This window comes from Neolamprologus brichardi, chromosome 7 (assembly GCF_056152115.1).
Source record: "Neolamprologus brichardi isolate AB-2024 chromosome 7, ASM5615211v1, whole genome shotgun sequence".
NCBI lineage: Eukaryota > Metazoa > Chordata > Actinopteri > Cichliformes > Cichlidae > Neolamprologus > Neolamprologus brichardi.
In genome coordinates, this window is record NC_142110.1 from 20,971,779 (window position 1) to 21,108,434 (window position 136,656).

At 40.8% G+C, this 136,656-nt stretch overlaps 1 protein-coding gene across 1 annotated transcript; it reads left to right on the forward strand.

The window, feature by feature from the left end:
* The first annotated feature begins 33,957 nt into the window (after nt 1–33,957).
* Nucleotides 33,958–108,477, forward strand: cspg4 (chondroitin sulfate proteoglycan 4). The gene is made up of 11 exons (XM_006782442.3): nt 33,958–34,091; nt 78,183–78,346; nt 80,620–84,156; nt 85,519–85,707; nt 85,907–86,182; nt 91,039–91,215; nt 98,387–98,585; nt 99,075–99,206; nt 100,412–100,572; nt 102,977–103,154; nt 104,162–108,477. Exons 1-11 carry the CDS (start codon nt 34,016–34,018, stop codon nt 105,976–105,978), a joined length of 6,906 nt encoding a protein of 2,301 aa, XP_006782505.2. The 5' UTR covers nt 33,958–34,015; the 3' UTR covers nt 105,979–108,477.
* The last annotated feature ends 28,179 nt before the right edge of the window (nt 108,478–136,656 follow it).

Consider the following 136,656-nt stretch of genomic DNA (forward strand, 5'->3'; position numbering starts at 1 on the left):
AGGCTAAAAACATCTAAAAGTTTTGCTAAAATGCAAAAATAAAAAGATAGGAAACACACAACCAAAACTGAGCTGCACAATGAGAAAGACTCACTAACATCGAGAGCAGAAAACTCCCAGAAGAAACGACACAAGGGAAATTAAAATAAAACACCAAAATACAACGAAAAGAACAACTCAAGGAACTGAAATAACAAACTCTACAAATACTAGACTGTAAAACTAAGACTTCAAAATAATAACAACTAAAGGCCTCAAGCTTGAGGAACAAAAATAAGGATGTAAGAAACCACATCAGAAAATAACAAAAGATAATAGTAGATAACAGTCTTAACAATATACAGAGGACACAGTGGAAATTAAAGTTATAACAAAAACACAGGGAACAAAATCTAAATAGTACTAAGTACATTACTAAAAAAAAAAGAGGAGTAAAACTCAAAGCAAAAGACCCATGTGAACCCTTAACATACACAAACTGTGAAAAACAAGAAATCCTCAAAACTCAAAAACACTAAGCTCTAACCAGAAACGAAGCACAACAATAATCAATAAAAATAAGAAGACAGAACTTGTCCTGATACTGTTTTTTTTTTTTTTTTTAAATATTCTAAGATTTTGTGTAAATGTTCTTGGTTCTGGTTCTTTAGTTGTTGTGGTTTTTTTTTTTTTTGGGGGGGGGGGTTGCTTTGAGGTTCTGGTCTTAGTTTTGTTATCTGGTTTTCAGCCTTGTCTTCAGGTTTGTTTAACTCTTGTCTCTGTGTTCGCTTTGCTGTCTTCGCTGTCTTCGCTGTCTTCGCTGTCTTCGCTGTCTTCGCTGTCTTGTTTCCATGTCTGTTTCTCCCGCAGTCCAAGTGTCAAGTCCATGTGGTTAGTCTTTGCCTTATCGTACTTCCTGTTTTATTTTGACAGTCTCTCATTTGCTTTCCCTTTCACATTAGTCTGTATCGTTCCAGCTGTGTTCCCTCCTGTTTCCCATCCTCTCCATATCCTGTGCATATTCAAGTCCTCTCTCTTCCTCTACTCGTTGCGTCATCCCTGTTTGCTCTATTTCCTTGTACTCCTCGTTTCCCTCCTAATTATCTCCTAGTTTCCAATTTCTTAGTTTTTGTATTCTTGTATTGTGGTAAAGATTGTTACAGCTAATAAAGCAGCCTCCTTTAGTTTATCCATTTTGTGTCTAAGTCTTGTGTTTGGGTCTTAACTCTGCCTGCCACACAGCATTACATGAAAGAACTACATTGAAACCATCCATCCATCCATCTTCATCCGCTTTATCCGGGGCCGGGTCGCGGGGGCAGCAGCCTAAGCAAAGAGGCCCAGACCTCCCTCTCCCCAGCCACCTCCTCCAGCTCATCCGGGGGAACACCAAGGCGTTCCCAGGCCAGCCGAGAGATATAATCTCTCCAGCGTGTCCTGGGTCTGCCCCGGGGCCTCCTCCCGGTGGGACATGCCTGGAACACCTCACCCAGGAGGCGCCCAGGGGGCATCCTTACCAGATGCCCAAACCACCTCAGCTGGCTCCTTTCGATGTGGAGCAGCAGCGGCTCTACTCTGAGCCCCTCCCGGATGGCCGAACTTCTCACCCTATCTCTAAGGGAGATGCCAGCCACCCTTCGGAGGAAGCTCATTTCCGCCGCTTGTATCCGCGATCTCGTCCTTTCGGTCACTACCCACAGCTCGTGGCCATAGGTGAGGGTAGGGACGTAGATCGACCGGTAAATTGAGAGCTTCGCTTTTACACTCAGCTCCCTCTTCACCACGACGGACCGGTGCAGCGTCTGCATTACTGCAGCTGCAGCCCCAATCCGTCTGTCGATCTCCGGCTCCCTTCTCCCATCACTCGCGAACAAGACCCCGAGATACTTGAACTCCTCCACTTGGGGCAGGACCTAATCCCCGACCCGGAGTGGGCACTCCACCCTTTTCCGGCTGAGAACCATGGCCTCAGATTTGGAGGTGCTGATCCTCATTCCCGCTGCTTCACACTCGGCTGCGAACCGCTCCAGTGCGAGCTGGAGGCCCTCACCCGATGAAGCCAACAGAACCACATCATCCGCAAAAATCAGAGATGAGATCCTGAGGCCACCAAAGCGAAAGCCCTCCGCCACTTGGCTGCGCCTAGAAATCCTGTCCATAAAAATTATGAACAGAACCGGTGACAAAGGGCAGCCCTGGCGGAGCCCATCACCCACCGGGAACGAGTCCGACTTATTGCCGGCAATGCGAACCAAGCTCTTGCAACGGTTGTATAGGGATCGAATGGCCCGTAGCAATGGGCCAGACACCCCATACTCCCGCAACACCTCCCACAGGACACCCCGAGGGACACGGTCGAATGCCTTCTCCAAGTCCACAAAACACATGTAGACTGGTTGGGCAAACTCCCATGCACCCTCAAGTATCCTCGAGAGGATGAAGAGCTGGTCCAGTGTTCCGCGACCAGGACGAAAACCGCATTGTTCCTCCTGCATCAGAGGTTCGACTAGCGGATGAACTCTCCTTTCCAGCACCCTGGCATAGACTTTCCCGGGGAGGCTGAGGAGTGTGATCCCCCTGTAGTTGGAACACACCCTCCGGTCCCCCTTCTTAAAGATGGGGACCACCACCCCGGTCTGCCAATCCACGGGTACTGCCCCTGATCTCCACGCAACATTGCAGAGGCGTGTCAGCCAGGACAGCCCTACAACGTCCAGAGCCTTCAGGAACTCGGGGCGGACCTCATCAACACCAGGGGCTCTGCCACCAAGGAGTTGTTTAACTGCCTCAGTGACCTCGCCCCCAGAAATTGGCGGGTCATTCCCCACATCCCCAGACTCTGCTTCCTCCTTGGAAGACGCGTCAGTGGGATTAAGGAGGTCCTCGAAGTATTCCTTCCACCGCCTGACAATTTTCTCAGTCGACGTCAGCAGCGCTCCGCCAGCACTATACACAGTGCAGGTAGAGCACCGCTTTCCCCTCCTGAGACGCCTGACGGTTTGCCAGAACCTCTTCGAGGCAGTCCGAAAGTCTTTTTCCATGGCCTCTCCGAACTCCTCCCACACCCGAGTTTTTGCTTCAGCCACTGCCCGAGCCGCAATCCGCTCAATGCAGCAGCTTCGGCAATGGAGGCGCTGAACATGGTCCATTCGGACTCAATGTCCCCCGCCTCCCTCGGAATGCTGTTGAAGCTCTGCCGGAGGTGTGCGTTGAAGATCTCGCGGACTGGGGCCTCTGCTAGTCGTTCCCAGCACACCCTCACTACGCGTTTAGGTGCACCAGGTCTGTCCAGCGTCCTCCCCCGCCACCTGATCCAACTCACCACCAGGTGGTGATCAGTTGACAGCTCAGCCCCTCTCTTTACCCGAGTGTCCAGAACATATGGTCGCAGGTCTGGTGATACGATTACAAAATCGATCATCGACCTACGGCCTAGAGCGTCCTGGTGCCACGTGCACTTATGGACACTCTTATGTTCGAACAAGGTGTTCGTTATGGCCAAACTGTGATTAGCACAGAAGTCCAATAACAAAGCACCGCTCGGGTTCAGATCAGGGAGGCCGTTCCTCCCAATCACGCCCCTCCAGGTCTCGCTGTCGTTACCCACGTGAGCATTGAAGTCTCCCAGCAGGACAACAGAGTCTCCAGGTGGAGCACCTTCCAGCACCCCCCCCCAGGGACTCTAAGAAGGCTGGGTACTCCGAACTGCCACTCGGCGCATAAGCGCAGATGACAGTCAGGACCCGTTCCCCGACCCTAAGGCGCAGGGAACAAACCCTCTCGTCCACCGGGAAAAACCCCAACGTACCGGCAGCAAGCCGAGGGGATATTAAAATACCCACCCCAGCCCGCCGCCTCTCACCAGGGGCAACTCCAGACTGAGACAGAGTCCAGCCCCTCTCCAGGAGACTGGTTCCAGAGCCCAAGCCGTGCGTAGAGGTGAGCCCGACTATATCTAGCCGGTACCTCTCAACCTCACGCACTAACTCAGGCTCCTTCCCCACCAGAGAGGTGACATTCCATGTCCCTATTGCCAGTCTTGGCAGCCGGGGGTCAGTCCGCCAGGGCCTCCGCTCCTGGCCGCCACCCGGCACACAATGCACCCGACCCCTATGGCGCCTCCTGCGGGTGGTGGGCCTACGGGAGGATGGGCCCATGTCTCCTCTTCGGGCTGTGCCCGGCCGGGCCCCATGGACTAAGGCCCGGCCACCAGACGCTCGCCCTCGGGCACCCTCCCCGGGCCTGGCTCCAGGGCGGGGCCCCGGTAACCCTATCCCGGGCAGGGTAAACTGTTCCCTCTGTGTTTTTTTCATAGGGGTCTACATTGAAACCAATGTAGTAAATTAATGAGAATGTTGCATTCGAGAAACTCCAACCCCGACAATGACATGACAAGGGCCCTCATTCATTAATAGTGCCTGTGCACATATCTGTACCTAAATCTTGCAGCGGAATATTTCATGCACAAATCAGGGATTTATCAATATTTTGAAACTTCATGAATACATTTAGTCCCTCTGGCCATCCATAAGAATAAATGAAGGCCTTGCTGTCTTGTAATATTTAAACGCACGTCTTTAAAATGAATACTAGTACTAATTAAAAGTTGTATTATAAGAAACAGCAAACTTTGTTCTTACTACCTTGTATTTCTGTAAATCTTATTCTAAATCCATGGATTCATGCCTGTAAACCATCGATACACAGCTACACCTTCAGTTATATAAGGAAATATATTTACCAGGATGTGAAGTGAAGAGAGTAGTGGAGAGAGAGAGAAGAAGTTTGCATTAAGTCCAACTGGTGAAACCATAATAATAGAGTCCGAGATCTGACAAGGGTGCCAGTAAAGAGGCAGCTTTCCAAAGTATTTTAACAAGAGTTTTGTTTGAAAATAAGTGAAAAATAGCAGTGGCAATCGGGCCGCAGAAGGGGTGCTGAATACTGTTTTCACTGTGGCACTCACTGAGGTTCAAGATTTTAAAAAAGTTTGGAGTCAAAGTTGCTATGAAAAACTGAAAAAAAAAAAAAAAACTACAATAAGGGGAAGAAAACAGCTGCAGGACAAAGGAATATGTCATCTGTTAGCCACAAATTGGAAACTCAGTCCAAAAATAAATAAATAAATGAATAAATAAAAAACTGCAGATTGTCCAGCATATGTGTGATAGTACCAAGAAATTAGACTGTAAGTGACGCCCAGCAGTGATATGTCATTTATAATGAAAGATTGTGATCGGGAATAGTGCAATATGTTTAAATTAAGATAAAAGCCTGCACCTTTATATTTAGTGTTCTGTTTTTTTAAATATACAATTACATTTTTTATTGTTATTGTGTAAACGTACTTCTCAATTTGTGCAAACAAATAGAATCATCTATCGAGCAGCAGGAAGGTTTTTTTCTGTAAAAAACAAAACAAAGACATTTAAAGTCCATGGTACATTGAGCGTACATGTGTACACATCAGGAAGGACTGCAGTGTTTCCCTGTGTTTGAAAAATTTATTAACAGACAGATTTTGGTTCACTCATTAGCTTCAGACTGAATAATGCGCTGTATGTGAGCACTGCCTCGATAATATATTCTTGCTCCCAGTGAGTAGTAGATACTAAGCACTTTTCCACCCCTCCCCACCAATTGTGCACGTGCATGGACGTCCATGTACATGTGCACGATCCTCTGTACAAGGCACCTTTGCTGCTGCATATATGGTACCACCTTCTGAGGGTTAACAACTCCTCCTAGTGGGCAGGGTTTTTCGTGACGGGTATTTATATATGAGCAATGTTTTTATTGTTGTCCTGGAACACCATTTCTAACCTCACTTACAGTGGACGCCATTGCCAGCCATGACCACCTTCCACAACTTCACCACCACTGCTGAAGCTGAAGTATGTCTACAGATGCAAACCTCTGCGGACCACCGCGCAGAAGGAACATGGAGAGACTGATAATATTTTCTCAGTGTATGCAAAGACAGGGGACATTTAATAGTGACAAGTGATGCTGAAAACTGGAGGTTAAACCTGTAACTCCTCACCTTTGAAGCATGTCATGGTTTAAGGACTTGTTTTTTATACAGTGGGCGAATGGAGATCACTGCAATGCCTGTCGAGTGAGGTTGCCATCAAGAAAAACAGGTTCAATGCTGCTTATGAAAGCATTAGAAAACGTCTTGTTTTTGACGATTTCACATCTGATTCGATTGGTCTCCCTTCTGACGTGTGTAGGCTGAAAGTAGCCAGATAATCTGTCTACAAAAAATAAAAAAAAATAAAAATGAGTGTTAGGTAGCTAGTGTGGGGATGAGATAATACAGTCTGATACAGTCTCCTTCTCCATCTCCACCACCCCCCTGTGACTCACAGGATGCATCAGATCTACTGGACCTGTGTGAAGAAATGATAAACAACATTAAACTGGTCACTCTCCGCCTGCTGGTGGAGGCTTTGACGAAGTATCATAAAGTGATCTGTTATGGCTGTGAAGTCAATTATTCAAGCTAACTGCAACACAGCTGTGTGTTTGAGATTCTTGAGTTTTTCTACAAAGACAACTGTGATGAGATAATGAATTGGGCAGCTGGGTGGTGCACTGGTTAGCTTCACAGCAAGGTCCTGAGTTCAATTCCACCATCAGGCCAGGAACTTCCTGTAAGGAGTTCACATGTTCTCCCTGTGTTTAGGGCGAGGGTTCTTTCCGGGTACTCCTGCTTCCTCCCATAGTCAAAAGACATGCAGTTAGTAGGGTTACGTTAATTTGCAAATCTTAAATGCCCATAGGTGTGAATATGAGTGCGAATGGTTGTCTGTCTCTATGTGTTAGCCCTGCGACAGACTGGCAGCCTGTCCAGGGTGCACCCCGCCTCTCGCCCTAAGACAGCTGGGATAGGCTCCAGCCCCCCTCAACCCTTAATTAGCTAAGAACTGGCAGTATCTACCTGTGTGTTAGGGAGGGCAGACAAAGGTACATTTAAATCTGCAAGGGGTTTTAGAAATAACTGCCACACTACAACTCCTAACATGTCAGACAGTAAGGGGTGCTTATATTGTGATTCAACGCTTCTATAAACTATTTGGAGTTACCAGGAAGCATTTGTCTTCCTCAAAAGTTAGATTTTATATTTACCCCTGGGTTATTAAACAAAATTATATAGCTAGTGTTCAGCTGTTTTTCTCCTAAATAAACAATTATCAAGCTAGATAAATACAATTTAAATTCCAATGATGTCCAAATGTAGTGAAGTTATTTTGTACTTATTATTGGCAACATCATTCATTTAGTCATCTATAATGAGCAAATTGTTCTTGTCTGGAGGTATACCATTTACAAAGTTGATATCGCTTATCTAAAGTTGATTATATAAAGCAATATTATGACTATTGTGTCTTTCCACAATAACTACTGCACTATCATGTTTGATGGTATCAGATACAGCAACCACATGTGTGTCTGTTTTCTAGTTGGCTACAAATGAGTGTACTTACTCTGTCCGCTAATCGTGGTTAACCGATTTGGAGTTTAATGCACTGAATGAAACAAAACAGTCTCACATCATACTCATCGCTAAACATTAGCTGTGTGAATCTGGCTGAGTCAATGAGTCCGTCAACTCACACAAGGGCCTGTTGGCTCTCATGCTGACCCATCCCCACACTGAGTTGAGCAGTAGTCTGTTACAACTCCAGACCGCTTCTTTGCAGGGTTTAGTCTTTTGCCCGCTTTCTCATAATAGTCATCAATAGTTTCACTTTTTCTTGATAACCTGATGCCTCCTGCTTACACTGTAAAAAACGTTTTGACGTAATTTTCAAACAGTGTGTGTTTCTTATTGGGAAAGTGCCATACTTCATAGTTACAAACTATTTTGTAGCCTCTCAAAAACCTTATTAAGCTCAAATGATACCCGTGTGACCAACCGCTCATTCTATCATAGTCATAAAAGTGCAGGTCTGGATACAAATCTACATAATATTCATTAGCCCGTTCTCTGTGTCGTCAAAGCCAAATGCAACAGCCGTTTTGGCTATCCATCTCTGGTCAAAACACTCGTCATACATCAGAATGACTCTGCTTCCTCTCACTGTGACAGTCGGTGTTATTCTATGCTTGACAAAGCTCCAAAAGTATGTAGTTATCAAAACTTGATACATGGTTAGCGATGTAGGTGTACCCACGAAATTTCGGATGCCCGTACCACAAATATACTCCCACATTTTAACCTGTTGAAAGAAAATGTGTTCCCCTGCAAATCCATTGCACACACAAAGTTAATCTTACCATTCTCATATCTGGTCTCAAAACCATATAAATACGTTTTTGTCATTTGGTTCTTGTTTTTTGATGGGCTGTATGAAACACCGATGTCCCAATATAACACGATAAGACCAAACAACTGTTGGTGCAATTTCCTCATCAACATATGTTATAGAGCTAAAACAATAGTTAGAAGGTGGTGGTGTTTCTGATGTCATCTTTTTAGACTTTTTTAAGACCTCATCAACCATACTCCTCAGCTTCTTTTCCCCCACAACTTTCATCTGGGGGGAGATGAGTTGCACAAATAGTTTAATTAAAAACAAGCTGGTTTGGTTTTTGGCTAAATTAAGCATAGCCTCGGTAGCCCACTGTAATGCATGCATGTGATTCATCTTTAGAACAAAGATCTTTGTTTCAGAGAGAAAGTTTAATATTAAATATTAAAATGCTTTGTATTTGAATATTTGTTATTATTATTCTATTGTAGGTTAAAGGCCATCTCACCTTGCAGGCACCATCAACAACCCCATTTTTAACACCTCACCAACTCCATACTGACCTGCTACATTTCCCATGGCTTTTCAAACCTTTATAATACAAAAGACCAAACAGCTGTTACTGCAATCTCCTCATCAACATATGTTACAGAGGTGATGCAATAGTTGACAGGGGAGGATGTTTTTGATGTCAAACCTTTAGAGACAATATTGTTTTAACACCTATTACCCATACTGGCCCACAGCTTTAATCTGAGGTCCATTCTGACATCCTGTAAGGACCTTACCACCTGTTTCCACTGACACCTTTCACATGTACTAAGAATAGTGCCTTGTGTAGAGAGGGCAGAAAGGTGCATAGTATCTACTATTCTAGTTGCCAGCAATATGCTAAAGGACACATTATAGCTTTACAGCTCACACACAGATTCTTCTAATTTTCATACTGTCACAATATTTATAAATGGATGGAACTCTTAATGTGTATGTAGTTTTTATTGTTGCTAATTATGACGGTTCAGTGACTAATATCACATTTACCGTACCGCATTTTATTCATTATTTTAGAGGCACCATCACTCCAGCTCTAGCCACTGTGCCTGAATGATCTTTTCTATGTCTTACCCTCCATTTACTGATACATTTTCCTTTACTTCATTTAATACGTGTTTTCAAAAATCTGAACAATACTGCAGTTGTCTAAGGATTAGGTTAGCAATTGTGGAAGTAACGGTCTTGTATTTATATTCTGAAATCCCATGTGGGCTTACCGATGACGTGGATCTCATGTCCTACATTACAATGACACTCCTGAACCTTTAATATGATACTAACAATCATTTGAGAAACAAACTGAATAATTTAGCTGAATGCTGGTCTGCTTTATTACCATGCAAATGACAATCACTAGACGAAACAGTGAGCCCTTGAGATTAAAACAATTACTGTTATTGTAAGAGACAGCTACAAATGAAATTGCCAGGCCTGCAGCTTTGAATTGGTGACAGAAAAAGAGGTTAGGAAAGTCAAGCTGCTGAACCATCTCCATCAGGTTAAGTGCTTGAACTCCTGACAGACTGGTTGCAAATGAGGTCTTTTAGCTCCCATGAGCTGTGATGTGACAAGCTGTCTCTCAGCAGACTATAACTGGCCTACACTGCTGCATGATGATCTGCTGATCAGGAAGTCAGCATATGCTGAGCTTTAAGCAACAGCTCCCCCTTTGAGCGTGGTGAGTTCCAAAATTTGTGTCATATAGAAGAGAAAAAAATAAGGCCAATTAGCGTTACATTGAACTCCACAGTCCAGATGTGTCCTGAGGCAAAATTTGGAGTCTCTCCACTTAATTCTCTCCTTCCAGAAACAAAGCAGACATCCATAGAGAACTGAATTCATACATCTTTATGCTGACTACAATGGGTTAGACAGCAGTCTTTGGCTGTTTGGGGATTATTATTATTTTTTTATTGTTGTTGTCTTCAGATTCTCATGAGTTTTCTCTTCTTGAGATGGTCCTTATGCTCAGTCTACCAGCAGTGCATGCCTTAATTTCTCCTCTTATTCCTTATACATCTTTCTGTCTGTCTCAGGGTATGTTTCACGCATAATTCTATTACACAGGTCTGTCAGTGTGTCTGAGTTATTTCGCTTTTAATAAAAGTAAGAATTGTCCTCAGTAAAATAAATCAAATTGTCTGTCACAGATGTCTATTTCATAAATACTCTAATGGTGTAAAGTACACACTTTTATTTATTGTGTGAATAATAAGCTTCTGATTCTGTAACAACAGCCATATAAACAGTGAGTATGCTGTTCACCTCAATTTTATTTATATAACATGATTTCACAACAACTTCCAAGAACCTGGTGATGGAAGGTCTCCTCTTTAACAGAAAGAAATGTGACTGAATCAGGATCAGGTTGGTGTTTCTGATTGGAGGTAAAGGGAAAGTAAAGAGAGAAAAGGAGAGCATAAAGACAATCAACAACAAATTGAGTCAAATGCCAAACTGTGAAAGAGAGAGACCGACATTAATGACAATTGCATGTTGAGTAAACAGAAGCAAGTGGAAGAGAAATATTCATTCCATCATGGTTTGGGGTAACCTGATCCAGCCCTGCCTATAAACATTTTCAAAAAGGAAAGTCTGAAGCCTCATTTCTAAAGTAGAGACGGTGTCTGTTTCCCAAACCCATGCTGCTGGTTTTACAGAAGAGGAGCTTAATATCCAAAGGCTCTGCCTCCCATTCTACTTTTGGAGACTCTAGGAAGCACCAGTAAGCAGCAGTTTGAGAGTGAAGTGTGTTATTGGCATAATAACAGGGAGCCAAAGAAGAGAAGCCAATATGGGAAGAAACATGATCTCATGTACTCACACTGCTGCATTTTGTAGCAAATGAAGGCTTTTCGGGGAGCTTTGAGGAGAGCCTGGTGATAGGGCATTACAAAAGCTCAACACAGAGTAACAAATGCACAAACTAGCTTTTCAGTATTACTCTGAGATGGTTTTAATTTTAAGCAATATTCCTCAAATAACAGAAACGAGCCTGAGCCTGGTTCTGCCAGAGATTTCTTCCTGATAAAAGGGAGTTTTTCCTTCCCACTGTCACCAAAGTGCTTGCTCATAGTGGATCTGTCACGGCGAGTGAGAAGAGCCGTGTGGAAGAAATGAAGGAGGGTCCAAACGCAGGCAGTCGTGAAGGTGTGAAGGTGGTTTATTGAATAAACGGCAAAGGGAAAGTGGCAAACGAAGACAAACTAAACTATACTGAAAAACAACTGAACTACAGCGCAGAAACCAGAACACGAACATGAAGGAGGGCAAGCAGAGGCAGACGATGGTAGACAGCAGGGAACACACGGATGAAACATGGTGAATACACAGACGGACCAGCAACTACAATGACAGAAGACGCGACTTAAATACACACAGAGAAACACAGGGAGATTACACACAGGTGGGGAACACAGCTGGGATTAATCAACAAGACGAGACAGAGGTAAAACTGAACACACACACACACACGAGACACAGACCTTCACAATAAAACAGGAAACAAGAACACTACACAAAGACGCAGACTCGACACTGAGAGACAGACAGAAAATGACACATGGAACTAAACCCACACAAAACATGGAACTCTAATAATAATCATCATCATAGCACCAAAAACCGCAACAATCATTCAAAAATAAACTTACAATCAAAACTCAAAATACTGGTTTGAAACTGACCCAGAACCGTGACAGGATCATCTGACTTTTCTGTTTTCTCTCTCTCTTTATTGTAGGGTCTTACCTTACAATATGTACCTTGAGGCAACTGTTGATTTGGCGCTATATAAATAAAAATGAATTGAATAGTTCTGTCTCTGTGCTGTTACGAACTCCAAATGTTGACTGAAACTCTTCAGATGATGAAATGTTGGACATTGGTCTATAATTAGCTAAGACAGTTGGGTAAAGTAAGGGCTTTTTGTGTAATGGTTTGAATACAGCAGCCTTAAAAGCCTGTTGTTCGTAGCCTAATAATGATGAGCTGATAATACTTAAAATCAAAGGTAGGATTTTTTTTTTAACAGTCCTGTATGGATTGCGTCTAATGGAGATATCTATGGTTTGGATAAAACACATGCTGACGTTAGCTCAGAGACATCAACAAGAGTGAAACAGTCGAAGTATCATCAGTTACTAAATTTACTGTCTGTGAGGAAGGCTCGCGTATTGGGTGTGTTTTTGTCCCTGTTAAAGTATTTGCTTTTGTAAAGGAAGAGGTAAAACAACATAAAATGAACATTGTGTTAGGAGAAAAAGTCAGTTTAACATTGTTTAACATTTAACAAGCTATTACAGTCATGTTAGCTAATTTATACTATTGTTGGCAGTATTAACCATTTTTAAACAAAATTTTAAAAGTTAGTTTAAGCTTCAAGAAAACTAACTGATAACAAGATTTTGTGGTGCCTTGATACCTTTTACCCTGTTCATTACCCTAATTTTACTTTTATCTCAACCAATATAAAGAAGGTTAACAGCATTTGGTACTCACTGACTACTATAGCCTATGTTACTCTTTTATGCTGGAAGTGGGAGGTGGTGCATCTCTCTCTTTCTTTCAGCTGCAGCTGTGTGTAGTAGTGTCTGCTTAACAGTATACGCAGTACATCTGAGGCTAAGGCATGATAGTGTGGAGATTGTTTTCTTGGCCCACTTATTGTCAGTCATTCTTTGTTTAAAGACTCTAATGAATAATTGAAGTCTGATAACGCAGCATGTCAGAAAACAGAAGTTGTCTGAAATATGAGCCTAATAGTGAGCTCAGTGGACTTCAGTGGTCTCTGCCGTTTAAATAAAACAGAACTTCTCTGACAACAGGAAATTTATAGCAGGAATACATAGCTGACAATTATCTGATGTCATCCGATCATGTCAGCAGAATCTCAAAGGAATTAATGAAAAATCTTGAAAAATCCAAATCATAAAGCGCTGTGGCTGTTTGAGAGCTAAGGGAGACCCTGCCCCATTATTAGCACTGCACTGGTTCTCACTGATGCTGCAGATGAAAGCTCATCCTTGAAGAGACTCAGCAGGTTACAGCAGGGGCTTCATTTACTATTCTGCAAGGCTCACAAACCAGCGTTCACTTACGAGAATTTGATTAATTACTTCTGAAAGAGCATCTCTGATTATTCTTTTGTTTGGCTACTGATTTTGGCTAATTTCTGTTACCCCAAGCTGACTTGTAACAAGATGCAGTATAATCAGTTATACACCTGGGTCAGCGATTAATTCGAGTTTTGCAGATCATAATCTACAAGGTCTTTTAGCTGGTTACAACAACAGAATTTACAAATAATGCAAAACATGATGTGCTATAACTGATAAAATGTGATATTTGTAAGGTTTGTTAGACATAAATCTGAATACAGTCAGCCAGAATACAATAACTTTTAAAGTTTAAAGGCGTTTAGACTATAAAGGTAATGTGTTTCAGACATTTCTGACAGTGCATGTATGAGGTTTGAGGTATTGACACAGTGGGCTTACACTAACAAATACTCAAAGGCTACGTTCACACTGCAGGCGAAAGCGCATCAAATCCAATTTTTTTGACCCTATGCCACCCATATCCGATCATGGTATGACAGTGTGAACAGCACAAATCCGATATTTTCAAATCCGATTCAATCAGAATTGAGCATTAAGACCTGCAGTGTGAATGTAGCCTAAGTGATACTAATACCAGTGTTGGTATCAGTACTATTGATGATTGATGCTACCAATCCGTCTACCTCTAAATCATGCTGAGTTAGACTAAACCTACTGTGCCACATGACCTGTGCACCCAATAAAATGAGGACTGAAATTAAATTTTGTTTTTGTGCATGGTAGGGTCTCTCCACAAATATGCAACTTCTATCAACTAGTGTTTGCTAATTCTCCAAATATCACATAGATATTTGAAAATAGCGGGGGAGGCTGACGTCGAACACCAGCAACACAGTTTCTGCTGGTGTTCAAGGGACTATCAGCAAGTTATTAACCGATCAAGCTAGCTGTAGGTAGGTTAGCACCTGCTACCATCGGATAGTATCATACTATTTACTCTTACTCATACTTCCTGACTCCAGCCTCTCAGCAAGTACTACCTCAGTAAAGAACTGGTGGAGGTGTGTCTAAATAATTAACCAGCTCATAAATTTGTGTTCATTTTTTAGCTCTTTGCTTTGAAACCAGGCCTTTGCAGCTATAACAGAGTGAAAAACCCTAATAGCATTGGCTTTTTTTTATATCTTTGCAATGCACCTGCTGGTGTACAGACATTGTAAACAGTAGAAAAGGCTGATTTGCTGCATATCTGTGTGAATTTGAGCTAATATTCATAACTTATGTATCAGCTCATGTATCTCCATCATGTTTTGAGGGATACAGTCTATCAATTTTGTGGTACTATGAAATCTGACCGATCAATATCAGTAGAAAGACAAACAAGTTCTCCACAGTAGCTCATAGCCTGTAGACAGATACTGAAAGACCTTTGTAGGATCATGTTTGATCCACATTTTTGCAGTAGCAAAATATAAACCCAAATAAAAGAATAACTCAAAGCAAGTATCTTTTAACAGCACTGAGATCCACCACCACATCTACCACTTTCTCCTTCTCTTAAACATCTGTCAACTGCTTTTTCAGAGATCGCAAAGCAAGGGGAAAGGATTAACAAAAGACTTATTGTCTAGTTTTCCTTTGAGACTCAACCATGGAGGCTGCCCATTTATCTCTAGCTTGGTTTTATCAAGTCCAAAAGTCCAGCAATTACTTTTCCCCTCACCTTAGGGAGAGCAGGAAAGAGGGTTTCTGTAATCCCTGCTATTGTACAATAGGAGAGTTGTCCCTTTGTCATTTGTCCAGCTTACTTTAAAATATACTGCTCACGTTGAAGGAGGCCACTAAGATGGATGCTTTCTGAGATACTCAGCCTGGAGGATGTCGGTTGGTGTGTTGGTAGTATTTTGCACTAGAGAGACACAATTAATTAACTGGCAGTGTGTCAAGTCTCTAAACTGTGCAGAATTTAGCATCTGGTCACATCAGTAGTGCTGCTGTGTTGAGTGCGTCCAACTCTGTGTGAGTCCAACTTTGTCATTACTGTTCATTTACTACATTCTTTCTCTGCATTAAATTTCTTTGTATTAACTGGTTGAAATTGTGGCTCCAGAAGGCTCTGTTTGACTGTTCACAACTGTGTCCAAAACACAGATCATTTTGTCCCCGCTTTATTGCAGGCCTAGAAGGACAGCATGATGATGAGTGAGCAGTGGCTTTTTGAGGCAGTGCCAAGTCAGATTGAAATTCAGAAGTCAGATTCCATTAACACAATGGTGTTAATGGATTCTGACTTCCATAAAGAGCTAATGGTGGTCAGTCTCTGCTACTAATTTGCATGGAGAAGGCTGTGGCGTCAAAAACACCGCAGAGAGCCATCTGGAACTACAGCTCAATTGCAGTTGCCTGGATATGCCATTAGCAATGAGTACTGCTACTGTACCAAAGCCAATCAACATCACATAAGCGTCCCACTGTGTGGAGGCGGCTAACAGGGACTTAGGCCCAGTCTCTATCTTGGTTGTTCCATCCTGTCCCTTGTGTCTTTGTTTCTCAGTTTCTCCTATAGACTCAATTAGTTAAAAAAAAATAGAAAGAGCTCAAATTAATGGATATTTATTGGTGCAGTGTATCGCTACATAGAGATAGATGGATACCAAGTCCCCAGTTTTCATTACTTAGGAAATTTGTTTGTATTTGTGAAATCTGAAGACTGCTTGCCAGGTCTATACAATTTGAAAACAGACATCAGACAAGTCTCACATTGTCTTCCTTTCATTTTCTTTTCCGGTCTATCAACTGTTTGTTCCACATAAAAACATGTCATCAACATTTGCATTCAAAATGCTATTTTAAATGGCAACAAAAGAAAGATGCCTTAAAGTAATCCAGTCTTATTTTAATTTGTATCCAACAACTTTTATACCAATTCTAATACTAATTCTTCATCAGCCCCAAATATTTTACTTAACATATAGTACATGAGAACTCAAGGTCATCTATTGGCTAACCATACTCCCAAGGCGTATTTTGTTTTCATGGCTACTGTTGTTGAATAAATGTGTTGTTTAGCCAACACAGAGCTACACTTTTGGCATCCCAGAAAGTTGATTTTGTTCATCTGGATGCAGGATGTAGCATTTTCAGTGGGAGAGATATTGCATCACTTATCCAACTGAGACTTTTCCAGTCTCAGTTCATTCTTTTATGTTTTAACACAGCAACAGTCCATCAGCATATTGTATAAATCCTTTAAAACAGATGAATTACTTTTGATGTGGGACTTGCTTGTTAGTAAATGATTTTTAAAAAATGCTTAACACTGTTTACAGACGGTTTGCCTTCTACACCAAGATGAAAATGCAGAACGCAAACATACTTCCCCTTCCACAAGCGGGAAATGTGCCTACTGCTCCTCTTGATCTCCTGAATCAGCTAGCAAACGAACGAACATCCACCCAGGAACAAGCACTGCTAATGTCAGTTTGCAAGCTAAATCTTAAATGCCACTCAGCTTACCTGAAAATGCCACATGGTATAGGTGTTAAATTGTTGCATATGGTTGTTATTGTACAGCTGTGTAAAGGTACAGTTACCTACAGTGATTTGTGTCTCTGCTAGTGCTAGCTCAGCTCTCAGTGAAACTGCTTAAAGCTGTTCTGGTTTAACTGAGATCACCTGTTTTCTCCTTTTCAGTCATAAAAATATTAAGAATGCAAATATCAGCCTTTCATTACTTTTTCAAACCTAGCTTGGATGTTTTATGCCATAACATTTACATTTTTCCTGCTAGTGTGAATATGGCCGTGATGTTGGGCTGCAAAAATTTATAACTTATCAATAATAAGATTAAATATCAAACACTAACAACAATGTGTATTCTATATATCTATGCAGTATACATGATATTTAAACGTTTTCACATATTATTGTCATTTTACAGAAATTCTAATATTTAAAAAAACAACAGCAAATATGTTCATATCTTTTTATCTGTGTTTGAAAGCATTTCATGTATTTATTGAAACTGCAGACACTGCTGTTTAGATGATTAAAAAGACATTATAGTTGTTGTTTTTATAAACTTTTCCTTTTCCATTTTCCCTCTTAGTATCTTTATAGGCTCTGTGATTTGTTTCAGCTTTATTGCGCTTGACTCACTCTGACATTCTGATTCGACCTATTGGCACTCACAGCAGAGAGTGCTGAGTGAGTAATAAAGTGCAAGCAAAGAGCAACAAGGGAAACATATGCATCTTTTTTTCAGTGCATCTTAGTTGCTACAAAGCTGCTGCTGGCATCTATATATGTACAGTAATGTATGTAGACACTGATGTGTTTATTTGAACTGGTGTCTGTATGTGGGCAGGAGCCTATGCAACAACCTTTCCAATCTTTAAGTACATATTCATGGAGAAAATATGTCAGGAATTACATTATTCTATTGCAAACACAGATTTAATTGCACTCTTTCAACGTGAGCAGATCGCAAAATAAAAAGAACAAATTATAAAGGTGCAAAATGTGACAATGTACAGAATGTTCGGCTAAAGCAGTGCAGAGCTTTGCTGCAGTCTTTTCTTTTGGCAGTGTGTGAGGCCTTATTATTGCAACAGAAGCCAGGAATCCTTAATCCACAGGGGTCTCAGTGGGAAGGAAAAGCTTCTTCAACAATCCCCGTTCTGGGAGCCTGTGGTGAAATCCAGCGATCAGTCAACCCTGAGCCCCTGAGCCTCCTGAGGGCTTGGGACTCAGGCCAGTGTTTTACAATGGCCCCTGTGCACTGAGTAAAAAGAAAGGAAGAGAAAAGCAGAGTGAGTGAGATGAAGAGACAAAGGGAGAGAAACAAAAGAGACAGAGATGCACCGATCGAGAGAGAGAGAGAAAGACAGCCAAGGTCTGTTGGGGAAAAACACCGTAACTCACATAAACACCTAAAAAATAGGCCCAGTGCTGCTGCATTCATAGAGCTGAGCTGCAACACTGGTGGGACACAAGAGTGGGTGTCAATTTTGCACGAAGCCTACACACATAGACATGTCCTAATAGTGTCTATGGGACAGTTTTGTTTCTTTTGAGGGGGGATATGAACAAAACCTCCTTTCAAACGATTTCAGCATTATTCAAGTTATCAAGATCCTGCACCACCCAACAGGAGGCCATCTTGTTAATTTCAGAACAGTGATTTAGAATCGATTCATGCAGCACTCGCCATGGAGCTCACCAGAACCCCCTCACATCATTCTGCGGTGTATCATTGAAATGCAGAATCAACCGCCGCGTGGTTTTACACAGCTCATAAAATAATAAAAGCAGCATTCTTTAAAAAAAAAACACACACAAAAAAAGAAACAGGAAATCTTTGTCAGATTGATTGCGGGTATGAAATTAATTTGTTAAATGTCACTGAAATTATGAGCTGTGATGAGATTCATTTTTTTATCACTCTTATTAATAAGAATGGGGTTCGGAGGATGTAATCAGTTGTCCTTTAGAAACGATAAGAAATCAACATCACTTAAAAAACATTGCACCGGGCATGGCTGCATGCAGTTTTATGCACACGCTCATTTATTCAGCTCCCATTTAATGATAACCTTTGATCACAACTAACCGCGGACATCATATTCACATGCGTGATTTTATTGTTCAAACATCCCACACTGTCTTTTTCCCAAGGCACCCAGAGATTGACCCTGCATTTCGGACCATTTCATCGTGGCGGAAATAACTCCTATTCACTACAGTTTTTGTTTACATGGCTGACTAATTCATCAAGTGCTTAAAGTCACTGAAAAAGACTAAAAGTTCCCACTCTGTGAATGTGAGAATTTTCCCTTGGAAGATATCCCGGTGAGTCACATAACTAATAGGAAAAACTTATGCCCCTCACAAGAATCTGTTCATTACCGTGATTGTAATTACACGATTAAGTATTTGCAGGAGTAGAGGCCTGATGGGTGGCCATCAAAGCTCATCTGATCCTCCACCAGAGGGCACTGCGAAGTGCTCTCTTGACCTCAGAGCTCTTCTTAACTCCCCAGTAGTGCAATACTTGTATCTCAGTACTCTACATCAGAGCTGTGTGTAGAGGCACTCAGCACAGACACACACATATACAAATACACATACACACACAAATGTTGTCCAGCAGATTTCTGTGCTGTGCTGTTTGTGTAGCTTTAACATGCAGACTGTAGGATGAAACTTTTCTTCCTTTGACTCCATACGGTAAAATGCATCATTCCGTTTCACAAAGCAAAGACGCGGATGTGCTTTGGTCTCTGCCAAAAGGAGTGTAAGAACAGAGGATGCACAAAAATCACTGAGCACACCAAAATGGATCTTTTTTTTTAATAATCGCCTTGTCGCACTGTGGTAAGCTTTGAGTGTATCTTTTGTGTCTGAACAAGCTCGACGCAAACACAGAAGGCATTCAAACATTTTTTTAGGCTCCCAGCAGGATTTTTTAAAAGTTTTAAAAATGAATAATACCCCTTCTCCACATGGCATCCTCAGTCAGCATTATAGAATAGAAGGCAATAAAGTAATCTCCAGTGTGCACCATCAAGCTCAGGCTTCTGCTTCTGCTGCCTATTTTTTTTTTCTTTTTTTTTTTTAAATAAAAGCGCTGAAACATGCAGGAATGTGACAAAAGACAGGGAAAAAAAAACTGAAACCTTTGACCTCCTTGCTTTAGCATGTCGGTATGTTTTTGGTCCATCTGGTCCCTTAAAGTAAGTCAGTGCAAAGTTGTTATGAGTGATCACTTTATTCCTATAAGCCTATAGTATGAAGCCTTCCTATTCTCATGGGAGCACCCTGTTTGAACTCTGATGGAACCTTACTAAGATACTGTGTGTTGTTGTTTTTTTCCTTTAATGTGGCAGCCATCTGTGTGACACTTCCATAAATAATTTGTATTTCTGTAAACAACACGCTTGTCAGTTGGATCTATATTTTTTTTCTTAAAGCATGTGAAGGCTGATTATCCAATGGTATGGCAAAGCTGTGCAGTGACCTCTGGAAAGACAAGTGTCTGAACACCCACTGCCTGACACTGAGATTGCACAATCGCAAAACATTCTTGGATATAAATATTCTGTACGTTTTCAATTCAGATACTAATAAAGTTCAACTCTGACACGAATACTATTACCTCGTTAGTGGGTGTAAATTAAGAGACATATGGTATGTTATGCTTAAATACAATATACCAGAGAGGAGACTTGCAAGACTTTGGTACACACACACACACACACACACACACACACACACACACACACACACACACACACACACAGAGAGAGAGAGAGGATACTATACACTGAAAAAAAGGCCATGTTGGATTTACTTGATTCAATAGTGGACATTTGTTGCACACAAATGTTTTGCTTTGGCAGAAACTTAAACAACTGAGTTAAATCAACACAACTTTTTCATATTCAATAAACCTGTGCATTTTGTGTTTCTAAAACGCGATTGAAACATGTTCAGATGAAGTAAGTTGAGCTCTTTGAATATTTTAATCCTTCACAATTTTGTCATTTTATTTCAACACTATTCAATAACTTTTACCCCAATACTACTTGGTCACTTAAATACTACATGTTGTCTTCATATTACATAATGTTCAACAAAGTCTAGATCCTGGTTACCATAAAAATTGAATGGATTTACAATGACTACCATCCTCTGGGTTGCAGGAGAGCTGGGAAATAACCCTGAAGTGATAGGTTACGAGGCAGGGTACACCCTGGACAGCTCACCAGTCTATCACATAGAAACAAATAACCATTTACACTTACATTCACGGATAATTTAGAATCATCAATTAACTTGGCTCTAATAGCTGCATGACTTTTAACTGTGGGAGGAAACCAGAATACCCAGAGAGAAACCAGTGCAAACTAGCCAGAATGTGGATTTGAACCCAGGACCTTCTTACTGTGAAGCAACAGCACTAACCACCATGCCAACAATCTAGGAAACACAGGAAAGCTATGATTTCCTGTGTTTGATGCAGAATTTTTTTGTTTTTATCCTTGACAGGTTAATCCACAATAAATAGCAATAGCATGCATGTGGTGTGTGTGTAGTTGTCTGCCTCTTATAACGCCACTGATTTTCCTGCAGTTTGAAATCTTGTGCGATCTTGTGAATTTCATGAGTTCAGCAACTAACCACTCTTACTAGATTGTATCCTGTCATCTCAACAAGAACAAATTAAGTTTTTGAATTCCATGCAAATCCTACATGATTTAATTACGTTCATAGAAACATGAAATTATTGTGTTCAAATTACAAGGTAGACTTTTTTAATGTAACAACCACCCAATTTACTTTTTTTGGTATACCAAAAAAGAGTGCGAGACTGAAACCCATGCAGTGTCGCGGGATTTAACATTGCTATATTATTGACTTACTTCACTTGAACATGATATGAACAATTTAATCTACCCTCTCTGCATATCATGTAGTTTCTACACTATATAGTTACACCTAACTTTAAAGCATGAGGCAATTGTGTTAAATACACGCAAGATGCTTACGTAAATCCAAGAGCTGGCCAATCCCTTTTTTTCAGTGTAGTGGTAATGCCAAAGCCATACCAGCTTGGACGTCGGCCGAATTAACAGGAATCGGGTGTTGAGGAGCCAGGACACACTGATGCGAAGTGGGCTAAAGAAGGAGGCAGAGGACTGGTGAGTGTCAGAAACGCTGTCCAGAATGAGACAACAAACATCCACGAGTACATCAGGAAGATGGCCACAACTGACCACGTGCTTAGTGAATACCTCAGGCAGCAGAAACCCAAGAAAGAAGAGGAGGAACCATTGTGGAAGGACAGGCCCCTGCATGGGCCACCGGCAGATAGAGGAAGTGGCTGATATCTAGAAATCCTACCAAGCTGGACTGAAAGAAAGCACAGAGGCACTAATCATGGCAGCACAGGAACAAGCTCTGAGCACAAGATCCATAGAGGCTGGGGTCTATCACACCAAGCAAGACCCCAGGTGCAGGCTGTGTAAAGATGCCCCTGAGACAATTCAGCACATACAGCGGCTTGCAAAAGTATTCGGCCCCCTTGAACTTTTCCACATTTTGTCACATTACAGCCACAAACATGAATCAATTTTGTTGGAATTCCACGTGAAAGACCAATACAAAGTGGTGTACACGTGAGAAGTGGAACGAAAATCATACATGATTCCAAACATTTTTTACAAATAAATAACTGAAAAGTGGGGTGTGTGTAATTATTTAGCCCACCACCTTTTGCTGCAATTACAGCTGCCAGTCTTTTAGCATATGTCTCTATCAGCTTTGCACATCTAGAGACTGAAATCCTTGCCCATTCTTCTTTCCAAACAGCTCCAGCTCAGTCAGATTAGATGGACAGCGCTTGTGAACAGCAGTTTTCAGATCTTGCCACAGATTCTCGATTGGATTTAGATCTGGACTTTGACTGGGCCATTCTAACACATGGATATGTTTTGTTTTAAACCATCCCATTGTTGCCCTGGCTTTATGTTTAGGGTCGTTGTCCTGCTGGAAGGTGAACCTCCGCCCCAGTCTCAAGTCTTTTGCAGACTCCAAGAGGTTTTCTTCCAAGATTGCCCTGTATTTGACTCCATCCATCTTCCCATAAACTCTGACCAGCTTCCCTGTCCCTGCTGAAGAGAAGCACCCCCAGAGCACGATGCTGCCACCACCATATTTGACAGTGGGGATGGTGTGTTCAGAGTGATGTGCAGTGTTAGTTTTCCACCACACATAGCGTTTTGCATTTCGGCCAAAAAGTTCCATTTTGGTCTCATCAGACCAGAGCACCTTCTTCCACATGTTTGCTGTGTCCCCCACATGACGTGGCAAACTGCAAACGGGACTTCTTATGGTTTTTTGTTAACAATGGCTTTCTTCTTGCCACTCTTCCATAAAGGCCAACTTTGTGCAGTGCACGACTAATAGTTGTCCTATGGACAGATTCCCCCACCTGAGCTGTAGATCTCTGCAGCTCGTCCAGAGTCACCATGAGCCTCTTGGCTGCATTTCTGATCAGCGCTCTCCTTGTTCAGCCTCTGAGTTTAGGTGGACAGCCTTGTCTTGGTAGGTTTACAGTTGTGCCATACTCCTTCCATTTCTGAATGATCCCTTGAACAGTGCTCTGTGGGATGTTCAAGGCTTGGGAAATCTTTTTGTAGCCTAAGCCTGCTTTAAATTTCTCAATAATTTTATCCCTGACCTGTCTGCTGCGTTCTTTGGACTTCATGGTGTTGTTGCTCCCAATATTCTCTTAGACAACCTCTGAGGCCGTCACAGAGCAGCTGTATTTGTACTGACATTAGATTACACACAGGTGCACTCGATTTAGTCATTAGCACTCATCAGGCAATGTCTATGGGCAACTGACTGCACTCAGACCAAAGGGGGCTGAATAATTACACACACCCCACTTTGCAGTTATTTATTTGTAAAAAATGTTTGGAATCATGTATGATTTTCATTCCACTTCTCACGTGTACACCACTTTGTGTTGGTCTTTCACGTGGAATCCCAATAAATTGATTCATGTTTGTGGCTGCAATGTGACAAAATGTGGAAAAGTTCAAGGGGGCCGAATACTTTTGCAAGCCACTGTAACAGCAAGGTGCAAGATGCTAGCAGGCAGGGCATACATGGAACGCCATAACCAAGTAGCCGGCATAGTATTCAGGAACATCTGTTCCGAGTATGGCCTGGAAGTCCTAAGGTCAAAATAGGACAAGAATAACTGAGCTAAGATCCTGTGGGACTTCCAGATACAGCCGGACAAACTGGTGATGGCTAACCAACCAGAATAGTAGTGGTGGACAAGGAGAGGACGATGGCCATAGTGATAGATGTAGCTATTGTGAGTGATAGCAGCATCAGCAAGAAGGAACACGAGAAGCTCAAGAAAGACCACTGGCTGAGAGAAGAATTCAAGGAGAAGGCAACAGTGGTCCCAGTGATAATCTGAGCACTAGGTGCAATGGCCCCTAGGCTAGGCGAGTGGCTCAATCAGATCCCAGTAACAACATCCAAGATCGCTGTCCAGAAGAGCGCAGTCCTAGGAACAACAAAGATACTGCCCAGGACCCGCATGTTCCCAGGCCCGACCTTGAAGGATAAAGACCACCTGATACAGGATACATCTTATCTTTAAGATCTTAAATCTTAGCATACAACATCGTACTTTAAGGTATTTTATCTTAAAGTACAACAGAGCACTCTCAGACTGGAGACTCTCGGACTTTAGTTCCTAGATTATATGAAATTAAAATGGGCGGCAGAGCATTCAGCATTCAGCCTTAAGACCACTCTTCTGTGGAACCAATTCCCAGTTTGGATACAGGAAAGAGAAATGATAAAAACAAACTTTTATTAGGATTTTTGATGGAGCTTATAGTTAGGGCTGGATCAGGTGACCCTGAACCCTCCCTTAGTTACCCTGCAATACGCCGAGGCTGCTTGGGTTGGAGGTTTCTTCTTGGTAAAAGGGGGTTTTTCCTTCCAGCTTTTTCTATGTTTGCTCGCTTATAGAGGGTACTCAGATTGTTAAGGTTTTCTCTGTTTACCTTACAATATAAAGCACCTTGAGGCAACTGTTATTGAGATTTACACTATGTAAATGAATTGTATTGAGCTAAACTGATTTGAACTGAAACAACATTTTGTCTATTTAGTTCAAATTAAAAAAAACACAAGCGTAAATTTGAGTTTTTACCGATATTTCTTGAAAGGGTGCAATAACATCTTGGCATCGCCAATACTTCTAACAGCTAGTAACAATGGAAACAGGACTCAAGAGAGCAACGCAGACTCGGGAGGAAAAGCACAAAAAGCCAGACTTTACTTGGAAAAAAGGGTTTGTATATGGGTAATCAATCAGAGGGAGGAAAACAAGTCTGCCAGAGAGTGAGCAGAGGGAGGAACCAGGGAAAACAGGCAGAGTAAAAAGAAAAAAAAACACTAGGAGACTAAGAAAAAAACAACAACAACAAAGGCTGCCTCAGTGCTTAAGACACTCCAGCTCATCTGGCACAGACAGAGAGGGGAAGACACAGACCAAGTACACAAAGTTGGTAACATGGTTAAATACAGGTGATGCACATTAGGAAAGGCGCAAAGATCACAATGGCGGGAAACACCTAAGGGCAGGAAGTGAAGTGTCTGAATCAAAGGAGGCTCGAAGTGTACAAGCATGGCTTAAGGAAATGAGAGCTCACATTAGTCGGCAGCCTAGTGTGACAACAGCATATGTATGTAATTAACTTTGTAAAGTAAGTTCATAGAATAATTCAATTGTGGTGGCCTAACAGTATAATTTATATATGCATTTTTCTTCTTATTAGCTACAGCATGTTTTATTATTAAGCTCCATTTAATATTGACAAAGGCAGACTTTATTGGCTGGTCATACTAACATTGACTTTGGGGCTTTTAGAATTCCTTTTAATGTGAATTTCCTCTTCGGTGAGAGTCCACCCTGGTTTTGGCAAAATCCCCATGAAGTTTTTTTTTAAGCAATTTGCATATTGCAAATTCTACTTTTGTACAAACAAGTGTTTCATGCAGAGCTCACAGCACTTTCCCTTTTTCAGAAAAATGCCACAACACATTATTTATTGATTTCAGGTGAGAAATCAAAGAATGTTTTCTATTACTTCAAATATAAAAGCCTCACAGTCTCATAAGCCTGGACTCTTTTCTTCTTTTCCATTTCAATCACTACCTGACTTTCTCTCTAAAGAACACTGGCAGCTTCATATGCGTTGTCTACTTCATGCTGCACATTTTCTGCTTTAAAGCTCTGCGACATTCTGAGGCCCTTCACTCACAGCAGGGGGACTCAGTGTTACAGAAACAATGTTTGCCATCCTTCCATCCTTCCTACCATTTAGCGAGTGCATATATGAGCAGCTAAACAGCCTTCCTCTTTATCAAGTGAAACAGTGCATGAAATTCAGATTTTTGTTCTGACTACGTGCTGACTCTGGCGCACACTTGATTGTTAGAAAGATTTCTGTCCCACTCTGTCACATGGCTTTGATGGAGAGAAAATCCAGTTTTACATGATCAGCTGTGGTTTCATGGTTTACAGTATTAAACATGTGCCCAGAAATGAGACTGGGGGAGGTTTGTAGCAAACCAAGTGTGTTTATCAGAGTGTTAAATCCTATCAAATATGCTTAGTTTCTTTTTGAATATATAGCTAATTTAACCTGGTTGAGAAACATGTTGATGGTGAGGCCAGGCAACTAATGTTTTACTTCTGCTTAGTTATTTATCCCTCATTTCCTTCTAAGGTCACTTTATTAATATATTATTCAGAAGCATCATCTAAAACCTGAGGATTGCCATCCATCTGCTAACATTGTGCCACAGGCAGGGAATAGATAAACAAATGTGGATGTGGGGAGGGCTTAGCCGAGGAGCGCTGTGCTGAGGAAACTAGATACGAATAGAGGTTAGGGAGCCTGAAACAAAGTTTATGCCAGGCCACTTATTATTAAGTTAGATAATCATAAAGGATGTCGAGTAATTTGATTAGCATGCTTAACTCATCACCATCATCACCTTAAAGAGGCTGGGCGATTCTTTTGATTTTGATTATCTTTTATTGTGTACCTTCTTGTGTATATAAAACCTCTGTAAAAATTACCGAGCCCAAATTCTAAAAGAATGTGAAAAATTATCTCCCAGAGAAATGTTTCCCATGTCACTTATTTATGTCACCATAGAAACAAGTATTAAACAGCTAGTCAATCATTTTTACTTTTTGACGGGAGTAGTTTTTGCTTGTCCTCAGCTACAAGCATGGCAAATGCTTTGTTGACTATTGTATATGTATGATACAAGTGTGTTATACTCCCAGTATATAAGATCATCTTTTCTTTAGAAAAATCCTTTGTGGTAGGACATTATTGTGGCTGTTATTAGCATTAGCTGTGACTAGCTATAGCCTAGCTATAGCCTGTGACCCAGGCTAATATTTAGGGACAGACAAAATTCATATTAAATTAAATATCAATTTTTAATCATCACATGATAATTGAATATGTTTCCTGGTTAAAAATTGTAAGGTACAGCTGATAACTACACTCACTGAATTTGGTGATACATGTCCTTTTACCTTGTTTTCACCAGGCCAGGTGGTCACACCAGAGTGGATAACAGACAGTAGATAAAACAATACGGTAAAAAAGACGTGCTGCTGTAATATATGGGGTAATACAAATTCCTGTTTTTATTCTTTTTCTTTTTGTAAAACCACCATAACCTGAGAATAATATTTACAAAAATAAAGGGCATGACACAAATATTGTCAAAAGGATTAGCATCATCAATAAATTGGGACACATTACACATATGGGACACATATGGATTCCAAATTTTCCAGTGCTGTCATATACTGGCTTGGTGAGAAGAGCAAATTAAATTGACACTACTGATGGATTGTCTAAAAAGGGAGAGTAATAGGTTTATTGTGGGAGGAAAGTGTTTCTGACAGCTAGCATCTGTTAATCCAGCAATGCAAAATAAAAGCCTAAAAAGTCATTTCTCCATGCTTTTATCATTATCTGAAAAATATAGCAAATAAACACCAGGCCTCAACTTCAAAATATGAGCCCAATCAACACCTTTCTGACAGTGTTAAGGGTGTTATTCACGCTGTAACACCTTTACCTTTAAGGCTTTTGGGAGACATAGCTTGACATAGCTTAAAATAAATACATCTCAACTGATGTCCCACCAGTATATATCTAGACAGTGGGAGCTTGTTAACATCTCTCGTGCAGGACATATTTATTAAACTGGCAGTATAAACATTTATATACAAACACTCAAATGCTAATCTAATCATAACACAGTATATGAGAAATTCCACTTTTCTGTTTCCTCAACAGAAACAGTTAAAATTTATAAAATCTTATCCAAGCACTGAGTCATGAATAGTGTTAGAAAGTCATTTAAAAAAAATGCATTCTGATGCAGAGATTACTAATCACTCAATTCTAGCAGCTAACCTTTGTAATTTCTAAAATATAATTACATGTTGTACTACATGTTTCAAGTAACCTAGTATTCTGTAAAAGACTTGCACACCTTATAGTGATCATTGATGTTAGACAGGCACTTTAAGTTCAATCTAAACTGAAATTACCATGAAAAAAAATGACTGGGTAGTAAAAGATTAATGTTATGAAGCTTCATTTTGCTTTATATTTCCATGTAGTTCCACTTTGAATGGCACTTAAAGAATCAAAGAACAAAGATTAATGTGCAGAAAAGTGAACATTAGTCAATTAATTGAACTAATGAATAAAAAGTGAGCTATTATACTCACTAAGAAAACCAAAAGTGAGTGGGTTCGTATTAGCTAAAAAGGCATGGAGAAGTGATAGCTCTTGGAAAAAGTTAAGGATATGCAGTTCTCTTCTATTTTCTCCTCTGTAGGGTCCTCACTGCTGTCTTTGTTCAGGGGGTACTTGAATATTACAGTGTGTCTTAAAAGCATTAAATCATGGTGATCAAAACAGACCACTGTGATTATCTGGCATTAAGCTCAAGTCTCTATCTTGACATTGGAAAAAAGGCTTCACATAACATTGACGTAGTTTTTGTGGTTTAATCAAGTCTGGAGTTTTGAGAGCGTGGGGCAGTCTGGCCAGACGGCTGGAGCAATGCACGAAGGTGATATTTGAGACTATGTGTTGAAAGTCGAGCTTGCTCTCTCTTTCCAGCATGAATTGAGAGGTGATATTTCTGCAATATGTGTCCAGTTTCTGCTCTATGAAAAGACTGCATCAACAAAGACAAATGACATCTGATAAAACTTGTTGTTGTCACCTGAACTGACTCTAACCTCAGGCAAGTTAGTGAGATATAACCGGAAAAAGCAATGTGTGTTATACTGTAGCAGAAAAGTATAAACACTTCTAGATACATAGGTAGATATCCTTTGAGGTAGATACATATTACGATATACATTAATCATTTGTCCTTCCCACACAAATACAAGTGATAGGGAGACAATCTACAGTGTTCATTTATTTATAAAATATATTTATAAATAAAAATATCTTTTACATTAAAAATGTTTCGATATCAAATTTTCATCAGACTAACATAAACCTGTCAAAGTCAAATAAGAATCATTTTATTTCAGTATTTCCAATCTGTGTTTCATGTGTCTTTGCAGATGTAAAAGGATGGTACAATAAGACAGCGTTGAAAGGTCTGCTAAATCCCCTAATTTAGCTTAAACAGAAATTCAAATGCTGGGAGGAAAAGATTGCTTCAGTGGCAATTTTTACTTACCTGCTACTTACCTGGCATATCACTAGGTGCACTCATATTGGTGCGTTACTGCTACATGGCAATAAGTGAAATCAGTGGCCACTGTGACTTAAAGATTGGAGAGGACAGTGTGAAAACAAAACATTTTCACTGTTTCCCCGGTTAGCAAATAATCTCTACTTTCGTTAACCTCCTAAGACCCGAAGTCTTCCATGGCATGCATTTTTAATTTCTCTTTGATATTTGGGCTGATTGGCACCTGATGAATGTAAAAACAAAGAATTACCAGATTTCTTTTATTTTTTTACCAAATTTTTGTTCCTGAGAAAAATGAGATTCACGTATGAGGATATTTGTTTCAAATTTCAATGGCACAGTGGTAGTATAATGTCCTCGTAAGTGGATATCAGGCCCTTGTAGACAACCCAAAATGTGATGTCCACATATGTGAACGCCAGGTCCTAGGAGGTTAAAAAAAAATGGCTCTCAGAATTTCTTAAAAATATTTCTGCATGTTCAGGAGTTGGGCTCAGTCCCTTAGTTACAGTGGAAAGAAATCTAAATGCTTCAGACATTTAGGACAATTTGCTCCCCAAACTTTGTTTGGGGATGGCCCATTCTGGTTTGTGCACCATCGCACAAAGTTTTAATGAGAAAATTTGGTGTAGAAGGACTTGACTGGCCTGTACAGATTTCCAACCTCAACTCGATAGGACTTTGGGATCGATTGGAGTGGGGACTGTGAGTCAGGCTTTCTCGTCACATATCAGTGTGTGACCTCACAAATGCATTTCTTGAATAGCCAAAAATTCTCATAAACACTCCTGAACCTTGTGGAAAGCCTTCCCAGAAGAGATGAAGCTGCTATAGGTGCAAAGGTTAGGACCTAATGGATGAAGAATGGGATGTCTAAAATGAACATTGTTGTTAACAAACAGTTGCCAAAAACACCTAATGTATCAAATGTGATACAAAATATATAATAAATATATCACAAAAATATATCATACACAAAATGATATAGCAAAACAAAAATTGTGAATTTTGTTATAAGGGTCAATAAACATCTCAGTTCCAAAAAATCTGAATTTTCTGGCTATTTTTTTGATGGGTTGGGTCTTACAGGGTTAAAAGGCAATTGTAAATAAAATGCAGTTGTTTAGTTATGTCTCAAAAAGTACTTTGCAAGGAGGATCAACTACCTCTTGAGCTATGGACCAGCCAGTGGAATGAACTGAACGATGTTATCCATGTGAATGGGGAACCTTATCTTCACCTTCTGGACAGAAACATTACTCTAAATGAATGCTAACGTTGCTCCTTGAAATGTTCACAGGCAAATGATTCCTAACAAGTCCGCAGCAATAACCCCATCCCTATCACAGACACTGTGTTTCAAGGTAGTCCTGCTGGACTATGGTGCCAAAAAAAAACCCCAACAGATTTAATGGTATATCATGTTTTTTTTTCACTAGTAGTGTTTTTTGCAGTGTAATGTTTGAGTGAATCTTTATTTGCTTTTGTCTTGTGCTGCACCACAATAAATGCACACATGCAGAATATCAGCATAATGTAAAGAGACAGCAATTGCAGACACCACAGCACAGCTTTAAAAATAGGCATAAAGAATTACACATAGCGATGTAAACAAAAAGCAGATGTTTTACGAGGTTGGAAATACATTCAACATGCTTGTAGACCTCGAGGATATGTATAATGTACTTTGTGAGCATATTTGAATGTAAACAAAAACCTGTTTGTTTAAAAGCCTCCACAGGACACCTTTAATCACTGTACGACCATATTCATTATTACCAAAAAAAAATCTCATAAATAGTATCAACTTACTTTAACATAGACAAGTTCACACATATCTACTTACATCATCTGTCATGCTTATGGTAAAGGGGTTCCTGGTGTTGTGGGTTACATAGGCCTGCCTTTGCTTTCACATACTGCAGGAGCCCACTCATATCAGTGGGTGACATCCCTCCAGGGAGAGTTATGCATCCCCAGGGAGGCGAGAGCATGTCATTGGTGCAAACAGTTGGCTAAGGCTCAGAGGGAGCGTTTTAATTGTAGCTTGTGTCATGTTGAAATAGTCAGTAAGGCTTTGGTGACAGAAAAGGTTGCCAGCAATAAATGGTGTTGTGTTACAAGTATGATATGTTTTTACAGGTCTTCCAATGGTCACAGTGGCTCATGCTCTTTTTTGAAGTGTGGAGAAATGAGGTCTTCTTCATGTTAAATGGATCTACTCCTTTGTTTTATTCAACACAATAGTGTTTTGGAGAATTGGGCTTTTATGCTATTTAAATAAAAAGTGTTTATGTGTACAATGCATTCAAACTTAGAATTATTACTTTGAAAATACACAGGAGCAGGTTTGCGCTTTGTGGAAGCCGCCATGTTCCCAGCATCATATTTGAATACAGTGGCTGGTACGTGGTTAGAGACTGGCCACATACTAGCATATTGCCAGAGAAGGGGTACTCTACACTAAAGAAGCGAAAATGAAGAAGCATCCTCTTTCTCATAACCTCAGGCCTCATCTCCTGAACTGAAAATGATATGATGATACATGAAAATGTGCATAAACATGTTATTTATTCCCCATATTGTTGTAGTTACTTATTGTCAGCAGATTAGACATGCGACCCTAAGCAACAACAGTGACATGTTATAAGCCTACATTCTGCCAGCTAATATTAGGCTAAATCATCCTAAAAATTATATTTTCTGATAAACTGATAAACAGTTTGATTACATTCTCACATCATATGAGAGTTTATTCAGTAAGGGTCAGAGTTACATCCACTTGAAAGACAGAGTTTATTCAGTAAGCGTCAGACAGAGAGAGCACCAACCCGGCACTGACAGCTGAGGTAAACAGTAGACTGATAGCCTCCTACAGATTGGAGACAATTCTGGGGCAGCTCCAGAACCGGTCTAAACAATTATGCACTATCCACATTATGGGATGAGAAGTTTTACACATACAAGACCATGTGGTTGAAAGGAAGCTTGTTATTTTCTCCTCAGATGTATGAAATACGACTGAGAGACAAAAAGTGCTTATTTTAAACATTTCAGGTTGTCCGTTCACCAAGTCTGAGACTAACAAAAATGCAGTCCAATCAATCCACAGTTAATGCAAAAAGCTCTCCTGACTGTCATAAGTCATTTGAAATTATCTGTAATATTTCACATGCCAGTTAATTTGAAGGTAATTTCAGAGGCATTGTTTGTTCAGCTGAAAAGCAAAAGTCTAATTAATCTGCATGGGCTGCAGTGAACGGCGAATAGCTATTGTAAAGTCATTCCACACCTGAGAGGAAGTGTTCAGAATATTCTAATTGTATTCCCATTTCAGCTGTCAGCAAGAGTGACGAATAAGTTGCCAATCTGCTGACTGTGAGACAGATGAAATTGAACGTTCAAGCTTTGCGAGTGAATTTGAGGTTTAATCTTAGCATCCAGCCAGAAAATACTAATCCTTGTGATGAGTGTATGCATGTTCATTACCAGAAATGAAAGTATAAACCAAGTGGAGAACAATCAGCGACAGCACTCACCACAAATAAAGTCTTTTCCCCGAGTGCTTTATTTGCGCAGTAAAACTTTTCTATTGTCCCTGCCCTATCAATAGGGAAACAAGAGAGAATGCAAATCCAGAGCAACCAACCTCTACTCCACACTCAAGTGTGAGCTTAATTAGCTTCAGGAGCAGGTTTGTTGAACAAAAACATGAAGAGCCAGACATTGATCAAGGGAAAGGCTCGAAAGATAAAGCACCAATGGCAACCTGAGTTGTCTTTAATTAAAAGTAAAGGGTTTATCCTTGCAAACAGGAGCTGCTGGTCTCTAAAGGGCACTCCAATTACAGACTGAGACAAAAGGGAAAAAATCCACTGAGATAGTGAGCTTGTCGTGTCAGAGTTTTGATTTGTGTGGTGTTACAAAAGCCATGTAAATTGATGCGTGTAAATTTGTTGTGTGCATGTGTGTGTGTATGTGCGTATGAGAGACAAATATATGTATAAACGGGTATTGTACTTGTAAAAATATGTAAGTGTCGGGTCAGCAAAGAGAGTCTGGTTATGATTTTCCATTCTTTGAAGATCTGTGTGTGTGTAACGTGTGCACGTGCAAGTGTGCTGGAGAAGGGTAGGGGCTGGGGTTGGAAAGAAGGCGTCCCTCTAGCGGTCCCTCCCCAGCCCTGCCCCTTCACATAGAGAAGTATCTTGTAGCAGGTCCCAAAACTGGAACCTCATTCAGTCTCTTCTGAATGGAGTGTCTTTAACACAACAGTGGAGGACTTAACTCTTCAGCAACGAAAATATGAGAGCCCTGCATCTGGTTTTTGTTGGTGCCTTCCTGAGTGTACTGCTCTGCCTCCCCAGCCCTGGTCATGGAGGTAAGTACCACTGCAAATCCCTCTTTTAGTGTCCCGGCTCTCCCCTTCTGCTCCCATTTGTCAGAGATCCACAGGAAAAGATCAGATCACCATCTCTGTCTGAGGCTTCCCCTCTGCATAAATCCAACCATGGTTGGCTGACAAGTTAATCCCTCAAAACAAACCCAGTATCAACGTTATCCTTTACAGATGCTGCACTGGGCTACAAACTTTCTAAGTAACTCCACATCAGATCTTCAGTTGTCTTCCTTTTACTGTTGTTTATTCATTCTCACGGGACACATGTCACTCACTGTTGTAAAACCTTTTATATTCTTCGATGAAACTCAATACACTGAGGAAAAGATGACCAATGGTCTGACCACTTGTCCAAAGGCTGGGGCAACATCTGTCGGCTTCTCCTCTATTGCATTTTTTCTTCTTTTTTTTTTGCTTTTTTTTGCTTTCAAGTCTGTGGTGAGCTGAATGAGTGAGCACATTTACCTTGGGAATGTTTGCATTAAAAGCGTGTTGCCAAAAGGCAGGAGGTAGAGAAGTTGAAGCCCTCTTAGCTGAGGTCCTGCTGCCGGCAGCAATGAATGGCTCTTTCAGAGGGGAAGTGCACAGTGGCAGGCAGAGCCGCTCCTTATCCAACAAGAGAGAAGAGAGATGAAAGTAGCAGTGAGAGAGAGAGAGGTGCTAGTAAACGAGTGAGAGAGGCAGTGTGTGTGCGTTTACAGGAAGCAGCCGCTTGATGGCCAAAGGATTATACAATGATCCCTTAGAGTAAAGAGGTACAGATAAACTTTCTCACTATGATGAGCTAGTTTAGTCCTGCTGGATGCAAGTGCCGTTTGTGTGAGATGCAGAGTGCTGTGTGACTTAATGGGAAATGAAACCCCCCCCCCCCCCCCTGTCTTCAAACAGCTTAAATAACTCACATTGCCACAAAGTTGTACACATGGCAAGTTGGCATGTTCAGCCTTGGACTTGAGCAGCTGTTGGGCCCATTGTTTTCCCCCTGCTGTCAGATTTTCAAACCCTTGCTGAAAATTCCACTCCAATTAAGTCTGGACAAATGTCTCCATTGGCAGCTAAAGTGAAAAAGTGTCCCTTGATCTGCATGTAGGAGTATTGCTTTGTTTTAGTGGCACATAGTCAAAGCTCGGCCGGGGAGCTGGACTCAGTTCTTCGGCACTGTGATCTGTTCACGGCAAGCATGAAAAGAGTCATCTGCCATTCTGTTTGCTCATTTCTAGATAAACCCCGCTGACGGGCGTGACAGTGACCCCTCTGCTGAAGAATTAGCTTTACACTGAGCAAACAGTGCTGTCTGAGTACAGAAAAATATTATTTGCTAACGATTTATAGAAGCTTTTTGCATAACTGTAATTTATGGCTTTATTTAGATATAAAGTACACATTCACTTGTTGGTGTTATAGTTACAGTAGCTTTGCAGTTCTCCACATATTTAAGATGAAATGTTCCTTTGATTGAAAATGTGGCAGAATATAACACAAAAACTGCACCGGGGAACGATTTCTCCTCATCTAATTTTCTGCTGGCACAATCCTCTGTGCCTCAGTGTGAACAGCACTCACCCACTGACCCTAGAGAACTAAATGCTAATGTTGACCAGATGTACCAAGTCACTGATTAGATTTTGGCCCCCTCTGCTCTACAAAATGCCTGCCACAAGCTGTTGGGGGATTCTTCCATGGGCATCCTAGAAGGCTTACAGAGGGTTTCATTTCTTCCCAGTGTTTAAGTCTTCAGATGTCATGGGACATGCACGCGTGCACAGTGTCCAGATGCTTTGGTATTTTTAAAGTCCAGTTAAGTTTAAAGGCACCTTTCTACTGGGGATGTCCATACTGAAGTGGTAGACTTGTAGTCGCTTTTATTGCAGTTCTCCAAGTCCAGAGAAATATAATCACTTCTGCCACAACAGCAGAAGCAAGCAGCATAGTGAGACATCCACTATCATAACATTTTATATGAGCTTTCTTCTGTGGTGCAATATCCCATTTTCCAATTGAGTCTTATGCTGCTGTTTTTCATCCACTTAAATTGCTGTGAAAAAGTATTCGTTCTGTTTCTGATTTTTTTTAATTTAATGTCACACTTACCAAAAATCACCCCAAATTTTTTCATAGTACACACATGACATGTGAATTAATGCAAAAATGCAGTTTTTAAAAGATTATTTTATTTATTAAGGGAGAAAAAAAGTCTTAAAAAAAGTTCACATAACTCTGGAGGAATTCTGTCCCAATCTTCTTTGCAGAATACTTTTAATTCAGCCACTACGTGAACTACATGTTTAAGGTCATGTCAAAACATCTTGATTGGATTTAAGTCCAGACTTTGACTAGGCCACTCCAAAACCATTTTGTATTGCAAGCAACTGACTTGCTGGTGTGTTTCGGATCATTGTCCTGCTGAATAACCCAAATGAGAGTGCGCTTGAGCTTCATGGCACAAACTGATGGCCAGATATTCTTTACTTTAGGATTTGTGAATAGAAAGCAGAATTCATGGTTCCGTCAATTACAGCAAGTCATCCAGATCCTGAAGCAGCAGAGCAGCCCCAGACAATCACATTACCACCACTATATTTGACTGTTACTATTATCTTTTTTCTATTAAATGTGTGTGTGTGTTAGTTTAAAACCACATTGTTTTTTGGAAAATGTGGGAAATTGTGTTCTCTTTGGTCAGCAGTGTTTTTTTTTGCCTAGAAACACTCCCACATATGCCACTTTTGCCCAGTCACCTTCTTGTTTCTGAATCATGAACTCTGACCTTATCTGTAAGGCCAGTGGCAAGTAATGTCTGCAGTTCTAATACAAATTCATGCAACAAAAGCGATATTTTTTGGACACACAGCCAGAAAATCTGTAGAATTCTGTATTCATTTGTTATGAGAGCACTTTTTTCATATCAAGAGATACTCGCTTTATCATGCTTGTGTCTGAAATTGGACTTGACGTGTTCCTGTTCTGAGTCTTTAAAACACCCTGCAGCTCTGTATCTGTTCAGCAGCCTTTAGAGCTGCCCTTTAACAAAGTTTGGAAAAATTGGATGGGTAGTTATTTCCAAATCATAAATAGCTCCCTAGTGCATACACGTTGTTTGGTTGTCCTGGTAATAGAGTTTTTCCTCATTTTTCTGTCTGTTGATAAGTGCACAAAGTTTGATGTTCCTAAGGAAGTCACATCTACTGCCACTCCCACTGTTGGCTGCTATTTACTTATTTACTGATTTCCTTTTTTCTTGCAAATCTTTCTAAAGTAGGTATCTTGTTTGTTGTCTTGTTTTGCTTTCTGAAAATCCATTTATGAAATATAGGCATTTCTAAAATACAGATATGAACAGACAAGCCCCTGCTGGCAGAACAAATGCTGCTGTGCACAATGCTGCCAATGAATATGTTATGAAATACATACCATCTATCATCGCAAAAGCACTGTTTGAATTCCCATATACCTAATTGAGGAAGCTTTTCCTAAATTGCTCAGATAACACACATTAAGAGAACATCTACTACAAACAATATCAAATATTTTATGGACATTTGTAAGTGTTTCAGAGATGTCTTTCTGCTGAATGTGTTTGCATTTTCAATTGCAAAGCTTAACGAAGGGATTTGCATCCCAAGACTGCATATGAGCCAGCTATCTCCCCATGGGTATAATGTTACTATGGTAACAAACAAAAAAAAATATGGAATTTGCCTCAGCTTTGTGAAGTGTCCGTATACAAGGCCTTCACATGTTCCTTGAGAGTTGGCAGGGAAAATGGTGTGACTACAAGTGTCTGCACAGAAGATTAATAAGTCCAATATTTGTGCTGGGAAATTGATGAGATTAGCCTTTATTCCAGGTTGTACTGGTCCCGCAGACATGCTTCGTGACCCTTCCCTCAACTTTTAGTCTAAACACAACGTAAAGGTAAGATAGGATAGAAATGTAGCTTTTGGAGTAAATGTAAACAAAAAAAAATCTGTGTTTATAAAAGGAGGGAAGAATGCACGGCTCCTCATCTGCCTTTTCTCTCTCAAGGGAGGACCAGGTGCTTGTAGCTCACAGTGAAATGCTTTTGTATTAAAACTGAGCATCTTATATCCATGTTAGTATACTGTCATAACAATGCTGGGTTCAACATTGCAACTGACCAATCACGTTCTCTAAGCTTAGAGTTAGCATTAGCCAAGAAGTTAGCTAATGCGATGAAAAGCTATCACAAGCAAACCAACATAAGTAACCTAAATTTGCTAAGTTGGTAATATAGTTGTTGTTTTGCATAACTTCATAAAGAAAACTTTAGAAATGCTTACTATTTGTTCCAAAAGAGAGTTTTGTATAAAGAAAGACTTTTTTTCCTCTTTTCCACCACAGTGCAGGACAACAGCATCACAATATGACTTATCAGTTTCATGTTGATACTAGTGGACCAACATCAGACACACCCATCCACTATATAGTGTTTGCTACATAGTGGACACAGTTAGAATAAGTAAACACTGTGACGGATAACAACACAATCTATACACATTACTAGCATATTAATCTATGCACACCTATTCATTTCTGCATACTTTACCGTAAATGTATCCACTTACAAAAGGATGAGAGAAACTGCAACTGTGCAACAAATCTTTTATGAATTATCATTATGCTTTTCATTTCATAAGCAAGCTACTTTCCACTAACACATTTACAGTTTAAATTGACCAGCTAAAATCTGTAATTTGAAAGTCATGCTGCTCTGGCATAGAAGGAGATGAGCCACTGCATGGTTGAAACATCTGAGGAGCATTATGCTTGCCAGGCACTCTCAAAGAGTAAGAAAATCAAATTAGCTCCATATCTGGTGTCTCTGTTTTTTGTTTTTGTTTTTTTGTTTCATAACAGATAAACAGGCTGCAACACATGATGTCTCGATGGATGTAGCGCTCCTTCTTCTGTACACTCCCTTTCATAGCGTCACTTCACTGCTTTGTGCACTATAGGGGAAATTCACAGTCAAGATATAGAAGGCTTATGCACTTACATAGCGAATTGGTGGACAGTTCAAACACAGCCATGTTTTATTTTCCAAGAAAATATGAGCTATAATCTGCTTCAAAACACAATAATACAAATCCCATCGTTGAGGAGAAAGCAGGCTTTTGTTATGTTTTTTTTTATCTTTACATTTGCCTTAAAGAAAACAAAAAAAACCTCAACTCTGATTGCTTTTGTAGTGCAGATGAAGTGCATGTCATCAAAATCTTAAGTGCAGTATATGAGTGGCCCTTGTACTTGAGACAACATTCTGCTCACTGCCAAGCTCCTTCTTTAATGCGTCATGGAAATGAGACCCTTATTTCATCTCGAAACATGGACTACTATCAATATTGATAATGTTTCTCGTATGATATAACCTTCCTCACTTCTGCCTGCCTGATGTTTCATCCTGCCACTTTCAGAGAGAAAGTTTCAGTGAGTCGTGTTTTATTAACTGTTTTTTTTTTTTTTTTAGGATTCTGGCCTGAGGCAAACATCATTGCGAGAATCCAAAATTAGCTGTATAGGCAACCTGCCTTACCCTGCTCCTTTCCTTTCTATAGCTTCATCTTGTTACTACAGGTAGAATTTTATATTTGACCTGCAGCTACAGAATGAGCAGCATGTCTGTTCAGTGATTACAGTGGCGGGCCAATAATAGAGTTTTTTAGAGGTTTGATTGCTGTAAAAGCAATAACTTCTGTCAGCTTGTCCTTGAGCAAAACACTGGTGCTCATTCACAACGTGCTGCTGTGGTCAGATAAGCAAGTCAGCTACAAGCAAGAAATGTAAAATACAAAAGGCCTTAAAACAGTTGGGCTTGCTGACCACCTTATCCTTTTTTTCACCTCAGCAGCACAGCCCCAGCCAATTTACAAGGTGTTTTCATAGTTTCCATCATTTGCATTAGCTAGCGGGATCCCAAGAATTTGGATGACCTTGAAACAACCATCTTGGAGCCCCAGACGATCAGCGTCTAGTGCATATGCTTCTAAAATACCATATGATAATAAAAATATAATTGATAATGGGGCCATGAGAGCATCTGGAGTTACATTTTTGATAGTCCTAGTTTGAGCTCGGCTTGTGTAATGCAAATCCTTCTGTTCCTGTCATAGGTCTTGACATGAAAGATCACTACATTGACAAAAAAAAAAATGAGCCATACATAACTAAATCTGAATAACAGAGTAATCATAACATAGGATGAAGATATCAAGTTTATCAAGCTGTCTTTTATGCAGCTGTAGATGTCAATGCCAAAGTACGAGAGAAATTCTGACATTGAGGCATTCAGTGTCTTCAAAAGCACACGTGATAAAGTAGCCTACATATCATAGCTCACTTTATTCTCAGTGTGATGCAAGAACCCTGAAAAACAAAACATACAAATGCATGTCCCTTGCCTTGAAGACTCTGTACTCCTCTGGCAGATGATCTTTCCAACATTGTTCTCTTTGAGATTGCTGGCTGTCGTTGGAAGGCGGCTCAGATTATTTTTTAGGGTTATGATCTGCTCAGAGCAGGCAGACAGCCCACACACAGAAGTCATTTAGCTTGGGGTGTGTGCACAAAAGAGTTTCTGTGCATAAACACAGGTCCAGATTTTGTCCTTAGTTAGACGTTCAGAAGCTATTCCAGCAGGGCTTCCTGTGCTGTTTTAACCCCTTTCAAGGCAATCAGATAAGTTGGTGGTACGGTTGAGTAATGGAGATTCTGTAACCAGATTTCAGGTCTGTAGGTGACAATTTGGAATTTTAGATTGTTACAATTACCTCGTTGCCATACAATTTTTGGCAATTCTTACCTACAGCAGCAACAGCACGGGGTTATAGCTGCGCCGGCAAGGGAGGAAAATAGCTGACATTTATCAAAACACCACACTGTACAAAAAATGTGACCAATAATTTTTCTCTAAAACCATGGCAAAAAAAAAAACAAAGTAGTGAATGAATACCACCGGCAGACATGACTGAGAAAAAATATTATTTTAAATGGCTTGAGAGAGATATTGGTGGTGGAGGTGTAGGCAAAGGGTAAAAGAATTGCAATAATTATCAAACATCACATGCTAAAACATATATTTTCTATATATATTTATGATGGGATATTTAATTACACTCGTTGCAACATAATGTGTTGTATCCTGTTGCCATGCTTTGTCATTTGCTTAAATTACTAGAGGTTGTATGTCTGTGTGGGAATCTAGCCACGCATACAGTAAGGTCCAGATTTGAAACACGCTGAAACTGAGAAACACCTGCAAATTCGATGCATGTTGACAGTGTAAATTTTCATTTCTGTTTGAAATTGATCAGATTTTCAAGGCAAGTATTTATATGAAGATGCCCAAGTTTGTGGCCAAACTCCTAAAAATTGTTACACACAGCTTTTTAAGGTGGCGGCAGGTAGATTGTTCCGGGCCCTTGTGGATTTAAGCTGTCAGAGTGCCTTCTGTCTCCTCAGGCTAATTCAAAAATATTAAGACCAGGACTCTTTGGAGTCCAAACCACCTGCTGAAGTACTTGTTTTTCTTCTTGTCACTGAAGATACTTTTTGTGTGTACACCAGTTTTGGTGCTATGACTGTAACAAGTAAAACTTAAGGTTCAGTCTGTCAAAGGAACTGAAACTTTTTTATGAGCGTTGTTAAGGAGCCAGCGTGTTAGACACACCCTAAAATACATTTTTGGCATAGGCGCAGGCAACCTTGTACAGTAAAGTACTGCTCCCCCACCCCCCACCACCACCCCCCCACCACCACCACCACCACCACCACCAAAAAAAAGCCCACAAAACAAAACTGTAATAATGTGATACTTTTATGCACATTATGATACCTGTAGGACCGCAATGGGGCCAGAATCTGTGTGGGACATTTACATTCAAAGTGTGTTATGGCCCTGAGAATGATGGACTTGCATTCTTAACTGGCTGCACCAAATGAACTGTGTTTATTTTTGATAAGAGCTGTCGGGGAGTTTAGTGCCCAAAACGAGAACTCTAGAGAAAATTCTCATCATCACAGAACGGCCAAGTTTTCAATAAGCAGGAATTATGCATGACCAGATGTCTCGATATGAGCTGCCTCTATGGGGTTTTCTTGTTTTGTTTGTTTGTTTGTTTTTTTGAGGACAGTCTATTTTATCATTTGAATAAAGAAGAATCCATTCTGTTCTGGCTGCCATTGTTTCCTTTATCAATTGAAAATACATGAAAAGGAGGAGGGGAAAAGGATTAACTAAATTTTTTCTCATTCCAAAGACCTTTTGTGGAATCACGTATTCCCTCTAAATCAGTTTTCAAACTCTTTCTTCTTTGTTTGTCTTGTTGATCATCTCATCAGATGTTTTTTTCTTTTTAATGATCATATGATGTAAATTATGTCTGTGTTTTTATTGGGGAACAGTGCCTTCTTTGTTGAACACTGCACTGCCTGTTACTCACATGTCCTGGAATCAGACAAATGTTGCCAGTAGGGTAACAAAAGGCAAGCACAGGCGCTGGAAAAGCAGCATGAATCATGGGAAAAATGTTTCCAGTGTTGAGCTGATTCATTTGAGGACATGTTGGGAAAAGCCTGAGGTTTCCACTGCAACATCTGGAGCTGGCTTGGTCAGTTAGAAGCGAGGCAAAGCTGGAGGCTTTAATCAGACTGTCCCACTGATTTCGCGTATCGAATATAGACAAAACATCTGTGGTGGAAGAATGTCAATTAGCCAAGTTTTGAAGTATTCTCAGGGTTGCTTGTTGCTTTTTGCTTGAAACAGATGTACAGACTGGGTTGTTATCAGGAGCCATTATTAATCTCCTGGCAGCCCTCCAACTTCCTGAAAATGAAGTTTTGTATACAGTCAGCCAAACAAAATACATCAAATGCTGTACAGCGAATGAAAAAAGATGGCAATATATTATATGTCGAACTGCACATTTCTCAAGTTTAATTGTTTTGTTCACACTGTTCCTTAGAGAAATGAGCTTGCTATTTTTAAGTGAATCAGTGGTAGTGTGCAGATGAATATGACTCACTGTTTTAAATATAGAGAAATCCACTTCAACTGTGGGGACTCCCTCCAGCCCAGAGGGTGTATGACTCACAAGCACAAGGCTGCAGTGGTTAATCATGAGACATCAGACTCCAGACTAATAGTTTTTTGTGCTTCTAATTAGTCGTCCACTCCTAGTTGTTATAAGCCTTTGCTCCAGGACGGCAAGACGAGGTGCTGCAGTGCGAGAACCTCCAGGGACAAACAGCATAGTTCTGCTTGGCGCATTTGGTGACTGACAGAGTTTAGAGTTTTTCCTGCAAACTCCTTAGATGTGACGTGAGAAATTCTCCAAAAAATTTAACACAGATGTGTTTTTTTTCCACATGCATGATTTTCAGCGATGAGAGCCCCCTTTTTATCCAAATAGCTAGTCTCCTGCTCTATTATTCCAAAACCACAGCAGCGGGGGGCTGCAGTTAGGACAGACACTTTTCACAGCATGCAGACCAGTGCCAGATCTCATCCTGTTGAACATCTTGATCAACACCACAGAGGGACCTGAGCAATTTGAAGCCAGGTGGCCTCATTACAAGCTGGGTTCATACAGAATCAAGGGGGGTGGGGATAGCACCAGCCCTGGGATCTGGCATTCTGGAATAGCATGGCCTAGTTAAATATAGCTAGACAGTAGCGCCAAGCAAGAGCATGTTGCTTCACACTAGGCTGACGAAAGAGACAAGGGAGGAAGGGAGGAAAAGGGGATCCAGGGTGGGGATTTTGGCTGTGTGTATGTGGGCGTGTGAGAGAAAGCGTTTATGTGTGTTTTCTTTATGCATTGTGGCTCACACAGATCCCAGTGTTGAGAGGCCAGAGCAAATGTCGTCATTGCATTGGTTACGAAGGCTTAAAATAACCAGAGGAAATGATGTGTCCCATGAAGTTTAGTTTGACTGACTGTCTGCAGTAGCATGAAGCAGAGAACAGCTACACAGAGGAGCTGAAAAACACGTCACTGCTTTGCCAAGTTACACAAGCTCCTTGTGCAGTTATGTGTTGAATCTTTCACACAGTGATGGCAAAACAGATCCTCAAAACCTGCTGTAAAAACATATTTGCTCCCTTCCTGATTTCTTATTTATTTGCAAATTTGTCACACTTACATGATTCAGGATATTGAGGAAAATTCAGTTTTTCATAAATCATGAATTAACTGTGATTAACCGTATTAACTAGCCATGCCCAGGCCCGATGACCGACAGACCTGCTGCATCGAGAAATCGCTTAAATACAACCTGTCCGACAAAGTGAAGCAGGCTAAAAGACTTCTAAAAGCAACACATGCCACAATCTAAAGAAACAACAGAGAAGCAAAGTCATCGACATATATCCAGCTGTAAAGGGTTACAAAGCCATTTTTAAGGATTTGGGACTCCAGATTCAAGTCCTCTGGTACTCTCCACCATTTGACCCTTAGAACTGAAGAAGCTTCTTGGATGAGAGGTGAAACGTCTTCAAGCAACTTAAAGAAGTCCAGACGCTTTTCTTTCCAAGCTTCTTAGACTACGATGACCTGGATGACTGAGAACCTTCACAGTTATACAGTGAGAGTCATTATCAAATGAAGAAAACCAAAATTCCTCCAAGAGCGCATCAACAACTCAACCAGGAGTTCACAATAGAACCCCAAACAACATCTAAAGAACTGCAGGCCTCACTTGTCTCAGTTAAGGTCAGAGTTCATGAATCAACAATAATACATAGACTGGGCAAAAATGGCATCCATGCAAGAGTTGAGGCATCCACTGCTGACCAAAAAGAACACAAAGGCTCATCTCACATTTGCCAAGACACCTCTTGATGATGGGAAAATATTCTGTTCTTAGCTGGGCTTGATCTGATGGTAACAATATTGGCTTTCCCATGTCTATAAAGCTCTTTAGAGGTTGTTTGTTCGCTGTATTTGTTTTGGAAGAATCTTCACTTAGTGGCTTAACGCCTTTGCAGCGTTTTCTACATGACCAACACACTCATAAAACACATATCATTTTGAACCATTGCATTACATTACCCAGTAATTCTCTATCATCACTAACCATGTATTCCCATTTCAACGCATTATTAACGTATCATCAAAGGGGAGGGAGACCAAGCTCAAAAACAACAATAAGCTTTATTAAAAACAATTAGAAGAAGTAAATATATATTGCCCTTTAACTTCTCATTAGAAGAAAAGAAAATGAGAAAAACAAATTGGGACTCTAAGCAATTGACAGCAGCAGCCGGGTGCATTGAAGTCAACAAGTAATCAGCCAAACCAAAAATGCAGATGATAAGGAAGGATTACTGTGATCCAAGAACAACCTGTTTTTTGTGGCTAGTTATGCAGTCTGATGTACTATATTGAGTCCGGCCGGGGCCATTGGATAGTCCCCATGGGAATGTGAAGATACAGAAAAAGGGAAGCTGACCATGTGTGACCCCAGAGCATCCTGTCCTCTAACAGCCAAAAACACATTCCTAAGCTTCTCTTCAGAGCAACTCTTCATTGTACTTTACCACAGAGGAGATACTTCAGATATCTGAAATGTTATTGAGTTTGGTTTAGATTTGGGTAGCTTGATTGTCACCACGTGTTTACTCGTAGTAAATTGCTGGGTTTCTTTCTGCAACATTGTACAGTCTTTAAGCTACAATGCAAAGTGACCTGAGAAGTGGTGCTATATAAATATGACTGAAGAGAACTGAATTCTTGTGTTCTCACAATTGCTGCTTTCTTTTTATGGTCTTCTGATGGGGAAGGTTAAGTGTAAGGTTTAAATTATGCAGGTAAAAGAATGTTTCCACTTGATTTCATAAAGCTAACCAATGATATATATATATATATATATATATATATATATATATATATATATATATATATATATATATATATATAACCCATTTTATGTATGAAAATCTCCTAGAAATGTGGTCCAATCCTTGCTGAATACTCCCCAGAGGCTGTATAGTGAATTTGCAGTGAAAGAGAGAACATTTGCTACACATAAGGGAACCAATAACTGCTGGATAGCAATTAGCTCAAGGCCAGCCTAATGGGGGGAAAACTGAACTTGTTTTTCTGTCTTCTTCTGCTTTTTAATGCACACAAATGTTTTTTTTTTTTTTTTTTTTAATTACCGAACTCACAGTACTTCTTTGCCCTTTGCCCTTCCAGTAAACTTAAAAACTAATCTTGTACATATATGGAAAGGCAAAATGGTCAAGTAAACAAACTGTGTTATATAAACAGATGGCCATTTAGTCGAAGCAGGCTGGAGGGAAGCTTTGGACTGTAGTTTAAGACTGTAGCTCCTACTAACTTTGAAAAGGATTAGATCTTTTAGATGTTGAACTAACAATTTGGGTCACTGGTTTCCATCTGTGGATGTCTATATATCTGTAATATACAACCAGTTACATCAGCTTTCTACATCAGTAGGTGAAAAAGCAATCATCATTTACTGAGTAATTAGTCTGAGTTCTGTCTCAAATGAGATAAGTAGGTGAAGGGGAGTTACAGTTGTAGTATGAACCAAGTGAGACATTATGGATGGGGAAGCATGATTAGGAAGGGTGTGTCTTAGGTTTCACACACACACATACACACAAGCACTACCATACTTTAGCAGACAGTGGAGGAGAGTTTAAGAGTTTAAAACTGAAATATCTGATCCCTGTAAAGTGTAGGCCAAAATAAGAATATCCCCCCGTGATTTTGAAAAGCAGTATCACAGCCACAATAAATTTTCTCTAAACAAAATTTATGTTTTCCACTTTGCAGCCAGACATTATCAGCCCAGACAGTAAATCAGTTTGTTGACAGTGGACAATCTCCGAAAACTGACTGGACAAAAATGGAGCTTGATACAATCAATCACAGTTAGAAAAAAAACAAGAAAAAAAAAAACTTTTTATCTTTCTGCAGGAGTAAAGATTTCCTTTCAGTAATTTGTCATATTGTCTATTTTGGTGGAAGTCTCAACACTAACTTGCTCAGCAGCTGTTGCTGCAGCAAACTCATACTGTCGTCCAACGTGCAAGCTACTTGTGAGGAAAAATATTTTCCTGGCAGCTCAAAGTGGAATAAACTCAACCCACTGTCTTGCCAAAGGCAATGTGGATCTCTTTTGAGATGTAAAGGTACACAGTCAGTTATGTGGAAAGCTATGGCTTCATGTTAAAGGCTCTTAGTGTTTTACATGGTAAATAGCAGAGATAGCAGCACTGGTGAGTGAAACATCTCATGATAGAAAAACCGAGGTAATAATTACTGAAATTGCACCTACTCAAGTATAGACTCAAATTCTGACTCATTGATTAGGCGTACTAATGAACACTGCTGCTTTGAGCCCATACCATATTAGAGAACGTGCATGTTAAACACATGTTGGCATTCCTCTAACCTTTCCCTTCACCTCAAATGGGAAACCTCCAGCTTCTCAAAATTGACTAACTCTGCAAAAAAGCCTCTCCCAAGCAGCCAACTCTTCATACCGGGAGCACTCTGCTCCTGGAGAAGAGGCTGTTTTCAACATTACATCCATAGCTCAACTCTGTGCTGGAAGGTGAAATCCAGTCCAGATTGGAAACAACATGATTCAGTACTGTCTCTTGAAGTTTGGAATACTGAATTACTGCCAGGGAATGTTCACTTATTACCTGACATCTGTCTTTGTGCATGTAGATCAGCATTCCTGAGTCTCTGTATGTGCTGCGTGTGCAAAACTTTGGAGCTAATGTAGCAAACCTTGCTTTACCTTTGCAGGACCTGCCATTAGAAATCAAATGCAAAAAAGCTGCATTAAAGCATCAGCAAACTCTGAGTTTCTGCCGTGCACAGCACACGGCTGCGATCGGAATAAATGTAATAGAGGTGCAAAAGAAATGCCAAAATCATAGATGACAGGCCTACTATGGAAATTCTGTGAACAAGTAGGAAAGTTGGAGCTGAAAAATGCAGCCAACACTTAAGTTTCAAAAACAGCAGTGCCTCAAATGGTCCAAATGTAAGTCAGTTACTCCCATGTTAATATATCCAAATTTACAATGTATAGCTACATCTTCACTACCTTAATTGTGATTCCTATTTAAAAGTAAAATGGGAGGCCGAACCTTCAGCTCCCAATTTGGATTCGGGAGACAGACAACCTCTCTCCCTCTAAGACTAGGCTTTCCTTTCCTTTGTTCCTTTCCTTTCAATTGGAAATAGACTTTAGGTCATGTTTGGGATATTAGTGTATTTATACTGCAATTATGTGATGACTACTACAGATTATTGTTAGATCCCTTCCTAAAAGTCTCCACCAATGTTGGTGAATGCATTTCTCTTTTATTACCTTTGTGTTGTGTGACCTTTTTTTTAACACTTTTCGCACTACCCTCTTAATCTTGATCTTAATATAGGGGGTATTCAGTGGTGGTGACCATAAGGCTAAATTTAAGGCTTTAGATTGTAAATTCACAGATCAGTATTACATCCATTCTTTATGAACAGTTTATAATGCAGAATCATGGCTTTACAAAGGCTTGAAACCCACTTACACTTTCTGTTTTCAAGTTTCTGGCTTAGCGCACTGGTGCACTTCCTTTTACTTCCAACTTCTTATGATTTTTTTTTCTCTTTATACTGCTGCCATTACTACTACTCACCTAATCTGGCCTGGAAAGAGCTGCAAATGGCTAAAGTCTCACATCATGGCCTTGATTTAATTTAAAGGCAGAAAACAGAGCCCAGAGGAGGTGCATAAGTCGGGTTCCCTCTCAGACCATTTGATTTACAACATGCTGAAAGGTTATTATGGATTTTTGGTCAAGATAAGTTATTTCAGACTCTAATGGCTGAAATTCGGTGAAATTCGTGGCTTATTTTCTGTGTCTTTCCCTTAATATAACTACTAGGTTTTTCCCTGTACTATGTTTATCAAGCGCAACATTGATTGCTGCAGTGTTAATGAGAAAATTGGTGGCGGTAGTGGGGTGTTAGCATAGAGGTGCTACTCTTTAGAGCAGCACCACTCTTCAGGGAAAGTTACGTAAGTGACATTTTAAACCCTTCATGGGTAAAGTTCTAGAACAGATGCATAACTGCCCATATATTATTTGTTGTTTGTTGTTTTTTTCAGTTACCTCCATGTTGTGAGTTATGAAGAACATGGTGTCATATATTCCATTCGACCCCCTGACAATAAGTTATTTTTTTCCAAAGTCATGTGGTTTAAGGACTATGCTGTCAGTTATGTTTAATGTAACTATGGAGTGCATGATCCATTTACAGACAATGGGGTTTGGGGTTTTTTTTTCCTTGACCAGAAAAGACCTCCTCGGGCCTCTTTCAAATGCTAGTCATAAACTATTGATGGTGGTTCGCATTTGAACTTATTGCTGACTCCTGAATCACGTCACTCGGGAGTGAGGTCATTTGGAAACAAACTTAGTGGCCCCAAAATAGTCAGTCTGTGTGTGTGTGGGGGGGAGCTATACCACAAGAGGCCACTGTATTGGATTTATGAATGAGGCTTTAACTATGAGCAGGTGTCCAGTGTTACCGATATAATAAACGTCTTTCCTGTGAGTCTTGAGTTACAACAAGTATATTGTCAAGGGAGGGAAAAAGTGGTAATATGCTTTGTTGAGTGAAAAAGAGATAAATAATGTTAAACCATAGAACCTCATGAGTATCGTCTCATATGGGCATGTGGTATGATTTTAGGGAATCAATATGAAGACATGGAACACATGTTGTGTGAGGAGGACACTATAGTTTGACATTTTAAGGCAAGTCCTGTACCGCTTTGCTTCACCCTTCCTCACTCCGATATGCTAGCTTTCTGCTTTTTAAAATGGAGAAATCAGGACTAAAAAAAGAATCACAAAATATATGCAATCAAATATATTAATTTGTGCAGCAATAACAGAAAGGATGGATGATATATATATCAAAACACATGGGCAAAAAACATTAAATGAGTGAATAAGCCCCGCTCAATAACAAATGAGCTATTGTGTCGTCACAGTGTTGCTTCACATCCACACCGCTGGCTTGGAAGCTCAGCGGTTAAGCATGTTCATGAAAAAGCATCATTCTCCCGTTTTGTACTTTGCAGTTCAGTGTTCTGTCCTTTGGCGGGATTATCGAGAATCAGTGCACTACGGAGCGGCATTCATTAGCAGTCAGAAATGCACACGCCGCTTCTCTTAGCCTGTGGAATTCAATTCTTCAACCTCATTTAAATTCTTATAAACAACTGTAAATATATTCATAACTAACTTCAGAACTCATTTACATTTGATCTATGGGGACAGCGCCATGCATTCTGAACAACTTCTCAACAACATATGTTGTGTTACATGCATGCCTCGAACCCATTATTGTATCCAGGGTGGTAACATAGGAGACGCTGATAAGTCTAGATTTGACAATAATGGAAAGAAGAAATGGGAGACCTGTGAGTGAACTGCGTTACAGCGTCAGCAGTATTCATTTTCATGTGTAATTCAGTCAGTCTGCATCTGTTCGGCACAGTTGGGAGGGAAGCTTGAGAGCTCTAAGAGTGAAGCATGTTATTAGGTACTCAGAAGACCAAAGTCTTAAAGACTTTTCTTTAAGATTAGTATACTTTTGTCATAAATGGCTGGAGTGATTGATCTTGATGTTGGCAAGTTCTTTGTCAAGATAAAACTACCCTCTGCATTTCTGTGTGTGTGTATGCTCCGGCTGAACTAGAGCTTCCTGCCGAGGATGACTGTTGCCACATCAGATATCTGAAGCAGTTAAAAATAAAACACATTATTAAGATCTTATGAAGCTGCTGTCACACAGAGAGTGACGTTATTGGAAATAAGACCAACACCCTGATGCTACGCCAAGGCCTTCTGGTGAAACAGCGACTCAGAAGCCTCCAGAACGAGCTCTTTCACCCCCCGAAAAACAGAATCCCCTCCTCCCATCGGGTACACTGCGTACTTTCTCTTTGAGTCTTTCTTTCCATTTGTCCTTTCCCTCGCTGCATTTAGTCAAGTGTCGGTTGGAACAGATTTTTGAGGACACAAAGGATCCTTTTACAGTAGCCATCTGAAAAATAACTTTCTGTGCCATTTGTTTGGTTTTCCCTTTTTTTTGGAGGAGGAGGCAGTTTCCTCCACAGCCCGGGTTGGACAGCTCCTCCCTTTTTTGCAACCGAGTCGCCCTGCAACTTATAAATGTTTAAAAAAAGAGCCTCCTTCTGCTCGCTCCAAAACCACCTCAAAGCCTGGCAGAGTTAAAGGGCGAATGCAGTAAAAACGTATCAAACACATTCCATGTCATCAGCCACAGAAAACCCTGTTGGCTGTGCAGGTGAAAGGTTGTTCATTTCTAAACAGTTTTTTCAAGCTCTCCAAAGATCACCTTGCTTCTGTCCACCCGCAGTCCCACGCGAAGGCTGCACGGTCGTTTAGTGTCACTTCACCCTCAACTGCTAATTTGATAATTACATAAATCCGCCTGGATTTATAGGATGCATCTTCGCAACAGTTTGCTTTTGCACAGCTGCTGCTGGTTTCTTTGCATGGCAAGTGCGTCGAGGATGACGGGTGAATTTTTCAACATTTTAGCAACACTGTGCCTGATATTCACGTCATTAGGCATATTCACACCAGGGAGCCACCACTGGTAACTGCAGCTTACAAGTATTGCTTAAGGGCACCTCATTGAACCTATTTAGTGGGAGGAAATGGCATTACTCAACCCAGAGTTCATATGGAGATTCAAACTGACATCCCTGCAGTCATAAAACCTCCTCTATAACCTTCATGCCATCAGCACATGCATATGCTTTTCACTTCACATCAGGTGGTCCTTTCTCTGTATCAAGAGCTGTGTATGTGTGTGTATGTGTGTGTGTGTGATTTTGCTTGAGAGGATTGAACTAAGTGTGCCTGTGGTTCATTGGAGGGACTCTGTGAGAAGAGGAAATGGAGGTCCTCGTGTGTTTGTGTGTTTATGTTTTTCTTCATGTGTGTGTCTATCTGTAGCATGAGACAAACAGATGACTCATTTATTTTAAACTTCTCATAAATCATAGCATAAGAGTTTACCCATCCTTGTACTACTAGAATAAAAACAAACATGGTTGCCATATACCAAGGCTGGTTATAAAAGGTTACAAAAAAGAACACATTACCTTTATGGGGAACTAAAAAAAAACGTATAAAAGTAATGGTAAAATCCAGCACCACACCCTGCAAGTGACTCAAAGAAAGGAAACAAAATGTCATGCAGCTTTTACGAAACTACTGACCCGACTGCACGTAGCATGTCTAAAACACAGAGCCCCACTTGTCTGAGAAGGAGCCACATACACAGCCAAGTATTTGCAGCAGTGCCTTGCTAACCATTAATTATGCTGCCATTGCTGAGCAGATGCACATTATTCAATTATCTTGAATGTAAACCATCTTAGCAGGTGGGCTTCCAGTTTTCTGCAAATCTTTGGCTCCTTATACTTAGCAGTTTTTTTTCTATTTAAAAAGAGCAAAAGCAGGAGAGCACTGCCTGCAGTAATCCGTTTGAAAACGTGGGGACGTGTTGCTGTTGCCATAAATAACTACATTCACCAGCCGCTTCATTATAGATATACATGTGCAGCTACTTATTAACACAAATATCTAATCAGTCAATAACATGCTCAGTCAAACTGAGCATCAGAACGGGGAAGAAAGGAGATGTAAGTGAATTTGAACGTGATGTGGTTGTTGTCTCAGAAACTGCTGATCTACTGAGATTTTCCCACAAAACCATTCTAATGTAGTGTATTGTGTTCTGCGTCCTGATTGGCTGTAGACCATTATCAATCAATCTCGTGCCGTGTCTCCTGTCCAGTACAGAATGCGTTCAGCTTGTCAAATTTACATAAATCTTCGATCCCTAGCAGTGTGACTCTGAAGTGCTGTACTGTATGTTTGTAAGTTTTCTCCCCAACAAACACAACAGTGTTGATGAAATGTTTTGCACCTTCAAAGGCACCTGCGGTAGCACCCAAAAGGCAGAGGAAGATGCTAACCATCACACAAAAAGTTAAACTTCTGGACATGCTAAAGGAAGGTAGAAGTTACAGTATTTTCCAGACCATAAGGCGCAGTACGCGAAACAAAACAGTCAAATAAGTCAAACTTTACTCAACTCATTCTTCTTGTTCCCTCTGCTCCATACCATTGATTCAATAATGTTGAATTCTCTGGCAGCTGCTCTATTCCCATGTTCTAGACCTGAAAACAGGGTGAGAACTTCGGTTTCATTCTGTAATACTGGACTTATTTTTCTACGAAGGTTTGAACTTTGAGAGTGTTTAAACAAGAGAGAAAAGTTTTCATGCCTGTCTGAGAAAAGTGTATAAAGTGTGTAGTGAAGGCTTTTACAGCCTTAAAACACCTATAATAATTGTAAAAAAAAAAACAAAGTTGGCTACTTCACAGATTTCACGTATCGCATGTCATTTTTAGAACGTAACTCCCACAATAAACGAGGGACCACTGTATATGGTTCAGGTCAAAAGAGCCTGCCCAGATGGCGTTGAGCTTGTAGGAGGCAACCTTTATAATCTATGTACGAACACTCGTTAAACATGCTATGCAGAAGAGCATCTCTGAATGCACAAAACATCAAACTTTGAAGCAGATGAGCTATAGCTGCAGAAGACCACACCAAGTGCCACTCCTATTAGTAGAAAACAGGAAATTGAGGCTACAGTTCACACTGACTCATCAAAACTAGAGAAGACTAGAATAATGTTGCCAAAGCTCAGATAACCTCAAACTGGTCTCTTGAACATGACATTGAGTTCTGTGTACTAACATGGCCTCCCAAGTCACCAGAGCCCAAATCCAATAGAGCACCTTTGGGATGTGGTTTAATAGGAGATTTGCAACATGGATTTACCACTGGTCACTTTCTTAGCAGTACCTAACAAAGTGGCCACCGAGTGGAGCAAGCATGTTAATTGATCTGGGGTTTTTTTTGTTTATTCTTTTGCCCGCGATCTGTCTAAAATTGTCTGTTTAAGTCACTTAAACCATCAGGCCATTCGCGAGATCAAACCAGCTGAGTGACTCTTCGTCTTTTTGTCTTAAGTCTGCATTAAGATTGGGTGTGAGAACAAAGTGGCTTACAAATGCGTTCAAAGGGATTGAGTCACTGAAATCAAAGCAAAAATATTGCACACACCAAAAAGAGATAGAGATGATATCACCCACACGCATGATGGGAAAAGGCTGCTAATGAGCCTTTATGAATGTCTGACCCTAATAAGAGCATAATCGCATTGGGAGCTGTGAAATCATGTGCTCACCCATTAGTAAAAGGAACACACTTCTCACTCACTCCGATTAGTCCAAGAAGCTCCCAAAAGGCCTGTTAGCATGCGCACTCGAGAATGTATTTAAATCTGTAGAAATTTTAATTACACTCAGATGGCTTTCAGCTGGGTTTGCTTGTTTAGTTTGGGTGGCAAATTAACAGTTTTACATGTGATTTCCTTGGAAGTGCACATTAAGTACAAATGAGTATCACAGGTGATATAAAACTATTTTAATAATTTTACAAAACAGATAAAAATATAAAGCGATTTGTTGGCTTTAGAGAAAATCTACATATCACATCACAAGAACTTGTGTCTGTGTCAGGTTTTCAGTCTTTGTGAGACACTGCCGCTGCGCATTTCTGTGTCTGCAAGCTGTGTTTGACAGATATGAGCCACATATTTCATTTTACTTTAAAAAAACAACAAAAAAACGCGGGATAAAATTTCAGAAAACATCAAATTCCTCCATTCATCAGAGGTTAGATTTGTTGTGGCAGATGTTTTTTTCATGATAAAGTAACTTTGTGATTTTATCACTTGTTTGTCTGATGTGTGAAACAGAAGCTTTGCGAGAGCTGCCACAGAAAACTGGTTGCCAGCTTGACAGATCATCCAGATCTGTGAAATACTCAAAAAGCTAATCCTCAGATTTATGATTATCATATCCACTGACATGGAATTTAATCTCCCTGTGAGGTATGAGATGTGTGCATCCTCAGCCCATGTGGTGCATCACTTCTCACATATATTGGCATTCTCAGAGTTTGTTTACTCAGCACTGGTAAGCACATCTGTAGATTGTTTAGAGTTTGGATTTTGTGCTGTAGGAGGCCTCCTGACTTATTATGCCTCCCTCTTTGTTAAACAGAAATGTCAGTTTTAGTTTCCCCGAGCCAAAAGCAGAATGAATAATATTAATCACCACAAACTCTCCCCCCTCCCAAATGATCCAGACAGACCACTGTGCATGTTAATATACTTTTTTGGAAAAAGTTCAAAACGTTTCTTTTCATTATATTGTCGAAACTCAGGTAACAATTAATGAATCACAATGAACATCCCAAATACAGGTGTCCAACAGGGACTTCTACAGGAGGTCAGAAGAAGAGCAAGGCTATGAGAAAAAGTCTACCTAAAGCCTTGTCAGTACAAGAAAAGTTTTAAAAAGAGGCTTACTCTGTGCTTTCTGACAGTTTGAAAGTTTGGCTTGATTAGGACTGTAATCCCTCCATAGATATTTTCCTCTGTGTATCCCAGGAAGAGAGATTTAATGGCATATTGTGATTTCGAATGAGCTCAGAAACTCATATGTCAGCAGAGACGGATCAGAGTTAGTTAATATGAAATATGTGTATTGTTTGAGGGTAAATTAGGCCAATTGTAAGTGTGTGTATACAAATACTAAATCGAAATAATGTGACAAAAATGCATCTGCAGATGGATCAGCGTACTGGTTGCATCAGAAGCCCTCCGTCACACAGTCCTCCAGCGGCTTCTGTCCTCTCCTGGTCTTATAATTAATAATTTATACATTAATCGAATGTGTTTACTGCCACACTGGTTGTTTTGGTTGTTTGTCAAAATCAAAAAGATTCATCAACTGAGTGAAAACACCAAGGGTGGTTTCAACTAGAAAATGCTGTGTCCATAAAACATTGTGCAGTTAGCACATTTTGTCTTGTTTGGTGATGTTACAGTGTAAACTGACTGTACCATTTACACTTAAAGGTAGTCAGTATTTTGTTTGATTGTTTGTTTGTATTGTTATATGCACAGCAAAGAAACACATTTACCGTTCAACCTAATCGCCTTTTATGTACATGGCAAGAGATTGACCACATATTACACCAAAGGCAGAGGAGAAGAGCACGCATAGGCTTTCGTGTGTCGTGGAGGTAAATTTCAGTTTGCGTCTGCACCTTCAAGAAAGAGACAACATGAATGGCATCTTAATAAAATGTCATCCTCTTCCTCATCACCTGAACTAAAGGCAGGGCTGTAACACACAGAAAGGTGCACAGACATGCTTAATTATTCCAGATATTGTTACAATTACTTATTGTAGGCAGAATAGACATACGAGCCTCCCATCTCTGCAACCAACAGTTGCTAAACAATAAAAATAGCCGGTTAAAAGCTAATATTAATCCTGCCTCATGTTAGGCTCAAGCATCGTAAGAGTCACAGTGTCCCACTGATGAATACTCTGATTATATTCTGACATTGTATGAGAGTTTATTCACTAAGTGTCAGAGTTCAGCTATGTTAGGGCCACTTCAAAGAAAGTTTCACTAACACTGGCTAACAGCAGCTAGCAGTAGAAAAAACAGCAGCGCTAACTGACTGAAAAAGTCACATTTGTCCTTCAGGGGCCACCATAGCTAGGATTACGCACTTGAATTGGGAGGGATTAAAAAAAACGGTATTCAGTTGACTGCAATCTACTGGTCTAGCAGTGAGATATTACATCCTGCACCTTTAAATAAATGTTTCTATACATTTTTGGTCAGGCTAAACAGTCCCAGAAATGCACGTGTTCAACACAGCACCATCTTAGAGAACCAAGATGTTTCCTTGTTTCTTAGTCTGTCTGTTGTGTTATTGTGGACTATACTGAAAGCTTGTTCAAATATGTAAACCTGGTTCTACTACATATCTGAGACAACATGGTCTATTACCAACCAGTGAATATCTTTTATACAAGTGACTTTGTTGTTTGATTCAAGAATACCAGAGCTGGCACAAAATAAGCCCCAAATGCCATTTACAGCCAAGAAAGTGAGGCAAAAGAGCTGGCACTCTTGTTTTGCTTTTAAGACGGAAACATCAAGCACTTTACTGTGTTATGCACCCTCCCTGGTTAATAAGCTTGATGAATTGCCCATCCTTATCAACAGCTGACAGGATATTGCAGACTGCTCTGTACTGTGCTTCACCAAAACTTGGCTGAATGCAGGTGTCACCACTATACCGCACAGAGGCTTCACACAAGAGGAAAGGTTGAGTTGTGTGTTTCTATGTAAACAAGAGGCAGCGCACAGGCAACACTGATTTAACGGGCCTGCTCTTTGGTGTTGGAGACGCTCATTATTAAATGAAGCCCATTATACCTGCCAAGACTGTTTGCTCCTATTGTATTAGCCAAAAGTAGAAGTCACTGAGGCAGCCCAGCACCCATTAGACACATCATTGAAATGGAAGACTCCTACCCAGAGCTGGAACGCCAGGAATTTAGAGGCATTAACTTGAAGAAGTCATTACCAACGTGCACACTAAGTATGATAAAGCACTGGATCAATGCTGTAGTACTACAGTTAATGATTTTTATGCTGTATACTGGCCCCACCCCTTGGGCTGTAAGACTACAACATGATCCTCCTCGGAGCTGTTCAGAAACTGGTTAAAACAATAAGTAACATGATAAAAAAAAACAGAGATATTTGCAAGCAGCGGGTAAACTAAAGGACCCTCTGAATAGTGCTGCCTGTGTTTTAACTTCCTACATCAATTTTTCTGAGTTTTCCATCTAACTCTGATGTGCGAGTTCAGTAAAACATTAAAACTATTACAGAAAAAATTGCATACTGGCTTTAAGCAACATTTACTGGTTAGTGATGAAGCTTTAGTTTCCATCGTGACAGATCATCCAGATCTGCTGAGAGCGTCTCAATGAATTCTGTTGTTGTCTTAATAAAATAGCACTCTGTTTGTGTAGAAAAGCTTTAATTGTGGCCACATGAGAGTTTTGATATGAAACTACAGTGGACAAGTGTAAACTAGATGAAATCAGCTTACTGATTCTATCTAAAGTAGAAAGCACTACTTGTTACCATTTATGGCTACATAATAACTTCAGAGTTTACATAGCTTGAATTATAAAGTAGAAAATAAGAAAGAATAAGAAAGTGAAAGTCTGCTTTGCAAGAATAAAGGTGATCCAGTATACATGCAGGATGACATATCTGATCTACAAAACCATAAACATGAAGTACATGTGTTTAGGAACACTGTGTGCGCCAGATGACAGCATGTTGTGCACATGTTCATAAAACGAAAAAGAGTGAAGGACAGAGCGCTTGCTCGACAAGGAGCTATAATCATAGCATACCTTCACTCAAGCATAGGGAGGAGGAGTGAGCAGACTTATAATGAAACTCATTTCAATTCCATTGTGCTTACACAATGCCAATAAAGTTTGTGAGAACTTAAATCTTTAAACAGTTTAAAGAAAGCACATTTCTTATTAGCATACTGAATGCTAAACAGTATGTTTTTTTTACTTGGTGTGCAAACTGAAAAGTTTTTTCGTCACTTTTTAAAATTTTACTCACAGTTTGGGGTCTTTAAGAGTTTTTCCAGGGTTTTTGTTTTTTTAATGTTCATCCACCATTTTCTTAAATTTATCCACATTTAGGATCATGGAGGGTCTGGAGTCTGGAGTGAGAGGTAGGGTACACGCATCCATCCATTCTCTTCTGCTTATCCTTGTCAGGGTTGCAGGGGGGGGGGGGGTGCTGCTGGAGCCTATTGTTGTGGAAAATTTAACAATAACCTGCAACACACCCAGTGAGCTTGATTTGAAGTGGGTTTAATAAACACATTGCAATGTGGAGAGAGCATCCCAGTGAAACACCAGGACCATCTCTGAATCGTGGCCACCGCCCTTACATCTTATAAACAGAGACACAGACAAAGAACATTCCACAAACTCTTACATGTTGGCCCCTCTCACGGGGGGCTATACCTCCTCCCTCATACAGAGAATTATGACCTTGTTTTCTGCTTGGCTGTCACCTAAGGATTTACATCCCTGATAAGCAGAAGGAGTCCCACTATCTGTTTAACGTCTCCCATTACAATGGCCTCACTGTGTTACATTCCACATGCATGTAAACTAGTGACAGGAGTGGTCTTACTATAGTACAGTGAGAAAGTGATATTACTATAGCTAATGTAATATGATTAAATATGTGATTACTACATGAGAAAAGAAATCTGCCACCACATTATCCCAACAGTCTTAGGGCGAGAGGTGGAGTACACCCTGGACAGGTCGCCAGTCTGCTGCAGGGCTAACACATAGAGATAGACAACCATTCACACCTATGGGCAAGTTTGATTTACCAATATACCAATTAACTTAACCCCACTAACTGCACCAACCCTAGATTCAATTGCGTTTAATTTATATAGCACCAAATTACAAAAGTCGCCTCAATATTGCAAGATATCAACCCTACAATAATGCAGAGAAACCCCAACATTTAGACAACTCCCTGTAGGCCCACACATTGGCTATAGTGGGAAGAAAAAACTCCCTTTTAACAGGAAGAAACCTCAGACAGAACCAGGCTCAGGGAGGAGCAACCATCTGCAGTGAGGGGAGGAAGACAGGAAAAAAGACATGCTGTGGAAGAGAGTCAGACATTAATAATAACGCATAATTAAACGGAGAGTGGTGTGTAAACACAAGGTGAGTGACAGCCTACACAGGTTGGCAGGGCTAAAAGAGCGAGGCAGACAACTATTCATACTCACGGGCAATGCCACCTCACCAATTAAACTAATCCATGTCTTTCGCATGTACTGTCGGAGGAAACCCCAGAGTATCCAGTTGGGAGCCCATGGGGAGAACAGGAAAACTTCACACAATGGCTCTCAAACCAATCGATAGGCTTGACCCAGTACCGTCTTACTGTGGTGCTAACCACAACATGCCGTCAACGCCATTAAAATCTCCACTTACCAGCGGTGTCTGTGAAGCTGGACTATAGTTGAAGTATATACTCAGATTTAAATTACAAAAACAACAAGTAAACCCTTTCATACAATCAATACTTAGCATCGCCAGCTATCCAGAACGATTTTTAAGAGCTTTGGTTTTTTTGTTTTTTTCATTTATGTTTTGTTTTGTTTTATCTTCCACGTCAGAGTTTACAATGGTTGCCCCTCTCAAGTTCTTTTCTGTTTACAGCTGCGGGGTTTTGTGAAGGCGAGCATTGATTTTAGTCCTGGGCTTCGCTTTGGTCTTCAGTCAAGACAGTGACTCTGTCTCGGTGGAGCTTTCGCCTCCAGCGGTGAATAAAAAACACATTCCTCATTTTCTCCTTTGCCTGCGCTCGCTCACACAGCCCCGCTGATGATCTCGCTCTCACTCGCTCCCGTTGACACTTATTTCAAACAATGCGCTCCTCCAACCCTTGCATTCATCAAAGTCTGACAGCCTTGTCAATATCCTGTGAAAAAAGCCATCTTGTGCCTCAACGGGAGGAACAAATGTGCTCATAAATCTAAATATGGATGAGGAGTTGTCAGGATTGTATGTAAAGCTATGTGCAGTGATGTGGGTACTATGCACGGAATCTGTGCAAGCCATCTGTGGCCAGGCATGTCTTATGCCATCAAATTACTCACCCGTGTGTGGCACTTTCATCAGTACGCATAATTATCCTCTGCCAAGATTAAAGATTTGCCAACGTGATGATGGATGAAAGGCTCAGAGGATGAACCAGATTTAGATTAGCAGATACATTTCCACACAAGTCTAAGGAACATGTAGTCTGATACATAGACTGTGTAATTGGTCGATTTTAAGGACTCTTTTTAGGGATGCTTTTATACTTTACTGTGTCTTCAAAGTACAGAAAACACAAAAACAATCACTAGCCAAATGTTTCTAGTATTAAAAGCAGCTTACATGAAAACAAATTGATCTGTAACTCATCACTGTGCATTGTTACTTTTAATTGCCCCAATTTTTGTTCTGGCTACAGTCAAGAGTTAAATGGGTATTGATTAACCTACTTGTTTCAAATACAGCTATAGTATTTGTTGCATTCAACAGTAGTTTTCATGAGGCTTTCAGAGTTGCTAATGGATCATTGCACAAGCAATGGAACACCTAACAAAATAATTAAGCTCTTGCCAAAACCTGTAGATTAAAGTCTTCTTGTTTCTACAGCGAGAAATAATAACCCGAAATCTCTCCAGCAGCCGAAAGCACGTACCTTATTGTTTTGTGCTAAAAGAATCATCAGTTCTTCTTCTTCAGTTTTTCCGGGTGTGGAATTCAAGACCTTCAGCAATCTGGTTAATTGATTTGTCATTCATCAAAACATAAAGCAATTTATTTTAATAATTGATTAATGATTGGGCAGTGTGAGAAGATAATTGTCATTCATCATAATTTTCTGTCTTTTTCGTATTGACCAAACAATGTATCAAGAAAATCATTTCAAGAGTGATTGATAATGAGAATAATCATCAATTGATCGCTTGAAAATTCATTAACATTTACCCCAAATCCAAATGTGAACTGGTTTAAATTGCTGGTTGTATAAATGATTATGTTTTTTAACTTTCAACTAAAAATGTCCCATAATTGCAGATGCATATCAATATACAATATACAATATAGATACATGCATTGTACTACTATTATTATTACTATGTATACCAATACTTTCTGATTACATTAATAAGGACCACAAAAACTGTCCCTCAACTGGTATTTGTTTGAGGAAAGAAAAATAAATGAAATGTTAGACAGTTACGCTCTCTTATGAAATAATTTAAAATAAAAGAAACCAATGTGAAAATTAATGCACTGGATAGCGATTTTCAAAATAAAACACCAGGTTTCTTAAGGTTCAAAACCTTTTCCTTAAGCTGGGCTGACACTGTGCGATTATTGGCCCATTTTGAGCCGATTTTTCAGTCGTGCGACCGTTTTGGGGATCGGGCCGAGTTTCGCCTTAATCTTGTGTCGTGTATCATGTAGTATACATGAGGTAACGAGAAGCGATTAACACCTCACGACCGGCTCCCGATCATCAATCGTTTGGTCCTAAGAAAATCAAACCTGTTTGAAATCCTGTCGGCCGTCGTGAGGGTGTCAACGCAGCCTCTCACACTGCGCACGCGCAAACAGAAATGGAAGTAGAAAGACGGCGCAGCACGGCAGTGCAGCGTGTGATCTGGACACAAGCCATGGAGGTACAACTTGGAGAACTTTTATGGGCTCAAAATGTGGTCATAAATATTTTGTACTTGTAAATCGGTTTTGTACTTGTAAATCAGGATTTGTATGTGTAAAAAAAATTTGTGTGTGTGTAAAAAAGATTTGTATGTGTAAAAAACATTTGTGTGTGCGTATAAAAGATTTGTATGTGTAAAAAAAATTTGTGTGTGCGTAAAAAAGATTTGTATGTGTAAAAAAGATTTGTGCGTGTGTAAAAAAGATTTGTGTGTGGACTTAGCCAAAAAAACCCTGCAAGTTACAAGTACGAATTTTGACCCTATTTTTCTTCCTTTCATCTGATTGGTCAATGTCATGTCAATCACAAATGTAACAATCCAACCAGAGAACAGATGGGTTTGGCTGTCGGAGGGGCGCTTTTTTGAACTGCAGGTCCTTGAAGGGTAATACAGGTTGAAGCTGGAGCTGGAGGATTTCTATATAAATATCCGATAGCAGCTAGGTCCCCTAACTTTCAGTTGTTGTTGAAAGGATAAAGTTGTGGTATATCAGTGGTTAGAAATACCATTATTACTTTAGGATTAGTTTAACATAAAGTCAGGGCTGACCCGGGACCATTGCTGTGAGTCACAGTGCGCAGCATAAAAGTCCTTTCACATCCGACGCAGGATGTGCTGCTAATGCTAACTGCTAACTAAAAGCAAAGGATCCAGAATTTGTTGCTGGCTGCTGAGCTCTGTGGGTTTTTGCAGCAGCTCTACCTGTACTAGCTGCACCTGCTCCTTGTCTTTTCTATCTCTGACTTTATGTCCTCTACAAGAGTTTCTGGGTTTTTTTGCTAGTTCTTCAAATGTTCAATAAAAACATCTATGCTAATTCATAACGAAGAAAGCTTTGTAATGAAGACTGTCATTTCCAAAACACTGCCCGCCCTCACCCCGCGGTCCGCAGCGCTGTTGAAAAGGCTGTGGAAGTCCCTATATTAAACACGTAGACCTGTGACACAAAAATCACCAAACTCGGACGACCACAGACTGTTTTCCTTCGTGGTGATGAAGGAAAACGCTGGGTTGGCATGTAAAAGGGCATTTATTCCCTTCAAAGACCTGCAGTTCAAAAAAGCGCCCCTCCGACAGCCAAACCCATCTGTTCTCTGGTTGGATTGTTACATTTGTGATTGACATGACATTGACTAATCAGATGAAAGGAAGAAAAATAGGGTCAAAATTCGTACTTGTAACTTGCAGGGTTTTTTTGGCTAAGTCCACACACAAATCTTTTTTACACACGCACAAATCTTTTTTACACATACAAATCTTTTTTACGCACACACAAATTTTTTTTACACATACAAATCTTTTTTACGCACACACAAATCTTTTTTACACACACACAAAATTTTTTTACACATACAAATCCTGATTTACAAGTACAAATCCTGATTTACAAGTACAAAACCGATTTACAAGTACAAAATATTTATGACCACATTTTGAGCCCATAAACTTTGGCAAGCTCATCTGAGCCTTTTCGATGTGGCCTCACAAAATTATCACGACCACAACAACCGTGAAAAGAGTTGGATGGACATTGCTGCTCAATCGCAGCTGCCGGGTCAATGTTTTTCATTAGCAATTTAGCAAAGTATATGGTGGTGGTGTGTGTGTCTGTGTGAGTGAAAGACAGAGAGGGAGAGCGAGAGACAGATTTTGTGTTATAAGCTTCATGTTATGGACGCACAGTATGAGCACTCAGGTCGCATCAGAGCATCGGGCCGTATGTGTGAGACCCTGCATCGTGACCTAAGAACTTCACACCCCTGCGATTCAATCGTACAGTTTGAGCAGGAGGTGAATAACGCGACTGAAAAAATCGCACAGTGTATGCCCAGTTTTATACCTTTATGGACGAATGAACTTTACCTTTTCATATCAACCAAACTCTCTTCCCCTGCACAATAAACAAACATGAAATCCTTTTATTTATAACTCTTACCTCTAAAAAAAGAGTGCCTCATTAAACTAAATATATGATTTTTAAAACTTTCATAAACTATATATTTTGACCCATTTTATTACCATGAACTGCTTCTTTTTTCAATACTTTTTATACACAAATCTGAATAATTTCAGCCAAGTCTCAGCTATCTTCCTAATTGAAAAAGGAACCAGACAAGGTATAAAGTGATGCAGAACATACAAAAATGCTGCAATAGTAAATTGTATGTACAATGAGAGTTTCGTAGGAGTGTTTAAAAGAGAGAGGCACTGAGGAGCTCCAGGGTAACGTGACATAAATATATTGAAGCATCTTCATTTAAAGTAAACATGAATAAGAATATCTCAAACCAATGGGGAATATTTCACAGACCTTCACAAGTGTAGGTGTAATAAACTGTGTGGGAAAATATCTCTTGGGTCTCAACTGAATTCAGCTTAGTTTTATTTGTACAGTGCCAAATGACAACAACTGTTGTTTTATATACACAGTATTTTACATTGTAACTTCAAGAGCCTACAATAATATGGGAGTAAACTCCCCACTCAGATTACCCTCTGTGAGCAAGCACTTGGCCACAGTGGGAAGAAAAAACTCCCTTTTAGAAGAAGAAGAAACCTCCAGCAGACCCAGGGAGGGACAACCATCTGCCACGACCGGTTGGGGATGAGGGGAGGAAGACAGGGCACATATACACTGTGGAGGAGAGTCAGAGATTAATAGTTCTGATTAAATGTAAAGTGCTGTAAAGAGTTTGGAATATCATTAGTTTATTCATCAAGTTTCCCCTGATATGTAGACAGTTAGCTAACCCTAACCCAGGCAAGTCAGTGTCCTGTATGGTTCAGTTCCAAAGTGCTCCTAAATCAAACGAAGAAGTGAAGTTGTCCAGTCGTGTTCAAACAGGTGAATTCAAGCGTAACAAAGTAATGGATGGTCTCCTTCTCCAGCATAATGAAAAATCAGAGCAGCTCCTCGGGGTAAGAAATCGATCAAGTTCAGGTATGGCTTTCTATTTCCTTTGTCAAAGACAATCCCAAAGCAAATGGTATTTGCATGGAATATCAAAACCCCAGTTGTACTACTGCATAAAATAAATAGTTACCTATATTAAATGGCCATAAGGAATATAAAATCAACTCTCAAAATACCACTCTAATAGATTAGTAAATCCACACATTGATACAGTACTTATGTTTAGTGCAGCAGTCATGATTTTTTTCATCTTTTATTTGATCATCAAATAAAACAAAGTTGCAATTCATATTTAAAATTCACATTCAATTTATTAAGGCAGAAATATGCTACATTAACTAAAGGTTTAAAGACAATAATGTAAAGTCAACTTCACCTATCAAAATTGGGAAAATAGATGCTGCCGTGCTAACACAACAATGGACAACAGGGCTGCAAGGCTAATTAGCTGGTTAGCTCAACACAGCTCAACTGGGCTAAATTCACCAAGACACACTTCCAACAAAGTGTCATCTCACACTTTAGTTATTAAAGATATGATGAACCATTGACATAGCCTAAATAATTTGTTTGTCTATAAGTTTATTAAGCAACACTTTATATCCATTCTATTAATTACATACTAGGGAGGAGAAATGCTTTATAAATGCCATCTTAATGTTTAATAGTTTTCTAATAAGTGTTTTCACAGGATGATTCCATAAAAAAGGTTCAAATGTTCACTTCTCATGCACCAGCAAAGGCTTTTTTGTCTCTTTTAAGATCACTTCTGAGCTTACCTATGGTTACATTCAGCTGTCACAGTCTGTAAGACTTTGTATCCTGGGTTCTGGCAATTCAGACATATCTTTGACTGCTGTAAAAGAGTTTCACTTTCAGGACACACACTACCATAGATCAGTTCTGAAGTTAAAAAGCAGTCAACCTCCAACAGTAACTGCTGTGATCTGCTGTCATGCAAGAGGTAGGTGGTACAGTATGGGAGGAAGTTTGATTTCTCCTCAGTCATCTGCAATACATATGGTAGTTTCTAACAGAGTGAAAAGCATTTAGCTCAATCAGCCGTGCACGGTTGGGAAGTGGGGGGTGATGCACAAAGGATGCTTATGAGCAACTTCCCTCAGATAAAATGAAGAAATAGCATTGTAATCAGACAAATGCAATGAGGTGCATTACTTGTAATTACATCTGTTGGAGCTGAGAAGTAGTTGTTGGAACAACACTCAATTCAAACTCCCTGCTCTTGTTATCATCTAAATGCAAATTGTAGGTAATAAGAACCTCTGTCAATCTGCTGAAGTTCCATGCCAACTTGAAGAAACAGCAAACAGAAAAAGCTCTCTGATGTAGCTCTGTCTGTGCTCACTCTTTGGATTTCTGAAGACTTTTTATTTTGTTTCCCAGATACAACATTCACTCAGTTTCTTTTTCATCATATTCTTCCTCTGAAAGTGTTTGTCTTTCTAAAGTTTTTTTTTTTTTTTTTTTTTTCTGCTTTCTGTCTGCAAGGCATCCCTGAGGTGCGGTGAGCTATGCTGCTTACAAACTCGTGGCACTGTGGCGTCAATTCTGACTCATGACCCTTGTCACAAGTTAGTCCTTTCAGACAAGAAACCAAACAGATTCAACTGATAACAAAAAAAAGCAGCATGGGTTTTTCATTCAAATTTCTAAAAGGAAAACTTCATTTGTCACTCTGTTTGCAACCGCAAAATATCTTTGATCTTGAATGGCATCAAAAACTCCATTAAACATTAGTATCTTTTTGTCTTTCTTAAGCCAGTCTTTCTGTTTCAAACTTAGGTTGTTTCACCTGCCTGAACATGATCTCTCAACATCGTTTGACTGGCCTACTTGTCTTTCTCTCTCTTAGACTCTTTGGTTTCTGTGACAGCCCTCTATATTGTCTAAATATAAAAACCTTTTTGGAATAGCATGTTGGTTACACAGTAGATGGTAGTGGTTTGTTGCTCAAATAACACATTTAGATTATGGGTAAGACACAGCGGCCACCCTGCTTTTATCCTTTACTGTAGTGTCAAATGTTGCAAGCCTATATGTGAATAACAATATTTGGAGGTGAAGAAAAATGGCTGACAGATATTTCAACTAAACTTAAAGATTTTGCTTTGAAAGGCAGATGGCTCTATGAAAGAAGGGCAATATGAAGGGTTGTTATAGTCATCACAGATTATAGTGTTGGACTTGTACTGTTGCTACATCCACGCACGACACAACTGCCAAAGGGTGTGAGTTATGTACAGTAAACAGTGGCTTGTGTAAGAGGATGCATGTTGCCACGACGTCCCCTCAGGCTAACTGCGGTGCGCGGAGTGGCCGCCGTCATTGATTGACTTGGCAAGCTCACGGGTTCTGTTTCACCTCCCCCGGGTCAGTTTTGTCACCACATGTTCAAACCATTACCACTGATGTGGCATGAATGTTAAGATCCAGCAAAACCAGTGTTTGCCTTTAATGCGTAGCCTTCCCTGTTTTGTGTAGGCAGGCGTGCTGTGACTGGACAGATGTCAGTGTTCTCACTGAGAAAAAGGTGATCAGAAGGTTGCTGGTTTGTGTGCAAAGACAGATTTGCGCAAGTGTGTGTGAGAGAGAGAGAGAGAGGGAGAGAGAGAGACCCTCTAGGTGTGTGTATCTAATTATGCTCAGCATTACTGGAGCCCTAATAAAGGGTTAAATAAATATATTTTTCACACTGGTCTATTTTGAATATTTTGGTTTCAGCCATATTTGTATTTGCTTAAAATAATCCTGTAAGGAGACAATAAATCTTAGGAATAAATGAAATCCTAAGATGTATTCTTTTTTTTTTCTACAAATCAAATTTACCAGCTGAGCAGTACTGTAGTATGTTGTTGAGTATAAAGTCCAAATCCCATGTGCGTTCTTCCTCGTCTATTATGCCTGCTACTAAAATTTTCCACTAAGAACCAGTATTATCCATCTTCAAGCCAGTGCTTCAATAATAAAACCGAACCCTGCAGAACTGTGGAAAAATGAAATAGATGTATTTGTTGGAGTTGGAACATTAGACTGCTGTTTAAGTTGTTGCGCAGCGTTTCCGGGCTTTCCATGTTAAATGCTGTTTACTTTGGACTGAAGGCTGTGGGGCTGAGGAAGAGTGAGTTCTGCACAGAGGGATGCTAAAGAGAGGTTTGGGGTTGGGGGGTAGGGAGTGCTAGTAACATTTTCCCAAAAGAGAGTTGGAGAAAAGGAGCTGGGTGGAGCAGGGTGGGCCTCTTCAACGGTAGCCTGGTGGAAAACATTTATCTGAATGGCGGGAGACGGAGGGCTGACTCAGCCAGCGGGCACAGGAGGAATGGCTGTTAGCTTGTGAGATCCTTAACCCGTGGCAAAGGGAGGGAAAGCGTGTGTGCGTGTGCTCATAGCCACTAATAGGTGCAAGGGTGAGTATGGGTGTTTATGTTTGCACCGTGTGCTTCTGTTTTTGGGTGTGTGCACTAAAACGGTTTAGAGTAACGCCAGTTGATGGAAGGGTTTCAGAGAAAGCATCTGGATAAAGCATTTATCTGGGGTACGGCTGCGAGGGTGGTAGGGAAATGAAGGTGGGGGCAGTCTGAGCTGGAAAGGGTCAGTCTGGTGGTGTGTGCCTTCAGCTGGTTCTCATTATGGAGCTAATGTGACACTCTGATCTCAAACACACACTGAGTCTGCAGACCCGGTTTAAAGCCGGATATGGGTTTTGAGAGGCCCCTACACTGCAACCTCTGTATCACAAGTTCCCCCTCTTTGGAGACTAGAGGCCTCATTTACAGATAAGCCTCACCTTTAGATTTGGTCATGGAAAGAGTGTGTAGCTGTGAAGGTTGAAACTGATGTGACAAAGGCTCCTTTCAACATTTAACTATTGTGAGGAGAGAAAAATTTGGCGTTTTGGATAACTGACATAAAGTTTAAAGGTACCCAGAGTTTGAATACTATCCACCTTACAACTAAATAAATCAATTTTTTTATTGTCTGTTACAGGGGTGTCAACCATAAGGCCCGGGGGCCAGAATTGGCCTCACAAAGACTCCAATCCAGCCCATTGTATGCCTTTGGGAAAATGTGAAGGAGTTTGTACATTTTTGCACTTTCAACTGTATTTCTTCCTTCCATAAAGACTTCCTCATGGCTATTTATGACCACACTATTATAATTAAATAATTAAATGACAGAAAACTTCCTTTTTTTTAATTAACAAAAACTTTATGTTTTATAATTACAGGACAACCTGGGCAAAAACAAGCCAAGACATCTTCTGAAATGTACACTAGGCATTCTTTTGAAATTGGACTTTTTCCCATCCTAGGTCCGGCCCACTTAAGATCAAAGTATGTGGCTTCCAATGTAAAATGACATTCCTAGTCTGCTATATAGCATGGGGTGAAGTGGCAGCCAGGACCACATAAAATTGACAAGTCATTTTCTGTTTTGAATCAGTGAGACCCAAATGAGAGAAAGACATAAAAAAAATTTAACTGATCTGTCTGGAACATAAAGCCATTTCTATCAAGTGTTCCCAGGCACTGGACCCCAGCTGAGCAAGGTTTCTTGGTTTAAGGTGCTAAATCTCATTCCCTGTGCTGACATATAAGTGGAATGATTTATGACAGTGAACTGCTATTCAGCAAAGTACGTTCCAAGGCACTGAAAAGCCAATGTCATGCTGATAATTAGCGGAGGAGTGACTGATGCGTGCAATCGTACTCATAACTGCAGTCATGAGGGTACTCAGTGCGAAAGCTGAATGGAGCTATTGATACTGTCAGAAATGACTGTTAACGATAAAAGAATTAGGATGAGAGCAAACACGCAGACATGTACTTTCAATACCCCCAAAAAAGTGTGGCTGTGGAAATTACACGACCAAACGGTGGTGCTGTCAAGTCTTCTCTTCTCATTCATACTTAAATTGTGGCAGTTCCAAAAATGCCTCAGGCACTCTCAGTAGTGTGCAACAGCATACCAGCCATATGTATTGTGAAAACATTAAAACCCAAAGCATAACAGAAGACACAAACCTCAAGAGCATAGTTTGGAGATATTAAGTGAAATATTAACTGTAGGGGGAGAGTTGAGGTGCATCACAGAAACACAGGCCCCTTGTGACTACTTATCTAACAAAGCCTGCAAACTGAAAAGAATGCCAAAATGTCTCCTTTGACCAAGATGCTCTCTACTCAGTTGATATAAGTGAAAAATTGGGGGCAAGAGCCTATTTGAATTCTGTGTAAGCTAAATGAACTGAGAGCAGGAGCTGTTTAGTTTAGCCTGCCATGCTGCTACATATATCAGCCATATGCCCTTCAACTTGTAGCATTTATATGCAAACTAAAATTTGTTTGTGGAGCACTGAGGTAGAGATATGTTGGCATTTACTGTTATCAAAACTAATGACTTTTTCCAGCTTCATGCTTTTATGCTAAGCTACGCTAACTAGTCTGGCTCCAGCTCCACCATACTTAGAGGCAGATTAGCTTTCTCTCAAAAAAACAAAAAAAAGGTGTGTTTAAGATTTAAATCTTAGCTTTAACTGTTTTCAGACACATATATAGCAAGTGTGATAAAGAATAAAGAAAGCGGTGTATAAAAACTATTTTTAAAAAAATACTTTCTAAACACCTCTTGTGCCTCATTAAAGTAAACACAGCACAAATAAGCTGATACATGTACTTCCAGTAGATTTTTTGGTTTCTGAGGATAACCAAAGAGAGATTAAAAATAAAAAGTAAAAAACAAGTGTGCAGTGATGCAAATTTCATCAGCAGATGATGAGCAGGAGGCTCCAAGCAGACTGCCACATACTGGGTAATTTTGGATTCATCTGCACAGAGACTGCACTACCATGTGCCAACTACCCATGCACCCTTCAGCTGGTCTTCCAGTGGACTTAAAAGAAATATAACAGGAATGGCTACTGGTCCATGGAGTCAGTTGTGTATGTCCAAAACCGAGGATAAGCCCCACTTCAGGGCTTCTGCCAAGAGAAGTTCCCCAAGAGGTGGATGAAAAGTTGCTAAAAAGTTCCATTTAATATTAACCATGATCTTTTTTCAAAACCTGCTAAGCTATTTGTTGAGTAAACCTGAGGAAAATGTAACTGAAAACTGAAAAAGTTTCCTCCAGAGATGGACTTCGATGTGGACTCATATCAGCATACTGATATAGGCTGTATCAGATAAATCATAATGATATGGGGGGGGAAAATTCTGTCATGGGAAAATTAGGGGTTTATGATGTCTATTAATTCAATCCAGACTTTAACCTGGGTATGATGTGGTATCACACTTTTAAACAGGGGCTTAAAATAACCGACAATAAAATAATTTAGTTTAATTATCCGTGCTAATCACGACACAACAACAGGACACAGAACGTCTTTGCGCTCCCATTTTGTGTTGACATTGTAAATGTTAGAAACTTAAGAGGCTGTACTTAACTGTGTGCTAATTTCCTGCTGCTATTACTCTTTGGTCCATCAATGCTGTGGGAAAAATAAGGCCCAACCATTCTCGCTACCCATCCATTACATGCTGCGCTCTCAGTTTATTTTTTTCACCTTTAAGCTTCTTTTCAATCAAGCACTGTAGGTTAATGAAAATCCTCAGTTGGCCTCTAATTAGATTTCAGATGTGAAAGCACAGAAGGACAGTACACTTTCTGTACCGAACGATGCAAAAGATATCACTGTAAAAAAAAAAAAAGTCTTAGATTTGATAGTTTGTATGCAATTTCTTCCTTCCTGTCTGCTCCCTTGACACACTGTTGCAGTCACTTCTCACATGTGAGACTTCATTAAATGTCCTTCAGCTCCATAAACAATTTCAGGAGCTGAGGGAAAACAGAGAAAGGCATAGCTACATGTATAAATAATCACACGTTAGAATATCTCTTTCAAAACATGACAAAAGAAAGTGTGTGTGCTCAGGCGTAGTGAGGTCAATTTATTGTTAGGGGAATTGCAGGTTGAAATCCTATGAGGCGGTCCACTCCTCTGATGTCACGGAGAGATTATTTTAACAGGACTCACTGTGCGGGACCTTGACCATGGTTTCCGTAGCTCAGCTGGGCTGACAGTGGCACGCTTTGTATTAGTCAGTCATAAACTACAGCAGAGCCCCAAATCACTACAATGCATCCGTTCATGGCTATGTTTGTCTTACAATGCTGTTCGGTGAGTGAGATCATCAACTGAAATCATTAGGAAGGACAAGTCTTTTAGCCGAGTTTTAGGAGCCAAGAGCCTGCAAATTAATCAAACACCTTAGTGGTTGGCAAATTGAAATTCAGGAAAAGCATAGCTTGAAAATTTGAGAATGTCCCATTGTGTGCTTTTAAACTACCATAATATATCTTTGTCTGCTGTGGCCTGAAAGAGTTCAGTTAGCATTTAAGGGTAATGAAGCCCAACTTTTGAGGGGATATTTTCCCTGGAAGCTGTGCAAGAGAGTGTACATGCTGTAAAAAGGCGTTCGTGGCAACTTTCTGGAGTATACAACAAGACTGTTCTTTGGCTTTCTAGTCATGGGATTGGATGTTACGCAGTGGTAGGGTACTCCCCTATAACCCCTGATTTATCCTTCTTTTTTTCTTTCTTAAACTAAACAAATGGGTATAAAAAGACAGATAGAAATATCTCTGTCAGTTTTATGTGTTTTTATTTATTTATTTATTTATTTATTGGAAAGTCATTAGTCTTCAGTTACACTAATTAAAGACACTACCACTTTTATGTCATTCCAAAGGGAGTGCTTTTCCTTTCATTCTGCATGGAGACCAAGCTTTTCAGAGCAGAGCACAAATCCAGACAGCATGAGTCTTTCACATCCTCCACTCCACGCTTTGTCACAAGTCCATTTACCTAAGCTAAAATTACATTGCACTTCCATTCTCTTTTCACAGAGAAAGGTCATAATTTTCCGTTGCTGCCGCTACCCCTTGTCTGTTTTGTAAGCGTGCGTTTTATAGAGAGACAGCCTGAAAAGTTGTAGGTTATTGCCAGGGAGGAGGCTTCCAGCTGTGGCCTCCACAAGCCTTTTTTTAAGTATTGTACCTCTTCAATCTGGCTGTGATTGGAGTGTCTCAGAGGGATGCAGAAGTGGATAGGGATTTGAAAGGGAGGGAGGGGGCTAGAATTATGCAGCCTGCTTTCACGCTAGCATAGCTGGGTCTGAGAAATGGCTCCTTAAAGCCTGTAAAAGTGTGTCCCTGGTGACTTCTGAAAAGTCTGGAAGGGGTCCTCATAAAGCAGCACTGTCAAAGTATGTAGAGTTGTGGCTCGGCTCTCTGCTGTTTAAAAGCACTGGAGCTAGGACTATTGTCTTATGGAGAGTGCTGTATTCAGAGTCTCTAAATGTTTTTGCCAAAATGCTCACTTCCTGAGCACATTTTAAGAAGGTCTTGATGCATCCTCAATCATCCAGGTAAGTAAATCTCCAAAAGTTGATTCTGTTCATCTGGACGTAGCGTTTTGTTCCTTCAGTGGGCTGGTTTCACTCATTATGCAAACGTACTGTTTATAAGATTTGGGAAACCTGCAGTCAGCTGAGACTGAAGAAGTCACTTGCATGAGTGACGAAACGTTTCTCCCACTGAAAACGTTACGTCCAGATGAACAGAATCAACTTTTGGAGACATTTTAAGAACATTTTTCTTCTGTTGGAATTTTTTTTTTTTTTTTTTTTGAAAACTGTATTAATATAGTGAATCTGAATGTTTATTGAGGGATGGCAATGTCATCCAGTGGTTAGCACTCTTGTCTTACAACAGGAAGATTCTTGATTTGAACCTCCTGGCTGGGTGGGGCCAACAGCTGGAGTTTGATGCTCCCAACAAGTTGGTTCTGACATATAGTTATGACTTACAGCACACCCTATATCAAACTTATGGTATATTAAGAATATTATGTTAATTATATAATGCTGCTTTGATTATGCTCAGCAGCATATTTTATTTAGCATCTGTCAAAGCAAAGAATTGGAGGGAGGTGGCTGGGGTGGATGGTGGGCATATGAAACACAGGCTCTGTAACTGTAGTAAAGGATAGTAAAGAAATCCATTTAAAGAAAGGTTGCAGCTTTAGTGCAGTGTTGAAACTCCATCCATCCTCTTCAACTATGATATTTGAAATACTCACAGCTGATACTTGGCATTTTGGTTTGATAAATAACAATAAATTATCAAGGCTGTTCACTCAGCTGATTAGTTGTAATGTGCAACTTCTCCTGTTCTCTTCCAAACCTTAACAGTACATTGAGCTGTCTGCAGACACAATTAGAAAACAAATGTTTACCGCTAAGTGCTATTGACCCTTGCAAAGGATTATAATTGTTTCGTGGTAATGACTGAGTTGCCATGTGGCAAAAACAATATTGCACTTATAAGCTCTCAGGCTCTGTCTGTGGTTAGCAACACTCTATTCTTCATATCCTTGAGCCACCATGCCCTGTTGCAGTAGGCAAAACCCAGCAAAGGAAAGAAATGGCAAACATAACCTCTATTTATAGTCAATCTAACCATAGCTTAACCATGGGTTACGCAAGTAGGTGGTTTGTTTGGATTCCAAGCAGTGTTACCATGACAAAATTTGAGAAGAGAACCACACACAAGGTCCTTTCTTCTGCTAAATATTTCAAACAATCAGAAGTACAATAAATAAAATAGCATTATTCTGTTTATGCAGTTAATACAAACTTCAAGGATATCGGTTTTCACAATTTTCTGCATATAGTTTAAAGATTTCCTTGAGTGACTGTAATGAGTCATTTAGCACCCTGAATCCTTAGTTCATGTGTATCTGCCACATCTTCACACTCACTTAAAGTAGGAATAAAGCGATTCTGACTGATCAGTACGGACATGTCACAGGACACAAAGTCGTCTCACTGTCTCCGGCACTTGTGGTCAGCGTGTCTCTCTTCCCTATAGCTTTTCCGGACATGTGTCACTAGACTGGGACCAAAAGAGGATAGAGAAGAGGAGGAGGAAAGGGAGAGGAAGACAAAAGGGTAATTCATCCAGCAATTCTTAAAAGGGAGGAAGACTCAGTTTCCTCCGAGCATTATAAATACAAGAGCAGTCAGTCATCAAATTATAGCCATCTGCATTGGCCTGAGACCAGGATTCTGCTTGACACAGAATGGTTTGTGTTAAAGTGGTGTTAAGGGGGAGGTGTGGTAGTTGAAGCTTATCAGAGACTGTGCTCTTGGGTGGTTAAACTTCAACACACAGACTGACACCAAGTGTGGCAGAAGAGCCACAGCTCCAGCTTACATCCTTTGGGAGCAATGATGTTCCTTTCTGTATGATGATGCCTTGTCAGCAAAATCCCCTCAGCTAGTTCCCATCTACATCCAGCACTGAGTGCCTGGAAGATGGAGACTGTGGCTTAGTCTTATACTGCAGGAAAAGAGAAGCAAGGAGGTTTGTGTGATGCACAATTCATTTTCTGTCATCCTGGAGGCATCTCTTTGCAAACATATTAGGAACTGTTAACACTGAGCAGGTTTCACCAAGGGTGCAGAGACAAAAGAAGTGCCACAGAGCGAGACATTTATACAGATAGCATGTTGAAAATGTGCTTTTCCTACATGAAGCCTATTCTACACAGAGCTTTACACAGCTTAGATGGAGAACTAATGAATTCCAGGTCCAGGTACACTGCAGAGAGTAAAGCTTTTGTGTGTATCATTAGAAAATGTGCTCCTTTTTCCTGAAGGCAACAGCAGCAAGCTGAATTTGAACCAGAAAATCCCCAGGCAGAATTGTCTTGGCATCGCTCTCTCCTTCAGCTTTTTATCCCCATGCTCAGTGAACAATCCAACAAAAGCTCGGGTTTAAGAACCATGGAGCTCATTGCGATTTTCTTTGTTAATGCAATTGCCTGTAAGAAAAGATTCTGTTCCCCCATTTTTCAGTTTCAGCCTAGAGGGTCCTATGCAATTAGCGCTAGTATTTCATTTAGAATACCTTAGCTTTACCAAAAACTCTCTGAACTGTACTATAATAGCCTCTGGCACAGTCAGTAACAGCTAACGACAATAGACTCCAAAAAGTGACATTTTGCAAATGAATGATGTGTAACTACAACAATTTCGTCCAACTCTCTTGTACAAATGACATTTCCATGTTCTGTAACATTTCCTTGTTGAGTTGTCAGGGCTGGTTTCATTGTCATTGTGATTTCTTTCACTTTTCTTTGTTGTTATTCACACAGTATGTATTACAAAGTTTAACATGTGATAATGTCAAATCCATTTGTGATATCCGTGGCGTTTCTGTGACTGCAAAAAGTCTCTCTGTGGGCTTGGCCTTGTGCTTAGACCATTCATCACTGACTTTGTTCATGACAGAGCAGCCCTGGAACCAAAACTAAATGCCTCTTAGTTAAAACGCAGAACCGTGGGCGTGACGATAAAAGCTTTGCTTTCGTTCTTGCTGACATCAAAATGATTGTCTTTGTTTACATTTTCAATGTTTGTTGCAGATCCGCAATGGAAAGGCTCACTTACAGGATGAGAGACAAAAGGACAAAGTTAGCCTTCAGTGTTTTGAAGTTGGCAACATGACATTAATGTAGACGCAACCCAGACATAGGCTGTCCTTTACAGACACACACACACTTATTTGTTTCAGCCCTGAGAAAGTACTTTTTTCCATTTATAGTTATGAATGTGAAGTCTCGAGCCTGTCATATTTTCTTCTCCTCTCCTTAATGCCCTATCGCACGAAGCCTGCTAGGTTAGTTGATGCTGCTGCTGATTTTGAGGGAACATTTTGTCCCTCATGATCTCCCAGGAATTTACGAACTTTGACACAACACTGTCTCTATCTCTCTGCTGGACTATTCCAAATATTCCAAAGCATTAGCACTGGCCAATCAGAACATTGCTTTCTTCACTGTGAGCTTCTGTGTCTTGGACTATCACCCTTGTGATGGCAAGTGGGCGACTAATTCTATATCTCTTAGCTAAAGCCATGGAAAACCCATGGCTGAGGAAACGGGTTGTTGGAGGTGGTCCGGTTTAATTTCAGAGCATGTGCACTGGAAAATAATTGACTTCCTCCCTGGTTTACATTTTGTCAAGGGCTCGAGAGAGCACAGTCCGGGGCAGGTGGCTGAATTAGCATATCATTGAAAATGAGACAGCTCAAGCCTGGGAAATCCTGCTCCCCGTGACTCTATGTGCCCGGAAAAATCTCCGCAGGGGTAATGACTGATGTCTCAGTGAGAGAATCCCTTTGAGGCCACAGGAGCTCCTCTTCAGCCAGGAGCAGCTGGAGGACACCTGATAATATAGAAATCAGTGCCTGAGAAAGTTGCACTGTAACATGAGACTGTATTAAAAATGCTCCTCTAATTGGTTTTACCAAACTTCCACATCAGAATTCAGGGAGTTGCCAGTCAACAGCTGTAGGATGAGTTAATAATGTGTCATCCTGTGCAGGTGTCTTTTTGTGTGGGCCACTGTAGTAGGCCATGTTATGCTTCCACAGTGCAGACAATGCAAATGATCATGCAAATGAGGCTATTTTATGTTTAGCTACAAAAGTTTTGGTGCCTTTTCCGAGCAAAATGACAAACAAGACATATGGTGCAAAGTGAAAGAAAATACGTGTCCGTGTATGTATCCGGGGTATAAAAACAGAAATGTCTTTGATGTCTAGGATAACATGATCCATATATTATACTTTCAGATGCTATAACCTACATTCACTCTTCACAGAATCCTACTTTGGGGACAGCTTCTGCCATTTAAACGCCTTCCAAGATGTCTCCACCTTCCAGTTGTCACTAAAGTTCAAGACAAGTCGACGAAGTGGGCTGCTACTCCTGGCTGCTGGGAACGAGGACTACCTGTTCCTTGAGCTCCAAAATGGGAAAATACAGGTGCGGGTTTAGAAATGGCAATAATCTGAGCCCTTAAAACTCTTTTTAAACAGAGTAGTGTTGGCACCTATTGGATAACCAATTCAAAAACAGAGCAGTTGTTCAAAAGAAGAGGCTAAAACAGACAACTGCATTTCTATTTGCAGCTCTATGGGAAAATCAAGTCTAAGGACTCAGAAAGAACGAAAACACCTTGAAATCAGCATAACTTATTGTATTTGTAGAGAAGTGTAGTTCCACACTTCAACTTCAGCTACAGTGCAAAATATGTTATTGTCAAAGTCACCTATGCATAGTACAGAGAGTCCTGTTTCAGAATGTTTTGTTATAGTGAAATAATAAGCAGCTAAAGTGATTCACACAGAGAAATGACCCCAAATAGTCATTTCATCAGGGTAATTTGCTTAATTTCTCACACATTAAAATCCCAAAGAGATCACGAGTGAAATTACTAGAAGAAACAGAATGTGTTATGAATGGGTTATGAACTACGTGACCTTTAAAGTAGTCGTGAACTCTGTTTCAATTCAATAAGCTATTACTTCTCATCGTGAGTCCCTCTAAAACAGGTGGATTGATTAGATTCTTTTGGGGAGTTTTGTCTTCTCTAGTTCTCTCACTTAAATGAAAACTATTTATGTCTATAATAAATAAATAATAAATTAAAGCAGTAAAACTCTCATCAGTTGCAGTGCGACCGAGACATACAGACTTTCCCCAGAAGAGACAATATTGCTGCATTTTCAGTGAGGGGAAATCAAAGGTTATTTGTAATAAAAGGAAATATTACTAGTCAACGTTTTTCAGCGATATCAGATACATTGAACAAATAGAGTCGAGGCTCCACAAAAATGAAATTGCCTTTTCAGTGAGGGATGTTGAAGAATCATGTAGTTCAACATTTTTTTAAAGAACATTTTGATCTCTGATTTTATTAGTGAAACTTCTGGGAATTAATTCATTTTCTAAATGAGTTAATTACTTATTAATTATGACTTCTTAGTCATTTGCTTGGGTTTTGTCATACACTGCTTGAATGTTCTATATTGTAAAAAAATGTAAATTTGTCTTTGATTAGCCAAATAATTAACCTGCAATCAATTGTAACTGACAGGATCTGGCAATGATAATGACCACAGTTCATTTATGACAAAACGTTTGAGGCAACCACTCATTTCTTTATATTTCTTGGAAAATGGGAAATTGGTGGAGTGTCTTATTGAACCCAGGAAATACAAACGTACATGAAAATACAGTATATAAGGAAAAAAAACGCTTTTTATTCTGTTCTCTGACAAGATGATCCCACACTGCTTAAAGAACATTGAGGTCGGGGCTTTGGGGAGGCCAATACATGACTGACGGTGTCACATTGTGTGTTTTTCCGTTCTGGTATTCTTTTAGTGAATTGGCAGTATCATAGTCATGGTGAAAAATGAAGCCATTGCCAAACAGACAGCTTTAAGATGGCACTGCATGGTGTAAACTGCCAAATCTGACTGTACTTTTCTTCTTCCTTAATTTCATCAATTTTGACAAGATCCCGAACACCGCTGACTGAAATGCAGCCCCCAAGCCATGACTCTGTCCATGCTGATGATTTAAACCAAAATTTACAAATTTGGATTCATTCCTCCATAAGAACTGTTCCCACTGATTTTCAAACCATTTCTTGTGTGATTTGGCATAGCTCAACCTTTTCTCCTCATTTGCTTTCCTTAAGGACACCCACCATTCCAGTAAGACCATTTCTGATGATGCCTCAGCAAACAGTAGATGGACTAGTTACATTTCTGAAGTCCTGTGTAGGATTCTTTGTATTTTGTGTAGCCACAGTACTGGCTCATTCCTTAAGTTAGATGCCTTTTTAATGCTTTAATGAGTCATAGGTTAGTGTTAAGTAGCTCAACAAACAAATAATAAAAAAGCATTCTTTTGAAAATTGTCAGGTACAAGGACTGGACTGAAAATGACCCAAATAAAGCAGCCAATGTCAAAAAAGAAAGTGTACAAAATGATTGCTCAAGACCACAAACGAGGGGTGACTGAAAACCTTTGCACAGTATATAGGGTTTTTTATAACCTTTTTTAGTTAAACCATACTGAAGTAAGTCATTAATGTTAAGTATCATGTCCAGATAAGAGTGCAGAGATAAATTCATATAATAGCAGCTCCAATTAAATGCACACACAGAAATACCCAGTGTTCCACAATATAGATGCAATGCAATGTAATTTTTCAAATGAAATAAATGATGTTTGTTTTCACGTAGGCTCGGATGAACATGGGTGATGGTGAGGTCACGCTGTCCTCATCTGAAGGAGTATACCTGAACAATCTTCTGGACCACAAAGTCTCACTGACACTGAAAGAAGGCAGGCTTACCATGACAATTAATGATGTCTTTTCAACATATGTTCCTGTGAGCGATGACGGGGGGCAGCTCAATATTGACCAGGGCATTTGGCTTGGAGGAACTGAAGACCTGCATACTTCGTACCTTAGCAATGCCATTACTCCTTTTCGTGGCTGTATGACTGAAGTCAAATTTCAATCCCATCAATTTGATATTCTCACTTCAACATTTAAACGATGCCAAGACACAAAGGAAGCCTGCAGCAATGAGTTTGAGGCTGGAGATGGCGAGACCACCAGTTTCAGCACCCCTGATTCTTTTATATCCTTCTCCACCTGGAGTGGAGGTAGTGGTTCTCGAAGGGCCTTGGAATTTCTAATGAAAACCACCATTGAAGATGCCTTACTTGTTTTCCATCCTGGCCAAGATTCGGACTTCATTGCTGTTGGTGTTGTGAAAGGCTATCTCAAAGGTTTACTGGACCTCGGTAGTGGTATGGAGGCCCTGAAGAATATGCAAGTGCGGCTGGATGATGATCAGTGGCACAGAGTTAAGATCGAGATCAGTCAGGATTCTTTTGTTCTTAATGTAGACAGCCAGTCTTCCTCCCTTTCCCTTGACCCATCACAAAAACTGGATTTGGTCGGAAGCCTGTATTTAGGGGGCATCCAGGCAAAAATGAAGGAAGTCTTCCATGAGAATGGGCCATTAGGTCGCATCTATCAGGAAGATTTGACAGACGAATCCTTCATTGGATGCTTGGGAGAAATTAAAGTGAATCAGAAAGACAGAAACCTGCAGGATGCTCTGGTGACCAAAGATATTCATGTTAAATGTGAAGGAGAGGACTATGACTACTCAAATTATGACGGGGAATTAACCTCAACCTCCCCTACAATCAGTACCCCACATGTTTATGTTTACTTTAATCAACAACAGCACTGCTACCCAACAGAAAACACGGCAGAGCTATTTAGAAATGTGACCAAGCTTCTAGATGTCACCCCATTACAAGTGCCAGAAGGTGGAGAGGTTTTTCTTGATATCAACAACTTAAACCCTACATTTGACCTCAGTGCTGCAAACATGCAACAGTCGCAGATTACCTTTACTCTCGAGAGTCTTCCCTCATATGGCTTAGTCGATATGAACATTAACAGACAACACATTCAAAAGTTTACTCTTCTTGATATTGTCAATAAGAGAATCAAGTATATGCATGATGGAAATGAAAGGCTTTCAGATCAAATCTATTTAGAGGTGGTTGCTCAAAGTGATTTCTACCTTCCAGAATGTTTAAAAACTCCTCACAATTATGTCCTCCCAATTGAAATTCTTCCAGTTAAGGATACACCACAACTTGATATAGATGAAATCTCCATCGCTGAAAATGGCCGCACTCATTTGAATACCAGCATCATGAGGTTGTTGGATTTCGACTTGAATTGTGATGACTTAATTATAACTGTTACTTCAGAGCCTCCCAAGGATTTTGGTTACTTAGAAAACAGAGAGAAACCAGGAGTAAGCATCTCAGAGTTCACTTGTAAGGACCTGGAAGATGGAAATATTTATTTTGTACACAGAGGCGGTAGTGCCGGTATGATGACCTTAAACATGCCTTTTGAAGGATCATCAAGCCTTTCCACTACTTTTAAGTTGTCCGTGATACAACCGGATTTAACTATGGTCACTAACTCTGGCCTTCTTTTGTCACAAGGAAGCAATGCATCCATAGACAATCACAAGCTGGATGCTCTCGCTCATCCTCGTATTGGCGATATTGTGTATAACATCACACAACCTCTAGTGTTTGGAGAACTGCAGATTCTGACAAATGACGGAGTGTACAAACAAGTCACAACTTTTCATCAGTCTGATTTAGATCAGAAGCGCCTTAGGTATGTCAGCACAGACTCAAGTGACCAGGAAAATGCTGTGTTGGAGCAGATCCAATTCAGCGCTCATCTGGGGCGGTTCTCCCTCTGGAACAATACTTTTGCAGTCGTGATTGCCCCTGCTCAAGTGAAGGTTTCTCAGCTGGTACCACTGGAAATGGAGGCTGGTGAAGAGCAAACAATCATAGACCTTCAAGCTGAATTCATTGACAAAACCCCAGACCCCAGGACAATTAAATACATCCTCATTACACCCCCAACACTGGGTAGCCTCCTGTTGTCAGACAGAGAGCTGGGTGAGGGTGACATGTTCACCCAAAAAGACATTTTAGACAATGCCATTAGCTACAGGGCCCGAGTGCGAAGAGCTGTGGATACTACAGATCAGTTCCAGTTCAAAGTCTTTGCTGAGGATCAGCACTCTCCTCTGTACACCTTTCCGATCAATATCATTGCCAGCGCAGATGCCCCCGTTTTGACTAATAAGAAGTTGGTTGTGTTGGAGGGCCGTGAGCATACTCTTACCAAAAACAACCTTTGGCTAGAGTCTTCAAGTTCTGTCAATTTCCTGTATCGGGTGACTCAAGAGCCAAAGCATGGGCGGCTAATAAGGGATTCCCCACCTGGAGTTGCTAGATTTGAGGGGGCAATAAGAGTTTTTAGTAATGAAGATATTGAGTTTAGAAGGCTCGTTTACAAGCACGATGGCTCCAACACAAGCAGTGATGAGTTCCATTTTTTGGCAAATGAAGAAAATCTAGAGAGAACTGTGAGCGATGTTTTCAGAATATCAATCCTTCTCAGAAATGAGCATGCTCCTGTGAGGACAGTGGATAAAGTCTTCAATGTGGTCCGTAACGGTCAGCGCCTGCTAACAACAGATGTCATTCAGTTCAAGGACAATGACTCGGGTTTCAATGACAGTCAAATCATCTACGCTCGTGAGGGAATCCTTTCGGGCAATATTGTCTCAACATCACAGCCATCACAACCCCTTTTCCGCTTTACACAAGCCGACCTGAAAGATAAGAAAGTCTTATTCATTCACCACGGAGCAGATCGGGAGCGCTTTTCACTCCAGGTGTCAGATGGCTTCCACAAGACCACTGCGGTGCTTGAGATCCAGGCAGGTGAACCCTACCTGCGAGTGGTGAACAACACAATCATCGTCATTGATCACGGAAGCACCAAAACCCTTAATACCACCCTGCTGAGTGCAGAATCCAACATGGACATCAGACATGACAGTGAGATTACGTTTCAGATTACATCCCCACCCAAGGATGGCAGAATTATTGTGAGTGGGATTGAGGCATCAGTTTTCACAGAGGAAGACCTGAAAAAGGGTGTAGTCTCATATGAGCACAATTATGAGAGTCTGAGGTCCAAGGACTCCTTCAGCTTCACTGTGCAGGCAAATGGACATTCCGAAGAGGGCACGTTCAGGATTAAAATATTTAAGCAAGGTTACTTGTCTGAGCCTGAGGTGGTCGTCAATGCCGTCATCATTTCTTACGAAGGAGAGCACACCGTAATCAGCAATGATCATCTCAAGGTACTGTTTACTGATTCTGTAATTACAATACTTTTTTGTATTAAGAGAGCTACAGTCAACAGTTTGTTTTGCTGACATTCAAGTTGTGCAGCACGTATTTGCTTTTATTTAATAAGAAAGACTATGTAGTAGATATGATCTTCATATGACAGAAATATCGTCTTTAGAAACATATTTTTTCTTTGTGAAAAAGATCTTTCCCATGAGTCACCAAGCATACCCTGCTTTTAATCTATATTATAACCACATGAAAGCAGGGCTAAATATGACTTTACAGTCGCTGCTTTTAATTTGGTTTATGTACTAAATTGCACTCTATTAAGTGCAGAAAACAGAGCACAAAGTATCCCCCGAGGAGCTTCCTGAATCCCACTGTAATTTATAAGATGAGCCTGCATGCAGTTCATCATGGAAGCAATTAATGCAGTTTAAAATGCTGATCCATTCATTGCAAGATATATGTAAGACCTTGACTAAGGTCTAAATAATAAATTTAAAAAATCTGAACATACACTGGTTTTACAGTATGAGATGCATATTAAATATACAGTGCTGACTGCACAGTATACACAGTACTGAAATATGTATTGAACAAAGCCTTGACAGAATGGCCTTTACAAGAGGTAAAATATTGACTTTATTTCTGGGAGTTTTTCCAATGTGTGTGTCTGTACAATGAAATGAAAAGTGGTATGATCTTTTGAAATATTGCCGTATGTGAGCATGGCTCCTAAAGACTCCAAGGCTCCGCGCAGGCTCAAGATTAAAACTTCTCAAAGCGAGATGACCATAAATCTGCCTGCGTGTAAATCTGCAGCACGGCTCTAACTGTTGCCAAATGTCACAAATGTCTATTGAAGTTTCTGTTCGCAATGCTGTCTAACAATGTGTCTATATTAGACACTATAGCAGGGCTATTAATTATTTATTGTGAACTAAAAATACAACTAAACTGTTTTAATGCTACAGAAGAACAACTGTACTGTATATTTGTGTACGCAATTGTGGATGTTCAAACAGGGGAACAACAAAATCTAGCTGCAGTTTTTCAGTGCTGCCACTTCCAATCTAGATTTTCCAGAATTTTAGCCAAGTAGCTAATTTCTTGGTTTTGCTAACTCTTGAGGTTGTGCAATATTCTTTAAATTTTGCCCAGAACAAAGTATATCTAAACCATACTTCAAAAGAGTTAGAAACAGCAAAAGATTTGAACATTTTTTCTTACTCATGCAATGCTACAAATGTACAGGGTTCTTCCAATGCTTGCTATGTACAGTCTGCCTCTTTGTCAAGCTACCAAACACTTAGGATACATAAAAATCTTGAATAAAAAATTAACAGGATATACCTTTGGCTTTTTAGGTGGAGCAAGCTGACATTTTGCCCAGTGAAATGATCTTCACAATCAAAGAACCGCCTCAGCACGGTCATGTGGTCAAGCTGACATCCAGTCCAGACGCTGAGGCCTCACCTGTCCTCGACTACATCCACTCTTTCACTCAGGAAGATATTGATGAAGGACACATTCTCTACGTGTCTGCACCCACCCAGGTTTTGCTTTGTTTTTTCCTTTCTTTCACTAAACTTATTCAGTTGTAATTAGTCAATTACTTTTTCTTAATCCCGTTCCCTTTCATATTCACAATGAAACTAAAACTAGACGAAAGGCGACCACAGCTTCTGATAGTTTTAAGGTACAAGGTTTTTCTCTGAACATCAATAAATTATTTCCTACATTTATCTCTTTCAGGGGCATGATGTCTTCACACTGGATGTCAGTAATGGTTTTAACACAGTGGAGGGCCTGCACATGTTTGTGAACATCGTGCCCCGGATAATCCCTGTCCAAGCCCTCAACTTTACTGTGAAGGAGGGCCTCAGCAGAGTAATTAATGCAGACATTATTAACATCTTGGACCCCTTCTACAACTCATCAACCATTGACATTTCTGTGGATGAACCACCACAACACGGGGATATCCGCTCCTTGAGTGGACAGGAGCTTTCTTACTTTTCATTAGAAGAGGTAAGCAGACAAAGCACATAGTTAATGAGCTCTTCTGCTCTATGCATGTCATTTTTGACGTTCATTATTTGCAGTACATGCGTATACCAATGATACACTTCCATTAACTGTGACTACCTGCCAGAAATGTCTAACCTGCCAGCATCATGAGGAACGAGCACGTGTAGGAAGAAGAATCATTATTGTAGCTACTCGGAAAGTGGGTTTTGAAGTTCTATTAAAAATCTGACATTTGTTGTTGCCCTGCAAATTGGCAGGAAGAAGCAGTGCAAACTTTTTATTTACCAAATGGCTGCTTGCACCAAATGGTTAGCTTATGTGCAACACATGTGTTGCCAAGTGGCCCAAAACATTTGATTTTCAGTATAACATTGTAAGGATTAAACAGATTTCTTTGTGTCTTGTGTCCATACAAGGAACCTGAATTTCATTTGGACAAAGATTCATATATTTTTGTCACACTGGGTCCAAAAATATTCTCACAAGAAAAAAAAAAAGCCATCAATGGGCAGTGTAACATCTTTCTCACACTAGTAGGAAAGGGCAGTTGTTCAAGAGGATTACCACAACAATGCGTCACTTTGGAACTTTTCTCAGCTACTACTCAGTGCTGTTTGGATTTGTGTAGCTACACCAGATGGAGAGAGGAGAGAAAATCTGGGAGCTTCTGCAGCACAGCTAGCTCGTCTCACTCCATGTGGTTCAGACGCCCCAGCTTTAGGAAAATATGAAAAATGCATGAGTAGTTACCGGTGGAAAAACCTCATGCATTCTGAATGGACCGCATAGTTGAGTGGAGCTAGTTAGACATATATCTTATAGCTCCTACATCTAACCCACTGCTCTGCTCTACTTTGCTGAAACATTGTGGAAAAACTGACGATGCCTTTGGAGCGCCTGCAGCCAAAATAAACTGGCTTGCTAAATTCCTATAATAATATGTGAGTGCACACAAGCTCTCCCACACTTTACTAGACTCACTCATGTTGTGTCTTTAAGAGTCTAATCTGCAGCTCCAATGAGTCTACTGCAATGAACGCTGGGAGAAAAAAAAATCGTGATACTGTTTTTGACATATTTGTACTTTTTCTTTAATTTTTCTTCAAATGTTATACTCAGAGAATCCAGTCCAGTTAATTATCCCAAATAAGAATTCAGGTTCAAGCCTAATTTTGAATATTTTGTGAGTCAAGCCGCAATTATTATAAAATAAATATAAAATAGATATTTTAAATATATATAAACATTATAATATAAAAATAAAATAATAAATGAAAACAGCTTAGGGAAAAAAGCTAGTGCTGCTTTCTTCGGCCATCTGTTAGCGCAATTAGCCACACAGCAGGTCATGTTATTCGTTAGATAATTGTAAAATACTCCAAAACATAAAGTCAAGAAGTCCAGCTGAATGACTTGAATTAGACGAGGTGATGCTCAGTAGACAGCTCGCAGCGACAGTCACCTTTCACTCTAAGCAGGCAGCTTTTATCACACACTAATGACCAAATCTGCTTTTGTACTACGCTTTAAACATTCCTACATAAATTAGGAAATTTAGAGTCGACAAGGACTGACTAGTTTTTGGAGCCAGTCTCAAGTGGCGATTAGACAAACTGCATTCTTTTGGGGACTTTGTACACTTGCTTAATTTTTCCCATCCCGAAGGTGCCACACGGGAAAGCTGTGTTTTTTTTCTGCTAAGTTCAATATTATTTGAAGCTCAAGTAAGAAAGTCCCCAGATGTCACTTGGGAATGCACACTGGACTTATTAGTAGTAGTGCTGCAATGAAGACATCAGTTTGGGCACTCAGGTTACGGTAACACAGAAGAGTCTACTTTGAGAAAAGATTGTGACTCATACAGATTCACAGGAATGCCTGCCACAATAATTTCAATTAACTTTATGTGCCATGTGGTCCAGATGGGACATAAGCACAGAATCTGTCATATGAACATCCAGTAACATGAAACACTTTGTTCCAATATGTCTTTGTTTTAATCAGTTTCAGCTTTCCATCAGGTCTCCATTAGGTCTGCAGTAACCTATTAAAGTCTGCATTGTCTTCCTTATATTTTCACACAGTGCATGTTTTCTGAACACTGCAAGCATGCCTTTGCCATTTATACTCCATAGCGCAATAGCCAACCCGACCAAGACACTTTTCATCGGTCTAAAATTAGACTAACATAAAGTCTGCAGCTAGTAATAAACACAACCATACACATCAGCCTTGCTGAGTTGGCCAAGTGTCCAATTACCAGCAACTGTTTATTGTTCCAGCTCTCCGACTTTCCCTGATCAGTAATGATGATGAAGGTTGTTATTCCAAAAGGATGCCCGTCATATGGAATCCATTCGCCAATTGCTGCTCTCTGAAGCAGGTCCCTTCATCTCTGTGGCTTTCTGGCTTTTGTCTAGACAAAGATCTAATTGTTCTCTTTGCAAAGAAGTGTTCTGAATCTGTAAATGTGTCAAAAAGTATCAGCGAAAACGGATGTTTAAGTTAAATTATTTGAGCCAGACGGCAAAGATTTTAAACAAGAACGCAGAAAGGTAAAGCTCTTTGTTCAGCCCAGCCACAGCCGCTGTTTTCTATGTAGTTCCCTTAACAATGGATGACTGACTCTTTTCTGCATCTGGTTTCTCTCACTTGCTCCTGAGCTGCTATCAGACAGACATTTAAATCCTGATTATAGCCTTTTCTCAACTTTGAAAACTGGTATCATATTATCTGGTTGGAGAAAAACATAAATAATACAGTGTGCCCTATAAACAATATATTCTTCTCATCCTTTTAAAATATAATCCTTTTAAAGAAAATGTTTGAAACTATACTTTGAAACACTTTCTTTGCTAAGATGTGTCCAATGAATATTAGGTTACATCTAGAAGACAGTGGGTCTGGCTTCACATTAAAAAAAAGTCTATCAAAAACTCCACTTACCAGCAACTCTACTGCCCGCTTACATACGGTAAGTTGTTTATTTAATCAATGCAAAAGACCGATCTTTATGCTGAGCTGGGGAAACTGTCTCCTGGCAAATTTGGCATATTTAACCAATTGATTTATGACCCAGACCAGAGAATAGTATTTATCTTCTCATCTACAGTAGCTCCAGGCAAGAAAGCAAAAGAGCCTATTTGTAGACTGCTTTTAAAAGTTACAAAGAGCATTGTAACAAAGTGCAGTTGCAAATTGTTCCAAGCTCAATTTGGTGGACTACCCTTATCAGTGCCTTGATTTCGTTACACTTGACTGTAATAATACAGTATTGTGGCAGTAGTTTTACTGTCTCACTTGCTATGAAGAATAAGCATATTGTGCTTCATACGTGACGAACAGGTTGAATCCATCCACTACAGCCCTGTGCAAAAGTCTTGAGCCGACCCTCATTTTGTTTTATTTTTCTACGAAAATGGGAAATAGCTGCAGCGATTTTGTTGAAATGCGCAAACACAAATGGAAATGGAAAACAGTGTTTTCAGTAAGCTTGAAAGTCAGTATTTGATATGACTACCATTATTCACAATCTGAACTCCCTCAAGCAAGCTTTCTTATAATTTCTTTAACCAGTTGTCAGGAATAGTTCTCCAGATTTCTTGAAGGACATTCAAAGCTCTTCTTTGGATGTTTCTGAATTTTGTTCTCTGAAAAAGATGATCCCACACTGCTGTTTTTCTCTCCAGGTATGCTTTTGTTGCATTGCCACCGTGTTTGGGATCACTGTCATGATGAAGAATGAAGTTGTTGCCAATCAGACATTTTCTGTCATTTTCTGTATCGCAGTCATTTTCAAACTGTGGTATACGCACCACTGGTGGTACTTGGGCTCCCTCTAGTGGATTGCAGGAAGTCTCCCCAAAAAAATTACGATTAAATAATATAGCATGTTCTTATTGAGGGATTTCTGAAAAATTAAAACGTACAGCTCTGCTATCACTTCTGACATAAATGAAGACAGAAAACAAAACAGCAGTGACGTTTGTATGGTTACTGAATTTGGGCTAGCTGATATAATGATGTGCCACATGGTGGCTAGCTACACAGCTATGGTTAGCATAATGCAAACACATTGAAGCTGGAGGATGAAAGCTAACTTTTTTCCATTCAATAAAAGTCAACATGAGGGTTCCTGATGGTTAGGGACAAAGGCAATCGCATGGCAGGATGCTGTAAACGGACCAAACTTCAGTCGGGAAAACAACTGAGATAATTGCTGTAGCAATACCAACAATTAGAACCAAAAATTTGAATTCATCACTCCATCAAATCTGTTGCCATTGATTTTTAGTCCAGTACTTTTTTACAGTACATTCCTTGTCCTTTTCTCTGTGTCTCTTCCTTAAGAATCGTTCTTTGTTGTCTGTCATATGTTGACCTGTCACCTTGAGTTAGCTGCATTTTGTTATAATTAAATGATAGGTGTTAAGTGGCTTAACAAACAAAAGAAAGAAAGAAAAAAAAGCATTCCTCTGACAATGCGCAGCTATAAGTACTGGTCTGACAATGAGTGGCAATAGATTTTATGGAATGATACATTTTTGGTCCAAAGTTTGGAGCCAGTAGCTAAGGTCTTTGAAAGACCTTGAGAAAACTATTGTTCAAGATCACTTTGAGGAATGGCTCAAGACTTTTGAATAATGCTGTGTGCAGATCATGATCTTGAATTATCCAGGTTTATAGAGAAGTTACGGCTCCCTGGTTTCCACTGTGTACAGATGCTAAGAGACACAGTCACACTGTAAAATTGAATCCCACCTTTGAAGTTCATCTAACCTTTTATTATGTGTTCTGTCACTCATGATTCATGATGAGATCTATATAACAACTGGCATCCTTTTGGTCTCTTGCAGATGAGAAATGGAGAAGTCTACTACATGCACGACAGCACAGAGAGCACCGAGGACAATTTTACACTCTCGCTCTCTGCTTATGACATTGACCGCAGGAGCCTCCCTTTCACCATCTCGGTTACTGTCATACCTGTCAACGACGAGCCCCCGAAACTGATGCGCAACACCGGAACAGAGGTAATACTTTGCTCTTATGAACGTGTGATAGGTGACCAATTCTCCCACATGCTCATCAAGCCAGAAAAGTTAACATATTGAAACTCCCTTATGCTTATAAAGTGTTGTACATTTTACCCGAAAACAATTCAAGCTGACCACCAGCTTTCATTCCCTGTGAAAGAGAAAAGAGCGCATGTTTATTGCAGTGTTTCAAACATTATTGGAGCAAGTTATTAGATGAAAGTGTATGTATTTGGTCTCTCTGCTGCAGTATGCAGGAAGAGAGACCTAGTTTGACTCGTGCATGCGTGATTGACAGGCTACAGGCACTACCACCTGCTTCAAACTCTGGTATGATGCTCAAGCCGCGCAAAATATGAAAGAATGACAGATTAATGGCTTTATAACGGTTGATGAGATTCTGGCGTGCTGAAAGGCGGTCAATTTAGCAGAATTACCCCATAGTGCTTTGTGCTTTAGTCTTCATTTAGTTTGATTTTCCAACAAAATAACAGACAGATCTATCTATCTGTAGAAGCTGATAGATTAATCTTCTCTGAATGAAATGTGTAGGCTTTGCTGACAGTTCTCACATCCATACACTATAGTTTCAGCCGCAGTAACAGTCCAAAATCATGAATCTTGTATGACCTGCATATAAAATGTTCTCCATGCAGTAAGGCAAATGAATGCATGGAATTTGTACATCGAGTCTGAACTATACAGATCTCAGACATGCACCGTCTCCCTAAGAGTATTTGCTTTTTTAATAAAGTGAAAATTCAGAATGTAAGTTGTGCAAAGTCACGTTACAATAGAAGGGCAGTGATTCACCACTGTGTGCCCAATATAAAGCGCCAGGCAGAATTTCAGGTATACATTTCTGAGTATTTGTCTTCATTTTCCATTTTGATACTTTACTGTCACTTTTCTGAGGGGTAAGTTGTGCTTGGGTTCCAAGTGAAATTACAGAATAACAACCACAGAAGTTTGATGGACGTGCATATTTGCTTCTCCCCGGCGATTTGGATAATGTTTCATAAGTTGGTAGTGGCAGACTGTCAAAGAACGAAACACCTCCGCACTGAATTCTTAGGACTTTATGTTGTAAGAAGAAAGGTGTATATTTGAATGACTCTGCTGAAGGCTTATAATGAGTTTGTGGCAAGCTTTTAAACTGATTTACGTCAGTCATGAAAGAAACGTTTAGGGTGATGAATAACGTAGATTCTACAGCAGGAGTAGTCACGCAGTCGGAAAAAGTCGACAGTAATCAGCTCACAGAACTGGAAACCAACTGTGTCATTCAGCCCTCCCCGCTCTGCCTGTGGCTCCTCGTCTCCCTGGCAACCCGTATTTTTGGAAAACCAAGATGGTCGATGAGACCGCGGCTTTCTGGCAGAGTGAGGGCAGCATCCAATCCCTGTGACTCCTTTGCTGCGGCTGCAGAATGTAACATAATAATATGTGGATGTCTAACCCGCACAGAGCAAGGGGCTGGCCCAGTGGCACTTGGATTGATTTAGAGCAGGAAGTGTGTGTGTGTGTGTTCTGTGTGTGTGTAGTGACCTCTGTAGACATGATGACTAACACGACCGTGATCGGGTTCTGCTCAGTCTGATCACATTTGGCCCGGTGTTGCAGGATACAGCTGGTCTTGATTAGAATTTAAACCCTGTCTGTCTTCGTCTGCTTCCGCCTGACTTTGCTGTGTTTCTGTGCAGAAGCGCCTCACTCTACCTGCCAATCTATTTTGCTTTTGCATCTCTCACATTTTACAAGATTACTTTGACTTTGAGTGATAGCCTCATTACCCTCGCTAAGTACTTTTGTTTAATCTCTCATTACGACACAAAGTAGGAGCGAGGGCATGTAGTTAACCTGTATCTCTGAGAGGAATGGGCTGGACGAGGGGAGGAGAAATCGAAATTAAATAGCATTATTCCCGCTGTCAACTTTAGCTCCCGAGTATAGAATTACAAACACACTGGTGGATTTGTACTTAAACATGATGTCTAGGCAGTTTTGGATGCAGCTGCAAACATCTGGCGCCCCTCAGAGTCTCAGACATTTAGAGGATGATGTTGAGTCACTGGCAAACAAAGTCATTTGCCTATGGCAGCTACTTCATTACTCCCTCAAAATGAAATGCCAGCCATTATCTCCAATCAGATTGAATTTGCGGCCCGTCCTCCTAGGTGCTAAATGCATTGATTGTTATATAAACTATCAGTTTGCGAGACCATTTTCAGATTACCTGTCCTAGATTGGCTGTGGTTGAGAATGGGCTAATGTGGCCATCTAGTGTAAAGGAGCGGGAATTGCTCTGTAATAGCATCGCTCAGCCTTCTAACAGTGTAAATTCTGTTTGCCATTAGCAAACATATACCTTTTTGTGAAAAAGGTACAGTACACATTTCAGCATTTAATTAGTATCTGATGGATCTTGGACAACACAAGAAAACATTTGAATGGGAAACAGGGAAAAAACTGTTACTAACTGTGTACTAAATCCTGCTGGAGACCAACAGGAAAGCTTCTCATGTCAGCCTCTGGAAAACCTTAGTTAAACCTAGTTCCTATAAGAGCTGGCATTTAACAGCAATCTCTTTGTAAAGGTGAATAAATCCTGGGCTTTAGATGACTTGAGAGCTTTTCTTGAGGATGTGTTAGGCTGCCGTCGAGCAAACAGTTTTCAGCATTAATATGATTATTCCCACAGATAATTGCCAGTAGCTTGTCCCCTCAGCTTGAACGATGGGACACCAAATTTGTCTGCAGTGCTGCTCAAAGCTGAGAAATTGTCCAGGTGGGTGGTGCTATTTTCAGCTGACTCATGTCTGCATACTGTACACCGAAGACTTCTGCGAGAATAGGGCTAAAATAGAGGGGTGGGCATGCACTGAGCAGCTGTCTCATCCATGGTGCAAAGAGGAAAAGTGGGTGTTCTGCCTTAAGGCAATCCACTTGCAAACCTCTCTGACAGAGTCCAGATTTGGCTGGGAACGTTTGGGTTAGTCTGCACTCCCCCACCATCGGTGTGCCCCCGGACAAACTATCAGACTGTGCTTTTTTGCAGGCCGTGAGAAGAAAACTGCCCCAAGGAGAACGAGCTCCTCTAAAGCCCCGTATCACAAGATCTCTGCAGGTTTCTGCAACAGCGAGGATAAAACGCTTTCCTGTTTGTTGTTGATGTGATAGAGCTGTCGGTTCTAACTAGCACCAACCTAGCGACACTTGTTTTTGCTCATCAAGGAACTGGACACATGTAAGCGTATTGTCCGACCTTTTTCTTAGTCCAGAACCTCTATGGTGAAAAGACCAAAAAAAAAAATCACCAGGTCCAGTCACAATCTCAGTCTCTGCAGGGACTTCAGCCAGCAGTGCCAGTGGTGCCACGGTGTGAGATACATGTTTAGTAGATTTTTTTGGCTCAAAATTCATGAAATTCAAGCTGACAGTTTGGGCATTATTCCAAATTTTGCCACATATTTGCTTCAAAACAACCAACTCTGCTCTCCAAGGAGTAGACATATACTCATATAGATGCCTTTGAAGCAATAACTATGTATAACTTAGACTTTCAAAAACATTTACCATTCAAATAAATTTGGGTTCTCTTTAACCGAGATGTCGAAACGTCTTTTGAACTACAGATGAACCTGTCGGTGCTAATTCTGTTTGACTCTACACGCACATGTTTCAACGCAGAAATACGCAACACATGGGTAACTTTCACATGAAATGACCCTAGTTTTATTTCCTTTTTATCTGTTGCAAACATAAGTCTTCTTTTATTTCTTGCTTATGTCTCCTTTGTTAATAATAGACTTCTGCATATTCTAAATGCGTTTTTTATTATGCGAGGGACAAATATTGGTCTTTTCTGCCGCTCGACACTGAGATTAGACATATAGACATAGGGCTTTTGTTATGAATGGGACTCTTGATTTATCTTTGACTCAAAGCCTACTTATCTTTGCGCTCATCACCATTTTTTAAGCGTTATCGTTTGAGAGCAACAAAGACAAAATCTAGCAACAGAAAAAGCAGTAAGTGTATAATGATGGATCACAGCTTTGAACTCTTGATGCAGTCTGGGCTTTGAAAGGGCTTTGATGGAGTGTCAAATTGAGTGGGATGTTATAAGCAGTGGACTGAAAGGCAACTAAATTATAGACTTCATAAAACATTTGTTATATTGCAGAACTCTGGAGGTATGTGAAAAACCAGAAGTGACATAAAGCACTTAAAAAGACAAAAGCTTCAGAACTGAAGATTAAACTTTCTCTGAAAGCATCTATAATAGGGAAATGGAAGACAATGCGGCCCCGGGGATGTTGATTGCTTGATGAGTCTTAAGGTTTTCCCTCAACATCTATTCCCTGATATTTGCAGCAGCGCCACATTTCTGGAGAATATGGAGAAAAATAGATTTGATTGGCAAATTATTTTGTACACATCTTACTAAAGATGATTTTCTGCCTGTGATTGCTTAAATTCTATTGACAGTCATGTTATTTTAATTTGTTCAGTGAACACATGAGCTAGCATGACATCAGTAACAGAAGCCTTTAATGTAAAGTCCAGCAAATGGGAAGCAAAGCACAGGAAGCAAAACTAACCCAGAACATGATAAAAAAAAAAAAAAAAAAACTTTCAAAATAAAAACAGGAAGTTGCCAAAATACATATATTAAGCAAAGAGACAAGACCCATATACTTGACATAATTATGTAGTGCATATATGGAATTAATTTCTTTATTTAGCAGAATTCATTAGAATGTTTAGTAACAAATATTAAGTGAATATTAATTTAATTTTGTTTTCCAGAAGAAAAGAAAAACACTTTGGGAGATTGTAGAGGTACTGAAATTGTTCTGTATTTAAATGGTTATGACCTGTTATTGTAACAAAGTCATAATAAAAGAATCCTTATATATTATTCCCCATAGGCTTACATGTTGTCAATACAAACAACAGCAGTAAAGAACCTAGTTTTAAATACAGCTGTATAGCATTGTTAGCATATAGCTTTCCTATATGCTAAAATGTACCACAAGAGTAAATTGTAAACTTGTATCAGTAACTCTTTGAAACCGAGACACCAACCTGAACAGTACAAATAAATCTATTTCATGTTAGAATAACAATAAAATCATGACCCAAAACATCATAAAACAGAAACTATTTACAAAAATCATGTAGATGAAGTAAAGACATAAATGAAAACTCAGGACTATTCATAGTAATCCAGCTCACTATTAGTATGTTAAATCAAAAAAGGAATCAACATTTTCAAACTCTGTAACGAATCAAATCCAAACAGTTACCCAAACTAAAATGAGCCCATAAAGGACCCTCCATTGAGAAACACATAAACCCTGGGACCAAACCTAGTAAGCATCCACAGTAAGTATTATACCAGAAGACCTGCTAGACATCTGTAGTCTGCCACATTCAGTGTGAGCATGCTAAAAGCACCACTGCACCCAGTTACACTCTCACAGGCCCTTCATCTTGTTGCAAATAATCCTTTATATTTCATTAAGAGTGTTTCCTACCATAAAGCAGTATTGGTTTTAAATGTGCGAATTGCCTACAGCATAAACTTAACTATTAATTTAGGAGTTTCAGCTGCTATTAGAGTAAAACTAAATCCCACTTTAAGACCTGAAACTGTTTGCGTGCCATGCCTTACTTAAAATATTTGGTGGTGTGTTTTTGAATCCTCATGAAAAAACAGAAGATGTGAAAGCAGTGTAGACACTTTACTAAAAGATTTTAGTACCGTGGCTGTGATAATAGCAGAAAGAGCGGCATCAGTTTTCTCTTTAGACATCGTCCATTAGCAACAGGGTTTCTGATAAACAGCCACCATTAATCTGTACAGAGAAATCGGTCACAGAAGCTGAGCAACTATTTCTTTTTTTCTCCTTTGGTGGTATCCTCATTAGAAAAGAATCCCATCGAGATAGTTTGTCTTATTTTTTTTATTTTATTTTTTACCAAAACACTCTCCAGGCTTTGGCTGTGTTCTTGTCAGTGTGTCTTAATCTGCACTTCCACCCAGAAATTCATACCAAATGGTAAAATGGTAAATGGCCTGCATTTGTATAGCGCTTTACTCAGTCCCTAAGGACCCCAAAGCCCTTTACACTACATTCAGTCATCCACCCATTCACACACACATTCATACCAAGACTTTATGTGACACTGACAGACAGATTTGAAAAACCAGGTCCAGTCAGATGTGTCCAGTCTCCTTCTACTATGGATAATTTTTTTTATTAAGAGACGCTGTTTAGCTCACTGAAATTTGCAATTACAGAATTGAATCAGTTGAACTAAGTGATCCTTGCGTTACTGAATGATTTTCATTTTAGGAGGAAATCCATATCTGGTTTGACCTCATGTATTAAACAGTGATCACATGTTCTGTTTTGTCCTCAGAGGGCAATAATTGTGTCCTCCCCAGTTCGATTACCAGTTTCTGGTCACTGAGCCTGTGCTTTGTTAGGATCTGTCGCTTTCTGTCTCCCACTGACTGACACTTACCACATTAACATCTACCACCGAAGTGTCCTCTTTTCCTCTGCCCAGAGGCTTTCTGGACTTTATCCCGGGTCTGTAAAAAGAGGGAGTGTGGTATTGAAGGGTGAGTGGCTTTCTAGATCGATATTTACTTCTCACTGCAAGGCACCCTAAGCACACTCTCCCAACTGATTCCAGCTATTTAAGAATGTCTTTCTAGAGATCTGGCCCATTTCTTTCAATTAATGCTCTTTTCAGCCATCTGACCATTAGAAGTCCATTAAGGGCCCTCCACCTAGGGAGAGTCATTCAGTCTGCACTGCTGTGTTCCATCTTCTGATAACAGGCGTGTGTAGACTGCCATGGAGAAATAATTAACCTTTTAAATTCTTACTTTGGAGCTGGCTGCTTTATGTTTCACGGATAGGCTGGGTTTTCTTTTTGTACTTACCATCGATCGATCTATCTATCTATCTATCTGTCTGTCTATCTATCTATCTATCTATCTTATTTTTATTTGTTATTTATGTATGTATTTATGTATATTAAATAAAATACTGCACAAAATATCATGATACTGTATTGATGTTTTTCCCCGACCCCTTAAGTGTCTTTAACTGTCTTTCTCTCTCTTGTTGTCTTTGGTATTTCACAGGTTTTTGCTGGTGAGGAAGCTGATATCACCTCCAGCATGCTGAGCACTGAGGATGCTGACACTCCTGCAGAGGAACTGGTTTACAACGTTGAAATGCCGATCAATGGGAGGGTTGCACTGAAAGAGGCGCCTGATGATGAGATCCTAAATTTTACGCAGGCTCACGTAAACAAAGGCGAGGTCGTCTTCGTCCACGAGGGTGAGATCATTAGAATTAGAGGTTAAGTGCTCGATCACACTGTATCTCCACTGACACGCTGATTACTCTGTGACCTTTATCTGCGTCTACCTCAGAGTGTTGCTAACACAACGAGCTTAAACACAGGTCTTTATGTTTCTCCAAGCAGAAATCTCAATAAACTTGTAATGTAATCAGAATGTCACGGGTATTGATCAATAGGCCAATTAAACCCTAGAGATATACTGTGGCTAGGTTATAAAAAAAATAATTAAATAAGTAGTACATATAATGTTTATTTGTACCTTACTGTGACAAATACGTGGTGTTTTTTTACGTTCTAACAAGGCAATAAAGGTGTAGCAAGCTTTAAACAATGTTCCGCCTTTTCAAGTGTAAAGACAATAAAGTTTCAGAGAGACAAAAAAGGGGCACAAACAAACAAAAGCAGATTCAAAGCTCGAACTTAACAAGTGACCCGTTAAAACTGTGCAATCTGTTCTGCCCCAGGTGAGGATTCTGGCAGCTTCAGTTTCACAGTGACAGACGGCGAGCACACGTCTCCTCTCTACAAATTTGTCGTCACAGCCAGGCCACTCACCATCACCATGGTAACGCAGGCGAACCTCATGGTATTTCCAGGTAAGATGCCAAAAAAAAAAAACCTTCTGAAGATGACAATGATAGAAAGATAACCATGATGATGAATGCGCAGTCACGCACACAGTATAGTTATTACGACGACAACATTTATTTTAAGAACTGGTTGTTGGTCAGGCTTATAACACACAGAATAAAAGTGAGTGCAAAACTTATTTAAGGTGTAATACACAGGATGTTCCTAAAAAAACAACATTTTTCAATTATGAACTTCTGAGGTGTAATCTTCTTACTTTTTTCATATTTTGCTGTTTGGGATGCTTCTGGGCTTACACTCTTTAGGAAGCGTGTGGGTGGGTGTGTATCCCTCAGCCAGTAACAGCTTGCTGGGTCCATGCTATTTCCATTTCCTTTGCCTTCCTGTCTGTGTTAAATTCATTTTACATCATGGGCCACATATGATTAATCTTAAGTGGATCAAGCCAGTGAAACATCCCTTTCTGTCAGTATAAAGAAGTTCATCAGTGCATTTAATCCATGAGACATTGCAGTTTCAGCAATACAGTTTACAGTTTTTATACATGACAAAGAAATGCTGCTGTAGTAGATTATTTGTGCTCAAATCGTAAGAAATAAAGTTGTCGATTGTTCAATAGCAGACTGAAAAAACAGGAACATTTCTGTCATGGCATTGTTTTTTTTGTTACTTAATTACTTTGGTGTAGTATGAATCACTTGGCTCTAAAACATCTGAAAATACAGTTAAGAGTCCAAAATGTATACTCTTTCACATTTTCCACATTCGTCCAATGGGCCTTATTGGAGTCTTTGCCGAGCCGATTCTGGCCCCCGGGCCTCATGTTTGACACCTCTTCTATAAGGTTTGTTTTTAACCAACAGCAGACTGAGCTGCACACGTACAGAGAGCAGAGAGGCTACAGGAGTAGTCATGATGATTTGTGAACATTAAAATCCAGAAATATGGCACCTTTCTCCTTTATTTGTGCTTCTGAGCAGATGAAACAATCAGACAATAGTGTATTTAAAACGTGGCTCCATCTGACACATTTCATGCTCTCCGCATCAGGAAGCTCATCTGCCCTGTACATGAGTTAAAGTAACCTCTAAAGTTTGGGGCTGTAATTTTACAAGCTAAACTAGACTGCAAAGAGGCCACATTCAGTAGAGTCATCAGCACTCATCAGAGGACCGCCTGTCTATGTGTGTGTGTGTTTGTCTTTTCACAGGAACAAGGCAGCCCATCACAAGCGCCAATGTGGGGGCTGTAACCAGTGGGGATGGAAATGAGATAAGCTACTCGCTTATCCGCCCGCCTCGTTTGGGAAGACTCATCCTGGCCAATGACAGGAACCAGTACGAGGAAATTAGTCAATTCTCACAATCACAGGTGATTGCTTTTTCTGCGGGAGCTGCGAAATATGCATTTCTGGCATATGTTTCCTTTAGGAGACATTTAACACGTTTTCCTTTCTGTTTATCAGAAGTTGTAAATTATTTTATGTTAGCAGGAAGATATTGATCGACATAATAAACCATGAAATGAAATTGAAACAAAAATGTATGTTAGATCCTTTAATGTTAGCTCTTTTTAATAATTACTTTTAGAGTTTTGGGATTCAGTGAAAATATGTATTTCTGTTCTTTTTCCAGAGTAAATCCTCTTTACTTTGAGATTTAACATCACTATTAATAGCAGGTCCGCGTGTCTAAGAAGTGACAGCTGTAAAAGGCACGTCACTCATCTGTTGCACAGACCATCAAGCGCACATGGGAGATATAAGACATAAAACTGCTTCCATGCGTGTAAGGCAGCTAATCCTATCAGCACAAGCTGGCAGCACAGGATCAACTTGTGCTGTTTTATGTCCAGTTTTATTTCCTCTGCATATGCCCATACCTTTTTGACATAAAAAATGTCTTCTTGCTGTATTAAATGTTCTCAGACAATCAATAGTGCTGATTTTTCGGTGTTGTTTTTGCTTCCTGAAAACCAGCCTCTTGTACAGCCCTCTGATTACTGGCACTAAACGTTTCAGTTTGTACTTTGGCTCCAAGGAACAAATTAGTGTTGTCGGTTGCTGTTAACCAAGCAACAATGCTGTCCAGTTTTATCAAATGTTCAAACAAGATTTGAGAACACCTCTTCTGCCACACCAGCCCTCTGTCCTCTTTCACTCCATCCATGAATGGTATCCTTCTTTTCCTCCTGTCTGTTCAACATCCTTTGTCCAGTAAATCTACTATCCCTCTTCTCCACCTCAGGATTCCCGATCTAACTTTATCTCCAAAGGTTTATTTGGACTGTTCTGGGGAGAATTTAATAACGCTCTTCCAAAAAGTTGATTCTGTTCAACTGGACATAGCATTTAATAATGCTCTTTTTAGATATTAATGAATATGAAGATAGCTTTGCAATCCACATTCCTTTCTCTCATCCTACGTTCCCTATCAGCATCTTCACAGATCCAGATAGGGAATGATTTGTAAATGTATAGGTATTTTGTGTAAAATTAATTGTAATCTACTACTTAAATAGGAAGCATATTCATGATGATAGCAATAACTGTATTTTCATAAGGAAAGCAACTCAAAAATTATTAGTTATTAGCTCTGAAAGTCATGAATGATGTGCTTTACTGTCTAATGCCGTCTAAACTCCCTTTTTTGTTTGTTCCATGTTCATGTCTGTAACTGCAGTTTGTTGAATCTGAGTGTATTTTTCCTTCAAACTGACAACATGTGAAGCATGAACATTTCTTTCCCACCAGGGGGCATCATTGCTAGTGATGTCTTACTGGTATTAGGAGTTTTTGTTTCTTTGTTATCCTTTTAATCCTTTTAATATTGTTTGAAGAGTGGGTGTGTGCAGCTTTGCTCTGCCTGTACCTTATTGACTGTTAAGTATACATGCAATGGGCAGAAATGGAAAGGGCAGAAAGTAAGGATTTCTGAGTATAATAAAATCTCTTTGGCTTTTTGTAGCTAAAACCAATTTGGCAACACCCTTCATCGGGGTGGGGTTCTTGATTCCAAAGAGCTCCGCTGTTCCATAACCACGTATATGTTTATTTCTCTAGCATTATTATTATTGTATAACCAAATATTCAGATTACAAAAAATAAGGAATATTGAAACTTTACTGATGCTAGTTTTAGCTTTTAATGGCTTTGGTTTAGGATTATGAGGCACACAGCGTCGATAGTTTAGCAGCGCCACACGTGCAGCTGTGTTGGCAACAGTCGGATCAAGACTATCCGTTCATTTCCATTCTTGACATCTGACCGTGCTTGGACGAGCATGAGAACAAATTCTTTCCCCGAAAACTGCTCCTTTTGGACTGTGACAGAAAATCTAACACGTCGTCAAGCCGAAAGCATTTGATGATTTGAGTTATTCGGCAGCGTGTGTTTGCTTTTTTCCTGCATGCAGAAATTCATATGTGCACCTTTCTGTGTTTGTTTGAGAGAGAGAGAGAGAGAGAAGAGGCAACAGTGACTTCAGGCAATCCAGCTGAGCTGAGCCAAACCACTGCTCCAAATAAAAATATCTTACCGAGCTAAAATACCAGTCTTTGCCTATAAAGTTGGTCAAGCAAACAAGTGACTGACTGCAGTTAGCCACATGTCAGATAATGAATCCTCGATATTTCTATCAGATTCTACAAAAGTTAGTTGGAATGAAATAAATAAATAAAGTATCTGCTAAAATAAAACTTGCTTTGAAGTGATCGCCAAATTAAGAAATGATTTTATTTGAAACAACTTACCACCTTCGCTTCCTCTGATGCACAGCTCGAGTCAGGATTGGTCTACTATGAGCACCAGCTACCCGAGGAACCATTCTGGGCAGTGAAGGACTCCATCGAGCTCTCGTCCCAGTCAGCATCAAACGTCCATCACATCCTGCCCATAACCGTGTCTTATTATGCTGCTCACAGCAACATCTCCTCGCAGCTGTGGAGGAACAAAGGTAAATGATGAAATGAGGGACATATGCAACACTTTCAATTAAGTAAATTGCATGTTTTTTTCACAGGCCACACTGATAAATGAGAGCCTGCCTAAATGATCACTCTGGTACTTACCAAAAGCATACATATTATGAATACATGTGCACAGATGTTAGGAAGCAGAGATGAGAGTCTGCGTCTGTGAAGCACCATTAGAAGACTCCAGGGAAGTCATTATTCAAACAGACATTTCAAGTATTTTTCTGTTAGTTAGCTGAGTTTATCCTTACCACACATTGTTGTATGCTGTAAAAGTAAAAAGGGTTACTTTGTGTGTTTGAGTGCAGAGCGTTCCTGCAGCACTTTAAAATAGTTTTTGTCTTTTTTATTGTATTCTGGAGCTGGCATTTTGCAAAGTGCTGTAAGAGTCTCTGAATGTGTTGGTGAATACAGCGCAATGCTGTAATTGCTGATATCTTTGGAGAGAGCACAAAGATTCAAATAATGTGGATCAGTGATGATTTGAATGCAACTTGTCATTCTCACACTTTACATATAAATGTTTAGTGATACATTTCAAAAAAGAGATGCTATTTCTAGGATATGTTGTTTTGTTTTTGGTTAAAAAATTCAAATCAAAACTGTGCTCAGACATTTTGGAAAAATACTCTAATTCACCCAGCAACCACGCCTTTGTTACTGAGTAGGGAAGAAAAAAAGTTCTACTTCTGGTGAATGTGCTGGTGAGTTGCAGCTTGTTCTTCATTTTAGATTCTCTTCCTTATTCTTTACAGTAATTTGCTATTAAGAGTCTGAAGTCACAAAGGGACCTGTCAGCCCTACTTCTGTTGCTGCCGAAACAACAAGCCCCTGCTCCATCTGTCTCTCCAAATGTATTCCAGATTCAATCTCCTGCATAATTAAATATCAACAGGAGAAAGACAAAAATAAATAGTAGGTATCTTTGGGGGAAAAAACAACTGGATTAAATTTAACATTTCTCTTCGTTTGTGTTTTTTCTGCTTAGGTCTGGATATTGTGCAGGGCCACAGAAAAACCATCGATGATTCAATTCTTGATGCTTCCAACCTTCTGGCTAGCCTACCAGAAGAAAACCGAGGCGAAGTGGATGTCATTTTTGAAATTAAGCGTTTCCCCGGTCGTGGTCGTATCATGCTGGATGGTCAGGACCTGCCCCGTAATACCCCGTCCTTCATGCAAGAAGATGTCATTCAAGGAAAGGTGGAGTATGTCCATGATGATCTGGCAGACTCGTCTGACAGCTTTGCTTTCAGAGCCCGTCTTAAGTCTGAGGGCCGTAGTTTGGCCTCACCTGCTAAGTCTGTGGTCCTGGAGGAAGTCTTTAACATTTCAATCAAACGGAGGGGCTCAGACCCCCCTGAACTAGTCACCACAGAAACACTCTTTGAGGTTCTTCAAGGCTCCATGACCCTCTTGACCCAGAGACAACTTAACACTCATGATGAGGACAGTCCTCCAGATGAGGTGCACTTCAAGGTGAACAAAGCACCTAGCAATGGTCGACTAGTTGACTCAGGCACAATGGAGGCAATCTCTGAATTCACACAAGAGATGGTCAATCGTGGAGAGGTGGGCTTCTATAGTGACAACAGCCTCGTAGATAGCGTCATGGAATTCGTAGTATCAGATGGAGAACACCAAACCGAAGCATACATGCTGCACATCGTCGTACTGGCCCACACCCTGCTTCTTGACATAGCCCCTGAGATCAAGGTGAAGCAGGGCAACGATGAGACCTTAGTGACCGAAGAGATGTTGAAGGTCAGCACTGGTGGCCCTATTGAGGAGGACATCCTTTATAAAATCACAAGTGCTCCCAAGTACGCCGCTGTCATGGTAGACCGGCAGCCTACATCTGCTTTTACCCAGAAACTGATTAAAGAAGGCCGAGTCAGTGTCCGCTTTGTCAAGTCCACTTCACCCCGAGACAGTGTTTCATTTACAGCCCGCAGCCGGGCTGCTAACATTTCCTCTGTCCTCAACATCACTGTGCAACCTCTGGCCAACATTGCTCGGGATCCTCTCTTACCCCAGGGTGCGCTTGTCCAACTGGATAAAAAGCTTCTAGATGCAACTCCCCTCGCCAACAAGACCAAAGTTACCCCAACGTTCACTGTCATCCAGCAACCGAGAGGTGCTCGGTTTGTAAAGTCTGGAGGCCCAAACGCAGGTGACTCAGTGAAGTCGTTCAATCAAAAGGACCTGGATGAGGGTCGTGTAGCTATGAAAATCTTAAATGGCTCTTCTGGATCACCTAGTGGTGCCACTCAGGATGAGGCTCGCTTCCTGCTCAAAGCTCACGGGGTCCCTCCTGCAGAATGTGTGCTTTCCTTCCAAACCGGTCCCTACAATGCCTCTGGAATTTACCCTGTCACTCTGTTGAGGATTCCCTCCAAAGACATTGATCATCTTCCTGGGGTCACTCCAGTTAGCCCTCTCTGGCCCCACGGAGATGCCACTACAGCTTCTGGATCTGGCTCATATGGAAGACCACAAGCTGCCAAGCGCAGTAACATCTGGCCTATTATCATCCCTATCATGGTAATCCTCATTCTCTTGCTACTGGCGGCTGTCTTGGCCTACTATCTGATTCGCAAAAACAAGACGGGTAAGCACAATGTCCAGACGGCAGCATCCAAGCCCAAAAACGGCGAGGTGGCCACCACAGAGACCTTTCGCAAAACTGACCCAGCCAATAACATCCCAATGTCCAAGATGGACTCCAAAGACGCAGACCCTGAGCTGTTGCAGCACTGTCGGACAACAAACCCGGCCTTGAAAAAGAACCAGTACTGGGTCTGAAGCACTCTGAGATCGGACACAGAGGGAGTGTTGGGAAGTCTCCTCAAATCATTCCTCTCAGTATTAAAAGCAGCAGTTTATACGAGGCTAATTTTGTTTAAGCCCTTTACTCAACTCAGCATAACTCTGGACAGATTCTCAGGCAATGAAACACTGAATACTTATTGGCAAAGAAAGAGGCAGTTTCTTATCTACAGGGGCTCGGGCCATGTCTATTTATTTTAGTTTTATCATTCCTCTTTGTCACAGGTCGCACGTTAAGACATAAACATGCCATATGTTTGCAAAGAAGTATTGAGGTTGTGCTCTGTCTGTGTATTCCATATTTATCGTAAGCTGACATTATTCAGTGAGCGGTTACACATTTTCAAGTCTCGGATTTGGTCAGATTTATTTTCTTGGTTCAGGAAAGCTAAACGTGTTAGGTGATGAATATGAAATGAAATGTAATATTTTCAAGAAGATGGAAAACTGCCTCTTTGTTTTAATTGTTTAAAGGTCCTTGCACCTCAGGGCTAAATCTAGTTTAAAGGCCAACACGCCTTCATTCACTTTCTTACTGAAAAAGACATAAAAAGACTGATACCATTTCGCTACATCGCATGTCAATGATCAAAGCATGAACTAAAGCTAAAGTCTCGAGTTTCATCTCATTTTTAGTCTTTATGCTAAGTTAGGCAAAGCTAAGCTAACAGTCTACTTGCTGTACTGAATACACAAATAAAAAAGCTGTACCAAGCTTTCCATCTAGTGACTGAATACACGTGTTTCCCTAAAATGCAGAACTTTAATCTCATCGTGATTTGATTTGACTTTAATTTTACAGAGAAAAGACGCTTATTTTAAAGGCGTTTATAATCAAACCGTTGTTGTGACAGCGCGCACAAAATTAACTGGATTTAGCTCTGAGTCACGCCATCATCTGCCATATGTTATAGTTTCTAAATGCTTCCAAAATACTTGTAAATATTTACTGGACTGGCACAGCACTGACCGCATAAATACACACTACACAGTCTGTAGACCGCAGGCAGGACGTTATTTCAGTGATGCTGGACTTTAAGACATCCGCATTGGCCGACAGGCGGGCATGAGGTCATCTCAGAATGAGAAGTTTCCAGTTCCTGGGTTTGCAATTATGAAATGAATAAAATATTGGCTATAATAATAATTGGGACTGTACTGGGATGTGAATAATAAATATAACAATCCACTTGTTAGGTTATGCTGATTAAAGAGGTAACTGACAGGAGGTCTTTGGAAGCTAGTTTCGCTTTTAAGCATTCCACATGTAAGTGGAATACATAGAAGTTATTTTCAACTTTTATCTATAAATATATATATATATATGTATGCTAAAACTAAGAGGAGTGCTACTGTAAATTGGAAACTTCTTTTTAATGTGCATTTTTTGGTCACTCTGACCTGTGACGCTTATCTTTTTTAAGGTAAATGAAACACAGCAAGAGGAAGTGAAAGTGCACAATAAAAAATACTGGATACAACTTTTGATCCACTAAAAAAAGGAAAGAACAAAAAAAGACTTAAACAACTTATTTTCTTAAAACTGTTTGATTATTTGCTGTACATTTTTCCTCATGCTGTCTACCAATGACAGCTTTTTTTTTTCTAGTCATATACTGAATATACAATGGAGTATTCTTCTTCTATTGATCGTCTATTTTTGTAGCATACTGAGTAAATGAAAAGTTAGTTTCCCTCCTGCAGCATCTTTCCCTGTTCTATGTGTAAATATTGTGATTTAGAGTACAGTTTTGGGCCCAATTAACATTTTGAAATCTAAACCCGTGGACCACTTTATTTACACTGTGAGATTTATTCCAGTCCAGTAAAAGACTTCAGCCTTTGATTCTTTTACACTTTTACAAAGCTCTCACACACATACTGTGGGGTGATATTTGTCCCATGCTTTCATAATACTTTGAGGTCAAAAAACACTGAAAAAAAATAGGCACAGCTGTTGCAGTGGGATGGATAGATTTCACAGATATAACCAATAAAGTGGCAAGGGGAGAGTGTATATCATGTTTTGCATCATAAGGTATTCTGTATGTACATGTAACTACATTCAGCTAGACTGAAATGATATAGATATGACGTGTGCGTATGTGTGTGTGTGTGTGTGTGTGTGTGTGTGTGTGTGTGTGTGTGTGTGTGTGTGTGTGTGTGTGTGTGTGTGTGTGTGTGTGTGTGTTTGTGCAGGTGCCCGTCACTTCTCTGTTTCCTGCTTACTGCAGGTTTCATCACCACCTCCTCTCCTCATTCATTATTTATTATTTCTGTCATTCCCCACGCATCAATTCATATTCAGGCTACGTGTATTTTGTCAGAGATGAAACTTATCTGTAAACTGCAGGTGCATTCACGACAATAAAAAGCACTATTAGGAGAAAACTTGTTTCTGGAACAGTAGAAATGTCCTCTAAAGCCTCAGTATGTCTCGGACTTTGTTCTCAGTACTAATGGAAATAAAAATGTTTGCGCAACAAAACCCGTGTTTGTTAATCTGTCTGACTTTTATAAGTGCCAAGACTGCAAAATACAGTTACCTGTAACCCCACTTCTTACATGCTTTAGTTAATATTTAGTTAACATTAATATTAAGTTAGTGCTTATTACACTCTTGGACACTACTGGATCACTGGGCTCTAAGCTGAACCATAAAGCAAAACTATAAACATAAATATTTATGACAGATGTTTCTGCATTTCAGAAGTGAGCCGTTTAAATTTCATTTTGGCCAACCAGACTGCTGCATGCTGGAATAGAGGAAGTCTGCACTTTCCCACTAAGTAGTTTGCCAGTTATAAATGTGAAATCAAATCATCCTGCTCTTGTGCTTGTTTTGATATTTACAGGCATAAACAAAGTGATTTCTACAAAGAGACTTTATTTTTAACGAGATTACCCCAGAGAGAAGTTCCTTGACTGATCCCTTATATGTTGTTGTGATTCGGCCCATATAAATAAAATTGAATTAAAATATTTCCCTTTTTGGCCACCAGGTGGGGTCAGGGTGCAGGTGGCCAGTGTGGAGGGCTGAAGTGTTCCTGAATTTGTGAGCTCACATTCAAAAGCTCACTCTGTCTCCATCCGTCACTCTTTCCAGTGAATGGCCTTTGCATTCATGCTTCCTCCGAGCTCCTTACGTTTCATGTGCTCTGCTGTCTTCTCCCGGCTTCTCATTGGTCTGCAGCTCGGATTCGAGCTCACGTCACGCAGGTTTCATACCTGGCACAGCTGTTGCTCCACATATGTGTGCTTAGGTCATAACTCAGAGGAGCGCCGCGCATGACAAGTCGCGCGCTCTGGCAAGATAAATGTATTTTTTAAAGGAATACAGAAAAAAATGAGGACTGCTAAAGAACTTCCCCAAAACCGAAAGAAGTTTAGAAAACAAACTTGAAGAAACTGAAAATGAAATGATGAAAAGGAATCTGGATTGGTGTGTGTGTGTGTCGAGCCAACCCCTAAGTTCAAACCGGGGTATGTGCTGCCCTGTAGTGTTGATAACAAACTTGTTGGAGAAGGAATTTTAGTTCTGGCACCAAAAAGGTTGCGGTGTTGTAGATCTCAGCACTGCTGCCAAAACATGCAAACCCTCTTTGTGGGAGAAATCATTTCCTTCTCCTGATGCTAAGTGGACACCACCCACAAATCTGATTGTATCTCAGCAGAGATGTTTCTCTGTAACCACAGGATCCCCTCTTCCTGCTTCACAATCTTTATCTTAACCTAAAGATGTTTCTTAAAGCAGTTTCTTAAAGTTTTGACCAGGTTGAAGAAAGTAAGCCAACAATTGCTTGGTTTGGAACAAGCTGGCTCCTCCTCCCTCCCAAAAGCCCAACAAGAATGAAAACACATGAAGGAGGGAGGAAGGCGTTACCATTCTTGAGATACCATTAAAAAAAGAAAAGAAATGCTTGAAGTTCAACTGCGATTTCACGGGGCTAGAAAAAGTGACACATCAGATTTTTGTTGTGCATGCAGAGTTGGAGAACAAACACACGCGCGCACACACACACACCCTTTTTCCTGCAGTCAAAGTTGCCAAATCTGAAAAACACGCAAAGACATGCACTTGAATTTTTGACAAAATTGCTTGTTTGTCTTTTAAGAAGAAAAGGAGAAATGATCTTCTCCTTTTCTGTCCAAAACTTGACCAGTCTTTTATTAAAAACTTGTAGATAAAGTGAATTTATAATGAAAGCTTCAACTAGTTAAGTCAGCATTATTTCCAGCCTCTTTGAGTTTAACAGCATAACGTTGTGTGTTAACCTTCAATAAGAGACTGAGTTGGACTGTGTTGACATTGGCTTTAGCTCTTATACGCAGGCTCTGAGTCACTTTGTTTGCTTTGGATTTTATTCAGGTTACAATATCTACAGACTCCAGCAGTTGTCGACACACAGCAAAGAGCACACAACAAAGGAACTTACCTAAACTGGATGCTAGTGCTGTGTGGTAATGCTCATTCTGGTATCAATCTGATACCAAGGAATACAGAGCCAGTGTTGCCGATACTTCTAACAAATAAAGACAGCGAACAGCGTGTCATGATTTATGAGATGAATCCTCATTCATTTGAAAATTCTGAACACATTTCACTGACTAATAAATCATTGTAATTTCCACAATAATTAGTTAATACAACAAAACACACCTTTCAGTTTTTAATGAATTTTTTGGAGGCCTGGAATGTAAATGTGCAGAAGCTGATTTGGGGTCAGTCAACACAAAAAGGTCCGGACATTTTTCATAGTTCATGTTTGAGGGATATTTTTTTTATTTCCAAAAGAATAACAATAATTAACACGGTTCAGTGGGCTAAGTACTGAACTTAATCGGTAGGTACTGTAAGGTATTGACCCTCTTGCACCAGTATACATCCGATACCAATACCAGCATTCAGTATTGATACTGAATGCCTTTCAGGGCGTGCTGTTCCCACCTTCCCATGACATCTCCCACTCCAGTGCTGTAAGTTGTGACACACGTCGGCCTTTGAAGAGGCCAAACTTCCAGTACAGTACAATTACAGTACAAAGAACAGCTTCATCCACCAACACATTTCAGCTTTGTGGCTTTGATCAGCGTCAGAATAAAACCCAGACAGGATTTAAACTAGGATATGGTATAAATGTGGATATGATTAGCTATAACCCTGTTGGCAGGTGTGCTGCTGGAGTTTTGACCTCTTCTGAATGAATACTCTGCAGCTCATACCCTGTTGCCATGATTAAACAGTCAGATTAGCATTTATGTTCCCTTCGGGGTTGCAGATACAGAAATTAAACAAATGCACTGTGTTTCCATCCACAGTGCTCTGAAATTGTAAGCAGGGGTTCTGCAGAACTATGATTGTCTGCATATCCTCCTCCCTTCCAAAAGTCCAAAGACCTGCAAAGTTTAGTCAAGATTAGTCCGTGCTGTTTTTACCCACCATTTTCACAGGCAGCTGCTCCCCTTGAATCCAGTAAGCGGTGGAAAAACACAAAGATGTGTACCTGACCAATCAGAAGTGTTCAGCACTGCCCGCCAAACTCCAAGTTCTGTACTTTTACTGGCCCCAAGCAGGGACTGTTTCAGGTCATTAGAACCTAATTTAGACTCTGGCACATGGAACTGAAAGTCACTGAGTTATTGCAAAGATTCAAATTCCTTTGGGAGTTCCTGCAGTACTGATGCAGTTGTAAACACCAAAAGTGTCATATTTTGATTTATTGCTTATTTATCTCTCCTGGAATGATAATGATAAATGGAAGGAATGAACTGCATGCATGCGGCACTAAAATAAATGATGCTCAATACATGTGTCCGTATTGTAAAAGTATCGTCTAAGATTCAGTCTGAACACACAAACAGCAACTCTGCACTTGCCCACAGCTGTCAGAGGAGGTTTTGAGGTGGTCCCCGTGGGCCACGTGTATGGTCGGTACATGCTGGGCCGGAGCCAGAGGAGTGAAACACAACCCTGTTGCAGCAGTTGGTCCTGAGAGTAGAAAGGCCTTTCATTCACACACAAACAGCTGGTAGATAACAGATGATAGTTTTATGTTGCTTAGTGCTGCCCAGTGTGTGACAATAAACAGTGCGGATGATATCAATTAGAAATTGGCACTCATTCTGCTATGATGATAATTCCCTACAGTTTTAGCTACAGCCTGGTCTGTTAATTATATACTTATTATTTATTTTATTAATTGTGGTTTATTTATCCAGGTTTAATAAAAATCACTGAGGTTAGAATCTCTATTTCAAGAGAGACCTGCCCAAGAAAACATGCAAAGGTTAGATTTTGGAGATAGTAACAGATTTAATATTGTGTTCAAAAATAGTAAAGGAACACTTTTAATCACAGTAAAGCATCAAATCACTTTAACTTCTGGGATATCGATCTGGTTAGTTAAAATGGGTGAATCAGAATGGGTGAACTAGAGGGGCAGCAAAACAGGAATGACATTTTTTCCCTGCTATCTTTTCTGTCTCTTTTTCACTGGTTTTGCATTTACCAAGGATCGGTGTCACAACTGGTAGCGTGAGGTAATACCTGAACCCTACTGAGTTTACACGGGTAGTCCAAATCCTCCAGCATGACCCATCAATACATGCCATTGCCAGAAGGTTTGCTGTATCTCCCAGCACAGTAGCACAGCACAGGAGATTCCAGGAGACAGGCAATTATGCCAATAGAGCTGGACAGGGCTGTAGAAGGTATTTAACCCATCAGCAGGACCGGCATCTCTTCCTTTTTGCAAGGATGAACACTGGCATTGGCATTTCACAAAGAATACCATAACTGGCAAGTTCACTGTGCTTTTCATAGATGAGAGCAGGTTCATGCTGAGCACATGAGACAGATTTGCATGTGTCAGGAGAAGCTGGAGAACATTATGTTGCCTGGAACATTGTTCATAAAGACCAGTTTGGTGGTTTGGGGAGGCTTTTCCATGCAGGGCCACACAGACCTCCACAGGCTAGGCAACAGCACCCTGACTGCTATAAGAAATTTCATCCAAGGATTAATCCTTGGACTTACTGTCAAAATTAATGAATTTGGGAATAACTGGGAAAGGCACATTGGAATTGTCCAGTTGTGTTGGCAAAGCCGCTGTAATTCATAATCCCTGACTGTCCATGTAAACAGAATAATTCTACCTTTTGTTGCTCAGTATCTTTTTAGCTCCAAGACGTTAGCAGTTAGCTTATTGGATATAATGTAGTTAATAAGTTAATAACAGGAAGGACAACCTACTCTATATTGCCCTTTTTAGCGACTGACCTCCAGTCTTTTCTAATCCCATACAGTTCATTCCTCAGCTGACTACACAGCCGCACCAGCAGGGCAGCTTCCCTCTGAAGTCACTCAAATGGCTTCTCTGGTTTATGGCCTGACCAGAAAAACAGATGATTCCTCCAAGCCAGGACTGAGCAAGTACCCTGGCCTGTGAGAAAGGCACTGTGGTCGTCCTGCTTTGTTACTCCCTTTGGCTGGAACACTATTGTCATGGAAATCTCTGTTTTGTTTTGTGTGTGAGAGTGTGCACATGTGTGTGTAATACCCCACAGTGGAGTGGGATAGACTACAGAGAGCTGCAACCAAGCCTCCTTTTATCTTCAGTCCACCTCACCTCCTCGTCCCACCCCAGAAATCACGAACAGAGGCCAAAACCCCAACAGGGAATCATCAGGGTGGCTCCCAGTCACTCAGGTTATCAGATTTGGGTTGTGTGATTGTTGGGGTGGAGCTCTCCCTCCAGGGTTTATTGTGTCACTGCATGGAGCAAGAAAAACAAATTGCATCAGTTTTAAGACACACTCATTAAAATAAAATGGAAAACAATTTTGGGGGGGTTTACCTCACCAGAGAACAAAAGAAATTCTTTCCCTGATGTTGTTCTACAAATTTTTACGGTTTGCTTCTGAGTCAAAGGTGGGTTTGTAGAAGAGAAATATTGTGCAAACTCTGTGTCGATTTTGGAAATGAAACGCGCCAATCTGTAACTCAACCCGAGGAAGTGCGGTCCTGAGGTGGACCTGAAGGTGCAGGAGCAGGGTGGAGGCCCAGACGTGGTATGCAGGACCCAAGTGAGAAGTTATTTTAAGCGAGAACCCTTCTGGAAATTCAACAGCAATGTCTGCTTCCACTGCTGTTCATCACCGGCGTCGCTCCGCAGGCCACCACGTAACAATGTGAACCATCCAGTGGGTGGAAAAACTTTTCTCTTTAATCAAATTCTAAAGCAGTCGAGAGTGTGGACTGAATATCTGTTTGCCAAACAATGAGCTTTATGTTTGCAACCAGTGCAAAATATAAAAGGTTTTCAAGGGGAGTTCTCCTGTGAAAACAGCTGTATAATGTTGTTTTTTAGCTCAAGTCTGAGAACAGATCAAGTGATCATGACAGTATTGTAGATGTGGCTTGGAAAAAAAAACCTTTAACAAACTTTACACTTACATCATCCACTGAAGAATAAATGCTTTTAAAAAGTGCATTTTCTTTGCGGTGTTGTACGTGTGCAGCAGCTTTACTTGATTTAAAGAAGATCAAACATTTTTCTTGTTTGACTATGTCAAGAAAAGTCAATGACAGCTCTGCAGTGTCCTACACTCTAATATGAATGCATACATAACAGCACTGTCCTCGCTTCTACCGTGGCGTTGTTTTTGTTTTGGCACAGGAAAACAATGTGCACTTTGCACAGGCCTGAATCATACTAACACATCTTCTGTGAGCTCACTTGACAGTTTAGACACCAGGAATGTGACTCGTTTACAAAGTGAGTGGGTGTTTTCATTGCTGGCGAGGAAGATTTGCTGGGATGTGGCTAATTTCTGGCACTATCTGTTCACAGTTTAGTCTCAAACCGTTGAGGAATGCTTGAGTCAGAGGAGGACAAAGACAACAAAAATCACGGGCTGCAAACATGACAGGAAAACAAACTTGGCATGCCTCCATGGCTGAGCAGCCAGGGTAGATTTAGCGTTTTTGTCTCTTTTTTTCCCCTCTTATCGTCTTCCCTTTGGTCCATTCTTAAACTCCAACATTTGCACAGAGCGTGAGGTTACCAGATAATCAGGCTCAGCTCATTCACTCCTGTGTTATAGGTCACACTCTTATTGTAGACTCTTTGATAAGGCTATCTGGGATTTGTATTTTCCCACTTTGGATTTCACCTGTAAAGAGTAACTGAGAAACTTTATAAAGTCTGTCTGTTACACTGAACGGATACTGAGGGACTAGAGGTCTACGGCAAACTACTATTAAGTGTCCTGTTAAGTCCTTAGATAGTGTCACAGTTAATGAGGTCTTTTTGTTTGTTTTCTTACTCTTATTCTTTTTAAGAACTCAAAGTGGGATCACTAGTATAAACCGTTCAAGGCAACATATCTTCTCCGAAGCTAAAATTTCCCCGTTTACCATTGAGTATTGAGTCTGTGAATCCAGAAGGATCAGGATAAGTCTGTGATCATGTTTTGGGAATGTGATATTTATTTGTGAACATTTTATTCCATTTTCTGTCGCTATTCCTGCTCTGGGTTATGTGGTCAGCACTCTGAACATAGACCTCTAGACCTTCCTTTCCCTGAGGCACCTCTTCCTGCTCTTCTAGGGGGACACCAAGGTGTCCCAAACCAACCAGGAGACATTATCTGTTCACTGTATGCTCAACCTGTTCTAGGGTCTCTTCCTTAGTCGGACATGCTCGAAACATGTCACCTAGGAGACATCCAGGAGGCAGTCAGATGCCCAAGCCACCTCAACTTACTTGTTTTGATGTGAAGAAGGAACAGCTCTACTCTGAGCCCCTCCCAACTACCAGAGCTCCTTAACTTAACCTAAATCTAAAGCAGAGTTCATGCAGAGTGTGTTTGCAGTCTGCTGGCTGTCCGGGGATGGCCCATCTACCTGCAGTAAGCTCTGTTTTCAGATGGAAGCAGTGCAAAGTGTGTCATACAACTGGTCTCTGGGGCACTTTTGGTTGTGTTCTTGTTGGTTCGTCACCCGGCCCTGGAGAGGAACGAAGTTATAACAGTCACTGTCTGTGCTTTTCATGCTGTATTTTTCTTTCAGTCACTACTAAGACCTCATGACCGTAGGGGTGAGGTGGGTAGACAGACAGCTTTGCTCTTGCTTCACAACAGCAGAATAGTACACTGTCCACATTACTTAAAACTATGCATCAATCTGTCTGTTAATCTCGCACTCCCTTCTTTACTCGTACGTAAAAATAAGCTGTGTCCTGAGGTGAGGATTTCAAGGATTAAAAATTATGTGAACTCCTCCACTTGGGGCACAACTCATTACTAATCCTAACCCATAGTGGGGTTTTCCAGCAGAGAAAACTTCAGGTGGTGTTAAGTTTTCATCCCAGCTGTTTCACACTTGCAGAGTGTGTAAGCAGGAGGTCATCACTCAGTGAAGCCAGCAAAAACACAGCATTTGCAAAAAGCAGGGGTGAGATCCTAAGACCCTTAAATCCAACACCCTCTGCACTTGGCAGCCCCTACAAACTCTGGCTACGCCCACACTAATGCATTTTCGCTCATGGAAAACGCAGCGTTTTCAAAAGGCTCTCAAAAACGCATACATTTGAAAACGGTGCTGTCACGTCGCAGTGTGGACAGTGAAAACGCAGACTTTCTAAAACGATGACGCATGTTAGTCATATGATGCAGTCATGTGACCAATTAAACTAAGATAACGGAGGGCATTATACAGCAGTTGTTTTGTTTGTTGTTGTTGTTGTTGTTGTTGCTGTTGTTGTGTTTGCTCTCAATTTTGACAGCCCTATTAAAGATTAATATCAGTTTGTACATGCTCCAGATAGCTTTTCTTCAAATTCTTTAACTCTCACTCGCTTTTGCAACTTTGTACTTTTGTGTTACTCGCAGCAACAACTCCACCTCATTGTTAGTCCATTTAAAAATCTCTATGCTTTTCCTCAACATTTTGCCGCGACTTTTGAAAGAGCCGGAAAAGTAAATAAGCGGCAGACTAAATGAGGCAGGTCGAATCTTCTTGTGTTTCACGCACAAGAAATAAGCGTTTTTAGCCATTTCAATGTGGACGCGCAACTCTGTGAAAACGACTAAAAAACGCTAGTGTGGACGCAGAGCGTTTTCAGACGAAAACGCCGTTTTCAAATCTATCTGGGCTAGTGTGGACGTAGCCTCTGTCTGAGAAGAATAAGTCTGGATTACTTCTGAGAATGTGAGCCAGGCTCTTCCTACACTTGTACAGGGACCACCACACACCACACCCCAAAGGATGCAGTCCTCACACACTGTTCAATATCATCAGGATATTTGTGAAGCTATGTTGCAAAATGTCAAATCTCACAGCGCGAATCAGTCCTTAAAAGATTCTGATCAAAAAGCTCATTTAAAAATAAAGTCCCGCCTCCATTAACAACATTCATGCCAGTTCATCCATAATGTTTCTGAGGGTTGCTTCTAGCAAACAGGCAACCAGACAAATAACCTCCTTGGTGGAGATTAAGTCTCAGATACTAACACTCTATTGTGTTTCTTGTCCTTTGACAATATTTAAGAAAACAGGGGGAAAAACTCATGCCCAAAACTTTTTCATACCAGTTAACCAGTCCCAGTTGGATGTATTTCATTCTCAGAGTTTGTGTTCAATGATGGAGGGGTTGACTATGAAAACATTCCAGTGTTTCATTCCAACAATACATATTCACCATTAAAAACAAGCAACTGAGTAACACTCTTTCCAAAACAGTGTGGTCAATAACAGTGGAAACATCAAGCAATGAGTACTGTACATCAGAGAGCAGGGAATCACAAAGCGTGGACGTCTGTGTTGTTGCAATAAAACCTTTTAGTTACGCTTGACTGTATCATTTCTACAGCCTAGTGTTAGTTTTTCAGTGTTGACATTTGCTCTGTTTCTCAAACAGATTATCTGACCCAAGGGAGAACAGCGAGGAGCAAGTTTGGTATGAGATAGCTTTGCTAAAGTGTGTGTATGGATGACTGTCACTGTTAAAATCATCATTCCAGTGCCTGTCTAAAAGAAGCCTGTGGTTCTTTGTTTTGTTTTGTTTTTCATCTTACACTCAAAATGAAAGTGAAGGCAAGATTCTTAAGTGGTTTGGGCCTCAAAAATATATCTGCAGGATTTGATTCATTATCGATAACTGGATAGATTTTTTTGATTGTTATTATCATTCTCTGCAGATGGCCGCCCCTCCCTCAGCCTGAATCTGCTGGAGGTTTCTTCCTTTTAAAAGGGAGTTTTTCCTTCTCACTGTCGCCAAAGTGCTTGCTCATAGGGGATCATATGATTTGGGGGAGGGTTTTGTATTATTGTAAGGTCTACCTTACACTATAAAGCACCTTGAGGTGACTGTTGTTGAGATTTGGTGCTTTATAAATAAAAATGAATTGAATTCTTCTTTTGGCCCATTCTTAAACCTCTAGATATCAACAATTTTTTCTTTCCTGCACTCTATTTGAAAAAAAATAGCAGCTACATACAATACAAAAGTTACACAACTCAGTGTTACGATCAAGCACATACCATTGTGATTCAGTGCAGTCAGATCTGTTGGTACTAGCCCATTAGTTGTACAGAGATAAAGCTGCTACATTAATAACGCCTGTTGTCATTAGGCTTATATGAGATCATTAAAAAAACGAGTCCATGCCTCCATTCCCGCTATGGCAAGTCAGAATACTACAATGAAGGTCTCGTCTGCAGTCACTTGAGCCTCACCTGCAAGCACACCTGCCTCACATTCCTTTGAAGTAGTCATCAGCTGTCAGTTGTGTTTGCACAGCCACATTGTAGCATCCTGTGTTCTTGTTTGCCTGTCTTTTGGGAGGGGATTGTATTTTCATATTTATTTACATGCAGTGACATTTACTTTCATGGAGGTCTATGCCTTTATTTTTTTTTATTTATAAAATAAAATCAAAAAAACAGAGAAGGTAGAATATTCACTGTCATGGAAACCACCAGATACGTGGACTCACTGAAGGTTCAGTTTGGTGAGTTTATTTACAGTGAATGATGCACAGTCAAAAACACAAGAATCATGTTAGTGATACACAAACACAAAGCACTGCTCACCGTACTCCACAAATAGGTCTCTCCAGGAGAAAACATGTCTAAACATGCTCATTTATTCCAGATATTATTGTAATTACTTATTGTCACTAGATTACACATGCAAACCTGTCTCTGGACAGCTGACAGTGAGCCGGTTAAACAACAACAACAGGTGGTTATAAGTTAACATTACACCAGCTAATGTTAGGCTCAAGTGTCCTAAAAATCACACTTTCTAAATAGTTTCTGAGTACAACAATGTTAAATCCACTTCTATGAAAGTTTTTTTAATGTTAGCTAAAAGCACCAAATTGAGGCTAACAGCAGCTAACAAGGGCAAAAACCGCAGCACTTACCTGCAGATGTCACACAGTGGAAAATTGTGTTTTTATATTTTGTTTAGTGTCGATTTTATTTGCATGTTTTATTGACATTTTTATTGCATGATTTTATCCCCATATTTATAGTGCGTGTTTGGTGTTGTGTAGTATTTTTTCCACTGTGTATTAAGCGGACAATTGTAGGCACCTGTGATGTGGGGGCGTTTCCCGAGGTGGCCTATCAGCCACCAAACGGACTTAAGGGAGATGGTGAGCACAAAGGGGGGAGAGGAGAGACACACTAGAAGCGAGGGGCAGGAAACAAAACGTGTGCAGCCCAGCACCTGTGTAGAAAGACCGGCCTGCCTGTGGGACGTCACGAGATATCCGACGATCGGCCAGCATAACCCGGCGATCCAGTCCAGACGAACGAAATAGCAACAGTGGGAGGCAACGCGTGAAATCCACAGTAGGGCAGGGGGACGCCTCTGCCTGCATTTGGCGGGGCTGCGAGGGAAGCCGTGTGCAGGTGCGGAGAGCGGCTGGACTACACGGCCGCGTACCGTCAGGCGGAGATAGGAGCCTCCTCCCTGGTCGGCTGCTGGCGAGTTTTACCATCCCGGAAGAGGAGTTCCTCTCCTGTCTCTTCTCCATCTAAGGAACATTTGCCCGCATGTGTGTGGCTGGACAAGAGGGAATATAGGACTCTGGGGGGAAGTTTTTATTATACAAAAAAACATTTATTTATTTTTTTGGTTTTTAGTGTATAGTTATTCCTGCCGGCAGGGCTTTTAGCGGGTTGCGACCATTATTTTTATTGTGTAGCGGGGATTTTAGCCTGTATTTGGGGGTTCCGACTGTGTTTTACCCTGAAAATAAATGGTGTGTTTTAAGCTGGCTTAGTTTCTGTTCTCCGAGCGCTGACCCACTCACTCCCTTTTTCGCTTGTATATATACGGACGTGGTGGCTAAGAGTTAGGTCCACCAGTTTAGCGGCTACATAATTTTGGCGTTTGTCGACAGGATACAAGTTTGGGGAGCAGTGTTCAGCGCCTGGAGTGCAGATATAGAGATGATGATGCCAGTGTATCCGGGTGCCCCTTGGGTACCAAAATACAAGGGTCCTGAAGCAGATCTTTCATATGGAGACTGGAAAGAACAAATACAAGGTTTATTGAATGCTCAAGAAATAGCTGAGGCCCGGAAAGTAGAAATTTTAATTGGGGCTTTAAGCGGTGAGGCAAAGCGTCAAGTAAGCGTGTTAGAAGAAAGAGAGAGAGACCAGATTAGGAAAATATTCGCATATCTAGATTCTCTATATGGTGACAATACCTCCCTAGCGGTTCTGAGGTCGCAGTTTTTTAGCTGTATACAAAAACCAAATGAGTCGGTAAAGTCTTTTACCTTAAGGTTGAGGGAGTTGCACTGCAGGCTACAACAGCGCAATCCAAATCAAGCACCTACTGAAAAGTGTTTACAGGAACAGATGCTGTTGGGCCTGCGGGAGGGCCCGTTGTCACAAACCCTGCGAGCCTATGTGCGTCACCATCCAGAAGAGGATTTCGCGACAGTCCATCGGGAGGCGTTGCTCCTAGAGGAGGAACAGTTGGGACACCAGGGATTGCAAACTACGTGCTTGGCAGTGGGTGAGTCCAGATGTGTTAAGCCACCTTATGAACCAGACTGGAAAGAGACATTTAAAAAAGAAATTATGGAGGATGTCAAGGGTCAAATGCGAGATCTTGTCAAAGAGGTTGTTAATGAAATTAAACCGCTCTTGCCACAGCAAATCCCAGCCGGCTCAGCTTTTAATAAATCAAGGTTTAAGCCAAAGCGTTCTGGGTATGCTAATAACTGGACCCGAGAGGGAGAACCCATTTGCCATCGTTGTAAACAACCTGGGCATATTGCTAGATTCTGTCCGAGCACACTAGACCAGCAACCACCTTTAAACTAATAAACCCCACTGCTGAGGCCCAGGCAGTGGGGACAAGGGACATTTCAAACAATCAGGGGGCCAGTACAGCTTTTGTGGGAGAATGTCCACTTATTGAGGTGTGTATGGGAGGAGTTAAAATTACGGCATTATTAGACACAGGCTCTCAGGTTACACTGGTGCAGCAGCAGGTAATGGATCTCCATTTCCCTGAAGTGAATAAAACTGACACACCCCTGTTGTTCGCCTTAAAGGCAGCCAATGGACTTGAGATACCATACTCAGGCTATGCGGTTATGGATTTTGAGGTGGAAGGGGTGGAGATACCAGGAAAAGGGGTTGTGGTTGTGAGAAATGACTGTTCCACGCACCCTTTAATTATTGGTATGAATGTTATTAGTGCATGCTGGAATGATGTTTTTGCCAAAGGCAAGTCTGCTTTTCACCCTCAAAAGCTGAAGTCCCGCAGAGCATGGAAAGAGGCGTTTGCCATCTGCCAACAGACTGTCACCACCAAGACTGATGGCTTCCTAGGCTATGTTCGACCTGCTAGCCGCAGGGGAATCAAGGTGCCCCCAAATTGTGAAGTGATGGTCTGGGGCCGGACGTGTAAAGGCAAGGGTGGGACAGAACGCTTGGCACTAGTGGAGGCATTAACTGATGCTGGACCCTGGGGGGTGGCCCGAACCCTGTCAGTAGTCAAAGGAGGGAGGCTTCCTATCCGGGTCTGTAACCCTAATCCATACGAAGTGACTATAGGACGCTACCAGAAAATGGGCCAGTTGTATCAGGTGGAGGAGTCGGATGTGGAGTCGGACAGTGACCTTAGCCTGACAATGGGATCCGATGGTGTGATCGAGGTGGGCGTAGTTGAAGCAGCTGGGCCCGAAGAGCCTGCGATCCCTGAAGAGGAGGTGAGTCAACTGATTAACAGCATAGACTTGACCCCCCAGCAGAAGGCCGAGCTCCAGACCCTGCTGCAGAGGTGGCGAAAGGTGTTTGCTGTGAATGAGGAGGATTACGGAAGAACTGATTTGGTCCAACACCAGATCCACACAGGTGATGCACCACCCATTAAACAAAAATATCGCCCTTTACCACCACTGATGTACAAAGAGATTAAGATACTTCTAGCAGATATGCTGAAAAAAGGTGTCATTCGGGAGAGCAGCAGTCCCTGGGCAGCCCCCATTGTGTTGGTGAGGAAAAAGGATGGCAGTTGGCGATTTTGTGTAGATTACAGGAAATTAAACACAGTGACTCATAAAGATGCGTTCCCACTCCCCCGAATTGAAGAGACTTTAACATGTCTGACCAGAGCTGAGTGGTTTTCCACACTAGATCTTGCCAGTGGATACTGGCAAGTGGAAATGGATCCTAAGGATCGGGAGAAAACTGCATTTACCACTCCTCTGGGTTTGTTTGAGTTTGATCGCATGCCTTTTGGACTATGTAATGCCCCTGCCACCTTCCAGCGCCTGATGCAGCGGTGTCTAAGTAGTCACCTTTCTGAATCTGTTTTGGTATATCTGGATGATATAATAATCTACTCACCTGACTTCTCTACTCATCTACAGCAGTTGGAGAATGTCCTGCAGAAGCTGTGGCAACATGGGCTGAAGCTGAGGCTGGACAAATGTAAGCTGTTTCACCGTCAGGTGAAGTTCCTGGGGCATCTTGTCGACCAACAAGGGGTAAGACCAGACCCTGAGAAAATCCAAGCTGTCCAGAACTGGCCTGTTCCCTCTACCACCCGTCAGGTCAGAGCCTTCCTTGGCCTGGCAGGTTATTACAGGCGATTCGTCCCAGGGTTTGCGAGGTTGGCTCGACCTTTAAATGCTCTGCTTGTGGGAATTTCTAGCAGGTCAAGCATGCAGGTCCAGTGGTCTGCTGAATGTCAGGAAGCCTTCAACAGTTTGAAACGTGCTCTTACCGAGCCCCCTATTCTGGCTTATGCAGATTTCCTGGAGCCCTTTGCACTTTATACTGATGCCAGTAATCAAGGCTTAGGTGCTGTGTTAGCTCAGGTGCAAGATGGCAAGGAACGGGTGATTGCATATGCCAGCAGGAGCCTACACCCCACCGAGCGAAATGACAAAAACTATAGTTCCTTCAAACTGGAACTTTTAGCTCTAAAATGGGCCATCACTGAGAAGTTCAAGGATTACTTGACAGGTGCCAAGTTTGTCGTGTATACCGACAACAATCCCGTGGCCCACTTACAGAATGCTAGACTTGGGGCAACAGAGCAACGCTGGGTGGCACAGCTGGCATCCTTCGACTTCGAGGTTAAGTACAGGGCTGGAAAAGAGAATGCTAATGCTGATGCTCTCTCTAGGTTTCCCACAGACTGTCAAACAGCCTACATAAACACCACGAGTGCTCCACGTCTGGATTCCCAGGGGCTGGTGCCGCAGATGAATGACTGGAAGGAGATGCAGGAGAAGGACATGGATCTGCGCATCCTGAGGGAGTATGTGGAAGAGGGAATTCCCCCTGATGCACCAACGAGGAGAGCCCTGCCTAGCCCTGTACAGAAGTTATTACAGCAATGGAGAAGGCTGCAGGTTTGTGAGGGTACTCTGTGCAGAGAGGTAAGGGACCCTAACACTAACGAAATGTACCTTCAGATCCTATGTCCTGCAGAGAGACACAAGGAGGTGTGGGAGAAGTATCATGAGGCAGCGGCGCATGCGGGAGTGGAAAAGACACTGTCCAGGATACGTCGCTTCTTTTATTGGCCCAGTATGGAAGAGGAGGTGCGTGAATTCCAGCTAGGGTGCGCTGCGTGTAGCCTGCGAGATAGAAATAGGCCTAGAGCCCCTTTGCATCCCATTACTGTGTCGTATCCCCTTGAGGTTGTGGCCCTGGACTTTCTTACATTGGGGAGGCCCACAGACAGGTACCAGAATATTCTGGTGATGACTGATCTTTTCACACGGTACGCCTGGGCAGTTCCTACCAAAGACCAGACTGCTCAGACTGCGGTGCATGCTCTTTGGGCTCACGTGATTCAGACCTTCGGTTGCCCGACCAGGCTACACTCAGATAGAGGTGGAAGTTTTGAGTCTGCCCTGATGTACCAGCTGTGCAAGTGCTATGGCATTACGAAAAGCAAGACCACCCCATACCATCCGGCTGGAAATGGTGGGGTTGAGAGGATGAACCAGACATTGCTGCACATGCTTCGGTCCCTAGAGTCAGAGAGACAACAGAGGTGGCCAGAATATCTCCCAGAGCTCTTACAAGCATACAATAATACTGTTCATAGTGCCACAGGGTATGCGCCGTCATACCTGATGTTTGGGCGGCATTTGAGACAGCCGGTGGATTTAAACCTAGGTGTCGAGCGGGACTCCCCATGCCACGACCTGGGAGGGTGGGTTAAGGACCATCACCAGAAACTATCTTTTGCCTATGAGATGGCTAGGAAGAAGATGAAGGCAGCAGCCACCCAAAACAAGAGGGCTTATGACCGAAGTGCGCGGGCCCTGCCATTGGTGCCAGGCGAGAGAGTTTGGATAAGGGACAGGAATAGGCAGGGACAAGGCAAGTTGCACCCAGGTTGGAGCTCAGAGCCCTATGTGGTAGTGGAAGAGGTTGGCAATACAGGTGTAGTGTATAGGGTGCAGCCGGAGAAAGGGGGGGGGGAGAAGGTCCTCCATCGGAATGCACTAAAGTTGTGCATTACTCCTGCAGCAGACTACCACTCAGAGAGGCAGGGAGTCAGCCGTGAAGGAGAGATGCTAGTTGAGCCTCCATTTTATGGTGTTGCGCCTAGCGCTCCAGCCCAGCGGCCAGGAGAGTTGTCAGAGGTGCGCCGTTCGACGAGGCCTAATTTTGGTCAGCCACCCGCCCGTTACAGGTCGCTTGACTAGTGTGACAGGGACTGTCACAGGTAAAATGTGGGGGGATGTCACACAGTGGAAAATTGTGTTTTTATATTTTGTTTAGTGTCGATTTTATTTGCATGTTTTATTGACATTTTTATTGCATGATTTTATCCCCATATTTATAGTGCGTGTTTGGTGTTGTGTAGTATTTTTTCCACTGTGTATTAAGCGGACAATTGTAGGCACCTGTGATGTGGGGGCGTTTCCCGAGGTGGCCTATCAGCCACCAAACGGACTTAAGGGAGATGGTGAGCACAAAGGGGGGAGAGGAGAGACACACTAGAAGCGAGGGGCAGGAAACAAAACGTGTGCAGCCCAGCACCTGTGTAGAAAGACCGGCCTGCCTGTGGGACGTCACGAGATATCCGACGATCGGCCAGCATAACCCGGCGATCCAGTCCAGACGAACGAAATAGCAACAGTGGGAGGCAACGCGTGAAATCCACAGTAGGGCAGGGGGACGCCTCTGCCTGCATTTGGCGGGGCTGCGAGGGAAGCCGTGTGCAGGTGCGGAGAGCGGCTGGACTACACGGCCGCGTACCGTCAGGCGGAGATAGGAGCCTCCTCCCTGGTCGGCTGCTGGCGAGTTTTACCATCCCGGAAGAGGAGTTCCTCTCCTGTCTCTTCTCCATCTAAGGAACATTTGCCCGCATGTGTGTGGCTGGACAAGAGGGAATATAGGACTCTGGGGGGAAGTTTTTATTATACAAAAAAACATTTATTTATTTTTTTGGTTTTTAGTGTATAGTTATTCCTGCCGGCAGGGCTTTTAGCGGGTTGCGACCATTATTTTTATTGTGTAGCGGGGATTTTAGCCTGTATTTGGGGGTTCCGACTGTGTTTTACCCTGAAAATAAATGGTGTGTTTTAAGCTGGCTTAGTTTCTGTTCTCCGAGCGCTGACCCACTCACTCCCTTTTTCGCTTGTATATATACGGACGTGGTGGCTAAGAGTTAGGTCCACCAGTTTAGCGGCTACACAGACACGTTCAAGATATACTCAAAAAAATAATCAAATATACTCAAAGAAGAACAGTGGCCAGACTTGTGATGCTAACCAATCAGAGTGTTTGGGAAAGTATCACATTTCTGTCCAACCACCACTTCCAGGTGTAGGGGCAAGTTGAAATGTGGTCCTAAATATAAAATTGCACAAAGTCTGTGCAATCCCAAAAAACAAAGCAAGAAGAAAGGGCAATGGTGGGATATCTTAAAAGTATGAAAAGAAGAGGAAAAAGCAGAGATCCACAGCTCGCATTCCAGATCAAAATTTTATCTTGGACAATACAATATAATATATCACTCTGGCCAACATTATGTGACAACCCCATCACCTCAACTAGTCGTGGTAGATGGCCGCCCCTCCCTGATTCTGGTTCTGCCGGAGCTTTTTTCCTGTTAAAAGGGGATTTTTCCTTCCTGCTGTAGCCAAGTGCTTGATTATAGGGGATCATCTGGGGGTCAATTGTCAGGGCATTATCTGTAGTGTTCTAGGTTCATTACATTACAATATAGACCACCTTAAGGCAAACTGTTGTTTTGATTTGGCGCAGGATTGAATTGAACACGGCAAGATGCAGGGTTCCTGTGGGCACCAAAAAACCAAAAGTGTGTTTTTAAAATACAATGTGCACCTCTGTTTTACAGCACAGAAGAACTGTTTTGGAAAGTTTTACACAGAATGACAGCAGCGTCTTACAACATGAGAAAAAATAAAACATGACATCCAACAATTCGAACCTAAGTCTGTATCAAGTCATATGAGGAAATATGTTTCAAGTGTTTTTCAATTCTTTGTTTCAAAATGTTTGGAAAATTTTCTGATATTTGTATTTCTTTCTAACAGTTGTGTAATGATCTACGAGTTAATAATTTTCTCTTTTGTTTTACACCGTTGTTGCACAAATATCTTGGAGAGGGGATGCCTGTAATATAAAACTATTTGTCCTGGCAATAAAATGGCCCAAAATGAGTCAGAAAATTATGTTTAATAATTTCCAGCATGTTCCATCAAAATGTGTGCGCTCTCACTCCCTCTCACTTTGTGTCATTTTTGGAAAATAAGAACTGCTGCACAGTTCCTGCTCAGCCACAGGTGGACAGGGACAAACAGTCAAAGCATTTAAACCAGGATTTATGATCTGTATTAACTCCATGTCATATGGTCCAAAAGTATCAAAACCATTCTAAATATATTTCATTTCTAGTGTGAAACTGTAGGGACTAGTTATTCTGGGAGCCCTCAGCAGCTGAAGAGACAGACATTCCTCTCAGGACCAACCCGAGTAGTTTCTGCAGGTTTCAAATGTGTTCATATGCAAAAAAAGAAGCTTTTGGGTGAATTTGACACTGTCAGGTTAGTGCAATTACTTTTATACGCCACCAACATCAGGCATGCAGTAATACAGACTCAGCAATTCATACACGCTCAACATGTCTCCTGTGTAGGGATGGGTACCGGTGTCCGGTGCCATGATGGCACCGGTTCTGACATAAACGGTAGTAACCAGACCGAAAAGCAGCGGACATTTCGGTGCTTTATTTCGGTGCTTTTTTTTTTTTTCCTAAGCTGTGATACACTTTAGATTCTAGCCAATCATTTTACGTTTCCGAGGATAGTAGGCGGGTCCAGGTGCGTACGTTCTTTTAGAGCAGAGCTACAGATTAAAAATGCCCATGGCGAAGCGGTCAAAGTCTGGCTGTACTTCACAGCAAAATATGCAAACTCAGCAGCCTGCAACAAGTGCTTTAAGCTGATACTGTGACACTCAAAGGAGGTAACACCTCAAATCCGATGAAACACCTGGCGACGCATAGCGGGGGTTTTTTAAAGCCGAGAAATGCGCCGTATTTGATAGCTCACTGCGAGACCTCACACCGTGCACATCTACTGCGGGTGTGGTGCCTGTTATCGGACCCGGAGCCCTGCGTGAGTAGCTTCATGTTGTTCGTGTGTAATTTACGTTGAGTAGGCTAACCACATTATTAAATTAATGCATGTAAGGTGAACTAGCAAACACCGTCGTAGCTACATGCGGCTGTCTTCTTGTTTGATGGCAGATACTCCCTTCACCCTGACCAAAAAGGCTAAAATGACCAAAGAACAAGTGGAAAACAGTTAAACATGAGAGGTTTTTGGATAAAGTTTGTGTTTTTTCTATTGTTTAAGCACTGCTTCCAGCCAAGAGTGATACCATGTATGCCCCATAGCTGCAGAAAAGGCTAACATTGTTATCTTTTTACAAAAAAACAGCAAAACATGAGAGGTTTTTGGACCAATTTTGTGTTCCCCATTCTTTAAGCACCGGTTTGAGCACCGTTTAAGCACCGGCACCGTTTCAAAAGTACCGGTTTGGCACCGGTATCGGATAAAACCTAAACGATACCCATCCCTACTCCTGTGTGAAGTCTGTTTGCTTATTTGTGTGTGTGTGTCGGCTCAGTCTCGCCATGAATTCCAGCTAATCGTTCCATTTTCTTCCAGGCCGCTCTCTTTGTTTCCCCTCGCCTGCAAATACGGTGGGTGCACACATTAATGTCTGCCCACATCTGTCCACTGTGTAATCACAAATTCTCTGGAAAGCTGCGGCTAACTTTCAAATTAGTTTATAGAAATGCTAGATAAGCATCACAGGCAACAAGATCATTAGGAAATTTCTGAATTTCAAAACATTTTACGCTAAAATGCACTTAGTTTTCATCAACGACAACACCAATGCTCAGACTGAGCATAACTTGCAACAGTTTCAGGAAAGACTAAGTGTGTCCTTTAGCCTACTTATTTCTGTTGCCATGGTGGGAGTTTTGTCAGTTTAGTCATCTAATGTTTAAAATTAAGTTCTATGAGAATCTGTGCTGAACGTGGTGTGCACATCACTTCAGTCTTTGCACTCTAACTTGTCTGATAACTTCAGGAGAATGTTGGCAAAAACACGTGCAACTGATTAGTGTATAAGATAATCTGTAGAATAAAAGAGGATGGTTGAAGTCTTAGTTCAGACAATGAGATAATGTTTTTTTGTGGTTTTTGTTTCCCATAACAGGAATGTTGTTTACAGGGATTGGGCAGTGTTTCAGGAATGCAGGCTGTTCTGAGGAAATGGCTGTTGTCTCCAGAGGGAACTTCTACCGGCTGACTGGAAATCCAGAGGGAGAAAGGTTGACAGGGAGAGACATTCAAAAGTTTCCTAGGAAAAGGAATACAATCTCAGATTTAATGGCATCCCCATTATTAGGTGACTTGGCATTTTGTTTAATTTCTCTCCTTGAAATTGAAAACAAAGAGTGGTAACAGCCCAGTGAGTTGTGCCATTTTTCAGTATGACAAGAGAGAGGTTTGGTTTTGTGTAAGTACAGAAAACAAGAGTTGATTATTTGCTTTTCTGCCCACACAGAGTTATAGATTACTAAACTGTAGGCTGGGTGTTTCATCCTGTTTGATGGAAACACATAATTCTCATTAACCTGACGTTGAGTCAGAGGGGTTTTGCGGATAGAAGAAAGCGGCGGCTGGTTAACTCCATTTTTCCTTTAGATCATTCTTATTGAGTGCAGAGAAGAATAAGTGGATAGAAAATTATTCTTAATGAGCAGCACTGATTTCAGTTTTTCTGAGGCTCATTAGGTGCAAACTATGGTGCCTAAAATATCCAAATCCTTTATAGCTTGTTGCCTGTCAGTGGGATCAATTTTAATGTTTTAATTCTTTGCACATTTGTTGTTTTTGTATTTATCTGGCTACAGTATATGTTATTGTTGCTGTATGTATTTAAATGGTTATCAGCTGTTGGTGTAATGTACATAAGAAAGTCATAAAATATTATGATATTTGGGAATCCCCATATGCCATTCCCCTTATTGATATGTGTTGTCAATACAAACAATGGCAGTGAGAAACATAGTTTTGAATAGCTCTACATGGGATTATTATCATTTAAAGAGAACCCGAATGACACCCTGGATTCCAACCCAGGACCTTCTTGCTGTGAGGTGACAGTGCTAACCACCAAACCACTATGCTATTACTGCTATAAGAAACACTGCCCTGTTGCATGTGATCAAGCACCTACACTGGGGCCTCATCAGGCAACTATGACCCCCTTTCAAGCTGACAAGAAGTCATTTTTTTTAAACATACTTTTTGAATTGAATATTATTTTAAAAATCAGTTTGGCACTCATGCAGGATCCTGCAACTTTTTAATGCTTTGACAGCTCGTTAGATGGGCAATCTCTTGCAGCTGTTCAGGAGCCTTCAGGTTGAAGGCGATGAGGATGATTTTCCACAAGATGAAATCCTTTCTGTTGCCAGCTTTCGAGAAACATTTCAAAACAGCATGCTTGTTGTCCTCCAAACACAAATGTGCTTCCATATAGCTCCAGTAAATGCAGGTCCAAACACATTGTTCAAGTTAAAGAACTAAAGCAATCAAGTCAACAAAGTCACCAAATAAAGAGCACCAATATTGTGTTGCTTTGTTCAGTCTTCTCTGATGGAACGGCTTTTGCTTTTGAGCGTGTTTGAGTGTTAAACCTGCAACAGGCTGGCAACCTAGCTATATGTGACAGCTGGTATAAGCTCCAACTCTTTCAATGTTGAGTCGGATAAGCATGAGTAAAAAAATGGATGGATGGAGTAGATAACAAATAAAGTAAAAACAAAAAAGGAAAGGGTGTCTCACACAAATGCTTTCATTTCCATCTACAGTTAAACAAAGGCTTTTACCACGTGTAACATTAATAAACACTACATCAAGGGGGGCATGAACAAGATCCCATGTCTAATCTCCTCACTGTCATGACAACATCACTAAAAGGAGGGGCAACATGAGCCAATCAAATTTCATGTGGGACAGTGCCACCCCTGGCCCTCCCTTTAGGCCTGCCCCTGGAGTTGAGTCTGACAAAAAAAAATAGTCTACCTACCCCGACTTAAAGCACTCATTAAAACAAAAGAGTGCATTAGGAAACCCCACGGCCAAGATTGAGTCAGCAAGACAAAACAGTCACAAGTCAAAGATACCTAAAAAACTGCTGTTGTTTTTATTTCACTATTACAAACTACTGTTGCTTGAAGTTTAGCAGTTTAGCTCTCTGGCAGTAAGAAACCGCTGCACATTGCACATGAACTTGAATAACAGGCCGAATTCTAAATTAGAGCTCAGGGAAATATCTGGTGCTGGATTTAAAATAACGAGTTAAGGTTCAAACAGATACAGAAGTACCCAAATTAGAACTACCATCACTGCAGTTTCCATGTGATGACACAGCAGTCCTGTGTCTACATTTTGTTTGAATTAGAGAGAGAACAGTCTGGATGCAACAGCGTCTTTTTGCCCGATCTCAGAACATTTTACCTGCCCTGTATATGTCTGACCTAAGCCTGAGTTGTCGTTTCCCAAGCAGTCCCTCTGGTTTCCTGAACTACCTCATGCCCGACTCACTTGCTATCTAATGATCTTTGGATCTTTTGAAATAGGTCTTTCCCATGTGACGGCATTAAAGCAAGTGTTACTTATTTGGGCTTGTGCAAAGGAACAAGGTTCTTATCATTTTAAAGCTGCAGCACACACAAACAGCTCAATTAAACATTTCGATTAACAAGATTAGTCAATGACATTTTTTTTCTCCCAACTACAAATGAAAGCAAATAGATGTTACACAGTGTATAAAGCTTAATGTGACAGTACTAAACCAGTCACAAACTGCATTCTGATGTCACATTAGCACACATTCACAGACCATTAGTACAGATGAAATATGATGCTGGCTCGCAGAATCACTTTTTCTTTGTGTAGTTGCCCCAGGCTGTACGTCAGTCTGACTCGTTGGATTTCTGGTTTTCCATTTTTTTGCCAGCGTACTGTTCATGTGTATCACTGCTGAGTGGACTAACAAGTAAGTCAGATATTAAAGTGTCTGTCAGTAAGAAAAGATAGTCTTTTGGGACATTACCGCTGTCACACCGAGGGTAAGGCTGTGTTGACTGGTCAGATGGCTTACCAAAAACACACATAGAAAAAAAGAAGAAAAAAATAAACCAAGGCAAAAGATTTTAATGGGACTTTCCAGAAGAATGTAGAAGCTTTTTGAGTCCAGCCCACTGGAATGTCCTTTCTCAACCAGCCTTTAGTCTATGCTGTTTTAGTAAGAAGTATTTAAAAAAGGACCAGGAGAGTAAATGTGGAAGCCAATGGAGATGTGACCTCTAATCTCAGATATCTATAATGTGTGTGTGTGTGTGTGTGAGAGGGGGGGGTGGGGGGGAGCAAACTGGAGTTTTCAAGGCCAACGTTCTGTGCAGCAACAGAGACAAAGACTTCGATTTCTACTGGCTTGAGGAGACTTGACATCTGTTATAGGTGGCAAAGCTACACATCTAATCTGCAGGGCCTACCAGGTAGAAGAAAGCGCGTTCACCATCTGAAAAACACTTTGATTTCTCACAGTGATGCATCTGGAACCAGTCAGGCTGAAGTCTAGGTCACCCCACCCCCTTATCAGTATTTGAGTGGAGGGCAAGAAGACAGAGGGATGAAGGAGGGCGGACAGAGAGACATAAAAAGACAAAGGTCTAGACAGAACAGCAGCCAAAGGCAAACAGAGATTTAGCACAAAGAGGTAAAGATTAAGCCTGAGAAAGAGCCATGCTATGAACTAAACACAGCAGATACTTTATTATGTACGCTTTGCCAGTACCAAGTTGGACACCCTTTATTTAGGCTTTCATTGCATAGATTCAACAAAATGCTGAAATTCCACAGAGATTTTGGTCCATATTAACCTGATAGTGTTGCACAGTTGCTGCCGATTGCCATGATGCAAATCTTTGAGATCTGGTGACTGTGGAGCCCAGTGGAGGTCCATTGTGGTGTTCAAGAAACCAGTTTGAGATGATTTTAATATTGTGACACAGTGTGTTGTCCTGCTGGAAGCAGGCATCAGATGATAAGTACCCTGTGGTCATAGAGGGGCGGACATGGTCAGCAACACTTCTCAGGTAGGCTGTGGTGGTTAACCATCCACCACCACCAGCGGCCTGAATGTTTGATACAAAGTAGTTTTTTTCATGTATTATATGCCAAACTCTGACCCCACCATGTAGATGGTCATAGCAGAAATCATGGCTCGTCAGACCAGCCAGAGTTTTAACAAGTTTTAACAGGTTTGACACAGTGTGTGACCAGAGACGCTCTGCTGCACATCTTGGTTGAAACGAGTCACTATTTGAGTTACTGTCGCCTTTCTATTAGTTTAAAGCAGTCTCTGCATTCTCCTCTGACCTCTGACATCAACAAGGCATTTTCAACCAGAAAACTGTCACTCACTGGATATTTTTTTTCTTTTTCAGACCCTAGAGATGGGATTGTGTGAGAAACTCCCAGCAGATCCCGTCTCAAAATTCCATCTCAGCAGTTCCTGAAACAGTCAGACCAGCCAGTCTGGCACCAGCAATAACCACATTAGTTAGATCACTTTTCTGCCGCAATTTGATGCTGTCTTTGACCAGTTCAGCAGGTCATTTCCACCCTGTCTACATGCTTAAATGCAGTTACTGCCATATGATTGGCTGATTAGATATTAGCGTTAATGTGCAGTTGAAGAGGTATACCTAATAAAGTGTCCAGTGAGTATATGTCAGTGCAGGTAATTAACATTTTGTTACATTAATTGATGGATTGATACTTTTATGCTCACCAATGAACAAATAAAGTTCCCTCTTATGTTCCACAGTAGCAGAAACGATTGTGTAAAATCAGTGTAGTGACCCTTTAAGGTCCTTTTTTGTTTTCCTTTTCTTTTATCATGACTCCTCCTCAGAATTTCCCAGAAGACGAGTACTTCAAAAATAATTCCCATATGTTTCAAAAACACTGCAGTGGCCATATTTTCATCAGCCTCAACCCACACCTGCCTCTGCACACATCTCACCGTCATCTCTTAATGAAACTATTAGCTGACGCGTCAAACACTAGAGGACTTTAAACGGCGAGTTTTGCTGACTACATCTGTACACTGTTTAGTCTCGCGATACATAAGTCATCATTTGCTGAGAAGCGTGGCTCCCACACGCATGTGTCAGTTTACAAATATAGTTTCTGGAGCCGTTTCGAACCAACTTGTTAAAGATGTGATTCCACATTTTAGGTGGCTGTGTTAAACACACTGAAATCCTCAGCAGTGTTAAGCTGCTGGGTCCTAGTGTAGGGGTTTGGGACAACCCTAAAGAGATCCCAAGGTATTAATTTAACTGTCAATATTTAATTTTTAAAACAAGATTTTTGCATTAAAATCAATTAGTCTGAGCAGAAAAAAAGTCTCTATATTTGAATTCCAGAACTGAATGTGAGCAAACTTATGTGGCTATAAAGTTAAATCTGTAATCCAGGATTTGCCTCCCAAAACGAAAATACATGGAGCCACAAATCTGCCTTTAAAGTTGGCTTCTTCTGTTTTTTTCTTGGCCCAGTTGTGACGTTGGCCCCAGCAGCAAGCGGGAGGAGCCGGAAGAGGGATTACTAGACCCACCATGTGTTTTGATTCGACCATCTGTTGCCTTTGTTTCCTTCAGATGCTCGAGGAGGAGGAGAACGCTGTAATCCTTGTGCACCGTAGAGGTCAAGTCCATGTCATCGCAGTGGCTGCAGAAGCCAAACAGCTCATTCACACAAGCAGCAGCATCCTCAGTGTATCCCTTTGAAATGCGTTGCGCACACGATTGCAAGCTCCAGGGAAACTCGCTCCCAGCTCCACTGTGAGAACTCAGATTTTTTATTATTTTTTATTAAACGTGTGATATATGTTTGGTTGTGCTGTTGCTGGGACATAAAACACATTAGCTTCTGTGCTCTGCAGCTCTGACTGATTTTTTCATTAAGGGAAACAAATGAGAACTCTGGGCATGCAGTGTCCTCTGAGGTATGCTGTCTGTGGGGCTGGAGGAGAAGTTTTCTTCCCCAGACTCTGCACGCTGAAACCTTTCCTTCACTCAGCATCCCCCCCCCCCCCCCCTTTTTTTTTTTCTTTTTCCTTTTTTTAATAGACATCTGCTGGCACTTTAAGCCATAACGTTTTTACCATGTGCCCCTGTAGCACCACTCTGGACCTTAAAGAGCTCCAATCTTCTCCCAATGATGAGCCAAGCGAGCTGCTTTGGGATTTTTAAGAGAAAGAAAAAAAAAAAACAACAACGTATGAGCCGTAATGTAAAGGTGACTTGATGATTCCAAAAGCATGTACCTGTAGAAACAGGTATGTGAAAACTGAAACACTGCTATGTTTGCAACCATTTTAAGATTTTTATGATAAAAAAAAAAAGAAAAAAAAAGCTGGATCTACTTCGACTGTTTCCTTCTCCTTGGAAAGAGGTGGTTAGCTCATCCAGGCTTCAGCTGCGTCTGACGGAAAAAACCTCAAAGAAAGCAAAGTTGAATTTGTTTTCACCCCCTCCTCTCCCCTTCACCCCACTTCCTAACTCACATAAACTGAGTCACGTTGGAGAAGTGCACTGTTAGCACTGCTCTGGCAATAGTGTTAGGAACTTTTTCCACGGTGTCATTTTACTGCCATTGAGGCCTTTTTGCTTTGCTAATGCATTGCGGTAACCATCAGGAGTGTGGAAGACGCACTTAATGGTTCTGAAGATGCTTTTACTTTCACGGCTTGAATTATAGAGCAGTGATTAATGCCTCGCGCTTAGGTTTTCATCCTTCTGTCAGTCTTAGGTTTCTCAGTGAACCTGGGTGATGCCTATTCCTGGTACGTATCATGACGGTGACATCATCCCACAAGCCTGAAACACTAGCCTCCAAGCCATGCGCTGGATTTAACATCTGGATTTTTTTTTTTCTGCTTTTGACAGCCAGAGGTGTATCTGCAATCTGTTAGCATCACTCTGCAGGACGTCATCACGGAGGAACTTAAAGGTTAACAAAGTAGTGTCATTAAGACACTTGCCGTTGGGGTTAAAACAGAAGAGGGAGCTTACGATTGTTAAGATTAATGCCAACGACTCCTTCACTTTAACAACCCAAGATGTTGATTTGAGCTGTCCAAATGAAATGCTCGCTTCCGAAACATCTGGAACACATTAAAGAGAAAAGCCTGGGTTCACTTGAACATATTGTAATACTTCTTTAGGCGATAGTTTGGCATTTACTATGTCTCAGAGAATCAACTCCACGGGACATCCTCATTCTTTAAAGAAAGCTTTCCATAAAATGTTCATCAGAATGTGTGTAAATGCAAAAGGTTAAGGGGATCCCCACCGTAAGTAGACCTTCAGCAGCTGTTGAATCAAAAGATTCCCTAACCCCAGTTTTTCACATGGTTAGCCAGGATGTTCATACATTTCTTTGAGTCTTATTTATTTTGTTATCATCTCACTGTCTACGTATGTTTACGCAAACTGGAAAATTGGGATAACAGCTCCC

Coding starts and splice junctions, on each gene's coding strand:
- cspg4 (XM_006782442.3), top strand. CDS start 34,016: ATGAGAGCCCTGCATCTGGTTTTTGTTGGTGCCTTCCTGAGTGTACTG. Junction 85,708..85,906: donor ACGTGTCTGCACCCACCCAG/GTTTTGCTTTGT, acceptor TATCTCTTTCAG/GGGCATGATGTCTTCACACT. Junction 86,183..91,038: donor CTTACTTTTCATTAGAAGAG/GTAAGCAGACAA, acceptor GGTCTCTTGCAG/ATGAGAAATGGAGAAGTCTA.